Here is a 144,179-nt window from a genome sequence, read left to right as displayed (position 1 = left end):
ACCCAATTTAAGATGTTCAATTTTAGTTGCAAAAATTAACCCTTATACAAGTACTCAACCTAACCCTTTTGAGTTTTGAATATAGAAATCAATTACTCAACTACTCAAAATAAAAACCCTCTCTTGAATCTTCAATACAATAAGAATTTTATGAAGAAATATAGGTTGTTGAAAGATATAACAAATAGGAGGCTCAAGTAAATACTTTTGCTTGACCTAGAATCATTAGAAATAATATTTAAATAGTTAAAAGTGAAATAGAGCTGTTATTCCCTCATTAATGCAAATATAGTCATTGTAACAGCTTTTAAAAATGCAGCTTCACGGGTGGGGAAAATCCTTCATGGTCGTGAAGCATTAGTGAGAAAAATATATCTGAAAAACTGGAATCCGTTATGGCCATGAACAATTCTTCACGGCTGAGAATTCTGCTTTCACGGCTGCAAACTCTAGTTTCACGGTTTGAGAACTTTAGTCGTGACCTCTACTGTAATTTATTGAAGATTTTGGAGAGTTACCATTATTCATAGGCGTGAACTTTTTCTTCATGGCTAGGAAGACTTGTTCGCGGCTGATTTGTGTTTACGGCTTGGGAACTTTCCTTTATGGTTGGGAAGATTTCTAAAGGGTCGTGAATGGCTACTTTCACAGCTGGGAATGTTGGCCATAAATACTTCTATGGATTTTCTATTTTTCAATCACGGGCATGACCATTTAAAAACTTGAAATCTTGAGCTATATAACTCTAAATGATAAACTGTTTTTTTAGAAGCTTTGGTCAATCCAGCACAACATTGTAGTTTTGAGAAACTCCAAAATCAGCAATCTTCGTACTCCAAAAAATTAAAATATCTTATTGCTTATCTAGTCTCGACAGTTCGGATATGCTTTAGTATTTTGGTTGTTGCATCTTCCATACACCTCACATTGATGTAAGATCTTTTGCATGTGAAATTAAACTCCCTTGGATATAAATATAGAGAATGGAATATTAAAGTTCCCTTTGTAGGAGAAATACCACTAAATCTAATTGACCTCATCTGTTGTAATCCAATCTGACAGTTTGAGCATAATTCACTCAAAAATCCAAAAATCCAAAACTCCATTTTTACAGCTCAAAAAATTATTATAATTTTTATTTCTGAAAGTAGATTGATGTAGCTATCCATCTATATATGGCTTTCCTCATAAACTCTTCCAAGTAGTATAGTTTATCCTTCAAACTTCAGCAACCGATTCATTCCATAGAGATCATCCATGTCCACATAAGTTTATTGACTGCACATGCTCTTTGCATTGCCCTTGTATGTTCTATCACTCTTTCTATCTTTATTACTTCATGATTTTTTTCTTCATGTTCATATTAATTCAAGTATTCAAGTCATTGACTCTTGAATCCATCTTCACACTTATGCCTTCATCTTCATTAATATTGCAGCAATAGTAATTAAAGATTACCTATTAAGAACAATAATACTAAACAAGATTGTTAGTAGTAATAATGTTTTGCATCATTAAAATAAAATATGAAATATTGCGGTCAATAAAACATAGACCATAAAACAACAAATAAAAATCTATTTAAAATGAGTATTAATACTCGATCAATAGTTTTTACATAAATATTCAATGAAGTTAATAACAACATACAGACCCTAAACTAATTTTTTATATTAAATCAAATAAGAATAATTATAAAATAATAAACTTGAAAATCTAAAATCATGCTATTATAAGCTTATAAATCTGACAATAATAACATAAAAATTTGAATATAAACAAAAAAATTAGAAAAATATTTCAAAGCTACTTTTTCTCTTCTCAATATTGTTGGGGCTAAATAATAATATAGTGGAATCAGACTGCGAGTTGCTTATCAATGGTTTGAATGGTTTTTCACCTAATTTCTCTTATTGTGGCTTATTGTTGGTCAATTGTAAATCCCTAGAAAGGAAAATTGGGAGACGTTGTTTTTAGTTCTCTAGGAGGTCAACGAACTATGTTGCTCATAAGTTAGCAAGAGCAATAGTATCTGTGTCTGATCCTGAAGGATGGAGGTTTGTTCCCCCTTTTTTTATTCGTGACGTTCTTGCTTCTGGTTTATTATAAAAACCATTTCAATGTAAAAAAGAAATAAAAATGAGCATACTTGAAAAGAGAATTACTAAGAGCAAGAATCTTAATAAAACTCATATTTAGGTCCTAAACTTTTTATAGGTTTAGTTTGTTTAGTTCGAATTATCCTTATAATTCGAGTATACTTTTAGAAAAAAATTGGCTTAATTGCAAAAGAATTCTCGACCTTTGGCGTTTTTCTCAATTTAATCACGTATTTTTAATTGTTACAATGTTATGCGCGACATTATCAATTTTGTCAAATGGATACATAAATGAAATTTCTGGTGAAGTTTATTCCACGTGGCTGCTGGCGCTCTGGTAACTTAAACACATAGAAACGGTGTGTTTTTCACATCTTAAATTGAAGATCCTTGTTCCCAAATGCATCGTGCTTCATATGCCCCAAATCCCTAATTTCCAAATTCATATGAAATCTGTAATCCTAGTTGTTCTTATTCTCGTGGTTCATATGCCCTCAAATTGACATTTGTTTGCTAGTTTGAAGGTTGCGCATGGAAGAAGCAATGGTGTTATATTAGGTTGATTGAAAGATTCATTTTGAACTTCTGATCCTGTAATGCTTCAATTGCAAGCTGGATCAGTAGTTCGATGGCTTCACCCTGACATGTGAATGCCTTCCTTATACGAAAGAGGTGATGAATCATTTGAAGGCTGAAAGGACGCATTGGAAGAGGTAATGAAAGTGAAGATGGTAATGGAGTCAACTACTGCAGAAAACTTGATGACTGCAGAAAGCTTGATGACTGCAAAAAACTTGATGATTGCAGAAAACTTGATGATTGCAGAAAGCTTAATTCTGAGAAGAAAATGCTACAAAGAGAGTGTCCTGATGTGGTTTGAGAGAGTTTTGTATTGTACTACTCATTGGTATTGGTATTGTAATGCCTATGAGTTATAAGAGGGAACTAATTTGCCCTTACTTGCTGCTACCTTTGTTGCTGCCTTTGTACCAGAAATGAATTTCACTCTCCTTGATTCAAGCATCTAGAAACCAAACACAATTGTTCCATTAGACTAGGCATAAAATAATAAGAAATAAAATATTGTATTGAAATTACCCTCAAATACATACTGCCAGAATCTTCAAAGATTCTAACTCCATAACCTTGGTTACCCTGTTTGTACAACCATAATGAATACAAATTGCTTCCCACTGTTCAAATGTAAACCAAATACAAGTATTCAAATGTAAAACACATACAAGTGTTCAAATAACTTACTAATGCAGTTTCTTTTTTCCTCCTTTGAGGTCCACTTGAAGGTATGCCAGCAAATTGAATTGGTCCAGATTGAGGTCCACTTGAAGGTGCGCTAGCAAATTGACTTAGTTCACTTGAACTAGGGACATCAGACTGAGTTGTTGGGGAACTTGCAATAGATTCAAGTGCAGAAGTTGCTTTTCGTGGCCTGCCACGCTTGACTGGCAGTTTAGGAGGCCTCTTGAAAGATGGATCATTTTTCATCTTAAAACTCCTCTTATTGTGCCTAACTCCTCCACAAACTGCACAAGTCATTTGAATTCCTTGTCTAGACAACTTATTAGGATTCTTTGGATCTTCAGTGATATCCCTCTTCTTGTTCTTCTTAGGTCCGCCAGGCATTTTCTTAAATTTGGGTGCCTTGATTGGAAGCCCATCAGCTTGTGGCCACATTTTTCTGCCATGGAGTGGCGCAAGAGCATTTTTGTAGGTTTCAATATAAGTTTCTACATTATAGTACTTGTCCACAAAGGTTGCACTATCATGGTTCATCCAATGAATGCTAGAACATGCATGGATACAAGGAATGTCTGTTATCTGCCATGCTCTACAAGTACAAGTGTGCATATTGATATCAACCACAAACTGATCCTCTCCTATGTTCACTTGGAACTTGCCACCAACAACAGGTTTGCAAGTATATAATCTGCTATTGTACTTGATTTCTTCAAGCTTAGTTCTAATTCTAGGTGTGATGGAGTCAGTTAAACCACTAGCATGCATCAACTTACTGTGCATTCTCTCCATTAATGCATATCTAATCTCTTCTAGCATGTCTATAATGGTCATACTCCTAAACTTCACAATGTAACCATTGAAGATTTTACTGACATTGTTATCAATCATATCACACTTAGGAAGCTCAGAAATAAATTACTTACAAAATTTGGATGGATCCCTTTGTAAAAAATTGTTATAGGCAGCTTAATTCTCTACTTTAATTTGATCAATGACTTCCTTATAAGCAGCTTCATAAGTACTTCTAGCTGCACTCCAAAACATATTTTTTAAAACTTGCCCCTTAAACTCCTTCTTCCAATTATAATAAACATGCCTAACACAATTCCTATATTCAGCAAAAGGTGCTAGGTTCTTTATAGCATTAGTAAGACCCTGCGCAATAAAGCAAATATAATTATTAAGCAAATACAAATATAAAGTAAACAATAATTAAAACAGTCAAGAAAAAACACCTTTTGTTGGTCTGATATAAGGGTCCACCCTAAACCATCTGTAATTTGCAGCTCCTCTAAAATAATGGTTAAAAATCAAGTCCAAAAGTACTCATTTTCACATTTAACTACAGCCCAAAAGATGGGGAACATTTGATTGTTCCCATCTTTAGCAACTGCACATAATAATGCCCCTCCTAAAAAAGTTTTCAAAAAACACCTATCAAATCCAATAATGGGCCTGCAACCCTTCAAAAACCCTTTCCTCAAGGAACTAAAGCCTATGAAGAACCCTTTAAAAGTGTAGTCTTCATCAAGGAGGAAATCAAATCTGCCTTTTTTATCCACCCAAAGCAATTCAGTTTTATAGCCTCTTAACTTAGCATAATGTTCTTGTACAGACCCTTTTAGAATATTAAATGCTTTCCATTTTGCCCTATAGCACTTTGTTATTGACACTTGAACACAGAACTTATCAAGTAAGTCATCCTCCAAGTCTTTCATACTCCAATTGCCATTTTTTCTGAATCCATGTATATATTCCTTAGCTATCCATTCAGAGGTAGCTTGCCTATTTTCCATCTCCTTAGGGCACCTATGCTCACCAGCATATGTCTTAATAGCAAAGGTATGCTCTTTTTTAATCATGCTTCCATACAGTGTCCATGGGCATTCCTTGTCACATCTCATTTGAAGTTGGTACTTGCTGCTTCTAATCACCTGCACATTGTGACCATTAATAATTGCCCATTTATAAACTGCAGCTTTGCACTGATGTGCATCTTCAAATCACATTCCAAGAACCAGCTGTAAATACTTATGATCACATCTGGGATCATATACAACCTGCCTTCTCCTCTTTCTTGAAGCCTCTTCAATGTCATCCTCATCAGTACTGTCTGAATTCACATCCCCATCAGAGTCTTCGTATTCACTTACAAAGCCAGATGCTTCATGTCCAACATTTTATGCCCTAGTAGTGCCATCAGTAGATGATCTTTTGAACTGCAAACCAGTGTTGCCATGTAATCTGTCAGCAAGCTCATCAACAGGCACATAATTCTTATACTTTGTTGTCCTTTTCCTTGCTTCCACATACTCATCATCATCTGACAGTTCATTATCATTTAGTCCATCATTTATGTCACTCTCATCAACTGGTAAGTACTTAGGATCCTCTTCTGATTCTACTTACTGTTGCAATTGCTCACTATGTTCAACACTGACATCAAACACAATTTCATCTAAATCATCTAAATTGTCACTCACATCCTCAGTTTCATCTAAATCATCAGTCTCACTCTCATCAACTGGTAAGTAGTCAGGATCTTCTTCTGATTCTACTTCCTGCTGCAATTGCTCATTATGTTCAACACTGACATCAAATACAGTTTCATCTAAATTGTCACTCTCATCCTTAGTTTCATGTACACCTTTTGATTTTCACTAATACAACTAACACCACCATTTTTTCCATGATTAGATTGACTTGTGCCACCAGGCAATGCTACTTGTCCTTTCTCTCCTTCGACATAGACTTGTAATATTTCATTGCCTTCATCTATATACTTAAACATATCCATTAAACCTCTATCATCCACCATTTCCTTTAACCCATCATTCAAACAGATGATGGAATCTTATAAGAAATCTCTGCCCCATAATACCTTAGTTTTTCTACTTCATCAAGTATGTCCAAATATCCTATCCTATCTGGGTCTAATACATGTTTAGGCAAAATATCTCCACCTACATAAACCACATTCCCACAAACAGATGCAAAACGCTCACCATAGTTTATATATACAGAAAAGCTGTCAGACATTCTGTTGAAAGAGTGCATGAGTTAATATTTCAACAAGACAAACACAATACTTACATGAATAAGACCCTACAGACCATGACAAACTCAAATAAATAAATACGAAAATTACAGTAAACTCAAATACATTTTGAGAAACCTGAAAGTGCAGTAATAAAAAATTGATTAATGCCCTACCCCACACATATCGTACTAATCTTGTTAATGTAAAACTTTCTTAGAATAAGCCATTAACAATGTAATAACTTACTTGTCCTTTTCCAGTGGTCGGTACTTCAAAGGACCATAATGTTCGATGGCTTCAGTGTCTCTGCTGGTTGAAGGGACCACATCATGTTTGATTCTTCAAAGAGGCTTCACTTTTACTCTCTTTTACTTTCACTCTATTCTTCAAATGGTTTCAGTAATCATAAACGGTAAGAAATAACGGCTATTTCAATTTTGAGAATTTAGGGTTTTCTTGCACCATATACGCCATCTTTTCGTTCTTTTTTTTGTTCCTATTTAATATGTGAAAGACGCACCGTTTCTCATCTCCAAAACACAACATTTCTGCTTTTGCTTTAAAACGCATCGTTTCTACGTGTTTAAGTTACCAGAGCGCCGACAGCCACATGGAATAAACTTCACCGAAAATTTTATTTATGTATCAATTTGACAAAATTGATAATGTCGCGCATAACATTGTTACAATTAAAAACACGTGATTAAATTGAGAAAAACGCCAAAGGTCGAGAATTCTTTTGCAATTAAGCCTAAAAAACTTAAATTTGTATTTTTATCATTATTAAATCCTTTTTGCATAAAAAATTTAAATTATTAATGGCAATTAAATTAAACGATAAAGGTTCCAAAAATAAAATCAATAGTTAAATAAAAAAATCAAAAGTGTGGATGACCACCACCACCGCTTCTGAACTAGCACCACTATCAACTTATTATTTGTTTCATTAAAAAAGATGAGACTGTTAATAAGAAAAAGCAATTGCCTCATATAATATTAAAGTATAAAGGCAAAATGCATTAAGCCCTTCAATTGTTATTTTATTTCATTAAGCCCTTGTACTTTTACTTTACTTTTATTGAGGACATAATAGTCTTTAATAGTATAAGAGCTCAATAAAGCAAACAAAAGTCTCATGAAATATATATGAAAAGTTCTTAATAAAATAAAAAATAAAAGTACAATGGCTCAATAAAACAAAGTAAAATTCAAGGGGTCAATAGAATAAAACTTAAAAGTTCAAGAGCTTAATAATAAATTTTTTTCAAGTATAAAATACTTATGCATACATGTCGCTCTTATTTATTATAATGTATAAACTAGGTCTAGGTAAGAAAATTTCTATTAATATTATGTTTTACACACACTCTTATTTGGCCATAAAATCTACCCAAGTTTCAAAACCAAAACCAAAACAATAAATTGAATTAAATTGAAAAAACTAACTTTTAAATTAAATATAAGCAATCAAAAAATGATAATAGAGTTGAATTCAATGAAACAACATTAATTGGAGGGAGATGTCAAACATAATAATGGAGTTGAGATCAGCTGGACATGTCTACACCGATGAGTAACAAGTTCAAGCTGTTATCCGGTCTCTATCTAATAATTAGAAGCATATGAAGGTTAATAGGACTCACAATGAGAACATCAAGACCTTTGCCGACATTGGGCCTGCCAATTGGAGCTTGAGGATGAGTGCCTTGAGGCTGCTAAACCTAATGCTCAAGCTTATATGGTTGAAAGCTCCAAGTAAGCTTTTGGGCACAAATGCAAGAAGTTTAACAAAAACTGAAAAGGCAAGGGCAAGATGCATGAGGTTGGTCTAGGACAAAAGAAAGAAAACAAGCAGTACAAGCGCAAAAAAGGAAAGCGCAGTGGGAAAAAAGATAAGACAAAAGTGACATACTACAATTGTGGCAAGTTGGGTGATTTTGTTTGTGACCACATTTGAGCCTCAAAGGGTAATGTCTTATCTTAATACCTTATATGAGTGTATTTTTTCTAAGATTTTTTATTCTAGTATTGTTTTGCTCACTGAATCTCATTCGATATGGATAGTAGACTCAAGAGCCACAGACCATGTAGCTAGAGATAGAAATGCATTTGTGGAATTTCGTCGAATTATAAGAGGAAGAAAATGGATCTATGTAGGCAACAATGCAAGAGTCGAAGTAAAGGAAATTGACACCTGTAAATTGGATTTGTAAGAGGGTTGAATCCTATACCTACATGATGTCCTTTATGCTCATGATATTTGACAAAATCTTCTCTTAGTATTTTCTCTTCTGAAATTAGGATATAGTTATTTTTCAATGACAATTGTATTTTCTTTCAATACAATTTAGTATGGTTGTGGATTTATCATGGATGGTTTAATGGTTTTAAACACTATATATTGTAATAGTAATTGTAATGTTTGTTTTTTCTTGTTCACTGAATCTAGCAATCATGATATGGATGCTTATTTATAGCATGCTAGATTATGACACATTGGGCAATATAGAATGAATAGACTAGCCTGTGATGGTTTATTAGGATCAAATGCATAATTTGCATTATCCACTTGTGAGTTTTTCCTACAAGGAAAGGCCGATGGAAAATCATTTGGAAAAGGCACTCGAATTGATTTTTCTTTACAATGTTTGTAGACCAATGAGTATTAAAGCAAGGCATGGAGTCTCATACTTTATCACTTTTATAGATGAATTCACTCGATATGGTCATATTTATTTGATGTCCCATAAGTCTAAAGCATTTGATTACTTTAAATGATATCTAAATAAGATTGAAATAGACAAGAAAGTGAAAGCTTTAAGGACCGATCGAGGGAGAGAGAGCATCTATCTGACCAATTCAGGGAATTGGATCATGAAAAGGGTATTATGAGGCAATTAACAACCCCAAGAACTCTACAACAAAATGGTGTTGCTAAGCAAAGGAATAAAACTTTACTATGAATGGTTAAGTCCATATAATGGCTTAAGTGAATCACTTAGTACAGTACTAAGGTGATGCTTTATTAACAACAGCCTATGTACTTAATCATGTACCTTCAAAATTAGTCTCCTCAACGCCTTATGAGTTATGGACAAATAGAAAACCTAATTTGAATGAGTTGCATCCTTGGGGATCCGCAACATATATTCTTGACTCCTCTCCTAAGTTTGGTAAATTAGGATTAAGAGGGAAGAAATGTATCTTTATAAGATACTTTAAAAACTCAAAAGGATATGTATTTATTGGCAAGAGTTCTTATGAAAGTTTTACAGAAATTGAGCCTCTAGATGTTACTTTTCTTAAAGACAGTTTTCCTAAAATGGAAGATGTGAATAAGGACTATCATCTATATAAGATGGGAAAAGAAAGAGAAGCTAGTATAATCCAACAAGGAACTGTCGCTCAAGAAGAGGAATCTAGCTGTATTCTTGACAATAGGAGTGCACCTGAATTACTTCACCCATCTCAATTGAGTGGGAGAATTAAGGTTGAGCTCGAGCTAATTTCAATTGGTGAAGACAATAACCCTCAATTATGAAGGAGTACACGTTCTAAGACTCCTAAAAGGCATTTTTGAATGGGGAACGAGGGATATATTACCACTCCTCATGATCATGAAGAACCTAGAAATGGTTAAAAAAAGCACTTGAATGTCTTGCAAAAAAAAGTGAAAAGTTGCATTGGAAGAACAAATAGAATCTATAAAAGTCAATCAAGTTTAGAACTTTGTTGACTTATCGCCAAGACATAAAGCCATTGGAAACAATTGGATTCTTAAGATAAAATATAAGGTGGATGGTTCTATTGACAAAAACAAAGCTCGCCTAGTGGTGAAATGATATACTAATTAGAAAGTATAGACTATTAGGAAATTTTTTTACCAGTTGTCAGATTTTCCTCTATCCGCTTAATTTTAGCTATTATTGCACATTTAGATTTAGATTTGCATCAAATAGATGTAAAATAGTTATTCTCAATGGAGAGCTAGAGAAAGAAATCTACATGCCACAACTTATAGGTTTTGTTATTAAAGGCCAAGAGTGCAAGTTTTGCAAGCTCCAAAAATCAATATATGGCCTAAAACAGTCATCCAAGTAGTGGCACCTCGGATTTCATAAAGCCATTTCGACTTATGACTTTAAGATGGTTAACGAGGACTATTGTGTCTAAGTTAAAAGATCAAATGATAGATTTGCAATTCTATCTCTCTATGTTGATGACATTTTAATAGGTGGAAATGACAAGGAGTATGTGATGGATATTAAAAGGTGATTGTCCACACATTTTGATATGAAAGACATGAGTGAGGCTGACCACATATTAGGAGTTAAAATTAAAAAAGTAGTCTAAAGAAACTTTTGACTTTATCACAAGAGAATGATATCCAAAAGATTCTAGAACATGTCCATATGAATAGTTGTAAGCCTATGGATACTTATGCCAAAAGATAAGGTTTTGAGTCTTAATGTGTGTCTTAATATCCACAAGAACAAAAGAAAATAACCATTATACCATATGCTAGTGCTATAGAAAGTCTTATGTATGCCATGATGTGCACTCGCCCGGATATGTATTTCGTTGGTGGGCTAGTAAATGGTATCAATCAAACCTTGATCGAGAGCATTGAAAAGCTATAAAAAGGATATTGAGATATCTCAAAGGCACTGTGGATTATTGTTTGTGTCATCAAGGGTCAGAATTCTGTCTAATTGGGTATTCTGATGCTGATTGAGGAGGAGACCTGAATCAGCGCAATTCAACCTCTAGTTATACTTTCTTACTAAAAGAAGGCGCTATTACTTGGAGTAGTAAGAAACATACCAACATAGCCTTGTCGAATGTGGAAGCTAAATTCATTGCATGTTTAGCTATTGTGCAAGAAGCAGTTTGATTGAGAAGATTCTTTAAAAATTTAGATTTTCAAAGTGACTATGATGAAGCCATTACAGTATATTATAATAATCAAGCAGTAATTGCTTTTACAAAAGACCCAAATACCATAGTAAAACCAAACACATTGATACCAAATACAACTAAATTAGAGACATTATTGCTAAACAAGAGGTAGCAGTACAATATATATCTACGCATCGAATGATGGTTGATCCCCTTACTAAGCCAATACCAAGAGATATTTTTCTTGCACATGTGGATTCTTTTAGGTTTCATAGAATTTAGATAATTAATTATTAAATATTGTTGAGCTTATATTGTACTATTTAAAATAAATGAAAATCATTATTATGTTCATGAATATTTTGTATTTATATCAGTAGTATATACACATAACATATTGCTTTGTTAAAAAAGCTCAACGAAAGGATATAACACAGGTTTTAGATTGACTGGCTTACACGAGTTATCGTCTCTAGTGCAAAATTGCAAGAAGAGATGAGACATTATGTTAGGATTTTTGTCTCAAAGAAAATGAGATGAGATTGTATCTATGAAGACATTCAAGTTGGATTAGCCACATCTAAATAACCTGTCAAAGCCAAATTTGAATTCTTAGTTTTAACCTAGAAAATTCAGGTTAGGCACTAAGTAGCTACTGAATTTAGATCTTTATAGTATCTTATTAAACATCATAGAAATAGAAAATATTATAATGCGTGATTCATACCATATGTGCTTATTCGACCAAGAAGATGGTGGGAGAATAATCCCTTGCATCTTTATTGTGTAAGACCTTGAGGATTAGAAGTATCCTCATATGTGCACCGTTATACTTTTTACTGACATTTTTATTTTATACTTAGTGTTCTGCTATCTTAGCATATTATATATTGTTATGGATGATTCGACCTATGGAAAAAGCAACTAAGTATAAATTCTACATTTCAAGTGAAAAAGGAAGACCTTGTCGAGTATATTCATTGGTTAGCTGATCTTGTTGCTTAATAGAAGAATGACTCAATTATGAATATAAGAAATTGGTATACACAAAACATGCTCTTTAAAAGATTAAAAGATGATATAATATCTCAATGGGACAAAGTCTAGGGTATTACGAAAATAACTAATTAATTATTTAATTATTTTTATTTAGGGTTAAAGCTACTATATTATTTCTAATAGATGCATAATGATAAACTCCCAAGTGCGTAGGTCGTATAGTCCATTTACTAGTATGAAAGTTTGTATATTGTTTAAATTTAGAGAGTCTCATAATGGGTCTACTCGTCATATACAAGTGGGAGATGTTGGAATTTGGAACGTAGCCCATGACGATTTGATCCAAACCCATTTAACTTACTCATATTAATTATAATTAATATATTATTAATAATATTATTTTGGATAATTATTTTGTGTTAGTAACTACTAGGGAAGTTACTAACACAAAACAAATATGAGAAGTTAGCTCTAACATAATAACTACAATACACATCGATAAAAAGATATAGAATTCTCTCTGAATTATTCCCAGTAATATAGAACTAGAGTATTTGGGTTGTGAACTATACATACATCTCCAATGTGATTTGTGTGTGATCTAGTGTAAAATCAATAAACTTGTGGGATCATCAAGAGGTAAGTGATCTTTAATCATTCTTATTTAATTCCTTAATAATCAATAGGAAGTATGGAAGTGACAAGAGGACAATACTTAACCGGTCCTTGAACCAGTCGTTTGCATAAGAAAAGAACTGGTTAGAAGAACTAGTTAGACATGGAGTAACTCATTAATGAGGTGTTTTAATCCTATTGGCTAGAGGATAAGGCCTAAGGAATTAGGGTTTAAGGCAATATAAATAAAAGGTAAAAGAGAGGAGGCAAGAAAAGAGAACAAGGTGACTAGATGCAAGGATTGAAGCAGATTTCAAAGAGACAGCTAGAGGGAGCATCGAAAAGAGTAAGAGAGCAACAACATTATTGAAACATGGAGAGAGAAAAAGAATATGTTCTATTCTAATCTAAAAAAATCTAAGAAGTATAAATCAAATCAAAGAAAACAACAATAATTCCGAAAAGATAACATATCAATATAATATCTACATGTCAAAATTAATATACATATTAAAACTTTTATCTTATGTATTACAACTTGTTCCATGTATTACTAAGTCTTTGGCATAGTGAAAGAACTCTATAGAGCTTGGATGTTAAGTCTGAAGTTCGAATCTCCACTTTTCCCTCCAATGATAAAAAATACTTATTCCATGTGTTAGAATCTTATTCCTAAAAGATGTTAAGGTTTCAATGTCACGACCCCATCTGTGGGCCCGTGACCGGCACTAGGGAATGGGTAGGCGTAAGGCCACCAAATCCCGCAGTAAGCCTGACACTCACTAACTCAATTAAATCTCATCTCATTTTACTGATGCCACGATTATCTTAACAGTTACATTTTACATAATTAATTCGGTCTGCCAGAAGAATTAGGCGAGACCCGAAACTACAGAAAATTTCAACTGGTATATCTACTATTTCTACTGCGGAGAATCTAAAAATTTACAAATTTACATACCAAATCAAATACATCACCTGATGATGAAGGAGTCGGGTTACTAGATAAGACTCACGGGAAGACTAACAGTCAAGGATCTGAAAAATAATAAAATTGAGACTGTTAGTCTCGAGAGTGAGTTAAAATCATATATCCAAAAATATTTGCATATACTTCGATCATACATTTTTTTAATTTGAAATAAACATAAGTCATGTAAAAATAAACGTGTCATGTCATGCTTAAATTAAATAAAATAATTTTCACACGCTACGGGACGGAGTACTACAATAGAACCCTAATCCCAACACAAACATCTCGATCAATCTCGGCTAATCTCAACTCTAACATCCCGACTAATCTCATTCCAATAGGACTAGCGTCTAGAGAGCAAAGCTCGACCAGGGTCCTTAACTCTAGTCCGGTCACTTAATGTTCACTATCTGCCTTAGCCTTTCGGCTCTCTTATTGCAATAAGACTGGCGCCCAGAGAGCAAAGTTCGACCAGGGACCTTACCTCCAGTCTGGTCACTTAGATTTCCAAATAAGCCAGCGCCCAAAGAGCAATGCTCGACCAGGGACCTTTACTCTGGTAACCACACTCTACTAAGCCTAGAAAGCGATGCTCGACCAGGGCAAGTCCTAATCTTTTCTTTTTAAATTTACCTATTTATCCTTTTCCATCACTCTCGGATTTATATCGGGAACACTCATCAAACTCTTATGTTCTACTGCCGTCCCATCCCGAGTCATCATGCAATGATAAAATCAATGATAAAGAAAGAACATACATGAATAGTAATTAAAAAGCATAATACATATGAATCATAATTAAATTAATAATTAAACTTGCAATAAAATAATCACGATAGCAAATCAAACATTTATGCATGACACGTGCATAATCGATATATGACTTTAACTCACAGCTTTGGCGACCTTCTAGCTCTGCTCCGGTGCCTCGGTTGGAGCGAGCCGAGCAGACGGATTATCTAATCACGAAAAATAATTTATCAAAACTCTGAAACAATTGACCATTAATCCTAGGGCTAAATTCCTAGGACCGAGTCTCTAAGAATCTCGACTTAGAAGAATTATACTGAAAATTCGGTAGAACCTCCCTTAAAATACAGACATTTACCTCCCGTAAAATGGGTCCAGGACCTGCCAGAAAACACTTCAAATATTCAACAACTCAATTTAACGAGAGTCGGGTCCCCGAGACTTCACTAATTTTCCGACTCCGCCACACATCACAAATCATGACTGTGGGAGGCAGTCCAACAAACAATTATTTTAACACACAAATATCATCTAATACTCAACACAAATCAATAAGCATAAATTAAATCAAAGAATTCCAAAATCAACGGGCCAGAGAAAAATTACCGAGACGCTTGATCGCCCAGTCGACTCGCTTCCAGCCGCCGGAGTCCGATCGACGATCCGAACTCACCATCGAACTCGAAACGACGCGCTGATGACGATTCCCGCTTCCGATTGTCCGATCCAACTCCCGATCATCCAAAGAGATTTGTGGACATTCTTTAGGTAGACGATACCGGTGCCATTGCGAAGCTTGAGCTGAGAAGAGTTGGGATACGTTCTCCGATCGTCCATAGCTCGCCGGAGTTCGCTGGAAAAACCTAAAAATGTTGCTGCCAACACCTCGCTGGAACTCCCTTCTCCGGCCACCAAAATCGATGCCGCCACAGCCAAAAGGAAGCTCTCTCAGAGAGGAGTCGATCGCTACCAGAATTAGCGGCTACCGTCGCTGGAATTGCACGCAGGCGTGAAAAAGCTTCACCGCCTTCCTCCTCGGCTACTGTTGGTGCCGCCATCACGCACTCGGCGATGCCACCTGGTCGGCCTCCGACGATGCAACGTAAATTTTTCCCTTCCTCTGGTCTCCCTCTCTCCCCGACTTCTCTTCTCTTTTCTTTTCTTTTTCCTTCCATATCGACAATTAGTCCTTGAAGGTTTCTTTCTTAACCTTTTGGTCCCTCAACTTTTAAAATTACGATAATTTTACCCTGCAGTTTTTCCAAATAACCCCTAAACTTTTCTTTAGCCTTTCAATTGAGCCCATAACTATTTAATTTGGGCCAAATTAGAATTATTGAAAATACACAATTACATATATACCCTTGCTTTTAAATATAAAATTATCAAAAAACCTTACCGACATATTTAATTACAAAAATACCAAATATACAAATTTCTATTAAAACCCCATTTTAATGAAATTATACCTTTAATCCTTATTCCAAAATAAATTTTCAATTTAGTCCTAAAACATAATTAAATTAAATAACCAATTTGCTAAATATTTTCCGACTTAAAATTAAATACCACTAGCTAATTAAAATACCAATTTCCCCAAGAAATTTCTTTTATAAAAACATCCGTTATAAATTCTTCCATAATTCTCCCATATATAATTTTTATTTATATAAATATGCATTTAGCGAAAATTTCGAATAACCAAAAATATAATTTATTTCTCAAAGAATTTACTTAATTAATTTCTTAAAAATTCAAACTAATAGGATATAGAAAATAACTCTTTATTTATCTAGCATTAAACTTCCATTTAATTCATTTCAACTAAACCAAATAAAAATAAATTTAAATTAATTTAAATAAAAACTCATTATTAATCATTATTAAGGTAAAAATTCCGAATATTACATTGAACTTCGTTCTTTTATATTTCTATCACTTCACACTATCACTAGTTTATTAAATTTTTGTGTCCTTTCTCCTTTCTTTTGTATTCTCTTTATTTTACACTTTTAGCTTGTATGCAATTCTGAAATATATAATTTTAGTTAATGTCATTAACTTTATTACCATTTTTCTAAAATATTTTTATTAAATTTTCTATAAAAGTTATATTTTAAAGTATAAAATGTAAAATTAATTGTGTATGATAATATTTATGTTAATTAATGAAAGGATATAATTAATTATTGAACTAATAATTAAAAAAATGGACTATATTTAAAATGAATTGAAAAAGAAAAAAGACCTATCTTTTCTAGACGAAGGTCATATTATATTTGTTCGAAATAATTAAAAGCTAGTGAATTAAAAGCTTTTGACTAAGAGTTTCTATGATGGCTATTTTAGGAGCAACGGTGAGCAAAATTCGAAAAGCAACTAAAAGTCGAATCGAGCCAATTTTTGTTTGGTTTGATTTTTTTTTTTTAAATTCATTTATTTAGTTTATTTAAAAAAAAAGAAATAATATTGGTTTGATTCTGTTTTATGCTAAGAAATTGAATTAACCAAAACAACCAATTTCCTAAATTATGTACTCAATTTTATTTTTATTTTTAATATAAAATTTAATCTATAAAGTGAATTTAGGTTCAGTTTGGTTTGTTCGGTTCGATTACTGTGGTTTACATCCTATTCAGTTCGGTTTATATTTATCTGCAATTCGGTTATTTCAGTTCGATTATTTTGATTTATTTAAAAAATAAGTTTCAGTTCGGTTTATTTTTAAAATTAATTTGATTTATTCGGCAGACTTGATTCAGTTCGATTTTGAACTAAATTCACCGAATGCTCACCTCTAGTTGGGAGCAACATAATTTATTGCAATCATTAAAAGAATAAAGTTCAATTTGGCCGTTTATCTTGTCGCTCGGGTTTAATTTAGTCAGTTTCTAAATTTAGCCTCCCAACATAATTTATTGCAATCATTAAAAGAATAAAGTTCAATTTGGCCGTTTATCTTGTCGCTCGGGTTTAATTTAGTCAGTTTCTAAATTTAGCTTAAGCTTATGTATATTTGACTCAAATGAACCTTATTTTAAGAAAAAACAAAGAGAGAGCGAGAATCTCTCTCTTGAAAATAAAAAATAATTAAAAAATTTATAAATTATTATTTCAAAACTATTTTATAATTTTAGTACAATTAATATAATTAAACATTAAGTAGCTATTACCACTAGTATTTTCGCTGAAATCGCTCACACTTCCATCGCTCTCGGCACCATCACTACTGTAATTGTCTCTTTCACCATCATTATTAAGAAAAAAAGTAAGAACATTTAGTAATATTTATTTTTTTATTGTGTTTTGTTTAAATATAAGTATATATATTTTTATTTTAATAATTTAATATAAGAAATTAATAATTTGTATTTTTTATTTTATTCACTCTCTTTGTAGGGAGTGTATAATTTACTCTCTCATTTTTAAATATTAGGCTAATTTGAACTAAATATGCAAAAATTTAAGCTAAAATTTTTATAAATTTAAAAATTACTAAATTAAATTGGAGCAAAAAAGTTAGTGGCTAAATTGAAATTTATTTCATTATTAAAATACTAAATTTAAATTTTATTTAAATAAAATATGCATTTATTATCAAATCAATTTCCTTTTTAAAAGATTTATTTAAAAAAAAATCAAGATGGTTTACTTCATGAATTTTACTATAATGCTTAAGATTTATACATTTTAATTTTAAGATTCAAATTATAAGTTCGAGTATCCATTTCATCATGGATTTAATGTAGAATTGAAAGTTTGATTGAATTTCAAATAATTTGTGGAAATAATTTGAAATCTGTCACTGATATATCTCTGAATCTTTAGAGGACTCGACTCCATTCCAACTCCATAAAACTTCAACATATACAAATCCAAGAATTCAAACTTATCCCAACATTACATTTTCACTTATTCACATAAACCATGCATGATGGTTTCTAATTGTTTGTATACTTGCTAAAACATGGAGAGAACATGTCAAATTCCAGCACACTTTCTTCATTTTACTGAATGTTGCCACCAAAAATTCTGTAGCGAAAACACAGTATAAAAAGAGGGGGAGGGGAGGTTTGAAGATAAAAAAATAAACCAAAATATTTACAAAAGATTACAAGCCTAAGAAAAAAGAATAAAATAAATCAAATGTGCACAATGTTTGACACAAATGTTTCAGTACTTCTATCATATGGTGCAGTGAATGTTGTACCAATGCTTGTTGTGTTTCCTGATGACAGAGTTAAATCATCCAGGTTTTCAGAGCCGGAAGAGATATTACAGGAAGACATATTCTTTGCTTCATATACTGTTTCATTTTGTGGAGAGAGGTTATCAGGACATGCCGTCTTCTTCTGGGACTTGGTTTTAGGGGGGGCTCGTATTTTGAGGTCCATGAAGTCAGTAATTAAACCTGGTTTTGTTATCTTACTGTCATCAACATCTTTCTCCCCAGTTAGCAGCTTGACCACGGTAGACATAGAAGGCCGGAGCTTTGGAGCATCTTGGGTGCAGAGTAAGCCAATCTTTAGAAATTTACAAGCCTCCTCAGCATCAAAGTCACCGTTCAGTGATGTATCAACCAACCCAACCAGCTCCCTTCGCTCATATAATTCCCATGTCTGCAACAGCAGAACACAAATGTGATGAACAGACCAGTGCCACAAATAGGCTTAACTTTTAAATAGCATAAGGAACTTTTTGACCAGTATATTCACTTCCTGTCTGCGATAATCTAAAGGCTGACAAGAAATGGTTTAAGATACCTACTTGAGTGATTAACTCGACTATTGTGGGATAGAAGGAGTCCAAATATTCATACCCGTTCTAGTAGATATTGTTCTTCAACAGGTAATCGTGTATTTGTGTTGCATCTCCCACTGACAATTTCCACAAGGAGGACACCGAAACTATAAATATCTGCTCTCCGTGTTAGCTGCCCCCTAATTGCATACTCTGGTGCCAGATAACCTCTGAAACAGAAAATGCAGAAATTAATGCATGATAATAAATTCTTGTTGGCAAAAATATTCATCTGTTTTTCAGGAGCGCTCAGTGACATCCACAAGTAGTTTTATACATTTAACAGCAGCTGAGCAGTACTAAATTACATCCTGCTTTAAAAGGACTACTTATTCGGAATTGGCACATAATTCCAGGAGTAAGCCAAATTTATTCTGGTTCTCCCAAGTAATTAACAAAATAACAGAAGAGACAACATGATCAAAAAGTTGGAATGATTCCAACATGTATGATGATACGAACCAAACTTTTCATGTTAATGTGTTGGGGGTCCGCAATTCAAAAGGGGTTCTCAAGCTTATTCGTGAAGGTTCCATATCATATGAGAACAGTATCAATTACTCTAGACTTTTTCATAACATAGTTACATAATTTCAAGAAAATCCACATTTCCTATAACTCCAGTTTATAAACAGTGTCAAATATGTGTCACAATTCCAAACAAAACAAATTATAACCTATTTAGACATTTCTATAGTTGTATTCTCTGGAATCTAAGTTGCAATGTAGAATAACAAAATACATAAGACAGGATTGCAGAACCATCAGCATGCTGAAAACTAAGTTACAAATTAATCATGATAGTATGAAGAAGTGAAACTTACATAGTTCCAGCAACACGCGTGCTCACATGAGTCATATTGGGTGGTATAAGCTTCGCTAGACCAAAATCTGATATTCTGGGAGTTAGGTCTTTGTCAAGGAGAATATTGCTTGCTTTGATATCCCTATGAACAATGTGTGGCCGTACTTGCTCATGAAGGAAGGCAAGTCCTCGTGCTACTCCAATGCAGATTTTAGATCGTGTTCTCCAGCTGAACTGGATGTTACTTTGATTGTGACCCACTCCTGAAAGGGAAAACGAACTTACTTGATCACTCAAACTCAGCTTGATTAAGCAAAACTAGGTATTAAAGCCAGTCATTGTGTAAATGCTATTAGTTTAGATCCATATAAACATGATAGTCCTTGATATTAATACTCGGTGTAAAGAATAAGTTCAGCAAATATCTAGAGAACTTGTATCCAGAAAGCTTAAGGACAGAACTAATTTCATATGGTGACAACTGACAATTAACAAGAGCAGCATGAATAAGAATATTAAAAAACTTTTAAATAGATAACAGTGATTACCAAGAAGAGTTTGCGCAAGACTGTTATTCTCAAGGTAGTTGTAGACTAAAATCCTGTGATTTCCTTCAACACAACAGCCATATAGCTTAACTAAATTTTCATGCTCTATCTCTGAGATCACATTGATCTCTGTTAAGAATTCTTTTGCCCCCTGTCTTGATTCAGCTGACAGAACTTTTATTGCAGCAAATTTCCCATCTTTAAGCCGTCCCTGAACATCCAAAGTAATTGTAAAAGGTATTCCTTAGAAAGAAATAGAATTTGAAGAAACAAAAAGCACCACACAAAATGTTTTAAGAAAAATAAGGCATGTATTCTAACAAATCACAATATTACCTTGTATACAGAACCGAAACCACCCTCCCCAATTTTAGTCCTTGGACTAAAATCATCTGTAGCATTTTTTAATTCCCTGTAGGTGTAGAGTTTAACATTGTGAATGCCTGCAACTTCTGTTGAGAAATAGAACTTAATCAGAAGTTGAATTATTGGTATGATAAAAAAAAAATGTGAAATATGTGATATACAATTCTTTAGTTATGCAACAATTATCCCAGAACTCTTTTCTTGTCATAAAACATGTCAACCATTCAAATCTTATATAAAATCCACCCACATAAGCACAAAAAACACAAACACATTTTGTTGCAGCCTACCTTCATCAACTCCAGAACTAAGTTTCTCCTTCCGACTAAATAAGAAAGAAAAACAAGTCATAATCTTTTTTGGACTGGTCTTTTGTATCAACTGTCAACAAATGCTTCAATTAAACAACTTCCACAACCAGCTACCTGAATCACCAGAAACATCACAATATCTTAGATATAAAGTCTTGCAGCATGGAAAAAAAGAAAAAGCTACACAGAATAATGACATTGGGCACTGTTGATTTGAGAAGTTTCAACTAAAATCCTAAAAATTTTCAAATTCAGTAAAAACAGGAGTGAAATGAATAGAATGCTATTTTCTCATGAAGGAACAAATAATCTTCAGCAATCATGAAAGTAATCAAATCAAAGCAAAGAAACCTCCATTAGATCTCCAATCGTCCCTAATCCCACCTTCTAAAAAAATAATAATAATAATAATAATACAACTGCAACAGTGACTAAGAGCCCTAGCAAACAAATAACAACAGCACACGATACAGCAAGTTGAGATACCGGTTTGAAGCATCAAACCATAACCAATAAATAATAGAAGGGCTAGAAAATGAGAAGTGAGGAAATGTCTACAAAAACCAAAAAGAAAGGTTCAAGTGATATAGATCAAGAATTTTAAACCACTTTTGTTTCCTTTGTGTTAGTTTGACCTTCATGATTTCTACACTCTAGATCACCCAAACTCCTGCTAAAATTTAATTAAAACATCCTACTCAGCCCTTTCAATTAGTTTTTCTTTCAATATAATAAAATGTAATTCCAATACCTAATTGAGCTCAACTTCTGTTTGATAGCAAAAATCAATTACATGGTTTCTCCTTTTCCAGGCTGCAACTACTGCTCCTTCTTTTATTGTTGGCTTTGCTCCTACTGTCATTTTTGTCCCTGTTCTAAAGATGATGCCTGATTGTATGGAGGAAAACCTGAGGACTTCTTTGATGCCAAAAACCTAAGTGAAACCAATATAAGCCTCCAAAATATTGCTTTCTGTAAATGTTTACAGCATACAGATACTCAGAAAAAGCACCTTAACTTCCATTTTGGTGAAAATCAACTCACTGAAAATCTTAGGGCCTGTTTACTTATAGAAAACTATGTCAGTTTTCTAGAAAATTTTTCAAATGAAAACAGAAAATAGAACTTTGTGTTTTACTTGTGCTATTTTTCTAAAATGAAAATAGAAAACAGTTTTTTATGTTTTCAAAATTATAACTAAACTTTGAAAAACTTTTGAAACAAATTTAACATGTTTTCTATATTTTTCTTTATATAAGAAGTCACTTATTTTCAAATGAAAATAAGGAGTTTTCACTTCATTTATTCCAAGTCTACCCTATATACTTAAAATATTACCTAGATAGAAAATAAAAAGCTTTTTAAAAGGTAAACATGTTTTACAAATTTTACAAATTTTCTATGAAAATAAAAATTTTCATTTTCGTTAAATATTAGAAAATAAAAATGGAAAAAATTCTCTACAAATAAACAGACCCTTAAGTTCTTCAAGCAAATTTATTCCTAATTTTTACTCCAAAAGCACAGATCAATTTCAATTATAACCATTTAATCTTAAATTTCTCTTTACAGAAAATACTAATTGCTAGGCCGAATCTTAGTATCCCATAGATTGAATTGAATGCTTTTAACATCTACAATATGATATCATCCAAAAAGCTTCTTCCATAGCAAGGCCCAAAAAGTAACAGAATGACAGCAGACTGCTAATCCTAATTCATATGCAGTGAAAGATTTGTACCACCGCTCTAAGATAATAACCCATCATTGATATGGCTGAACATGGTTCTCATTTTTTTGGCTATTAAAATGAGTTCACCATTAGCTCACAGCAACATATACAGCTTTGTTATAAGTAACACACATTTTTTGTCCTCTAACCAAATGTAATCTAAACTTATAAAGCAGCTATTGCCCACCACCAACTCCTAATGGCCATGCATTTTTATAAAGCTCTATTTAAAAGAACTAAAGAAAGCTAATCTAACTTTTTAAGGTGGCAAACTAAACAAATTAATGATCGTTAGTATTTCAAGAAAAGAAATTCAACATAATGAATTGCTAATAGTTGTTCAAAATTGACAGACGAAAAGAGTTCTAATAAAGTTTCTATAGTACCAAAAACAAGGCTTGCATTTTTCTAGCATGGCAAAGCAGCATTCCATTCTTTTCAGTGGATGATACAGAAATACATTACTAGCAATAGAAATTGGACGGATCTTGTTTGGGCATCTAGTTCAGAACTTACTTCAATTGTTTGGATTTTTTGGGTACAAAAGGAATTCATGAAGTTCATTTTTTTAAAGTAAAAACCAAAACAAAACAGTTTCTAACTAATCAATAAGAAAATCAAAAAGCATGTTACATTCAATTTTCTACACAGAATTATATTTTTTTTTTTTAAAGAGAAAGAGAGAGCAAGATTAAACATTATCGAAATTGATTCTTTTCCTTGTTTCTATTTAGCATACAAGTTGTTGTTCAGTAACAAATTTTACCAGTAGATCTCATGCTTAACATTTCCAAGACTACTACTAAAACAGTCATTTCATCCTCACTCCCCTTCACTCACCTTTTATGCGAAATATGAGATCTTTCACTTAGAAATGAAGAGACCCAGAATTTCTTTTTCCCGTTAAAACAAGAAAACAGAAAACACAAACTAAACAAAGCAATTGATTTGCTAGATTACATAAGGAAGCATATATATTTAAGAAGCATAAGATACAAAAGCAAAGCATCCAAAATAAAACAAGTAAAAATAAATTAAAAGATCAAAAGTGGAAACTAACCTGAAAACCAAGAAACAAAGATAAGGATATGATTGACACAGAACCCACAAAGATACACAGAGAGAGAAAGAGATTTATAAGTGGGTTCTATTACAAGTGTGAATTAGAAGGGTACATGGCAGAGGAGCACAGGTCTAGTATAGGCAAAGTCCATGAAGGAAAGCGCACGTTTGTTGAATTTTTCAGTAATATTTTATGAGCTCTGACTTTTAGACTTTTTATCAGTTGGGCTTATGAGGAGAAAAGACAAGAACAGACAAGAAGAGAAAGAAGAAACAAGAAGGAAATTGAGAAAGTAGGAATGAACGTATCATAATTCATTCATAAATGTCAACCACTTCAGCGGAGTAACTCGTCATGACTCGGTCAGGTTGGCTTAGCTCTCTGACTCGAGCCACGTTTATTTATTGTCTTAAGACTATTATTTTTAAAATTATTGGGCAACAACCAGGAACTCCCGATTCTCCCCCTTTTCCCTCTGTGTTGCCACTTTTGCCTTTTCTTTTTTAATAGTGTGTTTACATGTCATGAAATAATGATCATATTTCAAATGCCAACTTGCCCTTAAACAATCCCAACTTTTATGATTGCTGAACTTTTTTTTTTCTGAAATTATCAATTTAGTTATAATTTAAGTAATCAAATGTAATTTTATTGGTCATTTGAATAATGTGAACATTGATACTTCTTAGAAAATAATTAATTGAAATGAATAAGTTCCATAACACTAATATTAAGGCTTATTATTTATATATTTATCAAAACAATAAAAAATAAAAATATTTTAAACTCATAAAAGATTTTAAAATAGTGAAACATAAATATATTTATATATGCTGATACAAATATTCTAAAATATTAATTTTTTTTTATTCTAATGAGATAAAAATATAAAAAAATCTCTAATTATGTTAGCTATCAGTCAAACCTAGAGTAGGAATGTTATAATTAAAAAATATAAAAAATTAATAAATTTCATAATAGTTAACCCTATTATAATATCATATATAAACAACATAGTTTAATATGAATAATAAATTAAAATAAAATACAAGAAGGTCATATATACAAACAACTATATGTACAAACTTGATTCAATTCATTCATTCATAATAATGAATATCTTAGGTACAATGACTTGTATAGACTTTTATTTATAAGACTCTCATTTTAATACGATTAGAAATCTAAAGAATAGGAACGTATAAGGAAGGAGATAGATATAGAAGATATATATTATTTAGGAGATAAAACACAAAATAAATCTACACTCTTCATCAAGTTGGTGCATAGAGATTTTACATGCCCAACTTGTCTAATACTTGGTGAGAATTTTTTCTTGATAGTGCTTTCATAAGGATATCGGCGAGCTGATCTTCAGATCGGACATGAGGGACTTCAATTATCTTGGCTTCTAACTGTTCCTTAAGAAAGTATCTATCTATTTTCACATGTTTCGTCCGATCATATTAAACTGGATTATGAGCTATATCGCATGCAACTCTATTATCATAATATAATCTCATAGGACTAATATGTGGAACTCGAAACTCATGTAGTAAATTCTTGATCCAAAGTAACTCACAAACACCTTGAGTCCAAAGTAACTCACAAACACCTTAAGCCATTCCTTTATACTCAGCTTCTGTACTAGACCAAGCTACAACACTTTGCTTTTTACTTCTCTATATAACAAGGTTTCTTCTAACAAAGGTTAAGTAACATGTTGTAGATCATCTATCATCAATAGAACCAACCTAATATGCATCGGTATAGCCCTCAACAAACAAAGTTTTCCCTCTGGTGAACATAATGCCTTTTCCTAGAGAGAATTTCAAGTATTGCAAGATACAAAGAACAACGTCATATGATCTTCATTTGAAAGTGCATGAATTGACTTACTACACTTATAGAATATGCCAAATCCAGACGACCATGAGCAAGATACATTAACTGGCCTACAAGTCTCTGATATCTTTCTTTATTCGTAGGTACTTGCTTGGAAAATATACCGAGCTTTCTATGTTCACTAGCAGGAGCATCAACAGTTTGCAAGCTAGCATACCGACCTCTTTAAGTAAGTCTAAAGTGTACTTTTGTTAAGATAAGAATATACCTTACTTAGATCATAGTACCTCAATCCCTAAGAAATACTTAAGATCACCAATGTCTTTCATTTCAAACTTTTTAGAAAGATAGTTTTATAAGGCTACCTTTTCATCATCATCATCTCCTGTTACAATCATATCATCAACATATATGATAGGTTCAATTATTCTTCCCTCCTTATGTTTTATAAAAAGAGTATATGATCAGAACTACTCTATTTATAACCAAAGACCTTCATTGAGTTTGTAAATCTTTCAAACTAAGCTCTTAAATATTGTTTCAATCCATATAGAGACTTTTCAGCTTACGGACTTACTTACTTTCTTCAACATGAAGTCTACATCTTGAAGATAGTTCCACGTGCACTTTCTCTTGGAGATCTCTATGAAGACAGTGTTCTTTACATTGAATTAATGTAGAAACCAATTTAAATTCACAGCCAAGGATAGAAGAATTCTGATAGTATTGATCTTGGTCACAAGAGCAAAAGTTTCCGCTTAATCTATCCCATATGTTTGACTATATCCTTTCGCAACAAGCCGAGCTTATCTCTCTACACTTCCATTTATCTTGTATTTAACGGTATAGATCCACCTACACCCAATAAGTTTTTTTTTTCTATTTGGTAGATCAACATTTTTCTAGGTTTTATTCTTTCGAAGGGACTTTATTTCTTCGTTCATTCCTTCTTCCATCTTAGGTCTTTTATGGCTTTTTGCATACTGTTAGGTACATATATACAAAATAATTGATTTACAAATGATTCACATATCTTTGACAGCCTATGGTACAAAACATAATTATTTATTAGATATTTTGGTATAGAGTTCATCATGGGTTTAGAATTTGATTTAGGGTTTCCTCGGGTAGTTCGGTTCAGGAGTATTCTAACAGAGGGTTCACGAGTTACCTGAGATTCAGCTTCGGATGAGTCATCAAGTAAAGGTGACCTTGATTGCAGTGCTTCAGGTTTAGCTCTATTACCTTAACCTCGAATATCAAGCTTGTAATGCTCGATTTATCCAAGGTCGGGAGAATAATGCTTAGATTGTTCTGACAGGTCGGGAGTTTCAGTTGGAAGAAGGTTGGAAGTCTCTGTTGGAAGATCGTATTGTGTTTGAAGTTCGAGTTATATTTGAAGGTCGAGTTGTGCTTGAAGGTCGGGTTGTGTTTAAAGGTCGATAAAATATTGAAGGTCGGGTTGCCTTTGATGGTTAGGTTGCAAGTCAATGTTTCTCTCCCCTTGACTTGCAATAGGGAAATACATATGATGTTCATGAAATTGGATATCCATACTATATAAATTTGTTGAGGTGGAGGGTGATAACACTTATATCCTTTCTGATGAATACCATATCCGATAAAGATACAACGAATAGCACGAAGTTGGAGCTTGTGGCTTGTATGGTGAGGAAGGTGAATAAAGGTTGTGCAACAAAGGACTTTAGGAGGTAAGTTCGATAATGATGATGAGGTAAGGCTTTTATTTAATGTATCAAATGGGATATGAAAGTCTAGGGTATGAGATGAAATTTGGTGTATGAGGTAAGATGTTGATGATAAAGTTTCTCCCTAATATTGGAGAGGCATATTGGTTTCAAATATAATAGCTCGTACCATTTTCAAGAGATGTCAGTTTTTTCTTCTGCAATCCCATTTTGTTGAAGAGAATAAGAACAAGTAGTTTGATGGATTACACCATATTGTTGAAGGAATTGTATGAGTTCATGATTAATGAATTCACCTACATTATATGTCTGTAGTACTTGAATTGAAGTTTTATATTGAGTTTGCACCATTAAATAAAACTCCTTGAATAATGAGCAAACCTCCTGCTTACTTTTTATTAAGTATATCCATGTCATACGACTATAATTATTAATAAAAGAAATAAAGCATCAAGCTCCATTCAAGGTCGATATCTTTGCAGGTTCCCAAACATCAGAGTATAGAATCATAAATGGTGTCAGACTTTTATTTAAACTAGTTTGAAAAGAGACACGATGGCTTTTTGCCAGTTCATAAATTTCGCATTTGAAGTTTAAAATAAAAACTGTTAAAAATAACTTAGAAAATAAATATTTTAAATATCCAAATGATGCATGACCAAGGCGCTTATACCATAACTAGATCGTGTATCTTCTATACTTGTCGATATCGAGCTACTATTTCTCAAACTTGATTCCGTCAAGACACTTAAGCTAGATGGTGCAACATCAAGATAATAGAGCTTTCCTTTTCTAGTACCACAACCAATCATCCTCTTTGTATTGATGTCCTTAAAAACACAATAACCAGGCCAAAAAATTACTATATAATTTAAAAAGATGGTTAGTTATGATACAAATATTAAACTGAAGTTTAGAGAGATTCTAAATTTAGGTTGTCAAGTGTGAATGGCCCTTTACCAGTAACACTAGCTTTTGTATCATTGATTATAGATATAATAGATTGCTCAATTATTTTTAGCTTGGTAGGTGTGTTAAAAGACATATGATCAGTTGGTCCAGAATCAGTAAGTCATGTATATGACTTAACAGTGGCAGAATTATAAAAAGAGTTATCTGGTGGTTTTGAAGATATGTGTAAGGTAGCAACATCTGGAGAGGAAGGTTATTCGGCCACAACTGTTGATATTGATGCAGTTTTTTCAGTTTTTGACTTTCTTTTCAGGGCTTTAGACAGATCCTACCATTTAGAATATCAGATCATAACATATGCTTTGAGTATGACCTGTCGCACCATTATGTGTACATTGCTTTATTGAATTGGTCTGTTTATTACCAATATCAAAGCTACAAGTAGTAGTATCCCGAGGTGATGAGTTAGTTTGGAGAGCAATGCAGCTGACTCTAAGGAAGCATATTCTCTAGTCAAGATTTTTTTTGATTTACTTCTCGGCGAACATATGCATATGTTCATTCAAGGTCTACACTTGGATCCATTTAAAGGATTTCTCCTCTCACTTGTTTAAACTTGGCATCAAGTCCATTTAAGAAGATGTGGATTGATGTGGATTCTCAACTTCTCCACAGTTGCTTTATACATAGTAACATCCTCAAGGTCTTTCATTTTTACCTTATCCCAATGATCAAGTTCCTAGAATATCTCAACTAGCTCGCCATAGTACGTAGAAATCGATCTGCAAGATTGCCGACTTAGGAATGCTTGTTGATTAAGAGTAAAAATTTGAGTTTCGTCTAATCCATCATAGAATACTTTTGAAAGAGCACTCCAGATTTCACGGGTTGTACGGATACGAAGATACTTTTTTATAATTTTTGATGTTATTGATGTGAGTAACCAGCTTTTAACTTTGTGATTTTCAGCATACCACTTAGAATAAGACGGATCAGTTACTTCGAATTGAGGAGAATCTCTTATAATATAATCCAATCTTTCACGCTCATCGATATGCATCTACATGATTTGAGACCATGTGTCACAATTGGTTTCGGTGAGGGTTATTCCAGCTTTAAAGCTAGAATTTTCAGAGTTGAAGATATGGTGGTTGATTCAGTGGGGGTTTCGGATAGAGAGGAAGATATTTTTTATACAATAAAATTTTTATGCAACCAAGCTCTGATACCATGAAGAAACTTGATTCAATTCATTCATTCATAATAATGAATATCTTAGGTACAGAGACTTACATAGACTCTTATTTACAAGACTCCCATTTTAATACAAATTAGGAACCTAAAGAATAGGAACATATAAGGAAGAAGATATATACATTACATGAGATATATACTATTTAGTAGATAAATTACAAATCGAATCTTCTACACTACATGTTACACTAGAAAACTAGATAAAGATTTATAAAATTTAAATTAAATTAAATTATAAAATAATTATAATAATAAAAATAACAAAGGCTATATTTTTTTATAAATAACAGTACAATATTCATCTCAACAAGTAAAACCAAATATTTTTGGTATAATGATAAACTAACATGCACAACATTCATTTGAATAAGTAAAAAAAAGTATGTTTAGCATAATGACAATGATAAAAATAATCATCCTTTAAAATGGATTATAAATATAGACATTAATGTATTAGTTAAACATTTGTTTTCAATTCATTAGATGTTTGCTATCAAAAATGAATAAAAGATAAATTAATATATAGAACATCTAATATAATTTATATATTCATTTTTTAAATAAATTACTATATTAATTCTCATTTTAAATTATTTTATTTTTTATTATATAAATAATAATGAGTTCAATTATTAAAATTCACTTGTAATTACGTGCGTAAAAGAATTTAGTACATTTATAAGTAAATTAAGTAGAAATTTTATGCATTAAAAATGTAGTCATTCCTTATCTCTTGACATGGTTAGTTTTTTCTTATCTCTATAACAAGCTTCCTTTTATTGATTTTCTTTTCTCGACTTCGCTTTCATTTTCTTCCTATTATGTTTTTCTATCCACCGTTCCCTTTTTTTTATGGCTAGCAACGGTATGCAAAGTGACACGATGGAGGAACAATATGCTCAAATGAATATTATTGATGATGAAGAGGAAGGAGGGGTGGAGATTGAAGTGGCTGACAACAAAGCTGAGATAATGAATTTTCAATGGTGTCTTGTAATGGAGAAGACGATTAACTTTGACCCCATGAGAAATATGACAGCCTCCATCTAGAGACTGGTGAAGAGGGTTTACATCAGAGAACTGAATTCAACATTATTCATATTATGGTTCTTTCATGAATTAGATATCAACTGGGTGATTAAGAATGGTCCTTAGACTTTTAGAAACATCATTCGATTTTTAAGCGACTTTTAAATGAATGAATAACCCATAAATGTTTCTTTGTTTGTAGTTGACTTTTGGATCCATGTCTATGACTTACTAGTTGGGTTTCTGTCAGATTGAGATGGGAAAACAATAGGAGATTATATTGGGACTTATATAGAGTTTGATCCCAATACTTTTAGAGGCTTATGGAGGAGTTGTATGTGTATTAAAGTTGGTATTGATGTGTAAAACCCATTAAAACATAAAATGAAGCTTAAATGGCCATGAGAGATGAACGAGTTGTCGAAGCCCTTCAAAATACATTACTGATTTTCCTAAACTAACTTGTAGAAATAGTGAAACCAGGTCGAATCCCAAGGGAACCAATGTGGATAGTTTCTCAAAGTAAAATAAAAAGGAGAGATTTTGAATGTCTGAATCAAAATAATAAATAAGCAGAAAATAATGAAGGCTGAATATTAAAGTAAATAAAAATCAATCTTAACAAATTTTTAATTCAAGAGTGCTATTTCCATCCAATTGTAATTATGATCATAGGCTAAAATATCAATTCTTCTATTCAAGTACTTAGTCTACTTATTTGAAAAAGTCGCAATAAGTGTAATTTTCCTAATATAATTCACTCAAACCCAACATCCAAATCAAAACTTACCATTAGTCAATTGGGCACGATAGCGTTCCATATCAACTTAATGATAGTATTAAGAATAATGAGAATGACTAAACCAATATTAATTAATTGAGATAACTGCAATTGAATTAATCTTGTTCCTTTATTTTCCTATAGCCTATCATGCAAGCTATCTAATTCGAATAAGCCGCAATCACACACATATGAGCCAACTCCTTGCTACTTGTGTCAATCGTTCATGACAATTACAGATCACAAACTCAAAGTTTAGTAATAGAAAAATCAATATCAAAGTTGAGTCGTCAATTCAATCAATATCAATAATTAATAAATAATAAGAATAAGAAATAAATAATACTTGAATTAAAGAAGAATTCTGTTAAGCACAAAGCCTCACAAAATCACAATTGGAATTTTTTCACTCTTGAATTAGAAACTAAAAACTTAGGCACTCATGGTGGAGTAAGAATTCACAAGAATTGTAGAGAATAGAATAAGAATAAGAATATTAATCTCACAATATCCAGCCCCCCTTTACTTGGTAGAACTAGTCTCCTTATATAGGAAGTCAAACCTAAACAATAAGAAAATCCTTATTAAAAAGAAATAAACTTCCTATATGATCTTATCCCTATAAGGAAGGGATAAGATAAAGAGTAATCTAAACAAATTAAAATCCTAAATACATGGGAGAAAGTTCTCTTTATCCAATACTTCCAAAAATAAAGAAAATTAACTAAAGATGGGTCCACCACAAATTTATCTCTGAAAAATTCGAAGCTCTCTTTTGCAACTTTCAGTAGCTCATGGGTTGCAAGGCGTGGTTACGCCTTATTAAAAATGATCTTCTGCCCAAATTTTTGCTCTTCCTTCAAAAGACTTGGTTTTTGACAAGTGATGCTTTAAAACATATCTTTTGACTGAATTTCACTCAATCCTTAATATTTCACCATCTAGATCAGAATAAATACAATTTCCACAACTAAGCACATTATCCAATCAAAATGTAAGAGAACTAAACACAATAAGTATAACTATTTATGACCTATCAAATTCCTCCACACCTAATTTATGCTTGTTCTCAAGCATACCTCAATTCAATATACCAATTCTCCTATCTACTTCCTTTTTATCTATTTTAATCTCCACAAATACCAAATAAGTTAAACATACATAAATGAGTTGAATAATAATGACAATAAAGAGAGTAGCATTCATAGGATAAATTTTGTAAAAAGAACAAGTATCTCACTAATTCATCAAAATCAAAGCAACGAGACTTAATACTCTAACATGGTTTTACTCAATACTCTCAAAGTGTTTAGGGTGCATTTACTCTCAGAATCAAAACATAGCATGTTATTACCATAAGCCTGCTAATGAATCAAGTCTCCACCACTACACATGAATTAGATGCAAAAATCAAAGGGACTTTACAAGGGTTGTAATGGGGCTTAGGAAAGGGTATGATAAAAGGAAAAATTAAAGTGTTTCACAATCAAGACAAAAAGGTTAGTTACCTGCATGATAACTATGCCACATAACCATAAAACACACTACAAAAACTTTAAAATTTATTCCCATATCTTATATTAGCACTAAAAACTTTGGAAAAATAACATGTAACAATTCAATTCAATATATTTGATGAATACTTCTTCAATTATCCTCTTTTATGAAAGGAATAAATATCAACTTTCTTTCTCTTCCTTCCTTTTCTTTCCTTCTTCTTTTTTTTTTCTTTTTTTTTTTGTTTTGTCTCTTCTTTTTTTTCTGTTTCATTTGTACCATGCAACACTTCCCTTCTTGTCTTGATAAGGGTAGAAAAATAGAGGTAGCAAATGAAAGGTCATGGGTTAAACAACATGTATTAAAAAAAAGAAAAAAAAAGAAAATGGAAAATATGCTCAAAGTGGCTAACTAAAAGGGAAATCAACAGGATAGGTATTTTAAGAGTCTAAGAATAGGTTAATCCTAATTACCCTTATCATATTAAAGCATCTATCTAAAGATGTGGTCTCAACATACATTTATAAGCAAGTTCTAGAACAATCATACTAAGTTTGATAACACTCAACAAAAAAATTAGAGCAAAATATAATGAATTGCTCTTAGGCTCAAAAACTCACTTGAATGTTCAAATTTGTATCAAGTCTTGTGCATTTTTCAATCAATAAACTAATGAGATACAATCAAATAATTTTAAAGAAATACTAGTCATGCTTATCTTTTTCATGCATTAAAACTCAAACCAAAAATGTATATCTAACTTACATGGTATTCTAGGTTATCAAAATAAAACTCAAGGTTGCAAAAAAAAAATTAGCACATATAAATTAAAGCATACCTAATTATAAGCATAAAAAAAATATTTTCAAAAAGAAAAGGAAATCATGTAATTATCATATTCCTCCCCTGCACCTAAACTATACATTGTCCTTAATGTATTAAAAAGAAAATGGCTCACAAAAGAAATAAAAATAAATATGAAACTCCCCTGATTTGCGAGCAACTCGGACTGAATAATCAATGGTGATGGTGGGAAAGGAGATAGAACCGCCCAGTGAAAATAAAAAGTTTTGGTGATGGCTGCTGCAAAAGAAAATAAAACGTTGGTGGCTGTTGTAAAATAAAACTTTCTTTCTTTTTCTTCTTCCTTTTTTTGGGTTCCATAATAAATAAATAAGAAAAATAAATAAATAAATAAATAAAAATAAAGAAAATGAAGTAGAGAAGTCAAAATGAATCAGAAGATGTTTTGAAACAAGGCGTGGTCACGCCTTATAAGAAACGAGCTTCTGTAAAAAAAAAAAAAAAAACTTCAAAACAAAACATAAATTGTTTTGAAACAAGGCGTGGTCACGCCTTATAAAAAACTAGCTTCTGTAATTTTAAGTACAGTTTTCAAAACAGAAGATGTTTTGAAACAAGGCGTGGTCACGCTTTATAAGAAACGAGCTTTTGTAATTTGAAGTGCATTTTTTTTAAAACAAAGACAGAAGATGTTTGGAAACAAGGCGTAGTCACGCATTATAAGAGATGAGCTTCTGTAAAATTAAGTGCAAAAGTCAAAACAAAACATAAGATGTTTTGAAACAAGGCGTGGTCATGCCTTATAAGAGACGAGCTTTTGTAATAAATTCTGTTAACGCTTTTGGGAGAGCTATAAAAAAGCGTGGTCATGTTTTATCGAAATTAGTCTCCTGCCAGAAAAAAAATTTGAATTTCTTTATTAAGAAAAATATTAAAAATTAAAAACTAATGAGACATAAAGCAATTTCACCCTCATGGAAGATCTTCAATCTATGACCATTCAGTTTGAAAATTTTATCTGAATCCAATCTTCTAATTTTCACTTCTAAATTAGATTGTGTATCTAATTCTTTCTCATCAGTAACATTTCCTTTTGCAAATACTTCCTGGACAATTAGATTAATTACATCAATATGGCAAAGAGAATATAAATTATTAGAATATTTCATTGCATCGAAAATATTAAATTTAACAATCTCTCCATCAAACTCTACGAAGAGAGTATCCTCATCTACATTAATCTTTGTCTTAGCAGTTTTCATGAATGGTCGTCCTAATAAAATCGAGGTTGATTTTAATAAGGAATTACCATTCATTTCCAAAATGTAAAAGTCGACAGGAAATATGAGCTCATTAACCTACACCAAAACATCTTCAACAACTTCAAGAGGATGAATATAAGAGTGATTAGCTAATTGAATCATTATATTTTAGAAAAAAGAACTAAACATAATTATTGGTTAAAATGGACATTGAACTTTGTACTATGTATCAAATTGGTATTATAATACTAATTTTACAATATGGTCACTGAAATTAGAGTACAAATTTTATACTACGTAATTTATTGACAAAATTAATTATATAAAATTATTAATTAAGTATAGTATTTTTATCGGTTAATTAATGGTTAATAATAATAAATAATTTAACTAATATAAATACTATATAATAATATCGCATTATTAACACATAATTAATTTTATCTACGATGACGTGGTAAATTAAATACATTTACAAAATTTATTCAAAATTCCAACATTTTGTGCCAAAAATTAACTTTATGCGATAATGATTATATAGCAACTACAATTAAGAGTAAGATGAATCACGCATTATTCTTATTATTTATGAAATTACTTTTGAAGTAAATGTAACCCAATTGCTTCATTCCACGTGTAAGTATCAGAATGGAGGTGAAGGATATATATGCAGACCTCACAGTCACAGCACCTGCTTGATATCCTTTCTCCTCCAATCCTGATAATGTTTTGCAACATCATATCCAGATATAAGCCACAGAAAGATTGCCACGTGGCAGCAAGAGTATCACTACCCTGTTGGCAACTACTATTATCTATCTTTCATTCTGAAAGCCAAACCACAGGCAGTAGAAAAAACCTGACAAGTAAACCTGAGGCAAGAAACTTAGCAAATGGCATCTTCCGTTATGGCTTCAGTGAGCTTGAAACCATCTCCTTTCACTGTCCAGAAATCATCATCTGTCAGAGGTCTCCCTACTCTCTCTAGAAGAACTTTCAGAATTGAGGCCAGTGGTGGCAAGAAGATCAAGACTGACAAGCCTTATGGTCTCTTTCTCTCCTATAATATAGTTTTCTTTCTTTCTTTTCTTTATATGTATATCCTGGAATTTTGTATAAAGGAAATAGGGCATCAGGCTTTATGTATATTCAGGGATTTGAAGCTCCCAATTCTGCTACAGACATTTAACGACTGAATTATATATTGTACGAGCTAAATGAATAGTACCTCAAGGAGAGTTTTGGGAAATGATTAAGAGGGAATATTGATAATTTGATGATGGCAACTGCTTGATGCAGGTATTGGTGGTGGCATGGAGTTGAGGAATGGTGTTGATGCATCAGGAAGGAAGCCAACAGTTTGTAGCTCAACTTTAGCTCTATTTATCGTTTTCTATAACCCTATCAAATTCTAATGATTTTACTAATTATATTCAACAATTCTGTTGTAATGCTTTCCTTATAGTTTTACCCAAAGAACATATAAGTTAGTTTGATCAGTTTAATATTGTTGTTGGATGTTAAAAAAATAGGTTTATAATTTTTTTATTTAATAAATTAATTTTTATAATTTATTTTACGTAAAATCTATTTTTTAAAAAAAGAATTAATTTACCTGATTTCTTTTCCGAAAATAGCTTTCAAAGTTTTTAAAAAATACAAATAAAAGCATTTTATCAAGTTTATAATTTTATGTTTAATACTTCATATAATTTTCTTCTTGTCTTCTTTTCAACTTAATTTTGATTTCATATGTATGTGTAGTCTTCTATATTCATGGGTGTTACAGTGATGAATGAATAATATAATATTTAAGTACAAAAGTTTATTCTTCAGTTTCTAAATGAGTTAAGTTAATTTAGTTCAAATCATTCAATCAAATCAGATTAAAATGATTTGATTTGGCTTAAAGATCAAAATCAGATTTAATTAAATTTGTTGGTTTGAAAATGAGTTCATAAGACAACTTCTTCACATTCTACTTAATGTTGGACCTAATTGCACTGTTAAAATAATTTGATGGGTTCTTTTGTAACCGGTTGTAATTGATTAATGTTTAATCTTGCAACTTGATTCAGGGAAAGGGTGTATACCAATTTGTTGACAAATATGGTGCCAATGTGGATGGCTACAGGTAGGATTTTATTAACTTTGCTAAGATTGATTAATAAATAGAATCAATTTTATTAATTGTTATATTTATATATTATTACTAGTAATTACAGAATTTATCATTCTTTAGTTATAATTTCACTATTTGTGATTGCTGGTGTTTTGGTTTACTGATAAAGTGAGGACGGTTTAAAAATCGTATCATTTCTTAATTATCGTTTTACTATTTGTTGCTACCGGTGTCTTAGCTTAGTGATAAAGTGAGAACAACTTTAAAATAGGTGAAATTCTTACCCACCTTTAAAAAAAAAAAACATCTATAGTTTTTGGATAAAATAATGATGTTTTGAGTTACGAATCACTATTTTTTTAGAAAAATTGTATATAATTACGACGTACATAATTCTTTTGAGTTGCGAACGAGGAGAGAAAAATTCAAGCTTAAAATCTGGCTTAAATTGAGATATGTATCTATTGCTACGAGATAAAATTAAAATTAGTTAAATCATAATTCAATCAAATTTAAATTAATAGAAACACACTTATTATCCTCTGGTAAAAGAAAAGTTCATGGTAAATTTCACAATAGAAGGGCTGAGTATATCCAATAAATAATGGATATAGGCTGGCACCATGTAGCTCCTACATTTTCTTCTTGATTTCTTTAGCTACTAAGCCTTTACATTGAAGTGTTTCTCTTCTTTCACTAGTATCATGGATAAAAGTTGACATTTTCTTATTTTTATTTTGTTTTAAAAGAAAAACTAATCAGTAATTAAATCACTGATCATGTTTATTGTTTGCAGCCCCATCTACAACACTGATGAATGGTCTCCAACTGGTGATGTTTATGCTGGGGGTAAGCAGAATTCTATGTTCAGTTTTGGGAGTGCAAAGATTTGGACCAAATTGAAAATCTATATTTAAAAGATGAGTTTTTAATTTGGACCAATTTGGGGTTTATTGCATGCAGGTGCTACAGGATTGGCAATATGGGCAATAACACTGGCTGGTCTTCTTGCAGGAGGTGCACTTCTTGTTTACAATACAAGTGCTTTGGCACAATAGGATTATGCTATTTTTATGCTTAATCTGTATACTTATTTGCCCAAGTAACTGCCAACAACAATGAACATCTTAATATGAATACCTTGTGCATCCCTATGTGTAATTTTCTGTTTATTATGAACAACTTTAATTAGTTAGTTTCAATGTGCGTTTCTTTTTATATTTTTATTTTATTATTTTTAGTGGTACTAAAAGACCGGATTGGATAAGCCGGTTCAATGAAAACCGGTAGCCAATCAGGTCCAATCAAGATCCAAAACTAGGATCAATTATAATTTAACTGAATCTACTGGTTGAATCAATTTTGATTATAAAATAGATTCGGTTTATTACCGCGTCACTCGCGCCACAAAACTAGTTTGCCTATCTGGTAGAATCTGTCGATTTTTTTTAGTAAAAAAATAAAAAAATTTCCAGAAAATATATAAACATACAAGTCAGTTTAACTGATTGAACTATCTTTTGACTCTTTAATTTAATATTTTAATTTTTAAAACAATAATTATTTGCAGCAGCAGTAGTGGCAAAGATGTTGCTAGAGAGGTATAAGGCTATAGCTCTGGGAACTTTATTCACATCACATGTTGACCCTTCTAATTATGTTGGCACAAGTTACTTATCTTTTACATTTTCTTTAGCAATCTATGGGTGTAGGCAAGTCTTACCTTAGGACTTCTACTTGGGGCCATAAGTTTCCTTTATATTTATATGAGCTATTAAACTGAGATTGTGTAATTATAAATAAAGTAATGCTACACAGATCACCTATTCTCTTTATAAATAACATAATTTTATATTGTTAAATTTTAAAATACTCATAAAATAATTTACTAATTTAGTGGATTTTTGGTCAAATCAGTTTAGATCGTGCTGAATTTGATAACTGGAAATAATATAAATTTTATGGATTTTTGAATTTTAAAAAGCTCATTGATTTAAAAGTAATGTGCTATTTTGTAATGAATTATGAATTTTAGTCTCATGGAAACTCAACAAACAAATTTTTGTATTTTTTTCTAAGCTCACACAATAATTATTTTCCAGTTCAATTGAATGAAAAGACTCAACTCAATATAAAAATTAAAAAAATTGAATGTAAAGAGTTAATAAGTAAATTTTTAAGAATTTGAGCACTTAAAAAATTAACCAACCACTTGCTAAGTCTTTATCAGAGATATTTATACATATACCAACCTTTTAAAGATATTACAAATAGTCTACACTTATTAAATGCAACATAGATGTGATTTGGTAAAAAGTAATTTTTTACTAGAGAAGCATCCTCGTGCTTTTTAAATATAGTCATTGGAACTTCAATGCTCTGTGGCATGGCTAGTATAGAGTTACTGGATAATGGTCATTGACTCAGCATATATATTAAAAAAAATGATTCCAATCTCTTCCTATTTTTCCCTTTTAATGTATTAGACTCTCAAAATAAGATACTCACCGCCAATTTTTCTCTTTAGTAAAAGAAAAAGGAAAATAAATATAAAATGAGATAATAAATCAATAAAGAGAAGCAAGAAACTAGAAGATGTATGATTAATCAAAAGGCCCAAAAATAAAACAGAAAAGAAAAAGAAAAATTTAAAGAAGAGTTTTAAGGAAAAATGGGAAGAAAAAGTCATCAATCCTTATCACTTTCTTCTGTCAGGGCCTTTGTTTTTTAAGAGGTTGCTCTACTAGCACCAAATTAGGGGGGGAGAACTCTTCTTCTTTCTCTTTGTCTAATCCTTAATATTGCGAGCAGAAAATTTATAAAACTTTTAAATTTTTACTAAATTTATATATAAATAATAAAAATTTTAAATTTTTATTAAATCTACATATAAATGATGGATATAATTACAAATTTGCTCTATGATCTTCAACTCTTCTTTTTTCTTAAAACTAAGAGAAGAATCTCCAACTTTTGTGAGTTGGAGTAGTGGGGTCACTAGGAGTTTTATAGTCCTTTCTCTTTTTAGACATATTGATGATATGCAATTGTTTTAAATTATTTTTAGTACTAATTCATACAAATATAATCATCAATTAATAAATAAATTGTTTTTCTAATTAAATAATTTTTCTATTTTTTTTAAAAATAACATAAATTATATTTTTATAATTAATTTAAAAATAAAATTATATATTAACTAAAAATGTTAAAAAAAAAGAGAGAGAACTTTAAAATATAGAATTTGATTCTAATATTGTGAACATGACAGTTATAAATTTTTATTATATATATTTAATTTATTATTAATCTAATGTTGTACATTTGTTTTTTTTAAATAAAAAATGTAATTTTAATTTCTTAAATCGAAAAATATATATAATTAAAATAATAGAAACAACCAGTATGACTAGCGAGTCGACCATCAATAAGGATTAAAAATTGAATACAATATATGATAAATTTAAACAAGTTGGTTAAAATTGATAATCTAGTGCTAAGTTTTAGATTGACAGACCAATTAAAAGGTATTAAGGAGATCATAAACTATTTTAAGCCTTCTAATGGGCACAATCCATTTTGATTTTTGTAAATACTTTTGTGTTCAGTCATAAAATGAGTCAAAATATATTAATCTTTAATCTCCAACTGCAATTCAATTCATCAACCTTTCTATTTTACTTTCTACAGCATTTATATGCTAATTGAAGTTGATTGCCTACAGTCTTTTCCTGTTTGGTTATCAGTTTTTTTGCCGACCCCGGCATGCCAGCCATGTACAGAATATACAAAAATTTTGGTGCATCCTTGCCATAGAATGCGAGGGACACAAACAGGCCCTTAATTTTTCTATAAACTAAAAAGCAAGAATCCCAGCTCTTTTGTTTTGTCCTTCCATGTTTAATCTTTCTACAATACATCATACATGTCACTCCTATCAGTAAGTATTCTTTAGTGTACAAACAAATTACCAGCTGATGGTCTGAGTCTCCACAAGACTATTAAACAAAAGAAGAATAATTTCCACCAGTTTAATAATTGGAACTGAGTGGATGAACAAACAGTGAAATGCATCAAAATTGCCTGTGAAGGGAGGAAACTGTAAAACTGTATTTTTGATCTGCTTGTGCCTTCAACAACCGCAGCAGCAGCAGCAGCAACCTCCCTGCCCTTGACCCAAAATAAATTAGATCTCCTCAAGAACATTTTCATCTTCAAGAGGCAACGGTGAGTTTCTTGAATAAAGTGAGGCTGTATTTACTGTTCCATCTGCCATCATTGACCGAACTTTCTGCATTGCAAATACAAATGCATTACCATAAGAATTCCAAATGATGGTACATGAAAACATAGCCAAAAAATGCATGAAGTATCAAGCAACCAACCTTCTCTATTTCTTCATGAAGGTGAGGATTGTCTCTCAAGTACTGTAATGCTCTGTCTCTTCCTTGTCCCAATCTTCACAGAACATAAATGACAAGAAATCAACAATGAGCCATAATATTTACAGAGTTCTAAGAGTACAGAATCTTATACATTTTACGTCCAACCCAAGGAGATATTATGAGGCTGTTTAAGCAAAGAAATCTTAGAGCAAAAACAAGATACGCTATCAGATATCTTTTAACTGGAAATAATGAATAAGAATGAAATCTTGAAGACCAATCATATGCAGTTAGAATAAGAAGCCCTGTGTTTCTACTAACTCCTGTAATCAATGTTCCAGGAAAAAAAAGATTATGCCATTTTTCTTTTATGCTGAAATACTGTCACAATACTAAATAATGATAAGTTCAACTATCGAAGCACTAGATTGATTATGTCAGGCAATACCAAACAACATATGGTTCTTTGTCCATGTCCCCCCTGGCTTAGTTCACTGATTAAGCATTTAATTTATTCAACCAAGAAATATATTCGAAGACTAGATACTCTAATGTAGTCAGTGTTATGAAGTTTGCGCCTTTCCTATCTAAATCTCCCATTTGCACCACTCAATCTGAATTGCATTGAGAAATCTTGTTCTAAAATTTGGATAGGAAGCTTAATGAATTAATCAACAAACACCAAATTTTATCTTTAAGGTCATTACACTTTAAAGGTCAACAAAGTTATAATAGGAAATAAAATGACCAGAAATAAAAAATTGTAAACTACAAAGAAGGAAAATAACCACAAAATGTTGAACATAACCAATGCAGATGGGGAAATGCACAAGATACAAAATGACAATGACAATAATACTAGTCAGAAGAGGAAGATAGTTTCAGTCTAAAGCAATTGTTTAATCATGATAGAAAAAATATACCGCAAAGAATCTGCATCATATTTATGCTACAAGGAGGGTATGTTGTGTACAAGTCATAGTCAACATCTATTTTAGCCTTCGTTTAGGGGGTCACTGTAATGCAAACACTCAGCATGACATGCATCAACAATGGATGGAAACAAATTCTCAAATGAAATGCACATCTTTAAAAGACTTATCATCTGGCGAATTTGGAAAGCTATAGTTTGCAAACCTCTAATGCAGGATGAAAAGATACAAGGGAAAGAGAAAATAGAGGAAGAGAAAGAAAATGAGGAGTTTAGTTTGAAGTAGCCAGAGTTTTGAAGACAAACAGATGCTTAGAATCATCTAAGCAGTATAACTTATTTTTCAAACATTTATTCCCAAAGATCAAGTATGCAGAAAAGGAAAGATAAATAGTAATTAAGAAAATAAAAGGATAAAACTTAATTAACTCTATGAACTGGAAGAAAAGTCCAAAATCCAACCTGTGTTCCCCATAACTATACCAAGAACCCTTCTTTACCACAACATCCATCATTTCAGCGCAATCCAAAACACAACCCTGCAAAGGTGCTTATTAAATCAAAGTTGAACTTTAAAAGTGACTGGTAACCTATAGATCAAAATACTAACCAGTCGGCTCACTCCCTCCCCAAATATAATTTCAAACTCGGCTTGCTTGTATGGCCTTGATACCTATCACAAGATTCACAATAAACACAAACGGAAAGCAGAAAGCTCAGAGAGTTGGCAGTATTTTGCAATTTACAATAATCACTGCCTACCATTGATAGGTTTGAGATCTAGGTCAGCAAGCAGAATCACCATGGTAAACAATGGTGCAGAAAGTATCAAGGATAATCAGAACTGCAGGAGAGTAATGCTTTATGGTACATAAGTAATAGCAATATATCATGGGTAAATCATACTGCAAGAGAGTAGTTCTTTCTCCAACCACAACCAGACTTGAGCAAAAGACACCATGTAATGCGAACACATATCCAGGTGAAAGAGTAAAAAGGGTGGAAGTTGTGTGATGCCCTAAATCACATTCTACAGTATTCTATCATGTATCTGCACTTCCCTCAAATGCTACTAAAAACTTAATGTAACCCCATCTATGCAAAAATAGTAGTAATGTTCAAAAGAATTAAAACATATAACCATCCATACATAATTCTTGCATGTAAGAGTATGATTTTTCAACGTTTTAATTCACATAAATATACGTAAAGTATCAACAATATGTGGCTGTCAATTTTATGAATATACATAAAGTATCAACAATATGTGGCTGTCAATTTTATGTTCTTAAGTACCTTACTCTTCTGCACTCTTACACGAACTCGAAGCCCTACATCTTCATCTCCTTTAGCCTAAAATGATACAAAACTCGACATGTAAAAAAAATAATAGACCATAAATTCGACCAAATAGACATTTAAAAAATAATAACAATCATGCTCCTTAAGGGGGTTAAAACAAAATGAATCATGCTTCTTTGTACCTATGAAGCAGCCATTGTACTTACAGACTTTATCTTCCCATTAGAGCGTATTTCAAGACGAACTGAGGCAAAAAATTTTAAAGCAATTCCTCCACTTGTCACTTCTGGATTGCCATAATATACACCAATCTAACAAATGCACAAGGATAAAGTTACTTGAAGAAAAAATAAGATATATTGACATAGAACTTAAGGATGAAAAACGAAATGACAAAAATGATTAATTTGGTTAGAGGAGACTTTATCAGTTTAACGAATTGTATCTTCACTTGCATATACTTTATCAATGACAATACTATACCTAATGAATAACTGTTACCTTGTATCTTATTTGATTAAGGAAAACGAGAGTACAACCAGCTTTTGAAGCATTTCCTGACATTTTACGAAGTGCTTGACTCATAAGTCGTGCTTGCAAACCCATCTGCTGCATCCCAATCTCACCCTATAGATCAAGAATATAGCAAGGAAGCAGGCATGGGTAAGCAAATCATCTCTCATAGAAAGCTATAATAAAGAGTGAAAAATTATAGCACACTTCAATCTCTGCTCGTGGAGTGAGAGCTGATACAGAATCAACACATATAAGATCTACGGCACCAGATCTGCACATACGATCTGCAACTGAAAATATAGGAATGCTGTTAGACCTTAAATACTGAGAATTCAGTGCAAATTTCATTAGCATCAATACTAATCCGTATTCCATGTTGCCATGGTCATCAAGCCAAAATTTATTAAGCACAAAAGAAATAAACCCTATATACTTTCAAGTGCCATCTCTCCATTATCAGGTTGGCAGACGATCAAGTTTTCTACATCCACTCCCAATGCTTTTGAATATGCTGGATCAAAAGCATGCTCTGCGTCAACAAGCATTGCATTCCCACCAAGCTTCTGCACATTTAGCATAGAAATTTCCATCTTGTTCCATGGGAGATATAATCATTTATAACAATAATCTTCTAATATATAAAAAAACTAAAACAAGAGAAAGAAAAACCCCAGAAATGATGAACCTGAATTTCTGCAATTGCATGGAGTGCCAGGGTGGTCTTCCCACTACTTTCTGGTCCATATATCTGCAAAAAGAAAATGGTGGATATTCATAATAAAAACTGAATTGGCTAGCACAATTAAAAGCAAGGCAAATATCTATTAAATCAATGAGAATGTATTACAAATAAACAAGTAGAAGACTCCTTCAAAGCTTCTTAAATTACAATCCACTATTGTTATCTAATCACCAATTTGAATATGATATGGCTTCACATTTACAAAGGACAACCTTTCTTAATTTTGAAATTATCTTTATCCTAAACCAAACATCAAGTTCAGGAACTGGGAACTGGTTCCGAAAATATCACTTGATTTGCTACTAAATGAGAAACAGAATCCACTTCTATAAGTTTATAGTAGTGTCCAATGCTTCTCCTACCAAGTAAACCAGCTTCCATTAGTAAGACTAAACCAAATAAAGACGGGGAATTGATTAGTGTAATTGAAATCAAACCTCTTATTTTTACTTCAACAAGAACTGAAGATTCTCTTGATGAAGAGTTAAGCTTTTAATACAAGAAGTAGAGTTACGGTTTTTACCCTAAAAATCTCATGTACTTTTATGGCTTCTATAATCCTATAAAGTCTATTTATTTCAAAGTCAAACTTCAGCTTCTCAAACTATATATTGTGAATATAGATAGCATGTATATGAATGTAAAGTTTTCGGCTGGAGGAAATATGTTCAGATTATGGTGTTATGCAATTTTCGTAATTTGAAGTATTTGGTGGGATTAAATACATATTTTGGCCTCTTCAGGATTTCTGATAATTAATAAGATTGGATGTATTAAGGATGCATCTTTAATTGATATTCATCATGATTGGATGCTGTTACTTCATTAATTTTCTTTTGTCAGGGTTAACTTTCTAGCTTCTCCAAGGGAGGTTATTTTATCCTCAAGTTCATAATTTTCTTCTTCGTACCTAAAAGAGAGGATTCTTCTTTTATCAAAAATATAAAACGGACACAGGATAACTTGTGAATGGAAAAGTTGGACAGCATCACGCTAAAACTGGAAAAAAAAAATTTCATATTCCAATTTAAAATGGCAATTTTAGCTAATTTACAGATACAATCTAGTGCATTAGACAAAATCAGATGAAGGATTATTTTTATCTTATTTTTAATAATGAAATCGCGATTTTTCTTGAAAAATCTGTATTCAGGAAGTATTTGGTTTTTAGGAAAATTTAGAAAGTCATTTACTTATTTTATTCAATATTAGTTTTAGAATTTTCATAGTCTGAGATTTCTAATATTAGTAGGTGGTAGGATTAAGATTAATTAGTAGTCAAAATGCTACATAACATGATTATTTTACATTGGTTTTGTTATTCTTTACCACTTAAAGAACTCTTATGAATTTCAGGACTCCTTTTCTTATTACCCAATAGATAGGCATGAATTAGAAAATAAAAGTATAAAGAATCAAGACAATAGTTTAAGGGGGTAAATATCATTAAAAAAACTACTAATATATTCACGTTATTATTCAAGCATGCAGTCTAATTTTATAAGAATAAGCAGCAATAAGCAACTGCCACCATGACATATTAAATTGTTATCATAACAGTAAATTCTATCTCCAAAGGTTGTAATAATTCTATTAGCTATACATATCCTATGAGCCTTTATTTTCAATTGAGATAATTTGTGTTTCACGAAAGAAACAATCTCTTCCTTCTCATATATGCCAATTTCTCAATCTAATTTGTGATTTGAAATTGAAGTTCATTGTAAGTTTAATGGAGCAATTTCTTAACTTAATATTGACAGGGCCTAGAAAACATTTTAGAGATGGTGGACCGCCTATGGTTCTTTATCAAAAGCTTATTTAGGCTGCTCTTTAGGCATGCATAATTTGCTTGCTCACAACTATGTAAAATAGCAACCACCAGATATGGAATCATTCATCAAAAACTTCAAATGAGCCACAAGAAGTTTGCTTAGAAAAATGAAATTATATCTCAATACATTGAAAGTAAAACATAAAGACATAAAAGGGTTTATACCTCGACAATTCTACCTTTAGGAAGGCCACCGCCTAAAGCAAAATCTAGGGTCAAACAGCCACTAGGGAAAGTCTCGCTGCAAGAAATATGTTAAAAAAAAAAAGGTCTAACCACAAGTCTATGTCGCAATTGGCATAGTGAATGTCTATCTGGCTAATCCATGCCTAGTAAGCAAAAATGATGTGCATGTTCAGTTTCATAACTGTTCCATACTCCTAAAACTCCATGCATCAAGGGTGGGAAAGCAACCTAGGAGAGGAAAAGGGAGAGTTATTGTAGCACAAGTAGAATACTTACACCAGCGCTCCACCAGCACTGCCCAATCTGGTGACACTTCCTTTTCCAAATGAGTTATTGATGTCATTCATTGCTGCATCTAATGCTTTTTGCTGGGGAAAGGAATATATACACACATAAATATAATAAATTTAGACTTCAAGCAATTGTTAACTTGGTTGATCATGCACGTGATCTAGCATCTCATTTCAAAGGCTCATAGTTGCACTCCATCTTAATGTAACTGACACAACAAAAGTATCAAAAACAAAATAAATGTAGAATTAACAAAAACTCCTATGAACTCTTATAATTCACATGGCTTCTTTTCCACCTCCTCTTGGGAAATCTAAACATTTTAAAAGAGTGATGTACAGAAAAAAAAGATATATATATTTTGTCCCATAACCAACTGATATAGGATAGACTAATTAATAGGAAATTGATAGAACAAAATCAGGTCAGATATATGATAGTTTAATTTAATTTTGGTACCAAAAGTAGGGAACTTGAGGACTTTAAGGGATAGTCGTAGAATCCAGGTCAGTTACATTTACAAGAAACCAAAAAAAAAAAAAAGAAAAGAAAGGAGAGAGAGAGAGAGAGATGTCCAAACTATAAAACCATGAGGCTCCTTTCACAGTGAGCAAAAGGATATTTCAAATATAGTAAAAAAAGTCATGTTAAGTAGCACATAAGTAACGTAGATTCACACAAGGAATCACTCGAATTATTGGGCATGATATCTAGTTAAAAGCTCAGATCAATCACCAGTTGGAAGATGATTCATGCAAAATTTTGAGGAAGAATACTTCAAATGTCTAAGTGGTGCACTTATCCAATGATCTCCAAATTATCAATCTAATTGATATTAAGAATCACTTTTTACTTTCATGAAAGACATGTTTCCATTAAAATGTTTGCTTTTAAAGAAGAAAACAAAGGTTAGACGCTCCTATCAATTCTTGTACATAACTCGAAGGAATTAAGGGTATTAAATAACTGCATAAGCCAAGCAAGTCATTGCTCTCTGCCATTAAGATTTCATCACTTGAAAAAAACAAAAAGATTGAAAATTTCACTCATACTCGACCCATCTAATGTATAAGATATGGAAATGAGAGCATTAGAGAGATTGAAAGGCAATTTGGACAAGCAAAAGCTATGAAAAACAAGGAGTATCACCTTCCCATAATTTCATCTAGAAACAAATCAGGAACATCTCTTACTTTATACCTGGAAACAACTCCGGAACATCATTTACTTTATACCTGGCTAGTGATAAAAGAGGCATAAGCATATAAAGACTTAACACTCCAATAGCAATTCTGAACCTTGAAACACATGGACTTATAGTTATAATAACTGCATTTTGACTACTGAACTAATTAAAGCCACGTGTTAAGGCTTAAGATATTAATTTACTTTAACTTAAGAATCAAACAGCTAAACCCATAACTAATGCTAAAAGAAAGACATCAGAAATCATAACTCCTACACTAAGCTCACATATACAAAATTATGTAGCAATCAATGGACCTAAATAACAATGAATGTGAGAATCAACAAATCCAAATTCGACCTGACGAATGAATAGACCTGAAGTTTGCAGTTGGTCACATCATTCTCCCTTTGTTAGAGAAAACTCAGTCTTGAGTTCATAAATGTCTTAAGTACCAATTTACCTATTCCTTGGGCTGCATCCTTATTCGACAGTATTGAAAAATCATCTTTTAGTACATGTCATTTTGATTAGTGACATCAACATTTAAAAACATTCTTCAAGGAAAAAGAAGGAATTCCCCAAACCGAGCTACTACCAGTGAAGCTTAGTTCATCTTTCCCGTTCAATTATTTGGATAGCAAAAGTTTCATTTGTTGTCCTTCTGTCAGTGACCGAAGCATTATTCGAGTTTCACTCCTTTTATAAAAAAGAAAAATAGTAATCATAAAGGCACCATTAACTACCCTAAGAAATTTGCATAGTAGATTGAATGCTCCTACAGAAAATCATGAGCTAATTGGTTACTCAAATGACCCTTTTTGCCCCAATAATGCACATAACCTTACTTCTTTTGTTCTCATTCTGAGTTCCTTCTTCACCAAGGATGTGAAATTTTATTCAAGTCAAGTACTTGCTCTTCTAACATGCAGTTTGCCTCTTTAACTTGTTATTCTACCATATTATCCCTAGGAGATTTGATTCAGGTTTTCTTCTATGATTAATGATTAGCTTTTGTAGCTGTTATTTTACCATCCTTGCTGCTAATTGGACAATCTAGTTGCTGCTGCCATTCACTTGTTGCTTAGGCTCTTCATATTCTTAGTGAGCCCAATAGTTCATTGTGCCATCCGTTTTACTTGTTTTGATTTTTTGTACTACACCTTAATGAAGTCAAAAGAAAAAGGTGCAATCCTCTCTTCTAGAAACCAAAAATTTCTATCACCATGATGTGATTATGCAAGCAACTTGAGAATCCGCATTGTGGATATTGCTTCAAGGTTCATATAACTTCTACGGCCAACCATAAATGAACTTTCATTCAACCTAAATAATGATCCAGTGTCCGAATCAAAGATATGCACTGTAATCACCACTCTCTGGATTAGCTGCACTAGGAATGTGTTTGAGAAGAAAACAAGATAAATGGTAATTTCATCCTCTTTCAAATATTTAAAATCACAAACCCAATGATCCAATTGTACTTTTATATCCTTCTCTTGAAGTTGCTTTGACTCTTCCCATGTTCGGTAGCAAGCCTCAATTTAGAATCTTTAAGCTCTAATACTAAATTGGCATAGGCCAAAACCAGTCATTGTCTTTTTTAAAGAAAATAGAAATGCTTAACATTAAATACAACAGACCATGTTTCTCTTTATTACTCTAAAGATTTTGGATGATCATTGAGACTCAATTAACTACAAAAAAAATGCCAAAACTTTGAGTCCAAATCAGATGGTAGACGCCATTATATTTATCTCAAGTTAAGCTGCAACTAACAACATGCTTTATTATTGAATTATGATGAAACAAAAAAATCCCACAATTCCAGAGCGTCTATCAGTCCTCAAGTGCAGCTCCAAAATCAGCCAAAAAAAGACCCAAATTGCTAATGAAATATAGAGCTACTTTTACTGTTTTTCCAAGACTGAAACAGAGAGAGTATCAACGATAGCAACAGAAGCACATACATATATTATAGTAATGATAAATAGAATGAAAAAGAAAAAAGAAAGCTAAAATACCCGGTCGAGGAAGCGAGTGTCAAAGTCGGGAGAGATAAAACCATTATTGAGCTTAGGCTCAAATTCACAGCGAATTTTGAGGGATTTTTTTCCAACAGCAGCAGCCTTTGAGGCTCTGAAATTGAAACGAGAAGATGGGGAATGCAAAGGACAAGGAAAAAATAGATGTGGGTATGTTTTACCGTTTAGTTTTACAGGCAAAACTAAGGAATCCATTTCAAATATTTCTACTGTGATTGTTATGCTTGGCAGAAAAGAAGAAGTGTTATTGAATTGAAGACATGCAGTCGCGGGTTTTCTTGCTTTCTTGTTTCTAAGAGCTGAACTTTGCTCTCTCTATTCACAGCCAAAGTTCTAAATTGGCCCCTGAGCTTTTGCCTCATTTCATTTACAATCCTTTATTTCTATTATTCACCATTTGGCCCTTAACAGTTTCCAATTCAGTCAATTAAGCCCAACTGGAAACTAGAGCAACTAGGGTAAAGAGAAGTTACTCTTACCAAAAGACATTAGTATGGACCTTTTTCTTTCAAGGTAAAGAGTTTATAAGACCTTAATTGAATTGGGTAGGGAGAATTTATAAAATTTACAGATTTAAGTTAAATTTATTTTATAAGAGCTAAAAAAGTTCAAAATTGGCCAATTTTAAATTATCCATCATTAATTTCAAATTCTTTAAGGTTTTAGAATTTAATTTAATATGTTTATAGAAAAATTCATTTCTAAAGAGCAGTGGATTACTATATTTTTTTATTCTAAAATTATCTCAGATAAATTTTTAACATCTCAGAACTCGCCTTATTCTAACTACATAAAATTTATATTAATATAATATATAAATAATAAAATTATAATTACTTTATTATATGTAATATAATTAAATTAATATATTAATTTGAATAGGAGCTTTATTTTTTGAGATTTTGCATTTATAAATGAGAAGTTAAATATCTAGTTGGTTGAATAAGCAGATACCTTATGAATTTTTTGTTTATTTAATTTATAAAAAATAGTAAAAAATATTTGAATCTATATCACATTTGGCAATTTCTACCCATCCTTTTAATTTTGATAAAAATAATTTATATTATAAAATTATTGATAATTTTAGCTAATCCTTAATTATTGATAAAATTGGATGACATGTCATATGAGATAGCATGATATACATAAACTATGTCACCACGAACTTATCTAATTTTAACCAAAATTAAAAATTTACTAAAATTATAAATGATTTTACAACTCCGACATTTTTTACCTTACTAAAAATTTGACCAAAATTGTCAAAAGTCATAAAGATTTAGATTTTCTAACCATTAAGCCTTATTCTATTTGTAGTTGCACGTGTATGTTTTTATCTTTTATGGTACTTTCAGTAAACAGTTGAGTATATGCACTATTTTGACTTGAGAACTTTTCCACTTAGAATGAAATTTAAAATTATTTGTCTGATATGTGAATTATGGTTATAAAAATAAATATAAGTGCAAAAAGAAATTAACCATTCATTTAAAATTTTAATTAAGTCTACAAATTATAAATTTTCTCAATCTAGACAATGTATAAATATGCAACATGAATACTTTATAACTTCATCTAATTCGGTATGTCTCTCACTCACACGACACTATTATCATTTATTCTCTTTTAATATATGCATGAGAGAAAATAATGCACGAGAGAAAATAATGCACAGATGGTGGATTAAAGAATTAATTTCAAACATTTAGATGGACCACGCATGAGAAGGAGTTTATTGATCATAACTGACTAAAACATATCGAGTGGATAACTGAGCAGATTATACTGAGCAGATAATAATAACTAAACAAACTATATCGAACACAAAGTGTCGAGTAAACTAAGTTTGACTTAATTATAATTCTATTAGGATTTTATGTTCTATTCGAGGACAATCATACTCAAGCTCAAATATACATATCATAACCAAGTAAGTAAATATCTTAGAAATATGATATATTGAGAGCTGCTTATAAAAATTTGTCATATTTTGAGTAAGACAAGAATGATTTCAAAGCCTATATAAAAGGCAATGTTATAAGATCATCAAGGACAAAATACATTCATAACTCAATTCTCTTATATTCTTAAAATCTCTTTTCTGACTTAGTCATCAGAGTGTGTGGCTCGACAACTATTTTAAGCACTATGCTAATGCTTTTGCAAGAATTTAGGAGCTCAAGTCAACCAAGAGACCGTTGTTAATAGCTAGCCATCCTTTAGCCAGTTATCAATTAGTGTTGTTTATGAATATAGGAAGATCATTGATATTTCTTGATCGACTTCAGTAAATAAACTATCAATTCTATTAAAGAAAAAGATAATCCCAAGTCGACCCACAAGAACAAGCGACCAACTATTATCAAGGGGCTACCAATTCTACTTTAAAATTTTCTAAAAGTAAAGTACTACAAATGAAAGTTTTCAACTACCATGTCAACCATCCAATGATTCTATACCACCAATAAATAAAAGTATTATATATTAAAATTTCTTAAAGATAAAATCAAATAAGCAATAAAATAATAAAACTTGGAAGAGATTTCTGGATGGAGCTATGGAAAAATAGGCTACCTACAGTTATATATATAAGTTCTTTATAACTTTTAAGTTTAAGTTCTATTTTCTATTTTAATTATTTTAGAAAAATAAGCTAAATTTAGAGCATAAGATATATTGTTAATGTTGATATTCGCTATTTTAGCAAAAAGGCTCAATATATAAGGCATTTTGTTAGTGATGTTTTACTCACTACTTTAGGCATTCAAAACTCATTTTAGAGCATTAAGGCGCATTGCTATTATCATTGTACTCACCACTTTAAGCATTCAAAGCTCATTCTAAAACATCAAGACATTGCTAGTGTCGATTACTCACCATCTTATATGGAATAGCTCAATTTGAAGCATCAAGGTATATGATTAGTACTGTTACTTGCCACCTCTAAGCAAAATAGTTTAATTTAAAGCATCAAGTATATGCAAGTGTTGTTACTCAGCACATCTAGACAAAATACTCAACTTAAAACATCAAGATACAAGAGTTGTTACTTGGCACAATTAAGCATATTAGTAGTATTGTTACCTTCTGCAATCAGCTCATGGGAGACCATAAGTACATAAGCTCATTGAAGAGTAGAAATACACGAGTTCATTGGAGAAAAAAAATAAATAAGCTCATTGGATTAAAAAATATGATGATATAGAAAGCATGATTTATTCATCCAAATGTGGTGAACAAGCTCAAAGGAGAGTATAAGACTTGTTTATCCAAAGTGGTGAACAAATTCTAAGGAGAGTATTTCAATGAAAAGCATCTTTTTGAGCTAACCAATCTCCTCAACATCAAGATTATTCAAGAAGTTAAATATCGAGCATATTACTATTTTATTAGAGAAATGTATTAATAATAACTAAGCAAAATATACCGAGCAAATTATGTCGAGTACACAATAATTATAGAGCTGATTATGTTGGGTATATAATGATAATTAAGAAAACAATAACAATCGAGTAAACTATGTTGAGTATAAAGTGTCGAGTAAATCAGGTTTGACTTTGTCACAATCTTATTAGGATTTAATCCTATTGAAGAAAAATCATATATGAGCTCAAATAAAGCTATTTTGACTCGATAAGTAAATATTCTAGAAATATTATATAGTAAATAAGAATAATCCAAGCAAGATTAGAAGTTGCGTACGAAGATTGTCCCATCTCGAATAAGACAAGGATGATCTTAAAAGCCTATATAAAGGCATGGTGGAACAACATTGTCTGGTATTTTGCTAACAGTTTTATAATAATTTAGGAGCTAAAGTTAACTAGAAAATCATTGTTGATAATTGACCACCTTTTAACAAATTATCAATTAATAACTTACCTTATATATGGCAATGAAGAGAAAAATGATAAAAATTATATTTTAAAGAGAAGGAAAGAGAAATGAAAGAAGTGAAGTTGAAGGTAAAATATTTTCCATTTTATATTTGGTTATAAAAAAATAGTTGACACAACATGTAGCTTAGAATTAATGTGTACACAATACTAGGTTGAGAACATAAACAAAACAAGCTTCTAAATCCAAAAAAAAAAATATAAGAATAATTTGAAAGAATCCTCAAAAGAAATAATTTAAAAAAATAATATGAAAAATTATTGACCAAACAAATAATAAAAGTATTTATAGTGCCCAAACACTAATAACACTTTTGTAAATAATAAACTAAATAACTAAGGAATTAAAGTCCTAATAGAATTAGAAAACACCACAAAGTGCCTTATTCTCGGCTCTAACTAGTGGTCTTTTGGACCCTAACCGATGGTTTAAAGCACCAATTAAACAACCAATTAAATTGATGTCAAAACTCATTCACAAGTCCCTAACCGGTTCTTCAATCAATGGTTTGTGCTTAAATGGCCTATCATTGGTTGAAGCACTAGTTAAGTACTATCCCTCATCAGTCACCTCCATTTAATGAAAATTCGACTTCAAATTTGGTTCTTCATAAGGTAGCTTGGCATTTGACAAGAACAATGATAAATTAGCAACATTAAAGATTTTGGAGATATTCAACCAATTTAGCAATCCACCACATAAGCATTATCATTGATCTTCTTTATAATCTTGAAAGGATCATACTTCTTTGGATTCAACTTATTCTAAGGGCCTATTGGTATGTGTTCCTTCCTCAAAAATATTATAACTCTATCACCTACATTAAACACTTTATGCTTTCTATGCATGTCATCTGCTGCTTTGTATTTTGCATTAGCTTTCTCAATCTTGTGCTTCACACCCTTTTGCACCGATCGAATATGCTCTGCTAATTGCTCAATTGCAACATTAACTATAGGAATCTTAGGTAGCTTCACCAAATCTAAAGCATGATTAGGAGCTTTCATGTAAACAGTAAAGAATGGTAATCTACTTATGGAATTATATACGACATAATTATAAGCAAGCTCTGTCTATGCAATAACAAAGTCCCACTGCTTCGGCCTAATACTGCAAATGCTCTGAATCAAATTGTCCAAAGTCTGATTCACTACTTCAGTCTGACCATCAGTTTATGAATGAGTTGTGCTACTGAAGTTCAATGAAGAATCAAACAATTCCCATAATATCCTCTAAAAGTGACTCAAAAATCGAGTATCATAATCAAATATAATCATCTTTGGCACTCTATTTAACCCAACAACCTCCTTGAAAAATAATTTGGCTATAGAAGTAGCATCTGCAGTCTTATAACATGGAAGAAAATGTGCCATCTTTAAGAACCTGTCAACCACAACAAAAATAGAATCTATACCTCGATGGGTTCAAGGTAAGCCCAACATAAAGTATATGGACTAGTCCTTCCAAATAGCACTGGCACCGACAATGTTATATAAAACCTAACATTACTTGCTTGCCCCTTTAATGATTGGGATACAGAACACCAAGAAATAATGGTGTTGATATCATCCTACAACATATTATCGTCCCTTGACAGTTGCAACTGTTTTCTCTCTACCCAAAGGCCCAACTAATTCTTCATTATTTAAGTCTCTAATATTCTTCTCATGAAGGTATGTGCGAGGAACACACAATTGATTCCCTTTCATGAGAAAACCATCATGCAAATAGTAATCTTCCATTAGAACATTAGACTTGCATTACTCTCATACATCCTTGAAATCCACATCTCTTGCATACAAATCTTTCAAGCACTTGAAGCCAACTATCTCCATACTAAGAGTCTTGAGTAACGTCACACGCTTACTTAAGATAAACGTGTTGAGAAATTTTTTATCATTGAGCTCCAAAGTTTGCAAGGGCAAGAGAGCTTTTCTAGCGTAATAAGTCTAGGGTCAATTGGCTTAACTCAGTGATCAAAATACAAGATTCTTCCACCTTGCTACTTTGCAAAGGCGCAAGAGGAATAATATAGTTAAAATTAAGAAAAAAAATGGTGAATGGATTTCAGGGGATAAGAAGATCTTGACTAAGGCAACTAATTTTTTCAAAGGTCTGTATGACAAGAAGGGATCTCGTATCTCTACAAGGTATATAATTGCATTCCTCATATTATTAGTTAAGAGATCAAATCACACCTAATGAAAGATCTTTTCTGAGGAGGAAATTCAACAAGACATTTTCATTATGGGTACACATAAGTCTGTAGGTCTTGATGGTTATTCAGGAATTTTCTTTCAACGCTGCTAGTCAATGGTAAAACAAGATGTATTCAAGCTGGTTAAAGATTTGTTTGTGAATGGAAAGATACCTAGAAGCCTCAACAACACCAATATTATTCTTGTGCCAAAAACTAAAGCTCTAGAGAAGCTTTTTAAGTATAGGCGCATCAGTTGCTCTAATTTTCTTTATAAGGTATTATCTAAACTTATTGTTTTTGGTTTAAAATTTATTTTGCATCATATCATCTCCCTCCCTCAAGGACCTTTTGTATATGAAAGGAGCATACAAGATAATTTTATTATTGCCATGAGTTGTTCCATGCTATTAAAAATAAAAAGAGAGGTAACTTAGGAGCTATGGCTTTTAAACTAGATATGATGAGGACTTTTGATAGATTGGATTGAGATTTTTGAAATCTATTCTTTCTCATATGGGTTATAGTGATATTTGTGTTAGAAGAGTCATGGAATGTGTAAAAACTGTTAGATATTCTATTATGATCAATGGTTGCTCTTCTAAATTATTCTATCCTAGAGATGTGGTATTAGGCAAGGAGATCCGTTATCTCCCAACCTATTTATTCTTGCATCTGAAATTCTGTTTCGTATGTTGCATAAGGGTCTTTCTAATGGGATTATTCATGGTTTTTAAATTAAGCCTCATTGTCCTACCTTAACTCATGTTTTGACATTTTGATTTTTTGGGGAGCTAGTAGAAGGGAGGCTCATAATCTTAAAAAAAAATACTCGATTGCTTTGCAAAAGCCTCTAGGCGGAAGATCAACTTGGCTAAATTTGAAGTCATATCAGCCCTAATACAGCCTATTCAAAGTGCTAGAATTGTTTAAATTCTTAAAATTAACAAGTCTGATGCATTAAGTAAATATTTGGGGGTCCCCATGAATTGGTGTAGATAAAAAGTGCAGGCTTTTAACTTTCTACAAGATAGAGTTTCAAAAAATTTGCAATCTTGGAAGAGTAAGTTGTTGTCCTTGGCGGGAAGAGCTATCCTCATCAAGGCTGTCATTCAATCCTTACCCACTTACCTAACATCTATTTTCAAGCTCCCTACCACATTGCTAAAAAGAATTGAGCAGCAAATTGCAAGGTTTTGGTGGAAAAATGATGATCATGGTAAGGGTATCATTGGGTCAAGTGGAAAGAATTATCTAAGCTAAAATCAGTTGGGGGGCTAGGCTTTGGGCAACTTCAAATTTTCAATGATGCTATTCCAGTTAAACAGAATTGGAAACTTATATTTGATCCTGATTCTCTTGAAGCCAAAGTAGTCAAGGGTATTTACTATCCAAATACAAATTTCCTATTAGCTTGAAGAGGAAGTAGACCCTCTTGGATTTGGTCTAGCATTCTTAAAGGAAGGGATATTATTGCTCAAGGCAACCACTGGAGCGTTGGTAATGGAGCTCTTATTAGAATTCGAGATGACAATTGGCTCCCTGACTCAGAAAACTCTAGAATTACTACCCCTAGACCCCCACACTCAAATTACATGATGGTGGCAGATCTAATTGATCATAGATTGGGCACTTGAAAAAGAGATATTATCAGAAATTTATTTAATTCTTATGATCATAATAGAATTCTCAAAACTGTTGTTGGTTCCTCTAAGCAGCCTGATGATATTGTTTGGCATTTCAATTCCTTTACGCAGTACTCTGTCGAAAAAGGGTACATTCATTGCACGAATAATATTCTATCATTGAGGAACATGGGCTCTTCCTTAAGCAATCTGCCTAAAGTTTTTTGGGATTCTTTTTGGTTTCTTAATGTCCCCCCTAAACTAAAAACCTTCATTTGGAAATGTGCAAAAGATGCTATTCCTTTCCAGGAAGCCCTTTTTAAAAGAAATATTTATTGTTATCATCTTGTGTTATCTGTAGAGCAGGAACATAATTTGTATCTCATATACTTTTTGAATGCAGCCATGATCATGCAACTTGGTGTTTGTCAGATTTGGGCCTTAAGACTCAAGCTCATAGGGCTTTTTCTTTTTGCGATTAGTGGAATCATTTTCTCAAAAACCTTGATGGACCTCATGGGAAGAAGCTCAAAGACTATGCTGCCCATATTTGCTGGGCTATCTGGCTTGCAAGGAACAATTGTATTTTTAATGCATCTTCCTTAGACCCAAGGAAAACTCTCAAGAGTTCAACTGATTATTGAGAGATGTATCAGGCACCCCAACAATGATTGCCTCAAATGACTTTCTACCCTCTCTCTGATATAGAACCTGAAATCTCAGCTCACTGGACTGCTCCTTCCATTGATTTTGTTAGACATAATTCAGATGGCTCCTTTTCTAATTCTTCAGGATTTACTACTCTTGCTTTTGTTTGGAGAAAATTCTACTGGTATTCTATTGGATGGTAGTGTCACCAAAGTCTTTTGCAGGTCTCCTCAAAAACATAAAATCTCTAGCTAGAAATTCCTCTTTTTGTACTTTTTAGATTTATTTCGAAGCAGTCTAATAGAGTAGTGGATTGGCTTTCTAAAGCTAATCATCTTATTTGTAATCTTAGTTGGGTCTCTGTTGTTCCTCCTCATCTGAAGGAACTTCTTCTATTGGATGTAAGTTATTCTTGATTGGTAATAATATTTTTATCATTATCTATTGAAAAAAAAAATATCACAATCTTTTTTCAGATTATTATTACAAATTCAATGTATATTTTTCATATCTGGAAATCTAATGTATTCTGTTTTATTTTCAGTTATCTAAATACCGTATAAATTATGTACTTTTTTCATCAATGAAAGCAAGCTCACATTTAAAACTATTTCTCTCTATTTCTACCCCAATTAACTTTAATCACCAGGCCAACTTCATGATTTACCAAAATGAGTGTCCACTTTTATGATCTACCAAAATCCACACATTTTGACCTTTAGGTACATGATGCATCATGTAATTGGGTCCATAATATAACAATCCCTAATAGCTAGTCATAGTATATACAAAAGTGGGTATTGAAGAAAATATTTTTAAATTAAAAAAGACATATAATTTTGTAAATTGATAAAAATATCTTAACTTGATTTTAAATTTTTAATGATAAAAAATTTCAAAGTTGTATTTAAATTTTAAAAAGTATAAGATAATGATTATAACAAATATTTTATTAAATGTTTTTTAAATATTACCATATCTGTGTATTAAAAATATTAATTTTTTAAACTTTATTTAAATTAATAATTATTTTTAAGTAAGTATTTACATATATTCCTGTAAATAAAAAATGAAGCTCTAATTTGTACATAAAAAGTAAATTTAAAATATTAAAAAATATTATTAAAATTATAGCAACAGACTGCTCAATGTGTTGGCAGACAAATATATACCAAAACAATATTATTGGCAGACAATTAGCAATTCTTAATAATATTGACCTACAAGCTTAATACTTTGCTATAATAATGAAATCAACAAATTAAGAGTAATTACCAAGTGGAAAAGAAAATAAGGGTTTAGGAGTAGGATGAAATTAATCATTTAGTTGAAAAAGAAAATGAATAAAAAGAAAAAGAAGCTGATTATGTTCATCATTTTTCAGCAGTATCCAACTATTTAAAATATTGAAATTTTCACAGTTTATGACTTAATATTTCACCATCTATAGACAAGAGAAGATTACATGATGACCCATATAAGAAATATATGCATACAACAATGGAAGATGCATATACTTCTTACACACAAATTGTCTTGTTGCACTAAAATTGGTGGATGCTTTTCTATTTTCCTTTTTGGGTTTTGGATTTCCTAAAATGGGATATAATACAAATTAAAGTAGTATAAATCCCTTGAAACATATAAAATCAATAGTGATTCCATATATTGGACATACCCACTTCAGATAAGTAGCTTTCTGAACTCCCTTCACCTAAGCTTGGAGATCCATGCATGCTTCCAGGATTGTTTTCCATCTTGGTAAGTTGATTCAAGACAGCCTTAAATACCTTCTTGTCACAAGAGAGAGTCTCTAAATTAGGATAAGAAGTTGTATTAGTAGTAGTTGTTGTAGTAGTAGTCATGGGTATTAGTTGTCCAAATGCACTTGGAGTACTACTTTTTGTGTGAATGTTTGAGTCTGTTTGGTTGATGTGTGGGAAAATTAGGTTGTTTTGGTTTTGGTTAAAAATGGAGAAGCAGGACACTTGCTCATCATAATACTCATCTAAGTTGGGTTGAGTTTGGTCAAAAGTGATGAAAGAATCCATCAATGGTGGGAGAGATGAAGAGCCTGTGTCATCATAACAGCTTCCCATGCTTGGTTTGGCTGCAACTTCTCTATTCTTGTAGAACACTCTGCATAAGACCCAATCCTCCTACATTTTCACCAACAATAGAAAAACAGATAACAAACAAGAAACAAAGTCAATCATTCTTGTTTTCTTTACAAATGATTATACATATATTTGGAGCTATTTACTATATGGAGCAACAATCATTTTCTTTTTAAAATTCAGTCAAATTTAAATTTTAAAATATATTTTTTCTAATACTATTATTTTAAAAAATACTAAATATCTCACAGTTATTTATCATAACTCTTGCTCACCTGATATATAATATTTATGTTATTAATTATTATTATTATTATTATTATTATTATTATTATTATTATTATTATTTAAAGACTAGACTAAGTAAACAACTATTGTTGATTTTCTTTATCTTTTAGGATCTCACTATTGAATATATTATAATTAATTTAATTAAGGTCTCTTGGCAAGGTCAAAGATTGTATAGGTATTGATTTTCACACTATAATCAATGCTATATATTTATCAGAATAATCATGCCTTACAGCTGAGCAAATATATAAATAAAAAGACTTGCATAATATCTTAATTATAAAATGAATTAAGGACATATCACCCATAGGTCAGCATTTGTGTATCACAGTTTTAATAGTTGCAATTTTGTGATTAGAGTAAATTAAAAAATAAAGTAAAAAATTGGGTTTCAAACAAGACAAATCAAAGGGAACCATCAAACATCCATCAAAGTCAAAGAATTTGTCACAAATAAATTTAAAAAGTACATATAAAAATGCAAGATGCACCATGATTCTTGCAAAAATATAAGGAAATACATGGTACGATCCGAAAATGATAGTTTTATTAAAAAAATTAAAAAAAAATTATTATATGAAACTTGACCAAATCATTTAGAATTTATAATAAATCCAACTGAAAAACAAAGTTGGATAATAAGATTTTTATTTTTTATTATTTAGAAGTTCTAGCCACCTGTAAGTCAGAATTCATAAGTCATTTTTTAAATATAAAAAAAAAGATGTATATAAAATAATATAAATATAAAACGGTTTTACTTAATTAAATTCTTTCTACCAACTAATTATACACTTGATGTGGTATTGTGACGTTAATAGATGCTTATTTTATAATTAGAAAATATATTTTTAAAAGGAGATTGTAATAAATAAAATAATAATATATTAGTTGGTATGAAACATCAACTTATATTATATTTATATAAATATAAATATATATATATTTATATATATATAATTTACTTTATGGCACTTTGAAAAGTAGATTGCAAAAAATTGGTATGTTATTGCTAAAAAATCATTTATTTAAAAAATTTAAGATATTAAATAAAATTTTGATAATAATTTTAATATCTATAAAGGGAGGCGGTCGTGGGTCGCCGGAGGGTTTTGGTCCCAAGCTTAAAAAAAAATTAATTTTATAATTTTTATGTGGATCGACTTAAATATTTATTTTAAATTCTTCATATAGTTACTAATTCTGAATTTATACGTAATATTTAAATACTGAAATATTATTAAATAATAAAATATTCAAGAATCGAACTTTAAACTTTTTGATCAAGTCTCTCCTACTCAAAATAAAATAGAAAACCAAATAAAAAAAATAAAAAAGAAAAGAAAAGGAATGGTACTTGATTTAGGATAGATGGTGAAGGAATAGAATTAGATACCTTTTGTTGAGGAATTTGAGGGGGACCAAGAGGGCCTTCAAGGCGAAACTCATGCATGACCCAATCTGATTTTCTTCCTTTTGGTGCCCTTCCTTGATAGAAGACTAAGGTCTTCCTCATGCCAACAAGGGTTCCCTTCCTAAGGACAGGCCTATCTTTTCCTGTAGCCTTCCAATACCCAGATGCTGTTGCCCTGTTTGTCCTTACTCCTGTTGCATATTTACGATCTCTTTGGCTGTAAAAATACCATTCTTTTCCTCCCACACATGCTGTTTCTGCACACAATTTTTTCCCCCTATTATGCTATCAATTAATTGCAGCTACAAGAAGAGAAATATGTTATAATGTTGTCATTATTATATTGCACTGAAATTTTTTCTTTTTCTTTTGAATTATTGACGAGGAGAAAAATACTCGAATTTAAAATATTATTCAAGTTGAGGTGTATATTTACTTTTGGACTGAGTCCCTGAACGTCTTTAAAGAACAATTCATAAGACTCCACATTTCTTTAAGTTTTGATTTTAAAGATTAATTTGAAGTGAAAAGAATTTCTTAACTTAAACAGAAAGAATTTTATTATATTATAAATTTATTTAGGACTTTACCCTAAATAAAGCGAATCAGAATAAAATTAGTATTATTGACACATAATTTTGAATGGATTTCTAAAATTAATAGGATAAAAGTTATTAACATTTTAAAAAATGTTTAATTTTCTAATATATTTTCATATAATTACCAATTTTTTGAGTTTATTGGGATTTAAATTCCAATTGTTTTATATAATTACATGCTAAAATAAATCAAGATAAGTTGGTAATGTCATAATCAAGAGAGACTTATTTTATAGGCAACAAATTTTGGGCAAGTTGGCACGAATAGTGAAGAAGCTAAGATTGCTGACTATAAGACAATTATTATGATGTGGTTGACAGGTCAAAATCTGTCTATTAATGTAGAATTATTGAAGGGATTTTTGTGGTAATTTTTAAACAGAAAATTAAATTAAATTAAATAATTCTTGCTAACTCATGATAGTGAGTACATATCTAAATAAAAATGAATTCCTCACACAATTAATCTATGTTTTTAAAAAAAATAAAAGATGAATAAAAAAATGAAAATTTGCTTAAGAATTATATAAGGATTTATGCATAAAGAATGAGAAAACCTTTATGGATTGTATTCATTATCCGTAAAGAGGAGGACTCAATGATTATTCGTTTTCCGATGAATTCTTAAAAAGAAAATAAAAAAAGAAGCAATAGCCAATTTCTTGCTCTATCAACCGGCAAAAAGCATAAGGGCTGATTTCAATTTTTATTTTATTTTATATTTAGATTTTATTTTATATTTATATTTATATTTATAATTATATATCTATATTTATATTTATATTTATATATTTATATAAATTAATTTGAATAGTTAAATGATGGGACTTGTCTTGTTAATGGATTTGGTAAGGAGAAAAGAAAAAAGAAAGAAAATAATTAAATTCCAAATTTCTTTAACCTCATCGTTAATGTGATAGTGATACACATTCGTGTGGTGGCCATGAGGAGGTGTAATTTTATTTATGACTTTTGGGGTTTCCTTTGAATTTAATTTAATTTTTTATCTCAATCCTTTTCACAAATTTTGGTCCAAGACAATGCCAAAAGTGTCAACTTCCTCCTAAAAGCTTTGATAATGACATTTGTTTTAGGCAAAATGTGTTTTTAACCTCTTCAAATTTTTAATTTTATTTTATTGTGTTGTTTAATTTTTATTTTATTTTATTAAATTTCTATACTTTTTTATTTTTTACTCGTATTGAATCCTTAATGGTCCTTAATCATATATAATGGCTCAATATAATAAATAAGCGTGTTATGTAACGTGTGTAAGAAGTGTTTAATAAAATTAAAAATAAAAATATAAAAATTTAATTAAATAAATTAAATCTTTTAAAAGTTCAGTAAAATAAAATAAAAAATTTTAAAAGCTTAGTAATGGGTTTTGCCTATATTTCAAACCACTAAAGTCTTTCTATCTAAAGATGTGAATTTATGACTCTTTGGCCAGAAAAATGTATTGAATTTAATCAACATACCACTAGACCAACAGTATATTAATCAAATAGTTAATTTTTTTATTTATTATTATAAAAATAAAAAATAAAAAATTCAAAGTCAAATTTATAGATGGTAAACAGAAAATCAAAATTCATTTTATTTTGTATAAATGAGGATACTGATTATATGATTATGTGATGAACAAATCAAATTTGTTGACATCAGTCTATTACTATTTCTGATTGGTAAATCAAATATTTTATTTTATTGACCTAAAATAAAATGGACCAATTAATATAAGAAAAATATTTGGATGTTTTCATTGACATTCAAAAGTATGTAAGTGGTTGAAATGTTTTACCTAAAAGACAGTGTGGGATATTGACCAATTACCTCCCATTTAATATTATGTCTCCCTTTTTTTCAATGTGTTCTTATTCTGTTCTTGTTATTTTCTGAGTGAAGGTTTACCATCATTTTAGTCAATAATAATAATAATAATAATAATAATAATAATAATTTTTATAATAATCACATTTATTCAAAAATGTAAAACAACCAAAAGTTTGAATATACATTACTTTGACATATAATGATTTATACATAGAAATTTAATTGTTCAAACTATAGGTTACTAGAAAAGTAAATTATAGAAAATTTATGGAACCATATACTCACATCATACAACTATTTTATGATAAGTGGTGTGGTCCAAAAATTAAGTGATGTCTAAAATTATTGGACCTACTATGCATATTTTGTCTATAATGATATGATGAGATTAACTTGTCCATAGTGTCTTATCCGTAAATTAATTGATTCAGACTGAAAATTTAAACTCGAAATCTCAGTCCTAGAAATAATTATAGTACTAGAAACGATTACCCTCCTTATGTTAAAGCTCCATCGCTCATTATATTATTATTATTATTATTATTATTCATTGGGTTATATTTTTGGAGTTGTAGTCTTATCTTGACATCTCTAAATGCGACTTAAATTATATGATATTAAAGCTTAAATATTATATTATTCGACTTGTAATATGTTTTATTTTACTCAATATAGATATTAATAATAAAGGATTATGGTGATATTATAAGGTTGTTTTGGCTAAAAGATGCCAAAAACAGCTAAAGATTCAGAAGATTTTGGAGTTATAATAGTTTTATGATCCTTAGTATGCCAATTATTATCAACCACAAAACTGCATATTTATGTACATCACCCATGTATACTTCTATATCTATTTGTAGCTAACCCTGTCCAGTTGCTATCGCTTCAACCTTGGCCAAAACACAGAGACAAAAACAGAAAAAGAAATCCTATACATGGGAAGAATTAAAAATGCTGCTTACTAATGGTAATATGTAAAACTACTTAATCAAAAAGTCATGGGGGCAACTAAGATGAATAAATATATTATTTCAACGTGAATAGCAAATTTGTAAGTACATAAAAACTGCAGTAGGGTGACGCTAACTAGCGAACTGAGATGAATAAATATGTCGTTTTTCTGAGAATAAAATACAGAAGAAATAATGATGAGGATGAAGATGATATTAACAGAAAGTGGGTTAAATGTTAAAGAAAAGGAAAACTGACCAGGAATATCCCAAGGTTCAGACTTGTTGAGGTCAACTTCAATCAAGAGAAGAGAATCAGAATGAGTGATTTTCTTCATCAAGTAATCACAGACGAGTTCTTCATCTCTCGGGTGGAATCTGAACCCTGGTGGCAACTTTGCCTCTACCATGCTTATGTTGCTCATATTTTTCTCTCAATTTCCAACACACGAGAACTGAAAATCAAAGAGAAATAGAAATGATAAGAAGTATAGTAGGAGAGGGCATAAAGTAAGAAGAGAGAGAGAGAGAGAGAGAGAGAGAGAGAGAGAGAGAGAGAACGAGAGAGATATAACAAAAGAATACGAACTCAAGTGGCCAAATATATAAAGGGAGCAAAAGGAGGTAAAAAGTCAACTAGCTAGTTATGAATTTGTGATAATTTCGTAACTACAAAAAAAATATAAGTCTTTTATTTTTACTAACTTTGGTATTTTACGCCCCCACTAATTGGGAAGTCGCTCTTAATTTAAGTATTTTTTCTATTCTATTTGTATATATATATATTTAAAATTAATTTATAATGTGTCGAATAAAACATTTACAAGTAGTAAAATATTTTTCTAAGAATTTAAATATTAATGCATACTCGATATTTGAATCCGAGACTTTGATTAAATTATAAAAAACTCTTACAATTTTATCTATTATTTCTTATATCGTTTTTTTTTTTACATTCTAAAAAAAAAATATTATCTATTTTAAGTTTTATAATTGTATCGTAATATATAAAAATAGTCAAAAGATTAAAGTTTTTGCATAGGTGTCGAGTGACATGGATAGACCAATCCATGCCAAACTAGTGACATGTACAAACCTAATTAGAGGGTAAAACTGGGTTCTTGCTTCTTGGGAAATTAATAGTAAGTACATAGATAGAGTTGGGCACCACCAAAAAATCAGCCAAAATAACAAGTCATTTTCCACATGGGTCTAACACACTCTTAGCTTTCATGGGTATCTTTTTCAATTTTATCAATCTCCATTTTAGGTATAATTTATCTCATTACAACTTTGACCAAAAACAAACTATAAGGAAAAAATAAAAAGTTACAATCATGCACTTTATTATATCAGTTCACGGACTAGGAGTCGACCCTCAAATTCTCATTTTTATTTATTAGTGTATTGTTATTAATTTTTTTTATTTACAGTCGGATCAAAATAAATAAAAATAATATATATTTAGGTTTTTATATTCTTTTTTTAAATTTCGTCTTAACAATCACATTCGGTGATATTTAGTTTTTATATTTTCATTTTTATAAAATTTAAGTTTTTTTCTAACAAAAAGTATAAATAGAGTTAACTCAATATGTAAAATATGTTATTTGGTCTTTATATTTTTTAATTTTATCTGTCAAATCTTATATCTTAATTTTTTACTAATTAAATTCTTAGCTATTTTTTTAAAGGATTCTTACTTAATACAATTAAGTTATTTAAAAATTAGTTCAATAATTTAGGAGTTTGACTAAACTATATACTTTATTTAAAAATAAAAGATAAAAGTTCCTTTTGAATTATATAAGATTATATAATAATGAGAAATCTTAAAAATCTATTTTTTTAATATATATTCAAACTCACATATATATATATATATATATATATATATATATATATATATATATATATATATATATGAATTTTACATACTTATGAAAAATTATAAAAATTTGTCTTTGTTTTTATTATTTGTTAAAAACTAGAATAATTTTTTCTTATATTTAACTCTTTGTAAATAAATTATGTCTTTCTTTCTATTAGTCATCTCTTACTTTTATTAATTAAAACACCATGTCTTAATTTATATAATTTATTTAATCTAATAAATAAGAATTTTAATTTAAATAAATTAAAGATTAAGTGGTAGCATTTCAATTAAATTAATAGCTTATTATTAAAATAAAAATATATTTTAAATCTAAATTACAGTAAATCCTTATCATTCTTATAACTTAAAAATTTAAATAATAATGGAAATTAATGTCAACAGAATAAACATATAGAGGTTTAATGTTATGCAAATAAAAGTATAAGGACTCAATCTCATGAAATAAAAGTACAAAGATTTAGTACATTAAACCTGTTGGCACCATAACAATTTTTTAGGCCCAAGCTATTAGAAAATAAGATTTTTGAGTCTAATTTAATTAATTATAGTGGGTCAACAGTTTATAAAAGGAGTGTAAAAATTGAGCACAAACTGATAGTTAGTACACGAAGATAGGAGTTATTTGGCACTCTCTAGAAAATAACTTCCTAAGTAGTTGAGATAATGGGGCTCTCCAACATTTATTTTCTCAAGATGGAGTTAACTTGGAGCACTCTATAAATAGAAGAAGGCACACCAACATCAAAAAATCAATAAAAATACAAATCTACAGCAAACACTTCAGTTTTCCAACCAATTATTACTCAAATATTTTTTTTTTGTATTTTTTATTTATATTTAAGATTCATCCTAAACATTCAGTGTTTATACAATTCACGAGCAAATTAAGTACCAGTCATTTAACAATCATTTACTGCTATTCTTAATTGGTTTTCATGGTATTTTTTGAGGATTTAAGCAAATTGTGGTAAATGAGCTTAGAAATTCATAATTACTCTAATTAATAAGTCAATTTAGGCACATTAATTATCAAAGTTTGTGTACCTATACACGTGGCACGTTTAGCATCGAATTTCCACCAAATATAATTTGGCACACCTAGTGGGACCCGTCCTAAAGAATGTCATCAATATCCAGAAATATCTTTTAAAAGAATTATATTGCCAGGTCTCAAGACTTGGAATTTGCCCCATGTTTATGAGACTTTAATTATCAATGCTTGTTTCTTCTTGCTTTCATTATTAATGAGAAACCACATTATTCATGAGAGGCTGTGAGTTTTGGTGTTTAGATTGCTTTATGTAATTGAGAAGTTCGTTTAGCAATTGGAAATTTGAATAGCAAGAACTGGTTAACGATCACTTAGAGATAAGGGTAATTAACTAGCCAGATTAAGAATTAACAACTCTTAATAGCGGTAGATTTAATCTTAAGACTATTCTAAAATCAATCATTAGGAAGAGATTCTATTGTTTAGGTTCTTAGGTTTAGGAATTCGATATTCTCGAGAGAGAAATCGAATTCAATTTAGAATCCGCTCACGGGTAATCACAATTAGTAATCAATATAATCTCTACCTTCACTAAAATCCAACTAGCTTAGGTCCCCTTAGGTTTGCTTTTTTCCTTTGATTGTTTCGCTAAATCCTTTCAGACTGTTTGACATTTAATTAATCACTTTGCTTGCATCTAGTAATAGAATAGCAACTTCATCGATTTGTTAAGGTTAGATAACAAAAAGATGCTACAGTAGTTCTAGGATCATCCTTTCCCGAGAATATGACCTTGATACTCGCTATTAGTGCTAGTCTGCGTCGATAGGTTCACTGCCTTAGTTGTAGATATATAAAAAGCTTATCAAGTTTTTGGTGCTGTTGCCGAGGAATATTTGAGAACTAGAGTGATATTTGTTATTGTTACGTTAGCTATATTCTTTTATTTCTTTTATGTTTTTGTCATTATTTTATTTATTTGTTTATTTGGGTTGTTACTACTTAATCATTACAGGTAGTGTATGACTATGAGGTCTAATTCTAATTGAGTAGACCTTTTAGAAGTTGCTTCACCAATGGAAGATGGGCATGAGTTGTCAAATGAGGAGGTATTGGAGTAGCTTGAATTTTGGTTAGCACACGAGCCAAGCGACAATACTGGGGAGTCTCGTGAGATTGATAGAGTAGGTGTGCATCAGTTGAGACCATCACTTAAGGAACCACTAGTGCTCGAGCTGAAAAATCTTCCACAGCATCTCACTATGCATATCTAGATGAGGATATTAGGTTGTCTGTCAGTCTAACAGCGAACTTAACACTTGAGGAGGGGAGATGCCTTTACCCTTCTAAGGGAGTACCTACACAGGTTCGCTTGGAAAAATGCTGACAATCCAAGGATTAGCCTCACTTATTGCTCAACGCACATTCTTATAGACGACATCAATAACCTGGCAATTGGACCACAGAGCAAAATAAACTCGCACACGAAAGGAGGGGTTACCGAGTCCAGCTAAATGATTGGAGACAATAAGAAGCGCTTTTGGGAGGCACCCTAAATTTTATTTAATGTTCTTAACATTTTATTTTTTAATTTTGAAATATTTTATTAGTTTTAGTTTTCATATTATATTAATTTTTATTTTCAATTTCTATTATTTCTTTATTTTTCATTTTCAGCTCCTGCCGAGAACCTACTGAATTTCCACTCTATCAGCCTCAACGGATGATCATGGCAGCCCCCCAGTAACAGCATGATACAATCTAAATATTCCTTACGAATGAAGTTTTACTCCATATTACATATGAAGAATGGAATCTTATTTCTCACAAAGAGAATCATTATCATGATGTCTACACCCTAACAGGACCTGTTGTATAAGGACATAAAGAATTTTTATTTGCAGTGAATATTTCTAATACTAACACTCCTTCATTGGCTGATAATTTCAAGCTTCAAGCAAAACTAGCCTGCAAACATATGGAGGAGATTATGAAAAGACAGAAGAAAGCAACTAAAAATTATGATAGTAATTTAGTTCAACAATGACTAATATTGTAGAGGAAGTTACTTCAAGTTTGACTCTCAAAAGTCTTAGGCCAAAGAGCCAAGATGTTTCGTCAATGCCTTTAAGGTACACCGATATGGAAGAGCCCGGGGAGCATTCGTCCATAAGTTATCCAGAGAAAATGACCATCCAATACATGTAGAGAAAAGTTATCTTTACCACAAAAGAAGGAAGAAAACAACAATCGTATAAAGGCACCACATGGTCACTTCAATGGTAGGTCTATGTTGCTACATCAAGCTTTTAGTGTAAAGAAACTCGGAGAGAAATTCTTCAAAAATCCCTCCATATATTCCTAAAAGTGCTCGTAAAGAAAAAGACAAGCAACATCAACACAAAAAAATTGAGAAACCAATCAATTCTTCTAGAAATCTGTCAAGATACGGCCACCTCAATGACAGACCATTTCTAATTGTCACCTTTAATAAAAAGAGGAAAGCAAAGGAGAGATCTTTAGATGGAAAATAATTACGCAAATTATGGATCCCTAAGAAATACTTGGTTAAAGAAGATAATTCTTTAGAGATTTGCAATGAGAAAGTTTTCCATAAGATATGGGTTCCTAAGCAGTTCTTGGTAAAAGACAAGCAAAACCAGAGGAATAATATTCATGTTTGTAGGAATCCAACTCCTCAGTTACCTATGGGATTGCATAAGAAACACCTAAAGCACCATGAAAAAGCTAGTCAATAGTGGCACCAACCACTCATAAGAACACAAGATGAAAGACTTCAAAGGTAACATGATGGTTTAAAAGGGGAGTATTTGATAAACGAGAAGAAGATTTTACCTCTATAGATGAGCATATGTCAACATGTATCAAGGAGGTAATCAAATTTTATAGATTTCATTTATTGAAATCATAATTGGCATTAAATTATTTTTACTTATTTTTTATTTTATTTTATTGTCAATGCGGTGTCTTATTGCAAAGTTTGTACCTTTCTGCAAAAATTATTGTATATTACATATAGCTTATTTAAATTTTTTTTTTGTAGAAAGGAGAATTCTTATTGGCTAGTAAGATTACATAAAGAATTGCCAAAAGAAACAACGAATCTAAAGAAAAAAGGTAACCAATGAGACATAAGGCTGACCTACGACCCAAAAAAAAGTCTTGAAATAATATTCTCAACTACTCTTGGGATCTAAGGCTAAAATAATGACTTATTTTTCTTGTAGTTATTTTCTATTATTTGCCCTTTTACTGTAAATTTCTAAAATCATTGTTTAAAATTAAATAAAAGCAGGCCTCATGGCCACTTTTATTTTTTCATGTCCTATTTATGATATGTGATGAGTGAATAAAAAATGACAAAAATGTGCAAGATGAGACAAAGCACATGTAAAAAACACATGTAGAAGGAGGCACCTAGTGAAAACATGTCATATACTGAAGATAATATGAGGAAGCAGTAAGCACACATCAAAGTTAAAGAGAAAAGAAGCAAACCACCTCTCCAAACAGAAGAAGCTCTATCTTTATAATAGAAAGTGCTAGTAGTCTGAGAAGAATCATAATGGTGAACTAGGTGTTGATCCACAACTATAAAACTAAAAAAGGTGCACATGTTTTAATTATTTGAATTGTTAGAAATTTTAAAGATAAAAGTGATGAGCATAGTTTTACACATATTTGCTTGCATATTATTGCGTATGTTCTTAGCAATTATTGTGCTTTTATTCCCAGATCACCCGTATTTTGTGTTCTTTTGTATTTCAGGAACATTTATAGGACCATCATCGGTGTTTAAGCAATTATAGATCAATATGTGCGGAAACGGACGAGAATTCATCAAGATCGGACAAGAGCCCGCAATGCATACATTGAGCACGGCCTGGACTCTGGCCGTGCTCAACCATTGGCTTTGATTCTTGAAATTGGCACTTTAGGCACGGTTTCCGTAGCCACCACGGCCTTCAGCACGGCCCGTGGTAGATAACACGGGGAGCAACACGGCCCGTGGTGGCCAACACGGGGAGAAATACGGCCGTGGTGAAACCCTACTTGGTGAGATCCACAGTTTCAGCACGGTCTGGACTTCGGCCGTGCTGAGTTAAATATATAAGAAAAATGAATTTTTCTTAGGAGAGGAGAGAGGAAAAAAAAGAAGTGACATAGAGCCCTGAAGGCTGGTTCGGTTTCTGCACAGTATTGAGTACTAGAGAGAGTTGCGGGGAGTAAGAATCCCGGAATCGCAAGGTTCCGAGTGCAAAACCGTAGTGGAAGCAATTCAAGAGGCAGTTTGGGAGATTAATCAAAGTGTAGATCCAGATTTGGAGCTGTTCATCCAATTCGAGAGAAAAGGGTGTACATGTTTTATTTTCATTATTCTTTCATTGTAATTGATTTCCTAGATTGTTTTAAACATGAACATGTTTAGCTAGACTGATTTAATCCATTGGGATTTCTTTACTATGTTGGCTTGATATTATATTGTTGGATTGTTTGAGTTGGTTTTGTATTCTTCTTGTTTTCGGTGATTAATAAGATTATGCATTATTCATGAGACGTTGTGAATTGTGATGTTTAGATTGCTTTATGAGATTGAGAAATCCGTTTGGCAATTGGAATTTTGAATAACAAGAACTGGTTAATAATCGCTTAGAGATAAGGATAATTAACTAGCCGGATTAAGAATTAACAAAGCTTAATAGAGGCGGATTAAAGCTTAATGCTAATTTAAGAATCAATCGTTAGGAAGAGATTCCAACTTTATGTTATTAGGTTTAGGAATTCGGTTATCTCGAGAGAGAAACCGAATTCGGTTAAGAATTCGTCCACGGGTAGCATAATTAGACTCACCGATCTTTTATCTTTTGTTCGGTTGCCAACTAGTTTAGATTCCCTTTGGGTTTGTCTTCTTGTCTTGATTATTTCATTTATCAATTACTCCTGCATCTCCCTCGGAATTTAGCTTGTAGTTAATAGTTAGTTTAGAAATTATTCATTATCCATTTTAGGTTAATATAACAAAGAACAAAGGAGTAACTCTGGGCTTTCACTTTCCCGAGGAATACGACCTTGATACTCGCCATTAGTGCTAGACTGCATCGATAGGTACACTGCCTTAGATTGTAGCTAACACGATTAGCAACCCATCAAAAAGCCTAATTGTATAGGTATGTAAAATATTTTAAAATGGAGCCCCAAATAGCTTTCCAAGTTAGAATTATTTATGGAGGTCCAGTGATACTTTATAATATTATAAGTCGGGAGCCCCAAGTAGTTTCCCAAGTTAGAATTGTTTTTAGGAAACCAATAATATTACTATGAGATCCCCACATAAAATTAATTCCTAGCGCTCTAATTTTTTTTATCGGGTTTTCTAAATTAACTAATAATATTTTAATATGAGATCTCCAAGTAAAACTTTACATATGTATGAAAAATCATAAAAACCTATTTTATAATAAAAGTATAAAAATTTGTCTTAGTTTTTTATTATTTGTTGAAAACTAGAATGATTTTTTTTTGTATTTAACTCTTTGTAAATAACTTATGTCTTTCTTTCTATTAGTCATTTCTTATTTTTATTAATTAAAATACCATGTTTTAATTTATATAATTAATTTAATCTAATAAATAAGAATTTTAATTTAAATAATTTAAAATCAAGTGGTATCATTTCAATTAAATTAATAGCTTATTATTAAAATAAAATATAGTTTAAATCTAAATTACAGTAAATCCTGATGATTCTTATGACTTGAAAATTTAAACAATAATGGAAACTAATGTCAACAAAATAAAAATATAGAGGTTTAATGTTATGCAAATAAAAGTACAGGGACTCAATCTCATAAAATAAAAGTACAAAAATTTATTACATAAAATCTGTTGGCACCATAACTATTTTTTAGGCCCAAGCTATTAGAAAACAAGATTTTTGAGTCCAATTCAATAAATTAATTAATTGAATATTATAATGGGTCAACGGTTTATAAAAAGAGTGTAAAACTGGAGTACAAACTGACAGTTAATACACGAAGATAGGAGTTACTTGGCACTCTCTAGAAAATAACTCCCCAAGTAGCTGAGATAATGAAGCTCTCCAACATTTATTTCCTCAAGATGCAGTTAACTTGGAGCATTTTATAAATAGAAGAAGGCAGACCAACATCAAGATAAAAAAAAAATACAAATTTACAACAAACACTATAGTTTTCCAGCCAATTATTACTCATATATTTTCTTTGTTTTTTTCTTTATATTATTTACTATAATATTATTATTAAATTATTACTTTATTATTATTTTCAATTAAATTAATCTATGTGGTGAGTAAAGACTTAGCGACCATACGTTGTAGTCTCTAAAGTAGTCGTTATTTTTTCCTCTACTACTTGATGCCTATATTAGAAACCATACTCCGTGGTCTCTAACTTACCACAAATGTAGTCTTTAAAGTGATTGCTATTGTCCTTACCTTTTTTTTTTACGGGAAGTTAGAGACCATTTTGCTTCCACATCTGGTGGTCGCTAGTTGCATACTCGCTATATGGTTGCAATGTGGTTGTAAATTTAGAAAAAATAAATTTGGTCTCCAAGTGGAAGCAAAATGATTGCTATGTGGTAGCTAAATAGCGACCATTTTGGTGTGGTAGCTAAAAGTAATTTCTAAATTGCTGTTTTTCTATAATGAAATGTAATTATATAGTATTAAAAATTACAGAATCGAATATTGTATTTTTATTAATTTCATATGACTTTTAGTTTTTAAAAATTTTATTTTATTTAAAAATATAAAAAAATAAAAGAAAATAATAAAGTTGAAAGAGAGATTTTGATGATATATTAATAAATTAATATGAAATTTATTTAAGAATTTTATTTAGTTTACTAAAATTTAATTTAGCTATAACTAATTATATACAAATTTAATTATATTAAAGTTTTTACTATTTAAAATACATAAAATTTATGTATTTTAAATTTTAATCAAATACAACATAAAATTTAATTTTTTTATTCTATCATTTCATATCCCTCTATGTAATAAACAAACCAGTGCCCATTTAGATGAAAAAGGAAAGTGAGCATCTTTTTACTAACAAAAAGAAAAAAAAAAAAGGATGAACAGAAGATCAGGGCAAACTCAGGCAGGCTATTTGTAATTATCCAAAGGAAAAAAAAAAACAAAAACAAAAACAAAAGGATACTTGGAAAATCCACTGTTGTCACTACCAGTGGAAGGAACAAGAACAAAGAGGTGTCCAAAACGACAAGCATTATTCCAATCTTCACCACGTGATCCAACCATTTTGCGCCTCAAAACGACAATTCCAAATCTGCTTACCTCAAAATGAGAATGACATTGAAGGAACATTACTGAATGTTAACGACCACTGCTAATTTTGATATCTTGTGGCGTAGTTGGAATTGGGGTTTAAGGTATTTAGTTTTCCTTAGATTTTAATTTTTAATAATTTTTTTAAAAATTCTATCGTTTAATCTTTTTTAGGAATTTAACCAAATTGGTTCTTGGAGTTTTCATTTTAATGTGTTGAGAGTCCGCAATTCAGAAAGGATTCTCAAACTTATTCGTAGAGGTTCCATATCAAATTTTCAAATAAAATCTCAATCTAAACAACAGAAGAATTATATATTTATATATTAATTTTGTTAATACTCTTGGATGCCATTTTTAAATACCTTCCAGAGATGCCAAATAAATATATTAGAACTATACAATAGAATATTTAACCGATTGTGAATTACGTAATAAAAAATTATTAATATTTATATTTATTATAAAAATAAAAATTTATTTAATATAAAAAAATCTCAAATTCAAAGTTTTTTATTATTAAAAATAAATATTACTGTCACTTGAGGTAAAATCAATTGGGATTTTTTTCTTTTGGTGTGTGTGAGAAAAGAATTCTTGGAGTGGGCCAAAAGATAGTTTGGTTAAAAGAATTAAAACAGACAAATAAGTCTGTGTCATTCCAGCGTGCTGACAGGGACTCTCTCAACTGAGGCTATCAAAAGAAATAGAATAAAGAATAAAGAAAAAAATCTCAGAAATCATCTTCAAATAGACTTTTTCATATCTTCCAACAAAGTGGTTCCTACTTCCTAAAAATAGTTGTACCATTTATCTTAAATTCAACTTAGGTTTTACACACATCTCTAATGGTAAATTTTCAATTTGTAGAAAAAGACAAAAAGAAACAAAAAAAGAAAATCATTCATAATAATTATAGATTTTGTTGCCTACATTTCATTAAATTGGACCTCCACAAGAGAAAAAAGAAAAAGGATGAAATTGGAAGGAAAAAGAAAATGAAATGCAAGGCCATATGTTGGATTATTCAATGTATAGATAAAGTCTAATAAGAAAAAAGGGTGATACAGTAAAGTTTTTCTATAGTCATATATTTAAGACTAAAAAATAATTTATTATTATGAGGAAGTTATAACTTAATGGAGGTTTAAATACTAAATTTTTTATTTAAATTTAATATTTAATTTTATTGGTGAATTGATAATAATTAATAGGAGCAACAAAAAGAGGATTTTTTAGTATAATATAATAAAATCATAGGTGGTTTTGGTACACTTCTAAAATATTAGAGGGTGCGAGCACCAAATTTTTATATCAAAATTTTTATAAACTTGATGATGAGACAGTTTAGTTGATGAATATTTTTTAGAAAAGAAATATGTGTTAAAATCTAAAAAAATACCCTTGAGGATCGACTGAAAAACTTCTAACTTAAAAACCACATTTCGATCAAGCTGGTAGGTTGAGCTCGCCCCAACTCAGCCTCCACTCACACAAAGTCAAGCTCAACTCGCGTGAGTTCAGGTTGAGGCAGAGCCTTTCCAATCTGGTGATCCCTCCAATTTCTAACCCCAAAACACATTTCAACCTCTCCATTTTAAAACCCTTAAACCCACCAATATATTCTTATGTTTCTCCTTTCTTTCTCTTTAACTCTCATTATCTAAATACACACCTAAAACCTAAAAACCTAGCCACCCTCACCTTCTTTTTCTCTCTTCTTATTTAACCTCTAAATCTTAAACACTCACAAAAACCCACAACCATTATACACATCACCTATATATTTTTTAAGGTTTTATACATTATCCTTCTTTTAAAAGGATTTTATTTAATTTCAATATTAAAGCCCACTATTTCAAGGTCAAATCAAGTTTTATTTGATATTTGGTATGGTTTTCTTTGTATTTTAACTTCTATTCTTTATCTTTATTCTTTTATTTTCAGTTTTGTTAGTGATTTGTGTGCGAAACCCATCCTATTTTTACTCTCTATGAGTTGAACTCATGCGAGTTCAAGCCTTTACTTGCACGAGTTCAACCTTGATCTATCGGATTTGAGCCATTTTCAAGAAAACGCTGTCATTTTGTAATTCAGTCTTATTAGCCATCATTTTTATTGTCTTGTTACTAAATGCAATCGTTTTGCCATTTTTAGGGTTTCTGAAGACTGAACTCGCGCATAGTCAGCCTCCACTTGCATGAGCTCAGTCTACCAGACCCTTATTTTCTACCGTTTTTATTGTTTTAACCGTCGTTTTGTATTTCTAGGATTTTTAGACTCTGAACCTGCACGAGCTCAACCTTTACATGCATGAGTTCAAGCTTCCAAACCTTATTTTTAATTAATTGTTGTCATGTAATAACTTGCTTAATCAGCCTTAATTGCTTTTTTTCCATTTAAATTCTAGTAGTTTAAGTGGTATTCATGTTTAAGCATGCTTTAAGTTTTTTTTTTTTTGTGATTTATTTATTTACTTGCAATTATTTGTTATAATTTGTTACTAACCCTAATCTCTTCATAGTTGTCGATATAATTTTATTTGTTTAGAGACCTTAACAGGTCTATTTGAACCTTTAGGATTAGATTAGCTAAATTAGTCATTTAATTGCTTCAGATTAAATGACTAATTCTCTATTTAGGTAATGACCGAGAACCTAAAATTAAATATTTGTATCGCATCTATACGAGATAAAGAAAATTACAAAATAAAATATCACTTTAGAAAAAAGATAATTAATATTTATCTATCTTATTAGAAATTTGAAGTTATGATAATGTTAAAAAGATAAATTTTGAAATACAATCTGTATGGTATTATATAGAAGGAAAGGTAATAAAAGTTAAGATGTCAACTTTACTATTGTGTGAGACCCTACAAATTATAATAAATCTTATTTGGTCATTGTTATGTGTTTCACATAATTCATAATTAATGCTTGTTGTCCTATAATATTTGCTAAAGGAATATGTATAATTCAGTCTACTGGGTATTTCTAGAAAATCAAATTAAATAAAAATTGAAAAAGAGGAAAATCATATTTGCAACATTATTTTGTATTAGTTATGTTTTGTCAAAGGATAAAAACATAATTATGAATAGAAATACATAAAAGTGATCATGAGAGGTGAAAATGTGGTAAATGATGTTGAATATATCATAGTAAACATGCTGTAAGATCAAATTTGAAAGGATATATACATATCTATCCTTTAACAGATATATAACACAAAGTGCTAATGAAGTATGTTGGTCCAATCATTTGATACTTCTATAACAGGTCACTTAAGTTGTGACTGTAATATTCTAATTTATCATAACTGTTTAATATGATTAGAATTAAAAATTATACATGTTTTATTGATCTTGGTCTAATTAAATAACAATTGATATATATATATATATATATATATATATATATATAATAGTAACATATATATAAATATGATAGAGGTGATTATAAGATTAAGCCATTTTTAGAAGGAGAATTCCATTAGGATTCAATCTCACTTATATGATGGATTTCTAGAAAAGTTTAAATTTGAGTATATATATATATAAAAAAATTCTTTAATTAATTTTTTTATCTGTAAATTAATTCATCTTACACCTCCAGTTATCTAATTTAATCGTCAGAATGAATATCAGAATAAATCCATTAATTATCTAATTTAATCGTCGGAGTGAATATTAGAATAAATCCATTATAGAGTCAATTAGAAAACCCAACAGACTATCCATCAATTTCTAATTTCTTAGTAGAATCATTAGTAATTGTTATCATTATTATTTTAACCTCTGGTTTTACAAGGGAATGACAATTCAAAGGGGTCCAAGTACAAAGCATGATAACAACACTACATTTACTTAGTATTTCACTATCATAAAATACTTGTTTGATCAAAGTTGGAATTTTATTTTATTTTATTTTTTTTGCCTTTTTTCTTTTTAGAAAGAGAAGTTTTTGTTTAAATGTGGAATGCTGAATGTTTTGTTTCTCTATGTGATTGACCAATCTCATTTTTTGCTTAGTATTCAATTTGTTTTTTCTGTAATAAAACAATTTTATTAGCAGGAACAAAAAATTGAAGAGAATCTTGTCTGGATGAATAGAATTAAAAGTTAATAAAAACTAAAAAAAATTGATAGAAATTAGAGGCAAACTTATGAAAGTTTAAAAGTTAAACAATTTTGAAAATGAGTAAGGACAATAAAAGAAACTAAAACTAATTTATTAAAAAGAAAATTCAAATGTGTAAAAGTATAATTTTGGATAGAATCTCCACATGTCGTGCTGATGTATTTTTCTTTTGGATGACATATATCATCAATCATTAAATTTTCTTTTGAATGATATATATCATCAATCATTAAATAGTGTTAGAGTGAAAAATATTTTAAATAAATTTAGTTTACCAACTAAATCAATTATATAATAATATATTAATTAATTTATTAATTATTGTATTTTTATTGATTGGATTAATATTTGACTTGTAAGTCACAATTTAAAAAGTTATTGATCTGATGATATCGATTTAACGGTCAAACGATAACGTTTTCAATTGTTGAATTCTAAATTCATATTATCAAACACGAGAAATATGACAATAATGGTTAATCGGAGTGGAGATGGCTAAATCATTGCCAATTAAATTTTTTTAATGATGAAATACTTTTTTTATCACGATTTATAACTGCATGTATTTTTGTATCTAAAAATAAAATTATATACTGAAAATTATCAAATGATGAAGTCACATAATACTTTTATATACTTATTCTAAAATTTTATTAGCATGAATAAAAGAATTTGAGACAAACTAAGGATAAGCATAAAAAATAGTAAAATTGAAGAAAACTTGTCAGAGTATAATGAATAAAATTATAAATTAATAGAAAATAGAAGCAAATTTATGAAAATTTAAAGGCTAAACAATTTCAAAAATGAGTAACGACAATAAAAGAAATTGAAACCAAATTATTAAAAAGAATATTCAAATATATTAAAGTAAAATTTTGGATAGAATCTCTAATATGTCATGCTGATGTATTTTTTTTATGATATATGTTATCGGTTTTTAATAGTGTTAAAGTAAAAAATCTGTTAGATAGACTCAGTGTACCACGTTATTTGTAAACTAAATCAATTGCATGGTAATATGTAATTTTATGTATTAATTATTGTATTTTTATTAGTTGGCTTATTTATTACAATTAACAACTCATGATTATATCAAACCAATAAAAATACAATAATTAATACATAAAATCACATATTACTATACAATTGACTTAGTTTATAAGTAACGTGGTAAACTGAATCTATCTAAAACTCTCTCTATCAGAGTGATATACCTAAAAAATTTAACTGAATAAGATATGTATTAAAAAAATATCTATAAATAAATTTGTAAATTCGGATCCATATAATTATTTTGTACTTTCTTAAATAAAAATCATGACATCTTGTTTCATACTTAACAAATTAGTTAACCAAATAGTATGTAAATATACATAGATTAACATTATGATAAAAAAAGACATAAATAAAATAAATCTAAAGTTATTAATCTCATAGCTTTTTAATGTTGTAATTTTGATGAAGTTCAAGCATCAACTTTCCTCAATGATAGATATAGTTTGTTCTTTTTTCCTGCAGTCAAATTATTAGTTCATTACTGAACTGAGCTCATCTAGGATATGAACACTAAAACTTGTTTTGAGCCTCTTTTAGGAGGATTAAAAATATACTTGAAAGAAGTTATAGGAAAAAACAACCAAATTTGATTTATGGAATGGAATAAAAATGAAATAGAATAACAACTCTTAAGAAATAGAAAAAGTAGAAATAAAATAGTTATTCTTAGACTATTTTTATTCTACTTTTCAGTTCATGGGTTTTAAACTATTCCTAGTAAATTGTGATATTTAAATTACTATATTACTCTGCAAAAAAATTAATAATATTGAAATGGAATTTTCACTTTTATTTCTATTATAATGAATTGAAATTAAAATGTATTACACTTTAATTTATAGAATAGGGAATTTTTAAGTCGCTTAAAGTTAAAAAAAAAATAATTCTATAAATTAATTATTTTTTGTTTGAAGTTAAGCCAGATCTTAGAATAATTATTTTTGAGTTATACTATTTCTCTACTATTTTATGGACTAAATATAGTGTATTATATCTAAAATGATTTGTGCTTCTTGAAAAAAATTCTAAGAAAAATATTTTTTTGGTGGGGATTAATCATAAAATCAAATAGAGTAAAACCTCTGTATAATCATATACTTGGAACTAGATAAAATTTATTACTATGAGGAGGTTATAATTTAATGGAGGTTTGAGTTCTAAAATTTCTTTTTAGATTTTATACTTAATTTTGCTGGAGAAATGATAGAAATCAGATATAAGATACGTAAATATCTTGTCATATTATACAAATAAAATTAATGAGACAAAACAACACTAAATTAAGATAAAACATAGCATAACATATACTTTTAAAATTATATATACAAATGTTATTATATAAAAAAATATTTTTTTAAGACAGAACTTAAAAAATTTATAACTTATTATAATAGAAAATTTATTTATATTTATAATTGATGTAAATTGGGACTTTAATTTTTTATCACTATATAAAAATCATTCAAATATACAGTATTATCACAAAGAGATTTTATGGTAATAATAAAAAAAGAAAGAAAATAGGATAAGTGACTCATCAATTATATTAATTTTCGGAAATGTTGTCAATGTTGACATGATTTGCTTTAGTAAGCACTAGAATTTTGACCAGTCAAGGATAAACTTCATTTCAATTTCTTGGAAATGGATGGCTATAAGGAGCTAAATGCAGCTTCCGTAGTAAAGTCATTAATGAATAATGTCTTTGGTTCTTCTTAGAATGTCATTTTCTACCCTTTTACAAGCACTTACATTATTTGCCTGCCTGGCATTATCTAGTGACCTTTCTATTTGTGTGATGATGGTAACTAACAGACTAATTAGAATCTACTATGTTTCCTCAAGTTAAGGACTTCAAACTAATGTCATATTAGGGCATAACATGATCCACAAGAATTTTATTGGTTAGATTAAAAGATTGCACCAAGGACCAAATTCTTGCAATGACTTAATTGGAATCACTCATTACCCAAATTAATGATAATGTAATTGCTTCATAGAATAGTAGGGGTGTTGGTGACTCTTTTAAGCAGGATTTTGATTAAATTGGAAAAATAATAAAACAATCGAAAAATAACCAAAGAACAACCGAAACCAACTGAAAAACCACGCTGTAAATTTGAAAAAAAAAATTAGAAAATAGTATTTCTCAAAGAAAATTATACAATAAAAATAACTTTTTTTTTATTTTAGAAAATTTATGAAAAGTTCCAATTAAATTTTTAGACCTATTTGAGATACTTGCTGTATGTTACTAAGAAAGAAAATACAGGTTTAGAACATTGTTGATTTAGTATTTAATTTTCTAAAATTTTTCATAAATTATTTTTTTACTTATTTTTAAAAAATCTGCTTTTCTCTGAAAAACAGTTCTTAAAAATACAAAAATATAATAATTTTTTTAAAACCCATTTTCCCAAATGCAATCCCAAACACACATTTTGTTGCCTAAAAGGGAGGAAGGGCGGCTCTCCTTAGTATTCTGGAAGTGACAGTTTGGGATGAAGTTGGTATCTAATGGATGTTTAGTATTTCCCAAAAACATACCATGTAGAGTTAAAAATACAACTGAACCACAAGCACATATTTTTGTACTACTTCCAAAATAGAATTAGCTAATACCTCTCTGCATTGGCAGCATCAATATCAATGACTTCTGGTAAAGGCTTGCAATTAAAATCAACCACAATGAAGTGTACAAAGTATGCATAAAGATTTTGGCACCAATACAATCACATTAATTTTCAACATAAATTAGCATCAAATTCACCGGGCAACATCAAAAATGTAAAGGGCTTATAGAAATATCATGAACTGAAAATTTATCAGACTGAAAGACGAAATTTCGATCTGCACTACTAAAGAAATTCGCATTGCTACATGTTCTGAACCAATTCAAAAAATACAAGTCAAAAAAACAAGTGAATAAAACAATTTAGTTAGGATAGATAGTGCTGGCATTTATGGTCGAGTTCTTCGCGATACCGCTGGATCTTGCGGCTGGCAAAAGAATAATCGATGAAGCAGAAGTGCTATTCGAGCGGGGCAAGAGACCGAATAAGTCCTATATGCTCCTGTTTGTATAGGGTGCGTCAATCAGTAGTATTAAGCAAGTGCAAAGGGGGAGGATAGGTTTGTTATCGTCACCATTCCTCATGCAATGTTGCTATACCCCTAGATCAAGTTCTTTTAGCAATTATGGCCACGTTTCGTGGCGATAATACAGGATTAAAAATGGGGACCATCATTGCTTCAAGTAAACTGCCTTGCTCCTGGAGGAATAATAATCTATCAAGCAGAAGAAGAGTCTCAAGAATGGGACCAAAAGCAGCTCGGAGAGACCAATATGCTCCTATAAGCTCCTGTTTGTATTTGGTTCACTAATCAGCACGATGCAAATATAATCAACTCATAAAAATAAGTAAATGAAACAAAAATAAAGAAAACATCACGTAGAACAAATCCTTATACTACTCATAATGTTTTAAATAATTACATCAATGAGAATTGCATTTAGTTTTGACATTAGAGTTGGTTGCGTAAAGGAGAAAATAAATAGGGGAATTCAGAAAACTCTTTCCCCAATTTTGTTTAGAAAGTGATGAAAATGAGAGAGAGAATTGAAAGGGAAAAAAGTCCCTCTTGTTTGGAAAGTAGGGAAATAAGGGGAAAGAAAGGCATTTACATGAGAAATATCATTTTCCTGTTCATCCAATCCTGGAGAAAGCATCAGTCAAGCACAAAATGTAATTTCTAATTTGAAAATGATTTCAATAACTTATTTCCTCCCAAAATTGCAGAGATTTTTAGGGGCACAGGGATTTATTTTTCAGTTCCTCACCTTTTCTTTCCTTAATGATCCCAAATGAGAGATCTTGAATTAATTCCCCATCCTGCTTTTCCCTATTATTTACCCTCTTCCCAAACATGCAGTAAGGCTTCATTTGCTTCACGGAAAATATTTACCTAAGAAATAAGTTTCTGGTATTTGGTACTCGTACAAAAATAACTAATGGAGAACATATCCCATGTGAAATTATGATTCTCACCAATAAAACCAACTAAATTATAAACAAGAATTTAGATAATCATTGTAAGGCAAGGTTTTCAAAGGATAAGGGTTCTTTCTTTCTTTCCCTCAACTATGGCTATGTTTGGTAGGTAGGATGGACAGGAGGGAGCAGGAACAGGAAGAAAAGAGGTAGGGAGAGGAAGGATAGAATTTGCATTTGTCACTGCATTAACACATAAACCACTAAATGACAAATACTATAAAGAAATAGAAGAATATAAATGTAAATTAAACATTTTTTACTCCGAATCCTTCCAAATTGGAGGGATTCATATTTTGATCGGTCCCGCATAAGAATGAAAGAAGACCTATCCTTCCTTTCTAGTTTATCCGTCCAACCAAACAAAGATAAATATGTTTCTCTCCAATCCTTTCTCCCCTTTTTTTCCTTCCACCCAACCAAACATACCATAAAAGCAAAACTTTTGAAACAAGTGAGAATCACACAAGAGTAAGGTAGAAGTAACATACAGCAAAAGGTTCAGCTTCCTTCCATATTTCATGAAAATCTATATCCGGCAAAGGTTTGAGACCAAGGCGAGAAAGTCCAGCAAAACTGAATTTCTCAAATAGTAAATATTTGTCAACAGAAGCATTTTCTTTGCATCTCATAATCCCCTTGCACAATGAGGCATCTAGTCCCAACTCCGAGGCTGAATTGTCATCTGCAGAACACATTTTGAGATAAATTGTCAGCATTTCTTCATTAGTTTAAATAGCTACAAACAGGCATCCTTCTCAGTTCTTATGAACATCTTTAATTACAGTTCCAATACTCTCTTTTACAAATGAATAAAAGCTTGTAGATTGATTTATCATGATTAAAAAAACATACTTAAAATTGTGAAACTACTAGTATGGTTTTTGCATATTTTTCAAAATATAGTACGAGTTTCACTTCAGAAAAGTGAAGCCACATCAATGGAAATAAGCATGTACACTGATTTGTCACGGAAAAAAAAACCCATCAAGTGGAAGTCCCTGGGCCCTTAATTGTGCATGCTTGGACAATGGGTACACATGTTTCAACTTGTTCACTTGTCAACTTAACCAACTTTCTTGGGTGAGAAATAGTCTCACTCGAAACCAACCACCAAAGAGCCAAAGCCAAATACTTCGGGTTGAATATTTCTGCTCTGGCAGTTAACAACAGAACCAACTGTGCATTTCATTTAAGCTGCCTATCAATTACAGGAGGTGAAGCACATGTACTGACAAAGTAACCTCTTATAAACAGAGCTGCTCTTCATTTCTTCTTTAAGGCTCTTGCCTTGGCTTAGAAATGGATATGGTCTTGGTAATATAAATTAAAGGTTCTATTTCTTTTTTAAGGTTAAAGTTCTACTTTCAAATAACATCTATAGTAAATAAAATATAATAAAACATCATCAGGGTCAATTTCTCAGTATTTCATCCAAAAACAAGAACCAAGACAATTGGTTCTCCATACTAATAGTATAAACGAAACCAACCAATTGAATTCATTAAACCATAAAGTTAGGTTTTACCAGGTTAGGCAGTTCTAACACCGTTACATTTTCATATGCCCTTGAGTTCAATTTCTACTCTGAAAGAGCACCAATAAATTTGGTTTTCAAATAAAATCTAGAGTTGTTACAAGCCCATAATATTATTGCATGTAATGCAACGTAACCAATAATAGTTCAAGAGAAAAATAAACTGAAAATTGATTTGATTACATTCCACTAAGGGGGCATTTGGCATTGCAATTTTAAAAAGCATTGTTTTCAAAAAACGAAAAAGGAAAATTTATTATGTTATTTGAGTTTTGAAACTGCTCTTTCAGAAAGAGCAGGTAATTTGATGTTTTTCCAAAAAAGCAAGTTTGGAAAAGCAGTTTATGCAAAAAAGAGAGACAATCATTAAAATCACAAAATCTAAACCTGCTGTTTTAACAATCGATAACAATCCCAAATAGGCCCTAAATTCAATTATGGATAATAAAAACACCAAATAGGTAGAAATCCCCTTTTCCTTTCTAGAAAAATAGAGAAAATAAGTTCTATAAAAACATTCAACTTATTTTGGAGCAAAAGATCTATATTTGAAGTCATTGGTCTAATAAAAAAATCAATTAAGATAATTTTCCCGTTAGAAAGAACCCCATACATTGTGAGGATCAGGGAAGAATTGTCAATTTTACACGGCCTATAGAAGAATATCTGGAAGTTCTTTATTTGCTTTAAAAAAAACAGAAGAAACAAAACGAAAATAACTGTGGGGTTTATTTCTCTAATTTATCGATCAAGTCTTTTTTCTTCTTCTGAGAGAATTAACACAAACCTAAAGAACATTGAAGAATTAACTCATTTACCAAATTTAGGCTCTGTAGGCTGAATAGAGAGACAGCTTTCTTCCAAATTAGAAGTACTATGAGGTAGAGTTGAAAGATCATTTTTTCCACAACGTAGAGCAGAATGCAGGACCCTTCTTTGATGCTGACGACGAGTGGCCTTTCCTTGGCGCCCAATGGAGGGGCTTTCTTTGATGATATCTGGATAATATCTACAAAGCACCTTGAAAGTAACAGAGGTTATCCACAGTTGATAAATATCAAAAAGGAAACTTCAAAAGAAAAGGAAAGAAAGGTTCTTAGTCCTGCCATCCTACTAACTTGCACTAATTTTTGTTTGTCAGAAAAAATATTCAAATTTATTATGCATGATTATGGGAAAACAGTATTTTCATTTTTCTTTTCCTTTGCAATGATTAAGGGTGTTTAACATTGATATGTTATTTGAGAGCTTCAAATTGATTAAACAAAAATCTCTACATGCATATTCTGCACGTGCATTATGAGCACCATAGTACACATACCTGTCCAAAGCAATAAAATCCTTTATCTAACTATTTAATAAAATAGATTTTAACAAAAAGAACTAAAAATAATTCCCAAGGAAAGGTTTTGCACCTTCCATGTCCTCTCTAACAATGGTGCAGTAACAAGAATCCAGACCAGAATATTCCTTATTAGATCTCTTAGTTTAATCTTGCCTATTTGCATCCATCAATACATGGAGTCCATGATTTCAATCTATAATAAGCATTTGATCGCTAGTGAACATAGAGGGCGTGTTTGGTATATGGACAAGACCAATGGGACTAGACAGGACAAGATAGCATTGGATGAGACAAGAAAAGTTTTATACAAGACATGACAAAAGGATAAGTAAACACTTGAAATGACTATAATCATCTTGTCATTTATTTCATCTCTTACACTTTTATTCAAATATTTAATAAATAATTCTAAAAAAGTATTTATTAAATAAATACACACACATAAATCGACAAAAATAAAAAGGTCTATACAATCTAAAGGAATAGTAAAAAACTAAAGGAAAAAAAATTACGATATTAAATTAATTGTAAAAGAAAAGAAGGAAAGAGATCTAAAGGATCTTTTTCCTAGAATTCATTTTGACCATTTAAAATAAAAAGATATCTAATTTGCCAAACATATGGCAAGAATTAATTATTAAGAATCACTACTAGGATAAAAAGTCCCACCTTATGTACCCAGTCCAATCATGCCCCATCCTATGAATGTTTGGTTTATGGGACAGGACACTTCTCTTGTCTTGTCCCAACAGAGATTTTTTGTGACACTTTTTGCTTATGTAATCATACCCTTCATTATTCATAAAATATTTCACATCAATTTGTTTTTATTACCTTTACAAAATAAAATATTAACATAACTTCAATATAACAAATATAAAACATCAATTAAAAACAAAATAAATTTGCTAAATATTTTTGAATAATAATTAAATAAAATTTTATTTATCTCTTATACAGAAGAATTAAAAACTTTAACACTTAATTCTTAGAATATACATATTTATATATTTTTGTTGTTTACTATTAAATTATTGGTTTAGTATATATTTAAAAAAAATGCAAGATATTAAAAAGGAATAAAAGCATTGTAAGCATTTCATATTCTTTTTGTCCTTTCTTTTCTATTCCACACTAAATATTAGACAAGACAAAAGTTTTTTTGGTTCCATCCAGTACTGTTGTTTTATCTAGTCCGATATAATCTCATCCTTTGAACCTAAGGCACAATTCCATATGTCATGGCAAAAGATTTTCATTACCATGTCCAATGTATCTTGATTTTTATCCTAATTCTTCCCTTTCTGATGAATTTCCAGAATTTCAGCCTATATTTCGAATTTTCTTTAAAGTAGTTCAACTTTGTGGCTTGTGCAAAAAATTGAACCAAGCATCACATGAAGGTTTGTGTTCAACTTTCAGCATAATTTATGGAGAAGTGTAATGTATGGCTAGAAATATACTTTGATTTTCAATCACCAACTCATAATCTAATATAGATTTCTAAATGAAGCAATGCAGTAAAGGGTAAAACGCATTCTATAGAATAGGTCCTTGACATTAGTTAAGGTACCCAACCATGAGCAGGCATTTATTTGAACAATTTAAATAGACTTGTTTTCTCAAAAGATGAAGTGCTGACAATATGAAAACAAATAATTGGTCTAGAGATGATTGTTTAGCAAGTTATATTACGCAAATGATGAATCATTAACTGGTTATTGGCCTCTATTGTGTTGCAAAGTGAAGGGAATAGTTTTTAAAAACAGCAAGCGATGTGTTATATTTTCTACAAGTTTTCTCTCCATTTCATAAAATTCTAATTTTTCGACTTCGCTTCCCTTACTTTCTTTTCACTTCTCAATTGTTTCATTTTCCTTATTGGCTTATTCACCTTCTATTTTCCTCCTCTTTCCACCCTACCAATGACAGTGAACTCAAGTGTAAGAATTTGCAAAATAATAATGCGCTTGATGATGCAAATAGCATAGAATGATAAGTAGAATTTTAAAACCATGAAATCTTTTTAATACACCACTCGAAACAGTTTTCCACAAGCACAAACAGAAATAGAAGGATATATGGCAGAATCAAATGTAAACAAAATAAATTGCATATTAACCACGTTTTCAAGAATTAAATAATAGAGCCATTAGAAAGATATAAAATAGAAGTACGTACCATCTGAAATACAGCACGAAAAGCATGCAACTCAAAATTTTGAAGACCAACATCTTTGTCGAGACTTCGCCATCTGTCCGCACTCTAAACAAATAAAAAAATAGCACTGTGTTAAGAATCAAATCAAACAATATACAAGATTGGTAAGGTCGTAATACTTCAATAACAGGCAGTCCTTTCTTATTGGCTTCTTGAGTCCCTACTTTTTTAGATAAATATTCTTCACTCAAGAATATTTTTTGTTATACATGAATATCACAAAAGTTGAAGAGGGGTATTCAATTAATATAAGTCAATGAAATTCACAACTAGACTCATTGTTTGTAGACTCTTCTTGTCTATGAACTTTGTGTGCATCATTTCCAAGAAAGAAGTCCATGACTTAGGCAAAGGCTTCCTAGTCACATAAACCTTTGGCCTTTGCACCCTAGGATGGCCCTTTGTACTCTGCATGCTTCACCTCTATCACAAATCAGAAAAGAAAATCCGATGCCTAACAAGGCTCCAGTGAAGTTCCACGAAGTGAGATTCCTTAGTGTGCCGGCATGGGGTTAGAAAATAAAGCTAATACAAAATGGAAGTGAAGATACAAACTCAAAGCTCTTACTACCAATGCTAATAGGAAATGGATGCCACAAAAATCATTTCTAAGGAAAGGTTCCAAGTTGTCTAGTATTATCAAGACCCACTATATATACAAGATGAATAACAGACATCAACAACATAGTCCCTTCACTCCACATTAACATTATGCAAATAGTCATCTCTAAGTCTGCCACATTATATTATGAGAATAAGCAGTGGTACAGCTCAAAACATTCTTTTAGAAAGTCATTTTACAATGTGTTTTAATTATACTAGTTGTAGATCAACAATAACAAGGAAGCTAAAACATGATATAATACTTTTGGACTTTTTGATCATCATGTTACCATCACTCCATATTCCATATTACTTAACCTAATTCCCTAAGTTGGCTTTCTACCGTTCTTTACAAAGTTTACACTGCAGTTTACAAAAAAGTATTCTATACTTTGAAATTGATATTTTGTTGGTTATCTTCTTGTTTTGGACCTTTAAAACTCAATAAATTACTATTAGTCTATTGTATTTACCATGTTATATTATCAAAAGTAAAATTTAATTAATTTTCATTACTCCAGTCAGGACAGCACAAGTTCGCTCACTGGTCCAATTTTAAAAACACTCATGAACAATTTGCAGCCTTATACAGAGAACTTACACTAATTAATAAAAATATGTTCTGTCATTTAATTGATATCTAGGTAACACTTGAGCAACTTCTGTAATTGTTGCAAACTATCTAATGTGATAAACCCCAAAATATAGTTGTCAGAGATTGCTCTCCAAATTGTTGACTGGTATTCTGATATTTGAAGCTAGGAAATAAGATATTTTGTTTACTTGCTAATCTTGGAAGTCTCAGTGTGAATGCTCTGGAATTAATTGGACTAGAGAGGTGAATTTAGTTCAGTTCATGAATCTTGGTTGAATATTTGACCTTTGTATACTACAAAAAAAAAAAAAAGAAGGATTGTCTTAAGTTTAGCTCCATCACTAACAAGAATAAAAGATTTCTATGCTGTATGATAAAGCATTAATGATTATTTACCATTTCTCTTTTCTATAACCAATCTTATAAGCCGTGATATATATATAAAAAAAATTTTAAAAAACTATCATTACAGAATAGGTAGACCAAGAACTGTGAAGTTGGCTGGGCCCAGCAAGCATGTCCACAAATAGTCAGATAATATCAAGCTGCATGGGCCAATAACTTCTGAAGCTTTATTGTAATTCGTATCAAGTGCCTTACTTTTAAATTCCCAATTTCACAACATGATTTGCTTAGCCATGCTGAAACCCACACGGAACCCTTTGTGATTCAGCTTTAAATGCATTGGTGCAATCAGTTGATCACCCAATAAAACGGAAATTCTTATGGTAGATTGCATTCATATGATATTGCTTCATATTACTATCGAAGTTGAAAAGCAAAATATAAATAAATAAGTAAATTAAAAAGAACAAAAATATGCATGCACCTGACAAGCAAGATCACGTGAATTCTTCCCAAGTGATATGCCTGCAGACTTAACACCAGAACTCATTGGAAAACCACAATGAGAATCAGCAGCATCCAAACATTCTTCTGATAGCAAGTTGTAGCAGCACCCAATGCTAACAACTGCTTTGACCTCTTTACACTCCAAAAAGGTCCTGACCCAATAAACACATATGCATGAAAATATTACATAAACCAAAAGAACAAAAATGTGAATACTATATAATAACAGTACTTACAATTTTTTACTCAAAGTTACATGAGCTAAACAAAACTAGCAAACCCTATTTTGGTCGATGGATATGGAAATAATAATTCAAGATTCACTACATACCAAAGGCCTATGTCTTGTCATGCCTTTTCTCTTTTTCTTTTACAATCAAGTTAAGGGTGGATGGTGATACCATAGCTTGAAAGTAACGGTTACAATGAGTACTGCTTCTAAAACCTCAATGCATCCAGCTCAATGATAAACATAAAAATTTGCCTTGATTATTAATCCAAAATAGGTAAATTTTATAAGATGTAAACACAAAGACATAGAATAGTGAATTTGGCAAATATCAATTAATCATCATTTCCATCTTATGCACAACTTCCTTTCCAGATGATTTCCATACAACAGTGATGTAGGAAATTTAGGTAAAACTATTCTATGTTTACTTGCAGAAAAATTGATGATTTGGGAATTAAAATTCAGATCCATTTGTAGAGACAAGAGAAAAGAATGAAAAGGCTTCTGAGACTCGCACCTAGTATTGAATTGAGTCGCACAATTCTAAAATAGCAAAATTGCCATAATCTTTACCAAACAAAACTCTGCATTATTAAAAACCTAGTTATTTATAGACTAAAAACTATCCAAACATTACTAGGATCGGAAATCCTAAACTAGGAGAATTATAAACTAAAACTAACTAGGAAAATACTAAACCAACAAAGACTCTTAAATAAGAATTAAAATAAAAATAAAGATTCCCAGAGAATTCAAAACTACTGTTCCAGCAAAATTGGAAACTACAGAAATAACTCTGAATATTGAAAATTGTAAAAGACTTAACCCTGACTCTAAATTTCTGAATTCTTTGAACTTTGTTTTTCTTAAGCTTTTGTTTATCTGCATCAAAGAGGCATAATTTATAGTCGCTTCCCCCATATCACATGTAAGAATTAGGTTAATCAAATAGAAAAGATTTAAGGTAGAAATCAGCACTCACTTCAGCATTGTTACTGAAAGATCACCACAAGCATGTAATCCAGCAAGTACAAATGAAGTCTTATCATCCGAATCTTGCTTACTCAGTTTGGGCTGCTCGACTTCATCCACATTAACTGACATGTTAGTCAATGCTTTCAACATGTCGTTGGACATAATACGGCATGTAATTGTCTTAGGTACATTGGGAACTGAGTTTCCTGAACTAAGAAAGGAGAAGGGAGGCAAATGAAGCTGTTAACAAATATAAGGTACACAAAAAGCAAATAAGCAACAAGAGAACAAAGATGCATGCAGTGTGACACCCCCTTGGAGTTATCAATTGGTAGGCAGAAAAATAAGATGGCATGAGATTCAAGCGCGCATAGGAAATTAACATGGTTTGGTTTTAAGCTCTATTTATACAGGTGAAGATAATAAAAGAAATCTTCATAAGAAACAAAGAGATCACAACTTCACAAGACCACTCAAATTGGCGTTCAGCCCACTGCATCCAAATCCCAGTTTTGCTAAACACTCGCAAAATCAATTATATTATACCTGTAATTTGCTCTTATCTGGCTTGTGTTACAAAGATATTTCATGTTACAATTTACAGGCAGCTCCGACTTGTACCAAGGTCCAAGACTTGGCCTATATGCACTGGAAGACTAATCCTTATACAAGGAAAGACAAAGTACTCAGTTGAAGAGACATCACATGTTTAAGCCAATCAAATGGGTGAAAACAATTCAGAAAATCTCCATCCTAATGGCTAATGCAAACACAAGCAAGGAAACAGCACCAAAGTGCCTAACAAGCCAAGACAATAACTATCCTTGATGGACCAGAAAAAAAAACAACCCAACTATCTTAAGTGGAGTAACCAGATCAGCTAGATACAATGGTAAACATTCTTTGGAATTTTAGTATGTTTGTAAAATCAAAACATTACTTTAAATTTTGCATTTATGCGGAGTTGAATAACACTGCAACCTAAAAGTTCTATAGAAAACTTAAACAAAACAAAATTGGTTGCACACATGCCCCACAAACCTATCAGATAATGATGGAACTACTCAGTGAGGCCAAGAACATAAACATTTCTTCTTGGTTCTGAATTACATACCATACGCTATCTTATGCAGAATAATATTACTACACAAATAAAAGCAAAATTTATTGCAGTTCATACCCAGATTTACGCATCTGAGCTGCATAATGTTTCTTTATCCGTTCTGCACGTGCGTCTGTTACCTTTCCATGATGAGAAGAAGCGTCAATAGCAACTACAGAATGATTATACTGGAAGGAAAGAACTTGTGCAAGATAACCCTGAAAGTTTAATTCAATCAGACTTAAGAAAAATTGGACACGGTAACAACAACTACTAGCTCGTGAATAGTAACCCTTAATCAATAATTTTTATTTTAATTTCAGCTCCTGAATCTCTAACAAATTTTAGCAAAATTCCTAACAAATGGACTTATTTGCATAATAAGTTTCATGCAAAAATTCTTACATTTTAGGGTAAAGCTCTACTTTATTTTTTAGGTTACAAATCCTGAAGCCTTTTTAAAATCCTTATACCCAACTACTTTATACATATCTCAAACCAATTAGGTAAAAAGAAATTTCACTAATGCCAGGACCACCATTTACGCCTAATACATTAGATGATATGAAAAAAAAAAAATATGTCAAGTGCTTCTAGAATAAGCATGTTGCATCCAGGAAGTAAAAGCCAAAGACTAGAAAGAGGGCAGACCTGGCCAGCACCAACATCAACAATTGTTTGAGCACTCACACTGTTTGCAATAGAACTAACAACAGCGGAAAGAACTTCTACCTGCTCACACCAAATCATTTCCCTTATTAAACTGAGGAGTAAAATCACAAAGAAGGAAAAGAGAAACTAAATATTGAGTATTAGGTCTTTAGCAATGTAAGCTTTTAAAAATAAAAAAAATCCATGGTGTTCTCCACTTAAGAAAGAAATTACTTCATGCTTTTTCTTCATATTCATGCCTTGCGAAAGAACAGTATTAAGCGATGTGATGTTCAGTCCAGGCAACACCTGCAACAAACTCGTAAATAAGAATTGAATTTGATTTTTAAAAAATCAACAGAATGCAATATGCAAGCTCATAGCGTATCAAGAAGAAAAATCATATAAAAATAATTGAAAATGAAAAACATAAAGTACCTTTGCCAAGTCCACCTGCTCTCGAGAAAACATGAGAGACCTCATGCTCATTACAAATTCTTTAAGAGAAGGAGGCCAGTGGTCCTTTTAAAATAAAATCCACAAACTTAGTCATCATGGTTTCCATTTATTTGGAAATGCCTTTTTCTTATTATTAAAACAATCAGATTCTAGCAACACTAAGCAAAAGAAAGAGTAAACTATTAAGTTAGAGTGTTACCTGAAAGACACCAGAGGGAAGAAGGAGAAGATTTTGAAGAGGTTCATGACGGAGGCAATGAATCCATTGTTGATCAATGGATTCCCAAAGTTTGTCGTTGAAGAAATTGACAACATGAGCGTTTATGATCGAATTCAAGTAAGGTTTTATGAATTCGATAATGGCGTTTATCCATTGCAGGGTTTCACTTGCACTTCCACAACTGTACATTTCCACTCCCAAGTCACTAATTTTAATTTCCTCTTAGCAACAAACTAAAGTCTGAAGAAGAAGAGCAAAATTCTCGGCGAATAAGGTTCAATTTGGCCCCTTAAGTCATCACATAAATTCAGTTTCGCCCTTTTCTTTACCCTTTCTCTTCTTTTTTTTTAACTTTTTAAGCCAATTTAATTCAAAATTTGCTTTTCTGGTTTAAATTACTCCATTTGAGGGGTTAACTCATCCTATGAAAAGAAAGTAGACAGGTTAAAAATAATAAATTAAATTCAGTTCAGCTAATATTTAAAAGAAAATAAATTATAAAATAGCTTTTAAGAATTGTTAAATTATTTTTTATTGACCCAATTACAAAAAGAAAATCTCCAACTTTCTGCTTTTTAATATTTTTTATCAATCCTTTTAGATTTTATAAAGTAGTACCATATTTTTTTATTTTTTTAAATATACACACAGATTACTCTTTATATATATCAAATTTTTTATTTAAAAAAGTTATATCATAAAATAATATTTCAATATATTTTTTATTTTTTAAATATAAAGTAGAAAATCAATTTAATTCTCTATATATAAAGAGTCAAACTTCATACTCTATTTTATATTTAATAAATGCACTACAGATTTTTAAGTACATGATTAATTGATATTTGTAAGTTCTATTATTCTATTGAAAAAAAATTAAAAATTAAAATTTTTAATGTTTATGGAAATTAAAATAAAATAAAATATACAATATAAAGAGTTTATTGAATTTAAATAAAATATTTTATTTTTTATATTTTAAAATTTTTAAAATAATTTTTATTATAAAAATTATAATTTTTAAAATAAAAAATATTATTAGAGATGCTCTTAGTTTCGATTGTCACGGTGGCTATTTGCAAACATGGTAAAAAGGTAATATTGAATCAACTTTTTTTTACTGACTCATAAAAAGCACTTTTAAAACACACCGTTTTGAAGCAGTTAAAAACTCGATGCTTTTCGAATACAAGGTCGGCTTCTTCGTTCGTTTATAATAGTTATGATTCTTGTTTTTCTTGACCATATCTTTTATAACCAATTTGATGTTCTTTTTATGAAATCAAGGGTATGTCCACAATGCAGCAAATTATATTAATAGATTGAAAAATTCAAATCGAGTAATTAAAAATGTAAAATTGGAAAATACTTGAGATTTTCAAGATCAGTGCATAACTAATTAAAGCCATTAAGCAATGACAGTAGGAACCTTAGTGTGGTGCTTAAGAAGCCAGCCTCTCTTTATAATACAATCAGCTGTTGTTGAATCATGAGAAAAAAAATTATAAAGAAATTTCTAATTGTGAGATTTGGTGGTGGTTCTTTATCATACAATGAATGAAAAAGAAAGAAGAAAGTAAACAGTAAAGAAGAAGGTAAACAGTGAAGAAGAAAAAAAATGGCGAAGAAGATGACTATCCTTTTCTTTTACACTTTGTTTGGGAAAAAGTAAGCAAGGAAAAAGAAAGGGTGGGGAAAGAAAGAATAGGTAACGAAAACATTTTAAATTCAAAATTACTATTATACCCTTTTATATTAAGGTGTGCGCATATCTAAAAAAAGAATAATATAAAACCCTATTTTACACATATAAAAATAAAAATAATGAAAGCAAGTTTAGATTTATAAATCAAGATAAATTAAACACACACTAACATAATAGACACCATTAAAACATTATAATAAATTTCATTTTAATGAGACTACTATTTACTTTCCAAATAAAATCAATGTAATTACAAAATTATTAAGTCTATGAATATTTCATTTCTATAAATACGTCCACCTACAGTTACACACATAACATAGTTGTTCAATTACACACATAGCATGACCACACATCTATGTTACATAGATAAGTAATATGAGATTACATATAAATTTTTTTAAAGTGCCTGCATTATTCATCATATGTGCCAAGATATCCACATGTCACGCACGAGGTACTCCAAAAAAAATGCATGCGCTTTATCCGGATGGTGAGATAAAAAATAGATATGCATTCATTTGTAATGGCCCCTGTGTCAGCATCTATTTTTCAGAGCTAAGTATCGAAAGAATTACGAAAAATCCTATGATGAAAATTATTGTCTTCTCAGGTCTCGAGAAATGAAGGACAGGTGAGTCTGAGGTTAGGTTTGAGGTTAATCCAACTAAAATTATCTTTTTAAAATCAATTTGGAGTTATTTGTAAAGAAAAATAAAGTTTGAGGGTCAAAATAATATATTTCACAAATTTAGGGATCTAATTATAGATTTTTGTCAAACTTTCCATGTATAGAGCCGATCAGCTCTTTACAGTGTCGATTAGGATTTTCTCATTCGACATCGTTTTTCTTTGATGCTTTTAAGCCCATATGCAAATTCTGGAAGGTAATTGACGATAATTATAAATTTTTAATGATATTTATTAAAATTTTAAATGATTAATATTGGGTATTTATCAATTTATTTTTTGAAAAATCTAAGATTATCCGTTACTTTAAGGTTTACTTTGAAACCCTACCTCTATAAATAGAAAGAGATATTTAAGGTTAAGGGAATAACAAGAAACTAGAGAATAACCGAAGAGAAAAGTACATAAGCTAGTATTGATTTGAGAAATAAAAAAAAACTTATGTTCATCACTAGGCAAAAGGTTTAGATCACTAAGAACAAAGGCCACTAAGAAAGAAATGTTTTTTCAAAAACCTTTTCTAAGTCGACAAAAGCTTTCCCAATATCACATCCAGCACTAGATTCCAACCAATCTTTGATTCAACTGCTTCTTCATCGCTTGAGACTCGCAGAACCATCAACTATGGTGACAACCTAAAGATTCTCCAACATGCATCCATCATCATCAAAATCACTCTAAACTGGTTTTTTTGTTTTTATTTTTTATTTTTTATGCTTTTCCTTAAAAGCATTATTAAGGCTACTTTTACTGTTTTATTTTTATGATTAATATGATTAGATTAAAGTTTCCTGTTAATCTGCATGATACAGATTTATTGGGTTTTTAAATCTCATAATATGCCAACATTAGGGTTTTAGAGTCTGATTAATCATATGCATAGGATTATATGATTAGATGTCTATTTCCATTATGATTTTGTAATCAAATTAGGTTATGATTATATGATTAATATGTTATATTTGTTTACTATGTATTTTTTTTAAGGGTTTGTATAGCTTTTAGGATTTTTGGCTCAATTTATTTTTATTTGCTATTTTTATTTTATTTCTTTCATAAACTAATTGATTTTTACCCTCTACGCATGTTAAAATCAGCTCTGGGACGTGAGAAATATATAGAAAGTTGAAGAAATCAGTCTGGATTCCCCAGAGCTGATTGGCTCTATGTCTATATCGAATCGGCTCTACACCTTTTTGCCCTATATTTTTATGTTTCGCGAGTTCTGATATATTTTCATTGGTTTTGTGTACTGTAACTATGTTTTATCACTTTTCTTTGCAACTTTAGTTGCAGGTTGGGTTGTAATAGCTAGATCTATCTTTTTATTCTTTATTTTTGTTTGTTTCATAGTTAATATATAGTAAATAATTGTAACATGACTGCCTAATAAAAAAATAGACACATAGACTTTAGGTTAAAAATTGGAGCAATAAGAAAATTGTAGCCTAATAGGTTAATTAATATTAATCGGACTCAAGTTCTAAAATAAAAGTAGATTTAGTTAGAATTGGGTTACATCAGAATTAGGTTTACACATAACGACCTCTATCATAAAAATAGTCCATTAGGCTTAAAGGTTGAGAGTTAAAGCATAATTTGTAATTTGGTCAGACTAGGTATGTATATGCATAATTAATTAGTAAGCTAGATATATAACTTTAATATGGATTGGGCTTAATAAAATATGCTAGACTCAGATGGACTTCATATGCTGTAGTGCTTGATGTGTAGAAATATTATGCTGCATTTATAGGGAATAGTCCGTTAAACAATAAAATTAAATACAGATATACATAAATAAGGAAGTTAGCTTCCGGATCCATTTCTTAATTTACTGATACAACATACAGTGACACTATACAAAAGCATGTTTGACAAAGTTTAAAATTTAAATTTAATTGACCCAAAAATAATAAGTTATTGACCTATTTATTAAGAAAATTAAAATTTAACTTATTTAATTCTTATAAAGTTGAAATTTGACTTATTTAATATTTATCATTTTTAGGTTAGTTAAATTTAAAATTTCTCAAATACGCAATTATATAGCGCGTCACTAGATATTATATCAGTAAATTAATAAAATAAATATTATCTTAAATTTTTATAATTTAATTAAAACCTAAATTTTTTTAAAAAATTTAAATTAGATATATTTGACCTTTAAACATAAATTCAAAAAGCTATTTGGTAAAAAAGTTTAAACTAAAACTAAAAAAATTAAATAGGTGTATGTGACTGTTAGACATAAGTTTAAAGGCCAAATTAACACTTTGTCCCCACAGAAATTGGCCTTCAAATCCAAATATTTTATATTTTTCATAAAAAGAAAAAACACAAAAGAGAGGATAGAATGGTAAATGGCCAAGCTTGTGCATCACCATTTTAGTGCAACAACATGCCCTTGTGAATAACTGCAGTGTCCCAAAACTTAAACCCTGCTTTTAACTAAAGGCACTAAAAAAAGTAAAACCCCCTTTGTAACCAACCTCAGACCCAGTAATTATTATTATCTATTTTATCTACTACACTCTTCCACATTGGCTCTCTCCATTCCTCCACATTGGTAACGAACTCTCTCTTTCTCTGTCTTTGCTTTCTTTCTGCTTATTTATTGTTTTTTGTGGGTGTCATTTGTTACCCATTTTGAGATTTTAGATAACTGAAGTTGTTATGTTTTGTTCTCTATTTCTGATTCTAGCTGATTATTATGTAAAGATACGTTCTTTTGAGCTTATTTTCTTGGTGTTTTGGCTAATCCACTGTAATATTCTTTTCTGGGTAATCATAATGTTGGCAATCTTATAATATTAATGCAGTTTCCAAGATGGAGCCGAACTTGTTAAATTTACTGTTTTATGATATCGGAGATGGTGACGTTGACATATTTTGCAGGTCACTGTTTTCTTATCTATCGAAAATGGCGGCTGCTGCAGCCTCTGGCTTACAAATGGCAACGGCACGGCCCTGCTTTTACTCTTCTCGCAGAGTTGTGAAGGCAGGCGCTAGTATAATTGCTGCCAATTCTAAAGAGGCATCATGGGCTAGGTTTGTCAGTGCCTCTCATTTATCATCTATGCAACCTTTTCAGAGTTATGATTCTATGTCATATTGGGTTAAATTCCGTAAGATTGCTACAAAGGCAATGTCTGAATCTAGTGAAAATAACCGGGCGCCTGGATTGCCAATTGATTTGAAAGGTATTTCTGTGTATTCTTGTTTTCCTCCCTTTTGTTACAGAAATTTATTTGTGTATTTCATTCTGAAAATGATGTTATGGGCCCTTTTGCTTATATTCTCCTTTCATTTTCTTTCCTTTTTCTGCGGTGTCAATCTTTGTCTTTATGCTTATTAGATTATAAACAATTAACTCCCTATTTTAATTTGTCCTGAAATGATGCATGTGTTCCAGCAACACTCGCTATTGTATTTTCTAATTAACTTTTTATTATAAAGAGAAAAGAGAGAATGTAAATCTCAAAAAAAGGAGAATGTGAATCTCAAAAAAACGAAGGAAGAAAAAGTAAAGAGAGAAATAATAAAATATTCTTAAGAGTTATTTTCTCTCCCCTTAAATTTAAAGAGAGAGAATGTGGCTTTTAAGTTATTTTAGGGAAGGAGGATGAATTAGAGTCTCTTGGAGGCCTAATTTTCACACAAACTTTCTATAATAGAAAAGGAGTATAATTTAAAAGCTTGTTGGATGCTCTAAGCTAGTAATAATGTGATAAAAGGAGTCCTGGAATGTAGGTACCATTTGGTAGACCACTTTTCACAAACTCAACTGAGTGTACTGGAATCATTCTCTGAAAAGTTAATGTTTAGGACTTCATTAAGGCCTTCCTCTTCCCATTCTTTTAGTACTTTTATGTCAGTCTGAACTCTGAAGCTATTTTTGGAGTGTAGGTAAACGGGCTTTTATTGCTGGTGTGGCTGATGACAATGGTTATGGTTGGGCAATAGCGAAATCTCTTGCTGCTGCAGGTGCTGAAATTCTGGTTGGAACATGGGTACCTGTAAGTAATTCGCGGTCCCTTATTTTGCATGATAAGTTCTCTGAGATTTTCTGAGCTGTGTAAAAGCTACTCTATTACTGACTAATAAACTATATAGGCTTTGAATATTTTTGAAACCAGCCTGAGACGAGGAAAGTTTGACAAATCACGAGTGTAAGATTATGTAACTTCTTTAAGTTGCATTCTAATCGGTAATACCTGTAAATGACATTTGCTAATGAACAATTTTATATTTCAGGTTACCAGATGGTTCTTTGATGGAGATCACCAAAATATATCCCCTTGATGCAGTGTTTGACAACCTTGACGATGTGCCTGAAGATGTAATGGCAAAGAATAATACTGTTTGTTCCATAAATAACATTTTCCTAAATGGTTCTCAACTAACAAGTTTTGATGTTACTTTGCGCAGATAAAAACAAATAAGCGTTATGCAGGATCCGCTAATTGGACTGTTCAGGTATGTCGAAACCTTCTTTTGCTGCGATTAACTTAGAAATGCTTTACTTAGAAGACTTTTCTGAGCCCCTCAAACCCAAAGCCTCCCTCCCCCAGCCAGGACAATCCTCTCTGTTTTTTGTTTTTCCATTTTCGGGTTCAGAATGTTTGAGGTCATACTTGATGGCATATTTAGAATTAAAAGATTTCTTTTCTTTTTTTTCTTCTCTATTCCAGCCTTCACCAAAATCTTTGAATCTAAATTGCTGAGCAGCTTGTGGCAAAATAAACTTAATAAGAAAAATTGATTAATACCGAGTTAGAATCTAGAGGCTTGCATTGTCTAGTTAATTAGGCTCAAAGATGCATGTATACTATTTAACTCGTTAGTCTAGACTGTTAGCTATGTATGGAACAATGAGAAACTGCATAAGATCAAAATCCATATACAAGAGAACAATAAGATCACTGACCTAAGACTATCTGTTGTATGTTTCTCCCAAAGCAAGACTCTCCTACAGGCTCTAGCAACTTAAAGCACTAAACGTGTAATCTTCCCCTTCCACATTTTGTTGCTTCTTTTGGACATATCCCTCGGTTTTGTCAATAACTTTTTGGTTTTCCTACATTCCATCTTATTGAATTACAAATCCCTCCCCTCCGACAATTTCCTTTGGCTTTTTTAATTCCTTATTGGCTTCTTCTTAGTCCTTGTAGTCTGATCTTAATGATTTCAATTCAATTTCCGACACCTATTCCTTTCCCATTACTTCTTTCATTACTGCATTTGAACTGTTGTAGTCTGATTTTATGTGTCTTATCCAAATGATACACTGAATGCTCATCTTAAATGTTTTCTTTATGGACCTTTTTAGCTGTCATGTGATCTTGAATGTGTTCTCAGCTGAAATTTAGTGTTATTAGTACATTTACAGTGTTATGCATGTTTGTAACATGGACACTAATATCCCTCATGCATGCACCTGAATTGTGTTCCCTTTGCACCTTAATGTGTTCTGTGATTTGACAACTTTGGTATTTGTTGTGATTGATAAATCTGTAATCAATCCAAAAGAAAGGGAAGGCAGAGAGAACAATTACTGTCTGCTGATGAGGATAGAGAGATCACAAACAAAACTGGCCAGTTGGGTTCATCCAAAACAACTAGATTAAAGGGAGAGTATGAGGAAACAAAGATATGAAAAGATGAGAGTAAAATGAAAGTGTACATCTCGGACAGTTGCTGCCATTGTCTAAGTAGATTGAAACGGTATTATTGTAAAAAATGGGAAGAGCCTGCATAAAGAAAGAAGAAAGCCTGTACAAGTGAAACTGAAATAAAAGAGAATAAATAACTGAATAAAATGAAGGGGTAAACATAGAGGGATGGTTTGTCTTGAATCTAGACCTGAATACTCATTTATATGCCACTCAAACAACAGCCAAAGCTCTCAACAGCTGTTACATCTTAAAGTGTTTTCACATGTTGACATAGCTTTAGTTAATTGGTGATAATTTAAAAGGCAAAGACCAAATGTGAACCTAGAAAACAGAACACCGAAAATGCCAAACCGAAATTGAAATGATCAATCCAATTATTGGCTTTTTCTTTTGGGTTCAGTTTTTCAGTTTATTAATGTACTTTTGGTTTTCTCGATCATCCCTTTTGCCTTATGAGGAGCATGTTTTGAGTAGGATATAGAATTAATGCGATCAATTTCAAAAGATCAAGCCGCTGTTGTTTGGAAGAACTGAAATACATCAAAATGGTACCAGCCATATTTAATGATTGAAGAATTTAGCAAAAATATACAAAATCAATCATAGCATTTGCCATTTCGTTCTGTAGAAAAGTTGATGTTAATCTCTATATTTATTTACTTCTTTTGATTTGTAGTCGTAGCAACTCGGTGGGATATATTTAAATAATATAGTTAACTACCCCTAATTCCATTTTATGATATTGCTGATAGTTGCACAATAATTTTCATTTGCTTTCTGCAAAATCTTCAGAGTGCACTTCTGGTTGAATATCTGATGATGTTTGGTTCTGTGCCCCCAATCACATGTGCTGTACTGTTCAAATGTTTCTATAAAGAACATGCCTTGAAATAACAGTGAGGGATATTCTAAAAAAGCCTTCTCTGTTTTTGAACTTCCAACATTTGGTGTGAGCTTGTTAAATTGAGCCCACCTTAAAGCATTTCAGTTATGAACTAGATAAACAGTTTAACTACCCATTGATGTTTATGTGGTGAATTTATTGCAGGAAGTTGCTGAATCAGTGAAACAGGATTTTGGCAGTATTGACATCCTTGTGCACTCACTTGCTAATGGGCCAGAGGTACATAGTTTCTAATCTCGAAAAGTTTATGCATTATTGCCATTTCTGCCTAAGAATAAATCATCTCTTTATAGGTGAGCAAACCTTTATTAGAGACATCAAGGAAAGGATATCTTGCAGCTGTATCTGCATCAAGTTACTCTTATGTTTCCTTGCTCAAGCATTTCCTACCAATAATGAATCCAGGCATGCTTTTTTTGCTTGTCTGTATAGCAACATGAATTTAACCTTAATTTCTGCAGAAGCCATGTAAGATCTAAAAGTTGTGCTGATACAGGTGGCTCTTCAATCTCTCTTACATACATTGCTTCTGAGAGAATTATCCCAGGGTATCTATTCTGTTCCTTTCCAGTCTAGCATCTGTTGACGAATTATTCGTTCTCGTTGGTGATGGTTCTTGAATTTTTTTATACACAGATATGGTGGGGGCATGAGTTCAGCCAAAGCTGCTCTTGAGAGTGACACAAGAGTGAGTATTCATTTCTTTTCTGCTCGAGTCTTTCACCCTACATCTCTCATGATTTTGGCATACTTCTATTCAGGTGCTTGCCTTTGAAGCTGGAAGGAAATACAAAATTAGAGTCAACACAATATCTGCTGGTACTACTGCTGTTCTGTTTTTTCCACTATTTTCTTTATATCTAATGGCATAATTCCATGGGCTCAACATTCTTTTAGTTGCTTAGTGATTCTCTTAACTTAAAGTGTCTTCCATTTCATTGCCTCTGATGACTGGCAGGTCCGCTAGGAAGCCGAGCTGCAAAAGCAATTGGATTTATTGACAGAATGATCGAGTATTCGTTGGCAAATGCACCCCTGCAAAAAGAACTATCTGCAGGTGATGAGTACTTCACTTCTTGATTCTATGGTTTTTTTTGTTTGTTTTATCATTGCGATAACAGTTACTAAATTAAACAAATTGATGGAATAGACGAGGTGGGGAATACAGCAGCATTCTTAGCATCGCCTTTGGCTTCTGCTATCACTGGTGCTCTTATATATGTTGACAATGGCCTCAATGCAATGGGCATTGGCCTTGACAGTCCAATATTGACAGACCTCGGCATCCCAAAAGACAAGCATTAGAGCTAACCATAGGCATATTCATAACGAGTGAAACTTTAGTTTTAGTTAATGCTGCCCAGTCTCCTTTCCTGACTCCTGATACCTTCGTCGGCATTAGTGTGTTGCCCTGATATGGCCGGTCAGCAGCACCAATTTTTCCGATGAGCTCTCTTTTTAAGTAGGGATCCCATTGAATGTGCTGATAAATCTGAATCAATGATTGTGAGGTGTACAAATTTCCTTTGATGGTGTAAATTTCCAGTTTCTAGTGTTGACATGATTATGTAGAAAAGGAGAAAGAAAATCAGCAAATTCTGATTTGTTGCTTGCAAAACCCATTCTATCATATGTTGTAAAGACCTGCAAAATTTGCTTGTGATCGTCCTTTAATTTTTCAAAAAAAAATAATTATTGCAGTTTGAATTTAATAATTACTTCAAAAATAGTTTCATTTTACCATTAGAGTAAGACACCATGTTGTGACGGTCCATTATTACCACTAATATTAGCTCTAAATCATCTTATAAAGGGAAAAAAAGAATTAAATATATATGAACAAAGTCCACTCTGAAAGCCATTGAACCTTCCAATTCATGCAGCAGATTAAACTCCAAAGATCAATTTGATGTCTGTGGAATGCGTGAACCTCTGCTATTCAATTAGTATCTTCAGTTGGATGTAAATTTGCTGTCTAGGATGTTATTTTCTTTGCAAATGAAAAACTGTTTTCAGAAGAAACCATGTGAATTGATGCTTCTTACAAAAGCATGTTTTATGAAGCAATTTATAAGAAAAATAGATCTGCTTTTTTAACACTCAAAACAATCTCGAACCATGTGAAGCTGTAAGACTGATAAACAAAATTTACATTAACTGGAAAACTACTCTCAAGTTAGTGTGATAAAAGGCATCAATAGATTGCCAAGGAAGAAGCATATAAATTAGAAAACTAACCAAGACCCAAAATAAGTACACCTTATGTGCCAAAAAGTGATGGAACCTGCACACCGTTGCTATCTGATTCTGATGTTAATCAAATGATGGAATCCCTCCCTCAAGTGATCTTACGTCTACACCTAAGGGAGCCAATGCCCTTTGCAGCTTCAATTTCAGGAGAGTCTTCTACAACTGAATCTTCTTGTACAACAAGACCACGGTTCCTACATAATTTCCTAATAGGTGTCCTGTTCGTATTTCCTTGACTAATGTTAGTTTCAGGCTCCGTCTCAGAAACAGAGTTTTTCCTATCCGGCATTAGCTCATCACCTTGCGGCACCATGTCCATCATTACCTGAAAATCAAGTATTGGCAAAGCAAAACTGAGAAGCTTAGAAAAGTAATGGAAAGGAAATCAAGTGTCAATAAGGTAATAATAAAAAAGGGTGCTTTTTATATTCTTATGGATCTAGAGGCTATAGTCATTGTGCAAAAGCAGGCATAACATGCTCTTAAACTCGAAATTAAAATATGCTAACACTCATCTGATAAATAGCATCATTAAATATATAATTCCTATCATATACCTTCCAATCCTTGAAATCAAATCTGAACACGAAATGCCTGTAAGCAACCTCCCCTGACATCACAGAACTGGCAGCAGGAGCATTCCTAGGTGCTGAAGAGAATGAAAAAAGTAATATAAAAGGAGATCAGCCAAAAAGTAGAGAACATACAAAATGCAAATACTGAATTGATTGATAAAATGATATCTTACAAACGAGGTGATGGCCGCTTCCATCAACAATAATCTCAACCCGTCCATCTTTAACTAAGAATGACAGAGCAAATAAATTCTCCACAGTCTGTGCAAAAGACCTTCTGTTCAAGATTAAATTTTCAAGTCTAGCCCGCTTGTTCCTTCTTAAGATCTCAAACATTGTTGACATGTTATTATCAGTATCTGTTTTCTTTTCTGCCTCGGAATCATCAACCTGAAATACATGGATCACAATACTTGTGTCAGCAGTCCACATTGTTCAAGTATACTCCATAGTCAAGCCAGTCGAACAATTAAACTCGGGGTGTTATTTTAGAAACTTAACATTCAAAACAGCAGGAAAGCAACTCTCTACAATACAATTCAAAATCACAACTCACAAGCAGGAGAAAAGACATTATATTCTACTCATTTTTAAAACTAAAATAAAGAAGCGGTTCTATAGCAAATTTGTGGTGAACAGTTGCATTGACTATCTAAAAACATCAATCAGATTTTCAAGCCTAGCCCGCTTTTTCCTTCTTAAGATCTCAAACATCTCTGACATAGTAGTATCAGTTTTCTGTCTCAGAATTATCTGCCTAAATTACATGAACGACAACACGTGTGTCGGTGCACATTGTTCAAGTACTTGCAAAAGCAAATTTAACACTCCATAATTCGGAGTGTCATATGAGAAACTCAAACATTCAAACCAACAGGAAGCAACTCCCTGTATTACAATCTAAAATCACAACTCACGAGCAGGAGGCAGAATCTTATATTCTACTCATTGTAAAGACTAAAATAAAAGAAATGATTTCATAACATAATCCCAATAAGAGAACCTCATTAGCACACAATCTGCAATACAGGAGCGAACAATTTATCTGGTCTTGCTATTAAAAGTTACAAGCAAATAAACACTAGATATTAGCAACATCACCTCTTCAGGCTGAGATTTTTCAGTTGGCTTTTCACGTCTACTTCTATTAACTGCAGCCTTTCTTTGCTTCAACTCAGTGTTCATCGGTCCAACCCTTGACCCCCAGAAAATAAATAAATAAAAGCAACACAAGTCAGCACGCAAAAAGATCAAACAATAAAAAGGGAGCATCATTCAAAAAGTGGAAGAAACTTACATTGTGCTAAACCCATTACATTTTTTAAAAATAGGGGAAACAACAAGGCCAATATCCTTCCAGTTGATAAAAGTAGGGGAATTGTCATCAATCCCTTCATTGCCTAATGTCCTATTGGATTGGCCAAAGGCTGCAAGCAAACCAGAAACAAAATCTGCTGCAGTAATTCCCTCGTTGGACTGTGACTTCACAGAGGTCACCAATGTGCTAGCAATTCCCAACAATGCTTCTGCATCTGCAACTTGCTCTCTTGGCCTTTGTACTGAAATCCCAACAGTTTCACATTCATTCTACTATATAATTTGTATAAAACAGAAAGCATCTAACACCTTGTTTGACAAAAGTAAAAAAAAAGAAAAACAATAATTCAACTCTATTCTATTTACCTAATTCTCATATTAAAACAAAACCTCATGGTTTCACATGAGTTTGAAGAATTCAACTATTACATGTGATTAGTTTCCAAACAAGGCCTGATAGCATCAATAATTAAGCATATTTACATAACCAAACATAATAGTAATAAATAAATAAATATATACCATGTTGATGTAAATCTTCGACCTCCTTTATGATGGTAGCAAACTTATCTGAATCAACTTGTGCTAAATCATCTCTCTCAACTGCATTCATAATTTCAAAATTGAATAAAAAAAAAAAAAAAAAAACAAGAATAAGATTAAGAATAGTAACCGTTGATCTTATTATACAAAGCAAGATACTTAGACCGAAGGACTCTCCGATCCACAACACTATCATCTTGATGCGGTTGCTGAGTCGACGACTCAACCCGGTTCCGACTCAGTCGTTCCCTCTTTACTGCTCTAAGCTCTCTCGCGGTCTCCACTCGGCTACTGGGTGCTTCTCCCTTCACACTTCTGCCCATTTCGACTGTAATGCTGAAAGAGAAACTTGAAGAAGAAGAAGAAGAAGAAGAAGATTGTTAAGGCTTCTTCAGTACGCTTCTGATCTTCTCTCTGTCTATATGGCACTTGTTTTGGAGGTTTATTTTCCCGCTCCCATGTAAAATTCGCGAATTTCGAAACAGACTTATATTGAGTTTTGGCCCAAAAAATAGCCCAAATATGTTTTTTTATAAATTTACGTTATTTTTTATTTTCACTTACAGTTTTTAATTGTTTTAAATTACAGTTTTGGTTTTTTTTTTTTCTTTTTATCTTTTAATTTTTCTTTTGTCTAAAATAATAAAAAGAAACAAAAAAAAACCTACATTGTAAATTTTAACAAAATTAAAAAAAATAATATTTTTGAAAAATATCTACATAATAATTTTTGTTTTGTAGACTTAGGGTATTTTTGAAAAATTCCTTTTCTTTTTTTGGGCTTCTTTCATAAATGCCACAAATACATAAAATAATATAAAAATACTCACAAAAATTGTTGACCATAAAAATATCCAAAAATGAAATCTTATTTAAAAAAATATTAAAATAGTATTTTATTTGTAAAAATACCTTATTAGTTTTTTAAGATAAAAATGTATATGTTAGATATAATTTGAAGAAATGTATACGTTCAGTATACTTTTGACAGATAATAAATTTAAAATATATTAACTTTTATAAAATATTGTTGCATCTTATTTGATTTTATAATATTAATAATGAATAAATAAATAAATAAATTTAAAAAGTATTTTTTTCTGATTTAAAAATTTAAAAATATGTTTATCTGAAAAATAAGATGAATTGTTATAAGGTAAAAAAATACCAGTAGAGTATATATTGAAGAGAAAAAATATGTGTGGTATACTTTTGACATAAACAAAATAAAATATATATTAATTTTTAATTATATTTATGTTTAAATATTAATGATATGAAATATTAGTTTTTTTCAATATTAAAATTTAAATAAATAATTTAATAAATATTTACAATATTTATAAATATTTTAAAAAGTTAAAAAAATATGAAACATTAATAAAATAAAAGTAAATAACAACAAAAGGTATATATTTAATAAAAAATAATATATGTTATGCATTTCAACATTTTTCAAATGAAATAAAATATAAATTTAAAAAAAATTGATCGATAAAAGGTATACATTTTAGAAAAAATAGAAAAGATAAAAAATAGTACTTCTGAAAATGGTAGAGATATTTTTGAAAAAAAAAACATATATTCTTGTAAGTATTTTAAAATTGATAAATAGTGAAATTCTCTCTATTTTGGATTTCTTATGGGCTCTCAATTGTTGTGCTAATAAATCCATTTATTAAGAAAAAATCATAGAACTATTTAAAAGATGACAAAAATCCTTGTGATATTGTAAGATTAGAATTTTTATAAAAATGCTACATAGACTTTTAAAATATTTTTTACACAGTACTTTTATATCAAAAATTATATTCAAAATTTTCAACAAATTTCTTTTAAGAAATAGAACAAAAATATTCCATCAAATTTATATTACTTTTAAACTAATTTTAAGGTTAAAACGAACTAATATATGTAAAAAAATTAGAATCACACAGATTCATTTTTATTATTTTAAAATTTTTTGATTATGAATAAAAGTAAGTTTTGTTTTAGTTGATCTTTTTATTTATTTTATTGATATAGAATGAAACTTGACAAATCAACACTATTGTCACGACCCCACCCGTGGGTCCGTGACCGGCACTAGGGAATGGGTAGGCGTAAAGCCACCGAAACCCGTAGTAAGCCTGACACTCACTGACTTAAACAAATCTCATCTCAAATTAATATTATTAAAGCCACAATTTATCTTAACGTACTACATTCTACATAAATACTTGATGCGGAAAAACTAGGCGAGACCTGAAACTCAGAAAATTTACAACTGATACATCTACTATTACTACTGCGGAGAATCTAAGATTTACCAATTTGCATACCAAATCAAATACATCACCCGATGATGAAGGAGTCAGGTTACTGAATAAGAGTCGCGAGAGGACTAACAACACGAATCAAAATAAGACAAATGAGACTCGGCCTCGAGAGTGAGTTAAAATCAAATAATCCGGAACTATTGCATTTTTCTCGGAAAACATAGATTGTTCAAATCAGATATCAAACCATGCACATAAATACCAATCATACCATAATCATACCCTATTACTTTCTTCACAGAAAATGTTAATCATTCGAATCAATATATCAACCATGCACGTAAATACAATCCATATTATAATCATACCATAATAAATAAATAAATAAATAAATAAAAATATATTTTTACTTTTACGGGACGAGTGGCTCAGTAGAACCCTAACCCCAAATTCTAACAGCCATTTTGGCTCTCTTAATCCAATAAGACTGGCGCCCCGAGAGCAATGCTTGACCAGGGACCTTATCTCCAGTCTGGTCACTTACGTATCCAAATAAGAAATCTAGTAGCCATTCGGCTCTCTTAATCCAATAAGACTGGCGCCCCGAGAGCAATGCTCGACCAGGGACCTTACCTCCGACAATTTACACAAATCAGCCCAGAGAGCCATGCTCGACCAGGGCAAACCCATAAATATCTTATTACATGTCCATGATCATTACCGGTGCGCACGCGGTCCTGATGTAACCCATCAGGTGGCATGTTCTACAAGCCACATTTCCCAATTCGCAATCATCACATATAATAAATATCATTGTATAATGAAATCATTCAACCATATCAAAATAACAATTAACAATTAAGAGTAAGACATCAGGCAACTCATAAGAAAAACTGATTATATTTGGTATTATCATAACATTACTATAATAACACTTATATTACCTTTAATAATTAATAATTCAGTGAAATTATTTACGTTGCGATACTAATAACCATATTAAGCATGAACTTTCAAAATAGCATATTAAAGTCAAACCTAGCAATAGCGCAATGATTAAATGACTTTAACTCACAGGATTGGGCGACCTCCTAGCTCTACTCCGGTGCCTCGGTTGGAGCGAGCCGAACAAACGGACAATCTAGTCACGGAAAATAATTTATTAAAACGCTGAAACAATCGGTCATTAATCCTAAGTCTAGACTCCTAGGACTGACTGTCTAAGAATCTCGACTCGGGAGAATTCTACCGAAAATTCGGCGGAACCTCCCCAACAACACGACAATTACCCCCCGTAAAAACGGGTCCAGGACCTGCCAGAAAAACACTCCAAATATCCAACAATTTAAACAACGGGAGTCGGGTCCCCAAACTTCACTATTTCCTGACTCCGCCACACAGCACAAAATACGAGGCAGGCAAACTGACAGACAATTATTTTTGACTCACAATATCATCAAATACTCAATACAATCAATAGACACACAAATTAAATCAAAGAATTTCCAAGATCAACGGCTAGAGAAAATTACCGAGACGCTCGGTCAACTCGCCTCAGGCCGCCGGAGTCCGATCGACAATCTGGACACACCATCGGACTCACAACGACGCGCTGATGACGATCCCTGCTTCCGATTTTTCGATCTAACACTCGATCATCCGGAGAAATTTGCAGACGATCACGACCGTCGATTTGCAAACGAAGCCCGATCGCCACGAAACCAATGCCATCGCGAAGCTTGAGCTAAGGAGAGTCGGGATACGTCCTCCGATCGTCCATCCTCCGCCGGATCTCGCCGGAAAAATCCAAAAACGCCGGCTGCCACCATTTTCTCTCTCCACCGGATCTTCCGTCTCCCGGCCACCACAGCGCCGCTAAAAGAAAACTCTCGCCGAGAGGGAGCCGATCGCCACCCGACTCGGACGCCAACAATGCCGAAAACTGAAACACGCTGTGCACTCTTCCGCCAGAGCCATTGCCGCCACGCGCCCGGCCTCCGCGCCCGGCGCGCCCTGCGTCTCCCTTTCTCTCTCTCTCTCTCTCTCTCTCTCTCTCTCTCTCTTCCTCTCTTCTTCCCCGATTTTCTTTCCTTTCAATATCGACATTAGGCCCCCGAACTTTTCCTTATTACAATTTAGTCCCTCAACTTCTTAATTACTTACAATTCCATCCATCAAAATTCCAATTTAACCCCCAAACTTTCCTTATTCCAAAATAAATTTCCAATTTAGTCCTAACACACAATTAAATTAAATAATCAATTTTCAACTTAAAATTTAATACTACTAATCAATTATAATATCAATTTTCCCAAAATTCTTTTATAAAAACATCCTTTATAATTTCTTCCAAAATTTTTCAATATATAATTTTACTTATATAAATATGCATTTGGGAAAATTTTGAATAACCAAAATATAATCATTTCTCAAATAATTTACTTGAATAATTTCTTAAAATTTCAAACTAATTGGGTATAGAAAATAACTCATTTATTTGATTAATATTAAATTTTTGATTAAATCATTTCAAATTAAACCCAATAATAATGAAGCTAAAATTAACTTAAATAAAAACTCATTATTAAATATATAAAAATTCCGGGTGTTACAACTATTAGAGGAATTTTATACAAGTCTTTGGAGATGATTTTTAAAAGTTAGATCTAAAAAATTATAAGCAAACATGAAACTCATAAAAATGATATAAATTTTCTTTAAAAGCACAGAAAACAATATTATTTTATATAAAAAATATAAAATTACACATGTTTGCTTTTTACTATTTCAAGAAATAGCTCCATCACCGAGGAGATACACATATCCTAATGTTGATTTGTGTTCTTCAATGTCACCATCCTAATCCGCATAGATGTAACCAACTAGCTCCAAATCATATCCTAGCTAGAATAACATAAATCTAATATGACTTGGGTGTATCACAACATCTTTTTGACTGCTTTCCAGTATTCAATCCTAGAATTAAACTGATATCGGTTGATTAGACCAATTACCTAGCATATGTCAAGGTGAGTGCACATCATTGCATACATAAGGCTACCAACTGCATTGACATATAGAACATGGTTCATCTTTCCGTGTTTCTAAAGACTTTTAGGACATTGATCAAAGGTCATATTCTCATTCTTGGTAACGAGAGTATCAAAAGGCTTGCAATTGTGCATCTGAAACCGCTTAAGGACCTTCCTTAAGTAAGTCTCTTGTAATAAACCAAGGAATTTCATAAAACGATCCTTTAGGATCTTAACTCTGAGCATATAATTCGGTTCACCCATGTCTTTCATTTCAAAGTTTAAGGACAACCACTTCTTAGTGGTTTTGATTAACTTTGTATCATTCCCCCAGCAGAATGTCATCTACACACAATGAAAGGATAACAAAACCTATCTTAGTGCATTTAGCATATATACGTGATCTTCAATCATTGTAAAATTACAAGAAATAATAACTCGATGGAATCTAAGATATCATTGTCTAAATGATTGCTTCAAGATGGACTTTAAGAGTTGCAGACCTTTGTCCCTTTATAATAGAGCTAACTTGTTCATTCATAAAGATCTTCTCATCTAATTCTCTATTGAGCAATGTAGTTTTAACGTATATACGATAGAGTTCTAAAACCATATGACTTGGGATTAAACAAATTGAGGTAAACCTTATAATAGCTTTATATCTTTTAATGTATCAATCTACCTTATGCTTGACCTTTAAGATCCATTTATTTATAATGGTCTTATACCCATGAGGGAGATCAACTAAGTCCAAACATTATAGATCCTCATAGACTCCATTTCGTCTTTTATAACATTGATCCATTCTTTGCTAGCAGGTGATGAGAGAGCCTCTTGATGAATCTTTGGCTCATTATCATCTAGTTTAGTTATCATGAAAGCTTTCTCTTTAATATCAAAACGACAATGAGAATGTTCCACGAGCCTTTTTCCTCAATAGGATTAATTAAGCTTCTTTCACTATCCCTATGAAGATCAAGAGTTACCTCATGTTTCTATACTATTTGACTAGGTAAGCAAGTTTGAATCCTTAATCTCACAAAGACTTATGTCCCTATGTGCCTCATTTTTGCTAGGAAATTCTTTTGCAAGAAAATTCGCATCCCGCGACTCAATTTTGGTCATAGAAATTTATTGGATGGAAGTATAATCGAAATTTACATCCCGTGATTATACTTCCATCTAATTACTCGTAAATGATCACGTACCCTTTGGAGTGTTCTGCATATCTTATGAAGATCCATTTCTTTTCTTCAAGATTAAGGTTCTATACTTATAGGTAACATTGTGTATGTCGGCAACATACCCCTTAAGATGCAAATAACTTAAGTCTAGCTTTATGTCAGTCCACAACTTATAAGAAGTAGAAGTGTTTGATTTGGAGGGGCCATAATTTAGATGTAAGCAGCAATTAAGTGATATGGAAATTAGCTTGCTCCATCACAGATCTAACTATGTTAAGCAATTTTCATTCATACATTCTATTATGCCATTTTATTATGGAGGACTAAGAATTGTTAACTGTATGATTATTTCTTTTTCTTTATACAGTCCCTTAAATATATGTAATAGATACTTGTGCCATCTATCAGTCCTAAGAGCTTTAATCTTCTTGTCTCATTGATTTTCAACCTTATTAATGTATCCTCTAAAGCAATCTATCACTTTGGACTTATGAAAGATCAAATAAACATGGTAAAAACATGTATAATCATCTACAAATGCCTTGCCCCTATATTCAGTAGGTCACACACATCATAATATATTAACTACAATAGAATTTTTGCATTTAGCCTTCCTAGATAGTCTTGTTTCTTAATTGCCTTTTCCACCAAATAATGCTCACATGTGGGCAAGACAATTTTAGTGACCGAGTAACTAACCTAATCATCCTTTCTTGTTCATTATACTCTAGTCTATATGCTATCTAGCTGATTCATTGTTTGAATTATCATTATAAAATAACATAAAAAATAACTATTTATATTACTTAAAGAATCAAGATCCAAAGTCATAAGACCATCAAACAAAGAACCACAATTATAATAATATGTTTCAAGAAAAATCTTACTAGAATTATGTTCAAAGTCAAATAAAAAAATCTAAAAAAAGCATGACAAAAATTGAAAATAAGTTCGCCTCATTTCTAAGTTCATAGAGAACATCATAGAGAAATAACTTGTGACCCAAATATAATTCCAACTTGCAGGTGCCAACTCTGAGCACATCTATATTGATAGGATTTTCTATATAGATCTTTAACTCCCTAAAGCAAATGATAAAACTCAACAAACCCTATTTGGTCTTTTATTATGTGCTTTATTGCTTTGGAGTTTACAATCTATACAAGAAGAGATTCAGTAACAAAAGTACTAGTAATAACAAAGTGGTCACAAAAAAAATTAGGTAACCCTTTTTCTGATTCAGTGCATTCACGAGCGAGATGCCCCATTTTCCTACAGTTGAATTAAGTTATCTTTGACTTGTTACTCTTTCCACCAAGCTTTTCTCTTCTTTTCTTCTTATTCCGCTTCTTTATTTTCTTACCTAGTGGTCTAGGTTCGTCCTAAAAAGACTTATTTCTTTTATTCTTCATTCCTAATTCAACAACATATGCTTGAGGAGATTTTGCAGCCTCTAAGGCTTCCTCTGTATGTTCCTAAGAATTCGGTAGAGAGCAAATGACAACTTGAACTTATTGCTATCAGCCAAAATATGTTTAACAACTTTCAGTGTCAAGCTATGCAGTCTTCTAGAAGAAGTATAACCAAATTTGAGGCTGAAAGGCTCACACATATAATTAGTTGTAGTGTGCATCTCAAACTCGCAAATAGAGATCATTATACATGCTACTATAATGCGAGCAACATCATCAAATGAAGGATTTTTTTTTAAAGCCGACACAACTAAAGCCTAGAATAGCTTTACGATTGAGCTCAATTCTAATCGCAGATGTTCCAGGCAAGTTTGACCCTACATACAATTTATAGAGGTGCTATGGTAATGCATAGTATAGAGTGCAAATGAATTAATAAAAAGTTTATAGGGAGAAGTTTATACTAATACCCTATAGTTTAAGGTTTAACACTTGGAGGGTGATTTGTTATGTACCAATTAGGTATCTTGATGTTTATTTTCAATAACAAAATTTGAAATTATGGTTATATATAAGGTTATATATAAGGTTATGTACCAAATATGTATTTCACCTTAAAAAAAGGTTATATATAAATCAAAACAAAATAAAACACCTATGATCAATTTTTCAATTGATTATTATAGAACCCATTTCATGTATCAGCTGCATTAGATGCGATGTCTCTATAGTTGTAGCTAATATTTTCTCAGTGGTCATATTGTTTGAACTTTTATAAGTTTTTATTTATTATAAATAAAGAAAGACTTAAATTTAAAGTATACTAAATTTGAAATATGTATCTATTACTAGATTAAACTAATAAATGTTATTCAATTTTATAGATTACAATATAAATTACTTAAAATATATGTATGATGTTAGAGAAAGAAGGATTTCATAAGTTTATAAAAGTATATACCAATTTTAAAAATTAAATTTAAACTTGGAGAGAAATTGAACTTGAGAAAAGGATAAATTCACACTAAAAAAATCTTTAATTATCACAACAAAAAAGTTCATTGCTAAATACAAATAGCGACAAAGTTCATCCGTATTGTTCTATTAGTTGCTATATCTTTTATGATGAAATATCATACGTCGCTAAATTTAGCTATGAATTTTTCTTAGCTAAATTTAGTGTGTAGCTAAATTCTATGAGAATAAATTTATCACTAATTTTTTTAATTATATTTCTTAAGTCTGTCGATAAAATCGAAAGAGAAATGCAAGAGAAAAAAAAAGATAGAAAAGAAAAACGAAAGATGAAAAGAAATATTAAAAATGAAAAGATTAAAAGTAGATATTTATAAAAGAAAATTTATTTAAATATAAGACTATTATATTCTTACAAAATTATTATAACAATTAGCTACTATATACTAATAATAAATTTTATACTTTTCTAATAAAACTATATTTTATATTCACATATATATATATATATATATAAAATAAAAATAATAATATAAAAATAGTAAAAGAATAAGAATTTTAGATTTGAATGATAAAAGAAGTTAAAAGAAAAAATATTATATAAAATCTTTAATCATGAATTAGCATGAGCAAATTGCTAGTATATATATAAAGTAGGTCTAGTTCTTCCATGAGACTCCATTTGACAAAATTCTAAAAACTACATCATATAGAATTTTAATAATATATATATATAGTTTTGATGTAGCTTATATAAAAATTTATTATGACACTATATTCTAATCAACTAAAATAATAATATTAAATGTATCATTTGATATCAAATACTAATCAAATAAAATAATATTAATAATTATTTATTTTAGTTAAGTATAATAAACATTAGTGACTGTGTAATACTACTAACTTACTCTATATTAATTACAATTTTTTAAATATTTTTTATGATCATTAAGTTTTAAAATTATAAAAATAAAATAATAATATTAGATATTTACTGGAATAAAGATTAATAAATTATTTTTTATTATATATATATTTATATATAATATAATATAATTTAAATAATAAATTATTAATAATTATGCATTAACCTAATCAAATTGCTAGTATATAAAAATTTAAGTTAAAAAGTTTATAAAAAATTAAAAAAAAAAAGAACAGTGAAGTTGAAAAAGTATTAATTCTAACTTAAATTTTTTATTTTAATTTTTAAATTGAGAAATCATATTTACAAAAATTAAATAAATTAATATCTTTTCAAAAACAAATTTAAAAAGAATAATTTATAAAAAAAATCAAACATACTAAATAAAATATTTCAAATATATATTTTTCAACACTCAACTTTAAGAAGCATAGATTGGGCCCAAGATGATTTCAGCACAAGGCTAATGATGATAAGGAGAGGTCCATATTGGACTGTTGAGTTGACTTATCAAAATCAAATGGATTTTCTTTTTCTTCTCAATTTGGTCATCTTATCAATGGGATATAAGCTGTCTTCCACTCATATTTTCTAATTTCTTCCCACTTTTTATATGAATCTTCTTCTTTTCTTTTTCTTCCTTTCATAGGCTGGCACTCCCTTTAAGGCCCCTCTAAATAGTACGAAATATTCGGTCAATTTAAAATTAAATTAATTTATATTAAATAGATAATTTTTAAAATATAATTAAATATTAAATTAGAATTTAAATAATTAAATATAAATTAAAATGAAACCCAATAAGAGAATAAATTGAAAAATCCAACTAAACAAATTAAATTATAAAGTTTGATTTAAAAAATTAAATTTGATAAAAAGTTTTTAATATTTTACTATAAAAAAACTAGATTATTTTGCTTTATTTGATTAGTTAAGAGTTATCACTTTAAAACTGAACATAATCAAAATAATTTTAATTTTTAAGAATTTAAAATAGATAATTAAATTTATGAAAATATATAAACTAAATAAAATTAAATCATCGATTTTAATTTATTTTTTAGTTTATTCAAAGTTTCTATATATATATATTAATTTTTGAAATCTAAATTCTTTTGACATGTATGCTTAATTTTTAACACATAATATTTTTATTTGACATGTGTACTTATTTTAATATATAAGATTCAAACTTATGTTTAACTTTATAATTTTTTTTATTAATTATTGATTAATAAGTTATATTCTTAATTAAACACTAATTATAATCTTAATAAATAATATATTAATAATTAAATATATTTTTATTAGATAATCATTAATTTTCTGATTAGATAATAATTATTTTAAGAAACATATCAATTATATTTTAATAATATGTTAACTAATAAATTAATTTTCTAATTAGATAATGATTCTAATTATAGAAAATAATATTTTTAAATATTATATTCACTAATAAATTAATACTTTTAATTATATAATAATTTCTAATTCTAAAAAATAGTAATATCATTTATATTGATAGTATTAATTTATATAATATTAGAATTAAATTAATAAATATTTTTAAGATAACTTTTATATTACATTGATAAAATTTTAAAATTTTAAAAAGAAATTAAGGTCATTTAAAAGTAGTTAGTTTGTTGTTATTTTTTAAAATATTTAATTAATATTAAATATTAAAAAATTTATTAAGTTGTATCTATAAACTTGATTTTATAATCGAAATATAATAATGGCCGTACAACGCAAGGATAAACGACTAATTTTCTTTATTCCTAAACATCCTCCCTCATTTCCTTCTTTCCAACTACACGTGGCGTAAATCTATTATATACATTAAAAGTGGATACCAAATTTACTATTCATCTATTGTAATAATTAAACTGCCCTTCCTTGCTATTCCTTTTCCATTCAAATGATGACTTTATCTTGCCTATACTTTTCCGTCAAAACGAAATCATACCACCAAATTTATTAATATATATATAAAGCAGAATCCAAATGTCATTATAGATGAACAATGACTCTCAATATACAATATTGTATAACAATATTAGCCTTATGCCTTAATAACAGTATTTCCAATCGATTTTGGAGAGTTGATTTACCTACTCACCCCTTCGCCAATCTCTAGCTAAGGAAAATGACGTTGGTTTGAAAGGGCGGCTTTCTTATTTTCCAATAGGATAATACAACAATTATAATTATAACGGGACCCACAAATGGAGTGAATGAACTATGAACTCGTTTTTGTACATACACATTAGGCCTCTTTATGAGATTGGGTATCCGCCCAACCTGTCCAAGTTAGCTTGAGAATTTTTAGGCTTGAACACCTTTTCTTTTTATGTTAAACCCGCCTAAGTCCGAATCTGTAAAAGCCTGCTTATTTTTTGCATAGGCTTGGAGATATCATTTTTTTGATGTTCGCCCAACTAGCCAGCCTGTCCCAAAAATTATAAAGAAAAATATAGTATATTTTTCATGATGGGCCGGATTTAGTTAAGAGTTTAGTCCTGCATAGCTAGGCCGGGTAGGGCTCAGGTCTAGACTTGAAAACTTCAAGCCCGACCAAGCCCATCTTGAACTCATCCGAGTCTAAAGTTTGAATAGGTCAAACGCAAATTGACTAAAAAAGGAGTCATTTAAGAAGGGTGCTAATGTCTTTTACATTGGTTTAAGAATCAAACATAGCTGCCATGGGTCCATTACCCAAATATTGAAATTACAAACTCGTCCTTTTCCTTTTGGTTATATAGCCTCAATATGCTACTGTTTCAACATGACTTCTAAGTCCTTTACCACAAAACATGAAAAAGAAAATCACTTACACATGGCATATGAGACAATGCATCCCTCTACTCCATAATATATAGTAGGTCTCATGGAAGTTAAAGATCATGTCCAACTTTGTATCATCATTCACTTTGTGTGATCCTAAAGATAGTAATGATGATTCTTTAAAGAAAAATGAAAGTTCTACTTCTTCAATTAGTTTTCATATATAGGAAACCTCCTCTCTAATCACCCTAGAACGCCTTGATGGAACCAATTATGTTGAGTAATCCTTGAATACTCAAAATAAGATCTGTGGAAGAAAGCGCTGGGGTTTTATCTCAGGTATAAAAAATTACATCAAAGGATGTGCATTCAGAAGATTACGAAGCATGGCAAGATGAAAATTGCTTGTCAAATCGTGGCTTCTTAATGCAATGACAAAGGATATCAAATCTTTATTTTTCTTATTAAAGACAATAAAGGAAATTTGGATGTTGCCAAACATACATATTCAGTACGAAGCATGGCAAGATGAAAATTGCTTGTCAAATCGTGGCTTCTTGATGCAATGACAAAGGATATCAAATCTTTATTTTTCTTATTAAAGACAATAAAGGAAATTTGGATGTTGCCAAACATACATATTCAGTTGATCAAGATGCTTCAAAGGCATATCAACTTCATTGTGAGGTAATGTCTATTTGCTAGAAGGTCTTTTATTTCCTACTTTGGAAAATTACAAAAGATAAGGCAAGAACTTGATGATATTGATGATTGTACTATAGAGTGTGCAAATGATATCAATAAAATATACCACGAAGGTGAATGCCCAACATGTGCATCTTTCTTTGGTTAGTTTGGACTCTTAATTAGATGGGGTTAAAGGTCACATACTTACTACTAAAGCACTCCCAAACATATAAAGTGTGTATGATGTGGTTTGTGCGAAAGATAATCATTAAAAAGTCATACTTAGAGGTATGATTGGAGAAGAAGCTGCAATGGCCATAAAAAAAATATATACCTCAAAGAGATATAGAAAATGTACTTATTGTAATGGTACTGGTTATATAGTGGATACATATTTTTAACTTTATAGATATCCAGATTGACATCCGAAAAGTAAGAAGGTATCTAAAGTATTTTATAATACCAAAGAGGAGGACACTAGTCCAAAAGTCAGCCTAGGCACAACTTCTGGATTTGCTGGTTAGTCAAGTACATCTTTACTAAAAATAGTGAGTGGATAATTGACTCAAATGCAACTTGTCATATGACTTGGAATAGATATAAGTTTAATCAGTCTTCTAAATGCCCCATTGATATTGTGACTAACGCTAATGGTGTGTTCTCTCCAATTATTGGCATTAGTAAAATTTAATTATCTTTTTCCTTAATTGTCAAAGATTTATCATTTATGCCAACCCTAAATTTCAACCTTATTTCTGTCAAGCAATTAACGAAATCACATAATCTGTCTTCTACCTTTTTTCCTACTCACTTCATTCTTCAAGACCTTCGTACTAAGGCGAAGATTGGCGGTGTTAAAGAAAATGGAGGATTATACTGTCTGAAAGATAGGTTTTAACATCTTAATAAAGGACAAGCTCATTTGGTATAAGAAGATTCAATGGATAAGAAAAAGGAAAAAATTTAGTTATGGCATAAGAGATTGAGGCATCCATCTTTTTCTATCCAAAAAATTATTTCCCTCTTTATTTAGTAGGTCTGGTGTTTCAGATCTTGCTTGACAAACTTCTATTATGGTAAAAAGCCATCGTGATACTTTTTATTTAAGTGATAATAAAGTAATTGTTCCTTTTTCATTAGTAAATTCAGATATTTAGGGACCAACACCCATTTCAACTCTCAATGGAATGAGATGGTATGTGGCCTTTATGGATGACTGTACCCGAATGACTTGGGTTTATCAAATGAGACATGATAGTGATGTAAGCTCCATTTTTCGTCTTTCTTCAAATGATACTAACTCAATTTAACATGTCAATAAAAGTCCTTCGATCTGACAATGGAGGGAAATACCTCAATTCAAGAGCTGACAAAACTAATGAACTCAATTGGAATAATTTAAAAACAACATATCCTTACTCACTGCGACAAAGCGGTATTGTAGAAAAGAAGAATAAACAACTCTTTAAGGTTACTCGATCTCTCTTAATTAGAGGGCATGTTCCCTTTTACCTTTGGGCTGAAGCATTGAGTTCAGTAGTATATTTAATCAATCGAATGCCATCAAGCATTCTTAACTGTAGACGCTATTGGATGCTATTTGATTACTATACTGTTCCACCAGTGGTTCATTTGCCTCTAAAAAATTTTGGGTATGTAGTCTTTGTTAGGCGCAAGCTTCAATCATGTGTTGTAAAATACATTTTTATGGGATATGGAAGTCATCAGAAGGGATACAAATGTTATGATTCTTCTTTTACGGAACTCTATGTTTCTATGGATGTTATATTCCATGAAAACAAACTCTTTTATACACCAACCACAAATTCATCACTTTAGAGGGAGAATCATAAAGAAATGATCAATCATGATAATACAATACATGCATTCATTCTAATAGCCTTGGATTTGAACACCATTGGTGGTGAATTGGATGAATCAGATACTGTATTGACTGTAGAGAATACTGAATTAGAAGAATTTAAGAATTATAAAGCATCCTTTTACTAATAGTACAAATCCTCTTAAATCACCAAGTGAATCTTTTTACTAATAGTACAAATCCTCTTAAATCACCAAGTGAATCTTCTCTTGAGGCACCATCAATAGAGATATCCACCAATCCTAATTTGATTGTTGTTAATGATGTTAATATTGAAATATCTAATTATCATCTTCCATCTCGTCCTAATCGTGGTGTACCTCCCATTAGATACGACCTGATCTTATAACTAAAATTAAATATCCCATTAGTAATCATGTGTCTTACCAGTGGCTATCAAAGTTGTATGCATCTTATCAATTATCATCTGTCTCCATTCCTAGTGATTTGTAGGTACCTTTAGCAGATACAAGATGGACTCAAGTCATGGCGACTGTTGAAAAATAAATGCTACTTGGGAGCTAGTGCCTCTCCCAAGACAAAAAAAAAGATTGTGGGTTGTAGATGGGTATTTACTGTTAAACATAAAGCTGTTGGGACAATGGAAAGGTTTAAAGCATTATTAGTTACAAAAGAGTATACAAAGTCTTATGGAGTTGATCATCAAGATACTTTTGCACCAGTTGCAAAGTTGGTACAGTAAGATTACATTTATCCTTAGCGACTAATCAGGATTGGCCTCCTTTTCATTTTGATGTTAAGAACGCCTTCTTGCATGGAGATCTTGCTAAAGAAGTATACATTGAGCCTCCTCCAAGAATTGGAAAATACTTAAAAACTACAATGGTATATAAGTTCAAAAGGGCATGGTACGAGTTGAAGCAATCTCTGAAAGCATGGTTTACTAGATTTACAAAATCTATGAAGAACTTCTATTAGAAGTAAAGCAACTTATATCACACTTTATTCTTGAAACATAGATAGGGTAAAGTTACTGCCTTGATTATCTATGTGGATGACATCGAATGAGATAGACAATCTATAAAAACACTTAGCCTCTACATTTGAAATATAAAAGCTTGATGATCTGAAGTATTTTCTCAGTATTAAAGCAGCCCGATCAAGGAATCATATTTTCTTAACCCAACAAAAATATGTTCTTGATTTATTAATTGAAACATGAATGCTTGGATGTAAACCTGTGACTACTCCCATTGAACAAAACTATAAGTTGTATCACTATTTGAATGCAATTCCTACTAACAAGGCAAGATACCAAAAACTTGTGGAAAAAAATCTATTTATTCCACACAAGACCTGACATTGCTTATGTAGTAAGTGTGGTTAGCTAATTTATGCTTGATCCCCGAAAATCACATATGGAAGCTATTGAATACATACTAAAGTATTTGAGTTTGCGCCAGGAAAAGGATTGCTCTTCAAGAAGCATAATCATTTGAAAGTAGAAGGTTATAATGATATAGATTGGCCAGAGTCAACTGATAATCAAAGGTCAACTTCAAGTTACTTCACTTTTATAGGAGGAAACCTTATAACTTGGAAAAGTAAAAAGCAACCAATGGTAGCAAGATCTAGTGCTGAAACTGAGTACAAAACTATGGCTTTTGGAGTATGTGAACTGTTGTGGTTAAAGAAATTGCTAGAATAATTAGGTGTTGATCCTCAATATGTAATGAACTTATATTGTGATAACACTTCAGCTATTGAGGTTGTTCACAGTCTAGTTCAACATGATCGAACAAAACATATAGAAGCTTAAGATGTTTTATCAAGGAAAAACTTAAAGATGGCATCGTTGCATTACTATTTGTGAAGTCTGAAGATCAACTCATTGATATGCTTACTAAGGTTGTATTCAGTAGAGTGTTTGATGATTTTTAATGCAAGTTAGGCATGTGTGATATCCATGCTCTGGTGATAGAAATTAGAGAGTTAATTATGAGATATAAATCAATTGTGGGATATGATATTGTTGTCAAATCTTAAATTCAAAAAAATCTGTTTTTATTTTTTTCTTGATTATAGAATAATTTGTTTAGATATATTTATGTTCTCCTATATATATATATATATATATATATATATATATATATATATATATATATTATAAAAATCAGTCATATTATTGATAGAATCCTTTCGGGTTCTTGTTTGTTAGATAGTGGCTATGGTGATGTTGTCTGGATGTGTTTGAAACTAAGAGTGTCTTCTGGGTTCTTTTTCGGCATGTTGTCTGGATAAAGAAACAAAGCTTCATGCATATCTTTGGCTCCCTTTTATTATCACAGCTATAGACACATGATATTAATGGTAAAGATGGAGGCGATGGCAATTAGGTGGCGACGGTGGTGTGGTAATATTTTAATAATTTTTAATCTTTTGATAAAGAATATAATAATATAAATTAAAAATAATAAAAAAATTTAAAGTTAAAGTTTGTGCAGTAGTTTTCACTTCTAATAAAAATTAAAAAATTTCCAAAAATGCATAATTTTTTTTTAACAAATTATCATGCTTGGAAAATAATATAGAAAGTGTTTTTAATACTATTATCATGTTTAGTATGTATTGTTTTAAAATAATATTTTATATTATTTTTTGAGTTTTTGAAATTATTTTTACAAGAAGCAGGTGAATTGATGTTTTTTCAAAAAACAGATTTGGAAAAAAAACAGTTTATAAAAAATTAAAAAAAATATTTTTTTTAATTGATCCATTTATTTTTTATAAAAGCTTTTGGTTAAATTTATTTTTGAGGAAAATATCAATTTACTTATTTCTTTCAAAAGCAGTTTCAATTTTATAAGGAAAGAAAAGCATTTGCTTTTCCTTTCGTTTTTTTTTTTCCTTTTTGTTGTTGTAAAGTTGTATTGATTCTTGCTAGTTGCAAAAATACTGCTCATTTTGATATGACAAATAATAATAATAATAATAATAATAATAATAATAATAATAATAATAATAATAATAACTGTGAAATTATTATATATTTTTATCTTATATTTAATCTATACATATTTAATATTTACTAAATATAAATTTAATATGTATGATAAAAGTTAAAATTTATTCAAAATTTTATCTGATTAATTTCAGAATAGTTAGAATAAATTGAATCATATAATATATATATATATATATATTAATAAATTATATTTCAGTATTATATTAGCTAATAACTTAATTTTTAATTAGAAAATAATTCTAATTTAAAAAAAAATTTAATATTATATTCAATAATAAATTAATTTTTTAATTATATAATAAATTCTTAATCCTAAAATATAGTAATATCAATTATAAACAATACTAAGATTAACTAATAAATATTTTTAAACTTTTATATTATTGCACTAATAAATTTTAAAATTTTAAAAAATTAAAAATAACATTTAAAAATATTTAGTTTGATATTTTTTTTAAATATTATTAATTAATATTAAATATTAAATTTTATAATCAGTTTAATTTTATAATCGGAAATAATAATAATGGTCGCAACGCGGATAAACGACTAGTTTAAATAAATTTCTAAATGATTTTTAGATATGCATTTTTGTTAGCTATAATAAAAGGGAATTAATTAAAATATCTTATTTCCCAATTTCATATATATATATATATATATATATATATATATATATATATATATATATATATATATAACAATTAAATTGCAATATTATAGATATATGAAAGATGTTTATAAAAAGATTAAAATATTAAATGGAATTTCACACTTAAACTAAATATAAAATTTATTTCATTTCAAATAAAATTCCACTTGAAATAAAATTTCATTTAAATATAGTGTACTAAACACCAAAAATTTTATTTACAAATAATTTTTATTAAGAATTTATTTATAAATAAAATAAATTCGACATAAATTTCGGACCAAACGAAATGTTACAATCAATTGCAATTGTTGACCCTGAACTGCAACCAATTAATCAATTGCAAATTAAACACCTTTATGAGCCACATAAATTATTTTATTTTATTTTCTTTTAAAATGCAATAATGTAGAAAGAGAAGGAACTAAACTCAACTAGGCCATTGCCCTCCTGAGAAGGAAAAGAGAGTGAAAGACAAAAAGAAAGAACAAAAAGCCATCAGAAAGAAGAAAAAAAAAGAAAATTATTAGAACACTGCCAGCAATATTTGATGTGCTTAATTTGGCCTTTGTGGTTATGATTTCTTGAAGGTAACAAAGGGAGTAATTGTTTTGATTTGATAGTTGAATGCAAATTTGAGGCCAAAGGCATTAATAAATAGTGGTGGAGCCATAGTTTCTTTTGTTTCCATGAGTAAAAATTGCCAATTCAATGTACATGCACTACCAGCCTCTTGTAGTGCAATTCACATCTTCTATGCAAGAGACTTTTCTTGGATATAATTCATTGAATAGGTCAATTGAATGCTAATGATCAAGTCCATCAACATTACAAACATATATGACAATTGAATTAATCGGTATAACTCAATTGATACTGAAATTGTCTTTGAATTCATAAACAAAAAGGTTTTTTTTTTTTTTTTTTTGTTTGAACTTAGAAAGGAGGGAGACAAAAGAAAAAAAAAAAGGAATTTCCTATAGATGCTTTCTGAAAATAGAAAAATTTGATGACACCCTAAATTACTTACTTGAAATTATAGCTCCTCAATTTAAATTATTTATTATATTTTTATAAGTCTTGTGTGTTAAATGGTATTTTTATAACATTTCGAACTTAGCTGGGTCTCAATTCGTAAGAGTTTTTACTTTTAAAAGATGAAATTTTCATTTTCATAGTGAGTGTAAGAAAATAATTATTTTTTATTGTGTAGTTCACCGCTCATTAAATCTTGCATAAATAAATAAAAATGGTATTCTTATTATATTATTAAAAAATATCTTCTAAACTCTGATAATTTTCAATTATATTACCATTCTTTTTACAATTAGTTACGACTGAAGCTCAATTTTAATATTTCACATACTATATATATTGTCTATATAAAGGAAAATAAATATCATATATTTGTAGAAAGGAAAGAAGAATATTAGGTCAACATATTTGCATATTTCTTTTTTCCAATGATTGATGAGATTTAATTTTCAGCACTGAATTATAAAGTATTCTCATCTTATTATATAAATAGCACATCATTTCAACATAGTTGAATGTTTATTTTCAATTTAATTCAATAAGTAGAGACTTCCATCACTAATTAAATTATAGATTAGGGATGCTAGCAAAGTGATTCCTTGAGAGGAAATTATATATATATATATATATATATTATAAAAATTATTACACTTATTGTAGTATAAAAATAAAAAATTTAATATTATATTAGATATATAAAATTGATAAATAATTTTAAAAACCTTAATTTAAAAGAACTCAATTAGTATAAAATAAAAAAATATTAAATAAGAGATTAAATCCTTCAAAAATATGCAAATTAAAAAAAAGAAAAAAGTTTTGCCTGCCCAATTGACCAGCAAAACATGTACAAGAGACAAAAGAGATGATTACAATAATAATAATCATATAAAGATATGGGTATATATGGCCCTCAAAATCTAGAAGGAAGACTGGCAAATAGTTTATATTGGGACACCTATCCACTTAATAGCAAAATGTAAAGACCCAATTTACTCAATACATCTTTTCATTGTCTTGTCTAAAGTTTTTAGGTAGGTGTCCTCCACCATCCATTGTGTCCTTCAACAACAAAACATTTGCTTTAGTGCCCCAGAACCCTTTTAAGTATCAAACCTATATGATTCGTTTCCCTTTTAACCAACACATTTTTAATGCTAAAATTTATATACATACACACACACATGAGGAGACACTTTAAAGTCTTCCAATGGTATCTCCTGTTGCAACATTGAACTTGAAAAGTTAAACATGATGAAAGAGATAAGAAAATGGATTTGAATTTTACATATGTTTTGTTATAATTAATAATATTATACATGTTATAGAAGAAAACTTGAAAAATTTTATATTAATATTTTAGAGTTTAGAGTTTGAAATTTTAAGTATTGCGAATTGTTTTGTACTAATTTTGCGCCCTGATGTTTTCTCCAATGTTAGAGACTTAGGGCTATAATTTTATCACAAAAAGAAAATTTGCAAGAGTAATTCTACTCAATATTTTTTTTTCTGAAGTTCTTTCTTTTTTTCGATTGAAAATAAAAGATATAAAAAATAAAGCTTTTATTTTTATGTCTTTTTATTTTTGTAGTTATATTTTATTCTTGTCATATAATCTAATTGAGATATTGCAGAATATGCTAAACTTCTTTTAATGTCTTTTTGAGTAAGAGACCCAATTTTAGATGTGGTCTATTTTTTTGCCACACAGATATTTTCGCAAATAAACTGTCTCAGGCTAATTATTGTGAAGCTTTTGGAAGAATACCCATAAGTGTAAGTATTTATTCAAAATATAGTCGCACTCGATAAAAAATTGAAGAAAGAAATTGATAGCATTTTTGATCGTGATTTCATAATTACAACTATTTCAAGTAATCTTATGTAAAAGCTTATAGAAAGATGAATTTAAACTTTAATGATCAGCTTAATCGAACATTAACAATTTAAAACTTAGTTGGAGATTTAAATTTTGTCTGATATAAAATAAACCATACTCTTGAGTAATCAAATGCCCCAACAATATGATTTAATACATTTTTTTTTTAAAACCCGTATGGCTAGTGGGGCCAAAGTAGATAATATTTCACGCGATATGATTCCGAGTTGTTACAAATATAGTTCCAGATAGACCATTAAGAGATAAAAAAAATCAATTGTTGTTACAATACTTTTTTGTTTTAGTTTTTAGTCTCTAGCTAGTACACATTGTGATTTGATTTCGTTATATACTCTTTATGTATTTGACTGGTAGAAAGGAATTGCAAATAGAGTTTCATAGAAAAGAATCCACCACCAGCCACCACACTGTTAGCACCACCAATAAGGGAAGAACTCGCATTATTTTAGAATGAATGAGTTCTGAAGAGAAAAGAAAAAGGATTATTATAGAAAAAGAGACCGGTAGTGATGAAGATGTTAGCGGTGATGGTGGAACTTGTCCTTTTCAAAAAAAAAAAAATAAATCCTATTTTGTTGAAATAAAGCAGATAAAAGGAAATAGAGATGGAGAAAAGAGATTAATGGTGTCGTTTGACATAGTTCTTCAGAGGAGTCATTCAATACATGTCAACTATTTTCTACTACCAGAGAGTGTGTCACACACATTTGCTTCGGTTTTAAGTAAGAGTTTTGTGTGGTTAAAACACCACTTGATATGTCTCTAAAGATAAAAAGATTAGTTAAGGTGTCTATGAGGACAAAAAAGAGTTGGAGTGGTCAAATGACTAATCTTGAAAAGTTTAGGTGGCTGAAAATGCATTTGGCAATTTCCATATACATCAACAAGTCTAAGATTTAACAATAAATTACAATAAAATATTTTCTATCTCTTGATTCTCTGCCAATCAATTTCTTTTTGTAATCTTTTAATGTCTTGAATTAGCAACAATCTTTTTTCCTTCAATGGTTGAATATTTTGCTCCTCCTTTACAAGTTTTTCTCACACTTTCAACCGGTGCTTTGCACTCTTTCTCAAATAAGAGCTGCTTATTAGTATCAGTCTACTAATAAAGTATATCAAAGACTATTTTTATCTCCTGTGAGACTCTTAAGATCCAATCATTCAAATATATGGCATATGCCTTCTTGAAAAATAGAAAATTTCTTCCTTCGATCACTACTCGTTCATAATAAATATATAACATAATAAAAGATAATCTCAATTTTCCTCCCAAAATAGTCGTCGAAAGAACCTCTTATTAGGGTTTAGCCAAGTTCATGAGGTTTAACAATGAAAGTCAACATTGTGCTTCGCATAAAATCTCGGCCTCTTGTTACTTGAATTAGTAGAAGATTCGTTCATCGAACACATGGCGCAAAATCCATCAATTGATTTCTTCTCAAAGACCACTTAATTGAGAAAATTTCTAGTCCTCAATAGACCAAACCCTAACAAATGACAACTAATAAAGGCGAGAAGAAAGAAATTAAATTTTAGAGAACCAAAACCATAACAAATCACTTTTAATTACAGCAAAAAAAACCTAACCCAAATCATCTGATATTTTGAGTCTGCTAAAGAATTGGGAGAAGAGATAGAAACCCTATGATCGATTTGTTTAAAATGAAATAGAAAAGAGTGATGTTTGATTTTATTCTAGTTAAGATATTAGGTTAAAAGCACTAATAGGCCTATCATAAAATATCATTTGCTGTGCATTTAGAAAGGTATTTGTTGTGCATTTAAAAAGGGTATTTGGCACATTGCTGTTTAATGTTAAAAATGTAGATCTAGAATTCTTTTATTTTAATAGGGTATTTTTTAGAATTTCTAAAAAATAATTCATCTACTTTTTTCTAAAAGCAAATTTAGAATTCAAAAAATATATAATTTTTTTTCATCAAAAGCAGTTTTACCTACAAAATTACAAATCAACTCAAAATTAAAGAGATGTATGCTACAAATTGAACTACCCATTGCTATATTTAGTTAAAAAATCTCTAATTTTATGTTAGAAATAAAATTAATTTTAATTGTGTTTAATTATTAAAAAATTTTAGGGGAGAAGGGAATAGAAGCCTTCTATTAGAAGGGGATTGATTCCCTTTTTTTCTTTGTAGAAGCTGAAATTTATTACATTTCAGTTCAGTTTATGATAATAGAGTGTTTGGTTGAAATCCATAAACTATATGAAATTCAATTGTGAATCTAAAATTTATATATTTTAAATAAAATGAAAGTTAATTTATTATTAAACATAATTAAATTTGGGTGGGATTATTATAGCTAAACTAAATTCTCACAAAATAGGTAGAATTTTTAAATGAATTATATATTATTAAATCAATATATTCATGCCACAAAAATATCTATTTTATTTCTCTCTTATCTTTTTCTCAAATAAAATAATTTTCTTTTAAAGATTTAAACCAAATATAGTATAAATAGATTTTAATGTATGAAAGAAATTAAAATTTAATTATTTATTTTTTATTCCTATTATTATAATAAGAAATTAAAAATATTTAATTAATTATTTTCAATTTTTTTTAGTGATTATTTTTATACAATTAACTATAGCAGGATATTTGAGACCTCAAAGTGATGGTACAAATTAGTAACTCATTATAGAAGGCTCAAGGCTGAGGGAGTGAGTGTTACTTGAGACCTGAATGTGATGGCACAAATTAGCAACTATAAAAGCCAACAAAGCTCAAAATGCTCCATTCCTTTTACATATTGGTCTATGTGAATGGTCCTTTTTTTTTTTTCTCTTAAAAAGAAAAAAGAAAATGTTTTGTTTCTCACAGGATCAGCTCTTGAATTACCTTGTTTGTTCTTTCTTTTTTCTTTTTTCTTTTTTTATTTTGTTTAAGTCACAATCTATGGTAAAATCTAAATGAAATCTTTTACCTCACTAATCTCTCAATGTGCACACTGAAAAGATCCAAATATTGAAACCCTTTCCCTCTATGCTATTACCATTGATGACCGATTAAGATGTGCCGAGCAAACCATGTCCAATAAGTTGAAAACTTCACTCAATACAAATCCTAGTTGGACTCAAATATGAGAAATCCTGGCTGTCTTATTCCGAGCTAGAAGGAAAGGAATAACTTTTAGAGTCCCATATAAAGTCATTGGAGTAAATTAGTCATTGGAAAGGACTAAGGAAAGGAATCACTTAGTCATTGGAGTTGGAATAAGGACAACATGTCTAATATACTTATTGATATATCACTTACATAATGAAAGATAAAAACGTGTTATATAAATATACTTAATTTCACTAATAATGTAATATATATATATATGTAGCAATTTGTTAAACAATTAACACTTACTTAAAGTTGAACAATTGGTCCAACTTCAAGTCCCCTAAATAATTCATTGATGCCACTATAAACTATTCCTTGAATTATTAAAGGCTGACGGCAGAAAACCTCCTTGTGATGGTGACCAAGAAAGCCACTAAAGCTCAAATTGGTACACTCCTTTTCCATTATTATTCTACAATCGATCCTTGTAAATGACCCATCTTTCTTTTTTTCTTGATTCCATTTTCACAGGATCAGAAGCCCTTTTTTTCTTTAACTCAAATTTCCAATAGAATTCCAAGCTTACACCTTTTCATGCATCTTACTCATGCATTTCTATATGTCAGTCGATCCTCACACCAAAAAGCCTCAACCCTTTTCCTTTCATTTTATTATTATTATTATTATTTTTTGATTCTAATTCTTTCAACCCATTAATCTCTTTCACACGATCATCTTTCTGTAATCTTCTTCTAATAGTGTGTCCCAATCTCAATTCAAGTTCCTTTTGCATCTCCTCCATCTGGTTATTCCCATCAACCACAACTTGTCCATTGCTATAACTTATGTCAATTAATGAAAAATTCTGACCTTCTTGCACCCTATTATCTGGAGATGCACATGCATAAAATGTAATAATATCCTTTTCCTTCAAATTTTTTTCCTTCACAAACCTATTCCAACCCCTTGTAAATACAAAACTTTTGCTACTTCTCCAATAACAATACCTAAACTTCCAGCATTTCATTAACCTGTCATAAAATACAAGTTCTATATCATCTAATACACTTGGAGCTCCCACCACCTTTTCTTCTTCTTCTTCTCCTTCTTCTTCCCCATTTCCACTTATATAAGGAAAATACTTGACTGCAAATTTTTTAGGTATTACAAGTCTATTAAGCTTACCTACATCGCTTGGTGTTAGTTCCTTTTGGAAAAGCTGTATGCATGAGAACTGCCCATGATCACTACCAGGCACTTTTGTTTGATTATTAAAACTTGCACCAGCTTGTTCTTGTCTTCCTGATTGTGTCCTAAGAAAATCAGCGAATTTCGGTTGATAAGATCCATCTCTGATCATGTTCAAAATTGCTTCTGTGCTGTACTGGGTTTGGAAATCAGGCTCCGGAATGTTCTTATCTGTCCATGGAAAATTCCTATGTGAATCCCCACTACGTAGCTTGATTGCTGCGCTATCATAAGCCATTGCTGCTTCTTTCTCTGACTTAAATGTTCCTAACCAAATCCTTTGATGATTTGCATATATCTGTGCACCCCAATGTCCATTTTGCTGCGGAACAACCCCTTTGAATTTGGCTAAATTGGCTGCACCAATATTGTTCCCGAGTCTCGGACGTTTGTTTGCTGGAAACGGATGACAATGGCTGTCGAAAGAATCTGAAACTTCTGCAGTTCCATTTTCATTCTTTGCATTAGAAAGCGTGCTTGTTGATGCCTCTTCTTCCATTCAATCTCCAAGGAAAAACAATCAGTATAGTTCACTAAATGGTACCAGGGAGATGACAAAATAACTCAGAAAATTAAGCTTCAGGAGAAGACAAATGCTGATGATTGATGAAGAAGAAGAAAAGAAGAAGAGAATAAAAATAATATACCACAAAAAATTTAATATACATCTGGACAAATGAAGTAAATTATGGATTCTGTTGCATGAAAATGGCATAGAGTTCTATTTGGAAGGTGGAGAGTGTTCAAGAAATGAAACTGAGTTAGGTGCATTTACAGCAAATTCAAGAAAAGTTATTCTCACTAGAAATTTTGTATTCCAGTAAAAATGAAGCAATTTTTTGTTTGGAGAAGAAAATTTTAATAATTGAAACAAAATCTTTTTTATGATTTCCATTAGAAATAGTTAGTAAGTTAGAACAAATTTGAAAAAGCCATGCATGTCTTAATTTAGTATATAATCAGCTATTGCATATTTGATATTGAAAACTCTGTATAGTTTTAGTCTGTTTTAGGGTACATTATTGTTTTGTTACATTAATTGGGTACATTTTTATACACATGTATAAGAGGTTTTTATGTTTTATATGGTTAGGAGGGTGACAACTTGGCTTCTCTCCATCAGGATTTTGGAATTATATATATATATAATATAAATCTCACTAACTAATTTCTTGTAGTGTAAGTTAAGTGTGTTAAAACTTACAAATGTTAGCTCTATTTCACTTAACTTTCCAAATAGGGTAAATCCAATAGTAACTTAAATTACCAATATTAGTAAGGTTTTCTTTCTCTTTTTTGTTATAGGCATTCGATTTTTTATATATATTAGTTTTTTTTACTCCCGTGTATTACAGATGAATATTAATTATTTGACTCGTTATAATTTAAGAAATAATGATATATATTTTTACATTTATCATTATAAATATTTCTAGTGTTAATATAATGACAAAATCTTTTTTCTATAAAAGTTTCATCTTTAAATGAGCTTATTTATGATTTATGAAATTTATACTAATTATATGTATAACTATCAATAAATAATATGATCCACGTATGTTCTAAAAGCATATTAATATAATTAATATTTATACAATAATAGAAATATTTTCTTTTAATAAAGTAGAATATAGCAAATATTTTCCGGTATGAACTATTCTTTTTTTCCTTACTTTTTAAAAAATTATAAAATTAAACCTTTTAATTCTAATATTATATTTAGATTAGATATCTAAAATATATTTAAATCATTATCACTGTTAAGGATGAGTATAATTAAATGAAAGCTTGATAATTTATGTTTCAAGAATTTTTAAAATGGAAAAAGATTATCCAAATTATTATAAAGATCTTATGAAGTTTTTATTTTTAATTATGTCGATTATTTTGAAATTAGTATTAAAGCTTAATACTAATTACTGTGGTTTTTTTATTTTAAAATATTTTATTTTGTTATTTATCATTAAAAATCAAATAAATAAATAAATAATTTTTCACGCATGTTCGATGTACATGAATATTAATAATTGAACTCTTCTATTAATCTAATCCTGATATAGGTGTTATATATTTATTTTAATTTAAATCCAATTAAAGATAATATATTTCATAATTTTTCTATATAACTGGAATTCTACTTTTAAAATTTATATTTCTGTTTTCTTAAAGAAATATTTCATTAATAAATAACTCAATGAATTAAATAAGATACTTTTGCTTACATGCCCTCCTTCCTTCACACTATTATATATATATTATAGTATAAAGAGCCTTTAGTTCACTAAGAATATCAGTTTGCATTGTTGAAATAATTATATAAACAGTGTTTAGCTTTTGGATTTCTACTATTTTAATTTTTGAATATTCTATTCTTCCAATTAAGTATCTTCATTTTAAGAAAATAATATTTTTAAGTATTTTTGGCCAATTTAAATTTACTGAAGCATCGATTAAGTAAAATTTTAAAAGAATTCTTTTGATAGATTTAATCTACGACATCACTAGTATATAAATATTCAGATAAAAAGTTTTACGTTTTGTTTGGTTAGGAGGTTGACAACTTAGCTTCTCTATATTGGGATTTTGGAATAATATATATATATATAGTAAATGGCCACTGACTCACTAAGAATGTCATTTTCTATTATTGAAATAATTATATAAACTTTTTTATTTATATTTTTAAATCAATTGTCTAAACTTTAAAAATGTGATAGTTTTAAGTGCTTTAAACTAATTTAGGTTAAATGAAGCCCTCACCAAACAAGATTTAGAAAAAGCTTTCATCTTCATCTCTTTCCCCTTTTCTTTTTCTTTTTTTTTTTTTTTTTTTTTTGTTTCTCTTCTTCTATCTATTCCTTACAAACTTTTTGTTACATTTTTATACACATGTATAAGGGGTTTTTATGTTTTGTTTGGTTAGGAGAGTGACAACTTGGCCTCTTTCCATCAGGAATTTGGAATAATATATAATATAAATCCCACTAATTGTAAGTGAAAGTGTGTAAAAACTTACAAAATAGCTTTAGTGTCTATTGTTAGTTCTATTTCACTTAACTCCAAATAGGGCAAATTCCATAGTAACTTTAGCAGTATCAGTTTCTTTTACGTTTTTTTTTTTTTTTTTTTTTTATAGTCAATTATTTTATATCGTAATATATATAAAAATGTAAAAAAAGGGATAAATAAATCTATTAATAGAGTCTTATTAATTCTTTAATATATTTATTTAATTTGATAATTTATTAATTTAATAGTATTTAATATTTATAATTAATAACTCATTTAATACAAATCTAATATTAGAAGTCTAATTCTTAGGATTTTAAATTAATAAGGATTCTAATTCTTGAAAATCGTAATTATATTTTTGATATTGTATCAGCTAATAAATTAATTTTTTTGATTAATTATACAATGATCTCTAATTCTATGAAATACTATTTTAACTATTTACCAATAAAATTATATTTTTAATATTATTTATATGTTTAATTTAATATCAATGTGATAAATAAGAATTAAAATAATATACTAAAATGACATCAATAATAAATTAAGAAAAAGATGTATGAAAGAAATTAACTTGGGCAACTTTTATATTTAAGTTTGTAGATATTCATATTTTATTTATTTTTCTAGAAAAGATATAAATATTCAATTAATAAGAATTAACAAGAACATGTTATGAACGTCCCACTCAGTGGCATTAAGCTACATATCGATTTTATGTATATCTTTTGACGAGTCCAACTATTTAAATATTAAATTTAATCTCTTTTTTCTTTACTACTCTCATGAAAGGAGAACTCAACACCCCCGTAGTGGAGAAACATAAAACTCCTATAAAAAGAGAACTCAATACCGTATAATATAGGACTGTAAAACTCCTTAAAAAATACTAATATTTATTTATTAAAACTAATTAATAACAAAAAAAAGAAAGAAAAATTGATCACCACTGATTTAAAAGTGATCAGCGGTGGAAGAAAAAAATAAAATTTTGATAAAATAAAAGAAAAAATAAGAGAAAAAGAAGAAAGGTGCGGCTGGAATATCTTTTGTGTTAACAATTTATATAAATAAAAAAGAAGAAACTTATCAATAAATGATATCATAGAGCTATTAAAAAAATTGATAATGTAAATAGTTATCAAAGAAGTTAAGAATATGACTAATTTTGAAGATAAATATTAATATATGACCTTAGCTTTATAATAATAACAAGCAGCAGCAACAATAAAATAGAATCAAGTAAGAATAAAATGGGACATATGATTGATGGCTATATTAGATGTTGAATATTTCATAATGCGATAGTCATTGTTGGAGATGAGATGAACTAAAGAGCAAATGATGCTTTAATTCCTGCGAAAAGATTATTATAATTTATTTGGATAAATTAATAATCTTGACATTTAAATTTTTCTTCAATTAATTTTAAATTTGATTTTAATAGAATTGTTCATAGTATACTACATTAATATTTATATCATCATTAGCTTTATTCATATATCACTTACATAATAAAAGATAAAAATGTGTTAGATAAATAAAATGTGTTCCACATCAATAACACTTGTTATATGGCAAGATTGGAATCTCTTCTCGAGGCAGATAGAAGAAAATAAATCTTATCCTAATTTATAGGATATATATAGTTAATATTGAATTTATATTTATATCGAATTTACTTGTCATATTATGAGTCTATCTGTTCATAGAAATTCTAATAAAATATATCGTATTTTCTTATCTATGAATGATAAACTATTCTTTTACTGAATAATGATAATATATATAATAATTAAATTTTGTATGTATTAAAATAAATATACGTATTAAAATAAAAATTTTATCAGTCAAAATATAGGCACACGTGTCAAGAAGAAAAGAATTAATTATTTTAATTAGGTTTCTTTTATTTACAGTCAAGTCGTATACATATATATATATATAGTATCAGGTAAAATATATTGAAAATATCCCAATCTAGATTTACCCATGTGGCAACAGAGAAAATAGGCTTATAGAATATGACTAACATAGTCAAAAGTAAAAAAGGAAGAAGAAATTTTACAAATTTACTACAATTCAATAGTAAAAAAAATAATAATTCATTGAAGCGATGTTCAAATGGTGAAATGAAGGGAGATGAATAGATAAATATTCATTCCAAACAATGAGGTGTTCAAAATAAGGATCATGTAGGTATATAATATCATATAAATTTATAACAATTTATATTATTTTAAAAATAATTTATTAATATAATTTAATATTAAATTAACCAACTACATATAGTATTTGATTTTTTTTATATAATCAAGAAAGGTTTTTATTAATAAAAGAGGGAAAACCACCCAAAACAAGGTCTTAAGTGATGGAAAACCACACCTACAACTAGTACCTCAAAGCTAGACAATGAACATATCTCAAATTCTAAGTAGAAATGAGCTGAAATAAACAATATGTACTACTTAGTTATTGACCATCAAAGTACATTACTTTAATTGGTTACAAACTTTTATTAATCTTTGTAATTTAATCAATAATACTTGACATGAGATTTACTTATATAATTTTGATTTATATAAAAAATTAAAAATTATATATAATTTCACAAAAAATCTAAATTAATAGGACATATAATTAAAATGATACCAATTAATTAATTATAATTAAAAATAAATTATATAATATATATATATATGTATAATAACCAATAAATTAAATTGTCATCTCAAAGAACTCTGTTTAAAGTACTTCACACATCTTTGCCCATCTTGTGAATCCAATATTTTTATTCACTTTCTGTTACTTGTCATTCATGGGTCTTGAATGGCAGTGAACTAAGAGAGTTGCCTTCGGCTCTGAATAGGAGAGTTAAAGATTTGCTACTTCTTAGGGTTATTTTTGTGTCAAGATAAAGATAAAGAAGGAGACCTCATTTACATGGTATTTTATTTTATTTTATTTGACTATAAAATTCAAAATGAGTCCTATTTATTATTACCGTTATGGGGAATAAAAAGAAAGAAAAAAACATGCATAAAAATAAGAACAAAAGATCCGTTAAACTAGTGGAGTTGTCAAAGGAGAAAGAGTTCTTGTAGGGAATTAGTTAGCAACTCAAGGCTGATTCTTTGAATTATACTCAATCAACTTCTATTATATAAGAGCTATCTTTTATCAAATTTGTTAATACTTATCACACCCACTTCTCTTTTACCTTCTTCGTCCATTAATCCATTCATATTCTAACGTCTCAGTTTTCATTTTTTTTCTTTCATGTTTTCTTTCTCATTCTAACCTAAATCTCACTCAATCTCAAAACTCACAGAACAACTAGAGATTCCGAGCGCTTTAGCTACAGAATGTGGGAGAGAAGGCTAATAAGAAAGTTATCTTAATAGTATTCTTATAGCTTTGTCTTGTTTATGGTATTAAACAAGATTTTGAATGAGGGTATCTTCTTGTTCATCAAGGGTCATTAATTACAGTTTTGATATATTATAATTGATAGAGATTGAGAGAGATATAAAGCGTGGGTATTGCTTTTTCTTTTTTCTCTTTTGTTCCTTAAAGGCATTATTGCTTTTATAGCCTTTCTTTTCAACATAAATGACAAAAGAGTTCATTGGATTTCTTGGTTCACCGGCAAGTCTAGTGATTTCCCGGCCTACATTCCGTGTTGGCCTTGTCGATACACGTTTTTCTCCGTCACCGGAATCCTTAGGAATCATCAGTACAGGCTCTTCTCCATCGCCGGAGCTCATTGCAATTACCACCCTCCCTAGAAGGTTCGTATGCTTGCACCATTATGCATGCAGATGCAATTTGTTTTTTTTCTTTTGGTATGTGGCCTCTTTAATAAAGATTCATTGGCATTATTTTTCAGTAATCTAGAATAATTTAGATCGTATTGGAAAAGACCAAGTAGTAAATACTACCTCAGGAGTTTTACATAACTCCATACTTAAAAAGTCCGAACTTGAGACCTTAGTTAAATCGAAAAAAACTCTTTCTATCTCATCTAGATCTCTAAAAGAAGAAAAAAAAAACAAAAAAAAAATGAAATTTAGATTAATATATATTGTACAGTATGAAGATTTTCTTTTTCAAATCTGAATTTTTGGTTTTAAAATAAAAATATATGGCCTATTTGGTGTGAAGTTGCTTTCCTAAGACAAAATACATGAGTGGAATTTTAGATTGAAAAGAATTCTATGGTCTTGTTTGGAATTGTGGTCTAATAAAGGCACCATTTCTAAAAAAAATATTCTTGGAAAAAGAAAAAAAGAAAAAGAAAAAAGTGTATCTTTTAAATAACAAGTCTAAATAAATTCATACTTATTAATATGTAATTTTGATATGATTGAAATTAATTAATGGTTCTGTTTATTACACTTGGCAATTAATATTTTTCCAATCAAATAATTGTTTAGAACTTTGGAGTACAAGTGGTAATTGATCAAGCATATACATTAATGTATAGCAGGAATTGTCAGTATCATTCAATTTCACAAAGCCATGTATTTGTTTTCCTAAGAATTTATGGCAGTAGACTAGTGGCATTGCCCTTAGAGTCATGGCAGGAAATTGCTTGATAATGATCCTCACTTCATAGTTATACCTCCACTAGAAATTTTCTTTTCTTTTTATTCAAAAGAAATATGATTCTGAAATTGATTAGAAAAATAATAAAA

The 144,179-nt window shown here is 30.3% G+C and overlaps 10 protein-coding genes across 17 annotated transcripts in view; 3 read left to right on the top strand and 7 right to left on the bottom strand.

The window, feature by feature from the left end:
* Window positions 1–4,322: 4,322 nt before the first annotated feature.
* Window positions 4,323–6,174, bottom strand: LOC125371226. Its single transcript, XM_048379764.1, has 6 exons — window positions 6,004–6,174; window positions 5,782–5,920; window positions 5,584–5,679; window positions 5,375–5,493; window positions 4,703–5,290; window positions 4,323–4,511 (listed from the first exon to the last, which is right to left on the bottom strand). The coding sequence occupies exons 1-6, from the start codon at window positions 6,172–6,174 to the stop codon at window positions 4,323–4,325; spliced, it is 1,302 nt and encodes a 433-aa protein (XP_048235721.1).
* Window positions 6,175–18,611: 12,437 nt separating this feature from the next.
* Window positions 18,612–24,619, bottom strand: LOC8266280 (cold-responsive protein kinase 1). Of its 2 annotated transcripts, XM_025159242.2 has the most exons (8): window positions 24,255–24,619; window positions 22,214–22,396; window positions 21,442–21,576; window positions 21,122–21,237; window positions 20,786–20,996; window positions 20,257–20,500; window positions 19,452–19,602; window positions 18,612–19,251 (listed from the first exon to the last, which is right to left on the bottom strand). In XM_025159242.2, exons 3-8 carry the CDS (start codon window positions 21,500–21,502, stop codon window positions 18,775–18,777), a joined length of 1,260 nt encoding a protein of 419 aa, XP_025015010.2. In that variant the 5' UTR covers window positions 21,503–21,576; window positions 22,214–22,396; window positions 24,255–24,619; the 3' UTR covers window positions 18,612–18,774. The 2 variants fall into 2 exon arrangements, with proteins under 2 accessions (XP_025015010.2, XP_002529950.2); XM_002529904.4 differs by lacking the exon at window positions 22,214–22,396.
* An 11,553-nt stretch (window positions 24,620–36,172) lies between these two features.
* Window positions 36,173–38,674, top strand: LOC8266282 (photosystem II 10 kDa polypeptide, chloroplastic). The gene is made up of 5 exons (XM_002529906.4): window positions 36,173–36,397; window positions 36,650–36,708; window positions 37,429–37,484; window positions 38,269–38,321; window positions 38,436–38,674. Exons 1-5 carry the CDS (start codon window positions 36,244–36,246, stop codon window positions 38,528–38,530), a joined length of 417 nt encoding a protein of 138 aa, XP_002529952.1. The 5' UTR covers window positions 36,173–36,243; the 3' UTR covers window positions 38,531–38,674.
* A 2,592-nt stretch (window positions 38,675–41,266) lies between these two features.
* On the bottom strand, window positions 41,267–51,186 carry LOC8266283 (DNA repair protein recA homolog 1, chloroplastic). 3 transcript variants are annotated; one of them, XM_048379410.1, is made up of 14 exons: window positions 50,870–50,998; window positions 48,809–48,859; window positions 47,645–47,736; window positions 47,348–47,423; window positions 45,292–45,354; window positions 45,040–45,169; window positions 44,811–44,896; window positions 44,592–44,717; window positions 44,297–44,401; window positions 44,085–44,141; window positions 43,399–43,461; window positions 43,251–43,327; window positions 41,858–41,930; window positions 41,267–41,763 (listed from the first exon to the last, which is right to left on the bottom strand). In XM_048379410.1, the coding sequence occupies exons 3-14, from the start codon at window positions 47,713–47,715 to the stop codon at window positions 41,659–41,661; spliced, it is 1,032 nt and encodes a 343-aa protein (XP_048235367.1). In that variant the 5' UTR covers window positions 47,716–47,736; window positions 48,809–48,859; window positions 50,870–50,998; the 3' UTR covers window positions 41,267–41,658. The 3 variants fall into 3 exon arrangements, with proteins under 3 accessions (XP_048235367.1, XP_002529953.2, XP_025015009.1); XM_002529907.4 differs by lacking the exon at window positions 48,809–48,859 and having other exon boundaries at window positions 50,870–51,186; XM_025159241.2 differs by lacking the exons at window positions 47,348–47,423; window positions 47,645–47,736; window positions 48,809–48,859 and having other exon boundaries at window positions 50,870–51,186.
* A 9,418-nt stretch (window positions 51,187–60,604) lies between these two features.
* Window positions 60,605–67,024, bottom strand: LOC8266284 (NAC domain-containing protein 21/22). 2 transcript variants are annotated; one of them, XM_015725842.3, is made up of 3 exons: window positions 66,730–67,024; window positions 63,065–63,333; window positions 60,605–61,419 (listed from the first exon to the last, which is right to left on the bottom strand). In XM_015725842.3, the coding sequence occupies exons 1-3, from the start codon at window positions 66,893–66,895 to the stop codon at window positions 60,910–60,912; spliced, it is 945 nt and encodes a 314-aa protein (XP_015581328.1). In that variant the 5' UTR covers window positions 66,896–67,024; the 3' UTR covers window positions 60,605–60,909. The 2 variants fall into 2 exon arrangements, with proteins under 2 accessions (XP_015581328.1, XP_002529954.1); XM_002529908.4 differs by having other exon boundaries at window positions 63,065–63,339; window positions 66,730–67,023.
* A 17,597-nt stretch (window positions 67,025–84,621) lies between these two features.
* On the bottom strand, window positions 84,622–97,098 carry LOC8266285 (methyltransferase-like protein 25B). 3 transcript variants are annotated; one of them, XM_015725844.3, is made up of 11 exons: window positions 96,739–97,086; window positions 96,519–96,602; window positions 96,315–96,389; window positions 96,081–96,161; window positions 95,508–95,647; window positions 94,335–94,538; window positions 93,098–93,272; window positions 91,032–91,115; window positions 88,324–88,525; window positions 86,460–86,653; window positions 84,622–85,278 (listed from the first exon to the last, which is right to left on the bottom strand). In XM_015725844.3, the coding sequence occupies exons 1-11, from the start codon at window positions 96,946–96,948 to the stop codon at window positions 85,096–85,098; spliced, it is 1,632 nt and encodes a 543-aa protein (XP_015581330.2). In that variant the 5' UTR covers window positions 96,949–97,086; the 3' UTR covers window positions 84,622–85,095. The 3 variants fall into 3 exon arrangements, 2 of the variants coding, with proteins under 2 accessions (XP_015581330.2, XP_015581332.2); XM_015725846.3 differs by having other exon boundaries at window positions 95,508–95,569; window positions 96,739–97,085; XR_003080491.2 differs by lacking the exon at window positions 84,622–85,278 and having other exon boundaries at window positions 86,501–86,653; window positions 88,324–88,514; window positions 96,739–97,098.
* Window positions 97,099–101,570: 4,472 nt separating this feature from the next.
* Window positions 101,571–107,463, top strand: LOC8266286 (enoyl-[acyl-carrier-protein] reductase [NADH], chloroplastic). 2 transcript variants are annotated; one of them, XM_048379547.1, is made up of 13 exons: window positions 101,571–101,723; window positions 102,053–102,357; window positions 103,064–103,173; window positions 103,271–103,326; window positions 103,412–103,496; window positions 103,586–103,633; window positions 105,881–105,955; window positions 106,030–106,141; window positions 106,233–106,284; window positions 106,373–106,424; window positions 106,498–106,555; window positions 106,695–106,793; window positions 106,887–107,463. In XM_048379547.1, the coding sequence occupies exons 2-13, from the start codon at window positions 102,078–102,080 to the stop codon at window positions 107,039–107,041; spliced, it is 1,182 nt and encodes a 393-aa protein (XP_048235504.1). In that variant the 5' UTR covers window positions 101,571–101,723; window positions 102,053–102,077; the 3' UTR covers window positions 107,042–107,463. The 2 variants fall into 2 exon arrangements, with proteins under 2 accessions (XP_048235504.1, XP_048235505.1); XM_048379548.1 differs by lacking the exon at window positions 101,571–101,723 and adding an exon at window positions 101,759–101,938.
* A 340-nt stretch (window positions 107,464–107,803) lies between these two features.
* On the bottom strand, window positions 107,804–111,051 carry LOC8266287 (non-structural maintenance of chromosomes element 4 homolog A). Its single transcript, XM_002529911.4, has 7 exons — window positions 110,552–111,051; window positions 110,401–110,481; window positions 109,859–110,120; window positions 109,663–109,756; window positions 108,735–108,951; window positions 108,544–108,635; window positions 107,804–108,311 (listed from the first exon to the last, which is right to left on the bottom strand). Exons 1-7 carry the CDS (start codon window positions 110,742–110,744, stop codon window positions 108,075–108,077), a joined length of 1,176 nt encoding a protein of 391 aa, XP_002529957.2. The 5' UTR covers window positions 110,745–111,051; the 3' UTR covers window positions 107,804–108,074.
* A 24,793-nt stretch (window positions 111,052–135,844) lies between these two features.
* LOC8266288 (AP2/ERF and B3 domain-containing transcription factor At1g50680) lies at window positions 135,845–136,969 on the bottom strand. The gene has a single exon (XM_002529912.2). It carries the CDS (start codon window positions 136,967–136,969, stop codon window positions 135,845–135,847), a length of 1,125 nt encoding a protein of 374 aa, XP_002529958.2.
* A 5,620-nt stretch (window positions 136,970–142,589) lies between these two features.
* The window catches only part of LOC8267542 (protein NRT1/ PTR FAMILY 7.1), a 6,687-nt gene continuing 5,097 nt past the window's right edge, over window positions 142,590–144,179 (top strand). The window contains exon 1 of the mRNA XM_048378778.1: window positions 142,590–143,273. The gene's annotated coding sequence lies outside the window, so the exon portion shown is untranslated. The remainder of the gene's footprint in view (window positions 143,274–144,179) is intronic.

The sequence above is a fragment of the Ricinus communis genome, chromosome 9, assembly GCF_019578655.1.
Source record: "Ricinus communis isolate WT05 ecotype wild-type chromosome 9, ASM1957865v1, whole genome shotgun sequence".
NCBI classification, from domain to species: domain Eukaryota; kingdom Viridiplantae; phylum Streptophyta; class Magnoliopsida; order Malpighiales; family Euphorbiaceae; genus Ricinus; species Ricinus communis.
Note: the sequence above shows the minus strand (reverse complement) of the source record. Positions and strands in the feature narration are given on the sequence as shown.

Excerpts from the sequence above, each read along its gene's own strand:
- LOC125371226 (XM_048379764.1), bottom strand. The coding sequence starts at position 6,174 with ATGGTGGATGATAGAGGTTTAATGGATATGTTTAAGTATATAGATGAA. Across the intron at positions 5,680-5,781 it reads TGATGTCAGTGTTGAACATA|ATGATGATGAGTATGTGGAA; the intron begins GTGAGCAATTGC and ends ATGAACTGTCAG. Across the intron at positions 5,291-5,374 it reads ATCATAAGTATTTACAGCTG|GTGATTAGAAGCAGCAAGTA; the intron begins GTTCTTGGAATG and ends CACAATGTGCAG.
- LOC8266280 (XM_025159242.2), bottom strand. The coding sequence starts at position 21,502 with ATGACTTGTTTTTCTTTCTTATTTAGTCGGAAGGAGAAACTTAGTTCT. Across the intron at positions 20,997-21,121 it reads GTTTCGGTTCTGTATACAAG|GGACGGCTTAAAGATGGGAA; the intron begins GTAATATTGTGA and ends TTGGATGTTCAG. Across the intron at positions 19,252-19,451 it reads AACAATATCTACTAGAACGG|ACATGGGAATTATATGAGCG; the intron begins GTATGAATATTT and ends CTGCTGTTGCAG.
- LOC8266282 (XM_002529906.4), top strand. The coding sequence starts at position 36,244 with ATGGCATCTTCCGTTATGGCTTCAGTGAGCTTGAAACCATCTCCTTTC. Across the intron at positions 36,398-36,649 it reads CAAGACTGACAAGCCTTATG|GTATTGGTGGTGGCATGGAG; the intron begins GTCTCTTTCTCT and ends TGCTTGATGCAG. Across the intron at positions 38,322-38,435 it reads TGGTGATGTTTATGCTGGGG|GTGCTACAGGATTGGCAATA; the intron begins GTAAGCAGAATT and ends TATTGCATGCAG.
- LOC8266283 (XM_002529907.4), bottom strand. The coding sequence starts at position 51,085 with ATGGATTCCTTAGTTTTGCCTGTAAAACTAAACGGTAAAACATACCCA. Across the intron at positions 44,897-45,039 it reads TGGAGAGATGGCACTTGAAA|TTGCAGATCGTATGTGCAGA; the intron begins GTATATAGGGTT and ends CTATATTTTCAG. Across the intron at positions 44,718-44,810 it reads CTCCACGAGCAGAGATTGAA|GGTGAGATTGGGATGCAGCA; the intron begins GTGTGCTATAAT and ends CTTGATCTATAG.
- LOC8266284 (XM_002529908.4), bottom strand. The coding sequence starts at position 66,895 with ATGAGCAACATAAGCATGGTAGAGGCAAAGTTGCCACCAGGGTTCAGA. Across the intron at positions 63,340-66,729 it reads TGAACCTTGGGATATTCCTG|AAACAGCATGTGTGGGAGGA; the intron begins GTCAGTTTTCCT and ends AATTGTGTGCAG. Across the intron at positions 61,420-63,064 it reads CTCAAATTCCTCAACAAAAG|GAGGATTGGGTCTTATGCAG; the intron begins GTATCTAATTCT and ends GTGAAAATGTAG.
- LOC8266285 (XM_015725844.3), bottom strand. The coding sequence starts at position 96,948 with ATGTACAGTTGTGGAAGTGCAAGTGAAACCCTGCAATGGATAAACGCC. Across the intron at positions 95,648-96,080 it reads TTGATGTTGGTGCTGGCCAG|GGTTATCTTGCACAAGTTCT; the intron begins GTCTGCCCTCTT and ends TTAAACTTTCAG. Across the intron at positions 88,526-91,031 it reads TTCGTGCTGTATTTCAGATG|GTGCTTTGTAGATATTATCC; the intron begins GTACGTACTTCT and ends GTTACTTTCAAG.
- LOC8266286 (XM_048379547.1), top strand. The coding sequence starts at position 102,078 with ATGGCGGCTGCTGCAGCCTCTGGCTTACAAATGGCAACGGCACGGCCC. Across the intron at positions 106,142-106,232 it reads CCTACCAATAATGAATCCAG|GTGGCTCTTCAATCTCTCTT; the intron begins GCATGCTTTTTT and ends GTGCTGATACAG. Across the intron at positions 106,794-106,886 it reads GCAAAAAGAACTATCTGCAG|ACGAGGTGGGGAATACAGCA; the intron begins GTGATGAGTACT and ends TTGATGGAATAG.
- LOC8266287 (XM_002529911.4), bottom strand. The coding sequence starts at position 110,744 with ATGGGCAGAAGTGTGAAGGGAGAAGCACCCAGTAGCCGAGTGGAGACC. Across the intron at positions 110,121-110,400 it reads CGAAGATTTACATCAACATG|TACAAAGGCCAAGAGAGCAA; the intron begins GTATATATTTAT and ends TTGGGATTTCAG. Across the intron at positions 109,757-109,858 it reads TGTAATGGGTTTAGCACAAT|GGTTGGACCGATGAACACTG; the intron begins GTAAGTTTCTTC and ends CTGGGGGTCAAG.
- LOC8266288 (XM_002529912.2), bottom strand. The coding sequence starts at position 136,969 with ATGGAAGAAGAGGCATCAACAAGCACGCTTTCTAATGCAAAGAATGAA.